The sequence below is a fragment of the Haliotis rubra genome, unplaced genomic scaffold (genome assembly GCF_003918875.1).
Source record: "Haliotis rubra isolate DU_JTF1 unplaced genomic scaffold, ASM391887v1 Scf44, whole genome shotgun sequence".
NCBI classification, from domain to species: domain Eukaryota; kingdom Metazoa; phylum Mollusca; class Gastropoda; order Lepetellida; family Haliotidae; genus Haliotis; species Haliotis rubra.
In genome coordinates this window covers 1295534-1439712 of record NW_025767124.1, presented here as the reverse complement: position 1 = coordinate 1439712, position 144179 = coordinate 1295534, and the positions used below count along the sequence as shown (strand labels likewise).

Here is a 144179-nt window from a genome sequence, read left to right as displayed (position 1 = left end):
TGCACTCGATAACTCTTAGAAGAAATGCGACCTTACGAAAATGGACCTTACGAAACCTTCAAAGATGAATCGTCCACTGTGACAGCGGGAGCTGTATTAATATTCTTTAAAACTATTTGTTTTTGCGCCTCACTGTACACTTATGTGTATGAGCCATAAGCTTTCCTTCAGTCGCAAACTGTCAGTGTGTATTACCAAGACTCTTTACCCTCAGCTTGAGCTCTTTGAGTTCTGGCGAGTGGAGCCTAATGTACCGTTAGCTGTTGCCGCAGAGAAAGCCTGACACTTGATTTGTCTGTACACTACAGTTGATATGTCTCATGAAACACAGGGACACGACATTCATGATGGTAACTGATGAACCGAATATACGAGATGTGGATAATGTAAAGGCAACAGTTGATCGATCACATTCCATAGAGCTTTAAAGTTCCCCAGAAACATCAAAGCAGTGTACATATGTACATACTCCCCTTTTATACATTCCTCCTATACATTCACGTCATAATATTTTCTCTCCCCACGTCCTTCTTCTCCATTGTCTATCCCCTTTTGCGACATTCCTCACCCTCACCCTTCTCTCCATTAGTTGCTTAATTCTCTCTCATACACCCCTCCACCCTACTCTCTGATATATTCCTCCTCCGTCTCTACTTCCTTTCACATACATCCCTCACTAATCTCATTTCTTCGCAATATCTCTCACACACACGCATCCTAGGGGATTCTTCTTAACATACGGTATATAACCTCTTCGTGTTATTGAGTGAGCGCTCAATCAATAACAGAGGGCGTCTCGACAGGATGGCGACAATGGCCCACTGGAATTGGTGCCAGTGATATGTTTTCCTGTATTTTTACCTAACCTTGATCTTCATTCTGAATGTCACCATTACGTGTTGTCCTACAAACCGTGATCTATATATTGTCGTACTCCAGAACCCTTCGACCTTGACAGATGGCTGTTAAACTCATTTAAGCGCCTTATGCAATGCTGAAGTGCGCCACCTCTGGGAAACGCAATGATCACACTCGTGGTTGTTTGAATGTCATTCTAGGAATTGGCTAGAAAATATGAAAACCACAAAATATGGATAACACAATCGGGTTAATGGCATTTAGCATTCGGTGTTGACTTTTAACAAGCTGTCACTAGCTTTTGATCGATCGCAGATCAAAGGCTCTACAACCTGACTGTCAATGGATATCTAATCGAGTAACAGAGTTCGTATACAATCAGCTGTTAAAATCTTCTTTATCCCCGTGTGCTTACTGTATATATGACTTCATTACCCGTGTGCTAACTGTTATTCTGTTGTACGTACTGTACATCGTGGACTTCATTACCCGTGTGCTGTTATTCTGTTGCTGTTGTTGTACGTGTTGTCATTACCCGTGTGCTGAACATCTGACTTCATTACCCGTGTGCTAACTGTTATTCTGTTGTACGTACTGTACATCTGGCTTCATTACCCGTGTGCTAACTGTTATTCTGTTGTACGTACTGTACATCTGACTTCATTACCCGTGTGCTGACTGTTATTCTGTTGTACGTGCTGTACATCTGACTTCATTACCCGTGTGCTAACTGTTATTCTGTTGTTTATGCTGTCCATTCAGGTGTCAGATGTCTACACTAGAGATGCAGATTATGTAAGGCCAAATGTTTTTTCTCATCACTCTTTTAAAAAATAATGCGTAGGTTGTGCGGATTTTATTTTTTGCAAATATCATATCAATGATATGTTTCTTTTCAAGATGATTGCATCTTGGTACAATAAATAACCCTACAAAAAAAACTGTATAAACTTCAACTTTATTTGACATATCCTCGTGACAATGGTGATGATAAATTAATGTGTCGTCATTTGACTTGACTTGTCCAAAAAGGACAAAATAAATTAGGGTCGGGCGGTAACGAGAAACAAGAAATTATTTTTATGGGGCCTAATGTCTACAGAAGTGAAGCATCACTGAGAAGTCAACCGTAGCGATGCAGATTACAGAATGAGTGAGTGAGTGAGTATGTCTTAACGCCGCTTTTAGCAATATTCCAGCAACATCACGGCTGGGGGACACCAGAAATGGGCTTCACACATTGTACCCATGAAGGGAATCGAACCCGGGTCTTCGGCGTGACGAGCGAACGCTTTAACCACTAGGCTACTTCACCGCCCCTTACAGAATGTAGGAGTCAGATGCAGCCGCTGTGTGTACAGTCCTATGAGAACAGTAAACAGTAGAAAGGACAACTGATCTGATTTGCTTGATATGGATTTTTTTATTAGACGTCAGCGTTACATTGACAACATGCGACATGTTTCTCCTCTGGGGAAAATACGTATTAACCATTATTGTCACAACTAGTCTCTCCATACGGAAATATGCCCAAGAGCCTTTGTAATGGTAAACTGACAAAAACACTCTGTGTCAGTGTCAGAAGCTGGTGTAAGCACCACGTTGTACGATGTTGTTAATAACATGCTTACCCATAGATACCAGATGTTAACTTAATTGAGATATTGAGCCAGGGATCAATCAATACAAACGTACAGAGACGTAAAGATGCCCTTGAGGGGCAAGTAACACCCATAACATACGCATCGGTCTATGCATAAACTGGGCTGTCACATATGTCGAGGTTGGGGCAGTATACCTTTTCGCGAACACCCGGTATCATTTGATAGGGATTCATAGACACATGTCAATGATATAGCGGAATTGTACAATCGACACTCTCTCTTAGCAGATGGGTCGCTGGGGTAGCCTAGTGGTTAAAGCGTAAGCTCGTCACGCTGTAGGCCAGAGTTAGCTTCTCTACATGGGTACAATGTGTGAAGCCCATTTCTGGTGTCCCCGATGTGATATTGCTAGAATATTGCTAAAAGCGGCGTGAAATTTCACTCACTCACTCACTCTCTTGGCAGACATTTCTTATGTATGTCGGAAGGGGTTGGTCGCATTTTTTTTTAAAAATAAATATGTATTCTTTGCTAAAAAATCAGTAACGCGTGGATAATGACCAAGATCATCTTTAATTGAGGCTGGGTTCCAATACACAACAGATGTTGTCTACTCACGTCCGTAATACTTCATATGTACATACATTTGCTTGCAATGTCAAGCTCATTTATCAAATTATATGGGTGGCTCAATTCTGCACTGGTAGATACTTGCTTTAAGAAAATACGAGATCTGGGCCTAGATTTTCGAAGCTCTCTTAGCGCTAAGAGAGCTTCGAAAATCTATGCCCTGTGCGCTAAGCTTGAAATTAATGACAATGATGTCTTTTTAAAATTAAGTTTGAAATACTTATTAAGTATACTTTCAAACGTATTCCACCTTACGTACGTAACCTTCAAACGGTAGTTAAAGGTGTATAATCACAATAAACAACTATTTATACACGTTGTTATTGTGAAGCTAATCAGAGTAAAGTTACAATTGTCGTTTCAGTAGTGCTGTTTAATATACTGTACATTCTCGTCTCCTATAACATGGCATAGACGTTGTAAAACGAAAAGTCATATTTCTGTGGTAATCCAATGTGCGATATGTTCTTGAACTCCTTTGACCAATCAAATGACTCCAGATTGTTTGCTGTAGTTGGACCACTTATGATCGAGGCTGAGCTGTTCAAGGCCAGGTCGACATCTGTTACCTAGTTTAAAAAAGAAAATAAGACATGTTTCAGATGCTGCTAACATCCAACCTCTTTTCATTTCTGTTTTACTCGCCCGGAGTATGTCTGCGTGAGTGCGTGCGTGTGTGATGATACGAAACTAGTTGAGGCAATCATCACATATAACATTTCCTTACATTCCTGCACAGTGTGTCTGGAGGGGGTGGGCGCAGGGTGCTGGGGTGATTTTTATGTTAAAGTATTACTATGTTTACTTAAAGTCATCGTTCTTTTTTATTACATGTCACAAGAGGGTGTTCACCGCCAGTCAATATTCCATCGGTCTGTAAATAATCGAGTCAGGACAGGATTTACCAGTGCATGATATTTGGGCAACGCCCCATGTCTTCGAGTAACGATAACAAGCTCGTGGTTTAAGCATTAGCTCATCACGCAGAAGATCCCGGTTCGATTCCCTACATGGGTACAATGTGTGAAGCCCATTTCTGGTGTCCCCCGCCGTGATTTTGCTTGAATAGGCTAAAAGCGGTGTAAACTTAAACTCACACATTTGGGGGAGAAAGTGTAATGACATATGGTGGCACCACCACAGGCCCTCGGGTCTTAGCAAGGATTATATTTTTTTAATGTATTCAAATTTGAGATGACTCCCGACTGGAAATGCTACACAGTACAATACATAATGACATGGCCGGACACTTTGGTGCACCCCACCCGACTGCTTTACCGATCGCTACGCTACCATCGAATGCAATCGTTTAAAACTAAATGTAAAAATAATCATGGATGATTGGCCTATCGAGCACCACTCATGACACCTACCAATTCTTTATTGTTATGTCTGCAAGTCGATTGAAACCCGATTTTTATTTGCGCAGCTATATCGTGTCAAGTTTAGTTACGAGTCAAAATCGTTGCTGCATGATAATGTCCGCCCAGAAGTTACATGTGTTGTAACAAACCTTTTGAGGCAGCAAAACACTGCTATTTTGCCATGACAGAAAATGTACAAGATGGGATGGGCCGAAGCCTACGACAGGACCAAAATTGCATGTAATGCTAGCCGCCCAGTGGATCAGTCTATGGAACCAGTTCCTGTGTCCTGCTTTCACTCATCTTTTTGACCGAATCACTATCATGTGTTTAATAATCACTGACAAACTGATGACACAAGATGTTCGCGAAACGGTGAGCATACCCTTGTCACTGCGCCCGTCCCACGAACATGCTAAGGCAAGGTTTTGAAAAGCACGATATACACGTCAAAATAGAGAACTGATTTATACTGGACATCGTCTGATCACTGGCGCGGTTTGACAGCCATCAACCTCAATACAATCAAACCATTTTAACGCTTTACTGTGGTTTTAAAGTTTGCCACCCTGACCAAACAATACTTTTCAGCAAGAGTCGTATGAGTCTTTGAAGTCTTCCTGGAAAGAGTACGGTTCATTGTACCAAAGGGGAAGCTTTCAGCTGCTGAAATATTGCTTGTCATAAACGGATTGAAGTATTTCCTCAGCGAATATTTTTACTATTCTTAATTTTTATGCATAGATAAAAAAATGAAACAGTGAAGGTCTGGCCCGACTTTCATATATCGAAAGTTCACATTATGGAGCTTGGTTATTTGACCAGTGCTGAGATTGTGTATATGCCTGAAGCTTAAGTTAATTCCCGATTTATATGCACAAGGAAACAGATCAGCAAGGCGGGGACCATTAAATGTGCCCGTGGGGTGTTTACTTTGTGGCTAAATGCCACATCTTCAAATTTCAAATAGATATTCCTTTTGAGTAATTCCACCCTCTCACAATTCATTTCTCATTTGTCACAAACATCCAAACAAATCCACAAGCATGGCCACAGGGTATGGGTTCCACTTGTTTCAAATACTTCCTGTTAATATCAGGAAAGTCCTTGTTGACAGCCAGTCTAAGTGAACTTAGGCTCAGTATTATTCGTTACACTGCTATACTGAGTCTAACAAACCCTAGAAGAAGGTCGGGTCAGCTAACCTTTGGGAACTGACCAATCAGAACACAGCTTACCAAATCGCCAAATTCAACATTCGCACATACCGTTTGAACTTTTACCTCGGAAACTCGAACGATTCCGAATGCTATTTTCCGCACGATCGGTTCCGAGTGTTATACACATGGAGGACGCATTATTCACAACAGCGAGTAAACAGTCATCTTGCGGAAATATAAGCTAATAGTAACCATGTCATCAGAAACCCTTAAGCGTATATACTGCAGGTCAAATATCTGTGTTTTATGCGGATTTTCGTTTGTTGAGCAATCAGTGTCAGCGACCAGGGAAGAGAAAATAAAAAAACCGTTTTGTAAGTCCCGCCTTATAGCAGCTACGGTATTTTGGGGGACAAAGACACACATATGTCCTGCTTCCTCTTTGTGATTATGAGCATCCTATCAATCACAGGGCGGTGGGGTAGCCTAGTGGTTAAAGCGTTGGCTCGTCACACCGAAGACCCGGGTTCGAATCCCCACGTGGGTGCAATGTGTGAAGCCCATTTCTGCTGTCCCCCACCGTGATGTTGCTGGAATATTGCTAAAATCGGCGTAAAACCAAACTCAGTCAGTCAGTCAGTCTACCAATCACAGCATTACACACTGACTTCACCCACTCGGAAAACCATTCAACAGGTTCATCATCTCCTCTTGCCCACTTGTAGCACATACTGCGACAGAATCATAACTGGGTTTTGTTCCAAATTGGTAAAGAGTCACCCAAGATATTTAGCTCCGTATTTCAATGGTGATTGTTGTTATTGTCAACAATAGAAATGTCAGTGATTATAAGACCAACAAGTTGGAAGGCTTGGATTTGGTCTTGGCAGCATCAATCAGTGGAACTGGCACTGTGAACTGTCTTCTCACGTTTCTGCAACACGTTTATATGTTTCTATGTTACCTTAGTGTCAATGCACCCATCTGCCACGGGCCCCGGCGTCACCAGGTCGCCCCGACAACAAACAGCATAGCAAGCATTATCTTCCGAAAAAAGGGTCATTGGCATAATCTGAAACGCAAGGGAAAACTGAGGACAATTGATGTCACTATTTGAAAAGCCGAAACTAAGCTGGTACTGATGTTACAAACTTAGTCTTTGGGCTTGTATTCCACCGGTATTCATTTTCAGAAAATGACACATATATATGTCTTAACCAGCTGGACATCATCTATAGTCTAGACCATATAGAATTGATATGTTACTGTGAGATATAAAGATTGGTGTTCATTTCCAAACAGCTTTATCCCGGTGTTTTGGAAAAAAGCCATTCAGTACAACCTTATAAATTAGCCTGAAGCAAAAATATATTTTAGAAATGAATTCATCAACCTATATTATGTCACTAAGAAATGTATGTTTTTCGCATTTCATAAAAAACATTGTGTGGAATCATACCGAGTCTTCAGTTACCACTTCTCTATCTCGTCTCTCCTCGTCAGTTTATGGAGTCAAGTATGAGAAATATGTCAGAAGATATTATTCCCATTATTTTGCAAGAATTACTGTCTTGTATAGTTTTGCACCTAAATATCCTTGAAAATAATATGAGGAGAAAGTCGAAACTCCATAAATGTGGTCATAAGTTCTGTACCATTTAATCCATGTAGTCATATCCTATTGATTCCAATGCTGGGCTAAACTTATAAACTGAGTAGGACAGAAAATGATAAAAATTGTGACAATCAGAGTATTTACCGTTAGATCTGAGCAGCTGTTGGGCGGTCTCCATGTCATGGATGGTGCTATGGTCTCGACGGAATATTTTCGCCCGAGGGGCCATCTCATACGAGTAATCGGAGCCGTGCACAGATACAAATTCAGGATAGCCACTGATGTTGTAGATGCTCTCGTAAAAGGGGACGTTGTAGGACGCCCAATAGCCTTTGAAAAGTTAATGATACAAATATAGAGTTGGATGAAGTATCGATAATTAGATAAATAAGCCTCCGGAAATACTTCTTTTTAAAGAGCTCAAGGATTAGACATTTCAGGCGTACATATGAGTTTCTCAATGATATATAATAAAATATATAAAAATATAATGACATTCAGGATTAGTTTCACATATGGGTTGAATTACGGCGCCCGTGACTATAGGTACAAAAAGGGCATCCTACCCTGGCACACAGTCACAGTAAGAAAAACAGCAAACGTGTTTATCCACCGGGTAGTCCACCCCGTAGGGTTTTTATTGTTTTATTTTTGTTGTTGTTGTTGTTTTTATTGTTCCCAATACGTTGAATACAAGCATATAGGGGAATATGTGTACAAAACAGCTTGTGGGTATAGTACATTAAATATCAATATCAGTAATATGTTTTGGTTAAATAGCCATTCAGCATTAAATTCTGGGATGGGAGGAAACCATTTGGCTAAAAAGCTTTCATCACTATTATTTCTACTGGAAATGAATTTTTCAGTGGTGAATATGTCTTTCAATATCCTTAAGTAATTATCAACTTTTGGAGTATTTTTTTTCAAAGAGCAAGTGTAAATATACCTTGACGAAATTAATTTGCAACCACAAGATATTAATCATATTTGTAAAAATGCCAGTGTGTTCCGTAAAAGTGAGTGAGTCAGTATAGCAATATTCCAGCAATATCAGGGCAGGAGACACCAGAAATGGGCTTCACACATTTTTACCCATTTGGGGAATCGAACCCGGGTCCTCGGCGGGACGAGCGAACGCTTTAACCACGAAACTACCCCCACCGCCCCTTATGTGTTGTAAAGAAGGTGAATGGACGTTCATACCTTTTCTCAGTATCTGTGTCTGGTCACCTGATACTACGAGCCCGGGAATCTGTTCCACCACCCACAGTAAGTTGTCCTCAAGGTGTTGCTTGGGCTGGTAACGCTTCAAGTCTATTACCATGTACTGGTTCATGTAAGTGCCTACAAACATACGGTTAGAGTGAGTGAGTGAGTTTAGTTTTACGCGCTTTTAGCTTCTGGGACACCAGAAATGGGCTTCACACATTGTACCCATGTGCGGAATCGAACCCGGGTTTTCGGCGTAACAAGCGAACGCTTTAACCACTAGGTTACCCCATTGCCCCTATATAAGCTTAGAAGGTAGCCTACACGTTCTTTGTGGGGTACATTAGCTATTGTGTGTGAGATAACCATACGTTTGTCGCAAACTGTCAGTTCCATATTGGCGTAAGAGCAACAAGTGGAACTCCTTTATTTGCCCATGTTAATCGTTTAATAAACTCTTATGTGTGGCCTTGGTGACTCACTTGGTTTAGATCGGATGTATGTCCTCAAACAAACGTTTACCGGAAACACTGATCTGGATCTCAGGCGAGGTGAGGTGACTTCAAACGTATCGTTCACGATTATTTCACCTTTATAGTTATGCGCATGTGCTAGATCGGACAAATGCCGGTGTTGTAGTGAGAGAAAAGACCCCATTGACAGAGGCCGTAAACGTTTATCCACATCACCACGTGGGTGGGAAAACAAAAGATCATTATCGGACCGAATCTGGGATTCGAACCAACGACCACCGGATCGTGGTACATAAAAATGCTCAACTTGACACTGTGGAGTGGAGTGAGTTTTTACGCCGTTTTTAGCAATATTCCAGCAATATCACGGCGGGGGATACCAGAAATGGGCTTTACACATCGTACCCATGTAGGGAATCGAACCCGGGTCTTCGGCGTGACGAGCGAACACTTTAACCAGTAGGCTACCCCGCCGCCCCATTTGACACTGTGAACTCAAGACAAGAAGGTATATTTTAAGAAAACCGGAAAGGATGAAGGGACAAGGGGAGATAATCGATAAACTTAGAATTACTTGTTTGTTTAGTTTAACGCCGCAATATCCCAGCTACATGGCGGCGGTCAGTAAATCAGTCAAGTCTGGGTCAGACAATCAAGTGATTGACATCAATTGGGATACGATGACATGCATCAGCGACCCTGATGACGACCCGATACCGTTAGACGCCGATTATAATAATACTGCGTTGCAGAAGGCCGGTTCAGAATCGGATCTGCACGGGTTCACTTACATGTAGAAGCATCGCTGGCTCGTATGTTTTCAAACTAAATGGGAATTAAAATGAATACGTTTTTCCCTGTCAGCACACCACGAAAACCATCGTGTCTGGGCCAGACAACCCTGTGATGTGGGTAAAGACCTACGGCGTCGGGGTACGTGTAAAATCAAACAGACCAAACGCTCCTCTTCACAATAACACTTTTGGTTTACTGTGGACCTGTACCCCAGGATCCTCATGAGGTGAGGTGAAATTGGGTTTAACGTCGTGCTTGAGAATAGCTCGCTCATATGACGACGTGCATGCTTGTGTATGTGTATGTGCGGCTGCTTGTACTAGCCCAGACTGAAGCTGGTTTTATAGTGCTAGCTCACTGAGATACCATGCCGCAGTGAAGCATGAATACCCCACTCAGACACATTATACTGACTCCGAGCCGACCAGTCCTTGTTTTACCCATTAATGCCGAGCGCCAGGCAGGGACCAACAAGTACCATATTTTAACGTCTTTTGGTATGACGCGGTCGGGGATCGAACCCGCGACCTTCCGGGATCCCTATGAAATACTCAACATTGTTATGTTACCTGAGTTAAATCTCTTGTACATTTCTGCCCACTCCGGTCCCGATGTTGCCGCCATGTTGGCGACTCGGACTCGCTGCCAGGCAAGAAGGGAATGAGGTTGTATGAGGTTGAACAAAGAAGCGTTGAAGATGTCGTTGGTAGTCTGCAACATCACCAACGATGTGTCGCTCATAACGTAGAAGTCATCAACCGATGCCAATATTCCTGAAACAAATATTTCTGTGAGGATCGCGTACACACTGCATGGCAAACATCAAAATGGACACTACTTGAATTGATGTCAATGAGGATCGGGAGCGGAAAATTGTGTTTCGTTTCTGTTTTATTGTCAACCTGCTGTTCGTTTTCTTTCTTGTATGAAACTACTCCAGAGATATTTGCTAGCTTGTTTGTTGTGTAACGCTGTAGGTTTTACACTATATGGTAACAATCTGTCTCTGTGAACAGATTTTATGAAGATTTGGAATCTTGTGCAGAGGAGCCTACAGGGTCGAACATCAGTTGATAGAGCTAGAACTAATGCATGGATTTGGTAGATTCCATCCTTTTGTTGGTTGTTCGAGGCTTAACGCCGCTCTTAGCAACATTCCAGCTGAAGAACGCCAATCTGTACATAATCAAGTCTGGACCAGACAATCCATTGACTGACAGCATGAACGCCTATTTACGTTACTGGAAAACTAACACAAGAGACAACCAAGTCAAAGAGCCTGACACCCCGATCCCGTTAGTAGCCTCTTACGACAAGCATTGTTTGCTGAAGACTAATTCCAAAAAGGGATCTTCATGGGTCCTCTAAACAATGTAAGGGGTACACCAATCATGATACCTTGAAAACAAATTAGAAATATTACTTTAAAGCAGTAAATTAAGTGAAACCAACGGAATTTAGAAATTAGTCACACAAACTTGTGATTTAATCAGAACGTAAACAAACAAGTACGCGGCATTGATGTACAACGGTCTCTGCTAAAAGCTTACATGACAATAGTAATGGTTGTGTCGCTTTTGTTTTCTATTAAAGTATTACCTTTTAAAGGCACAATGTCACACAACATTTCTCTAATGCATTTCTCTCAATAATACGAACTATCAGCCCTCAGGGAAGCTACCATATAATTTATTCCAAAAACAATTACGTATTCAGATTACAATATTAAATTAAAACGTTAGAATGAATTAATGCAACATTGCATTAAATCGACTCTCGCGCCCTCTACCTGCCGAACATTATTTCAAGCGAACCCCATAGAGTTATGTCCCTTAGAGAGCTCTATACGAATATCCTACGCACAACTTGTGATTGAAACCAGTTCGGCAAACACCGACAACACCGCGTGCGACAGTTTTCGATGTACAGAGCAATCTTTACATTCCATATATGGCAAGTGTTTATGTTTGGAAGCGGTTCGCCTCGAAGTTTCAATTATCGATTTCAGGCAAGGGATAATAAGTATTTTATTGCATCAATAGGAAGCTATAGTGAGGGCATATGCCCCCAATATATAAAATATAGGCCAAAATATTGTCAAAATTGTGTGACATTGTGCCTTTAAGGATCAGCGAAATCATGACACAATTACAGGAAACAATAAACATATGCAAGTACAAAACAATGAAAGCGATCACAAATAAGAATGCAAATTAGTTCTATACTCAGATACAATATGATTGTTTACTCATGCTAAAGAGAAGCATTACGTTAAACCTACATAACACTAATGTGCCTGGAATCATATCTGAATATAGTCACAGTAATAACTGTTGTAGAGTTTTTTATCCAACAATATCGTGTTTGCTGTCGATTAAGTTGATTCATAAACTGCAGAATAAAAGATCGCCCTGTGACGTCATCACGTTGCGGTGCCGACTTCTCGCTGTTTACAAAACGGTTCTGGATGAGGACGTATCCTCATCTGATGATCACAAAAGTGTTGAGTTGGGTATTAGTCTTGACGAACGGCGGTTGGCAGATATCCCCTGCAGCCGTGGTACTGTTGGCGAAGGAATGGTAACAGCAGAAACTGAACAACATTGTCCAGATCTGGACGTGGTTGCAACGGACGATATTCATTCCCAAACCATGGTCCATGGCATTTTTGTTAAACAAATTTGTTAAACAGATAGAGATCTTTGCCTTACTTTCAACAAGCGGTGGAAGAGCCTAGTGGTTAAAGCGTTCAATCGTCACGCCGGGTTCGATTCCCCACATGGGTACAATGTGTGAAGCCCATTTCTGGTGTCCCCCGCCGTGATATTGCTGGAATATTGCTAAAAGCGACGTAAAACCCAACTCACTCACTAACTCACTCACTACTTTCAACAACATAACATTTACACGGCTTTATATGATTCTCTCCGCTTGTGTAGGGTTTCATACGGCGGGATTGGTTCAGACGAAAAGATCACAAGATGAAGCTATCATGGTAACAGCACACCCTTCCAAATGTCATCATTTACATGTTTGTAAGAAAGTTGATATTTTGCAGACCTTATATATTTCGATTTGTTGCGACAACAGACATATATTAACGGTTCACTTAACGTAGCTGGAAATCGGAGTTTTAATGACATTATCATCTTCAGCAGACTTTGACACCTGAAACACTTCTTAGCATTCAGACAAAACCGATCTTTCTAGCATTGAAGTGATGAGTCGTTTTACTTTATGGTCATTTGCAAGTAAACAATGAGTAAGGTGATCCGGAATACGAAAACATAAAGCCTCCGCTCTGTGTTTCTATCATCTGGGGGGACGGTGGGATAGCCTAGTGGTTAAAGCGTTCGCTCGTCACGCTGAAAACCCCGGTACGATTCCCCACATGGGTACTATGTGTGAAGCGCATTTCTGGTGTCCCCGCCCTGATATTTCTGGAATATTGCTACAAGCGGCGTACAAATATACTCACTCACTCACTGTCGTCTTCGGTGGGTGAGCGAGTTTAATTTTACGCAACTTTTAGCAATATTCCAGCAATATCACAACGGGGGACACTAGAAATAGGCTTCACACATTGTACCCATGTAGGGAATCGAATGGCGTGACGAGCGCATGCTTTAACCACTAGGCTACCCCACCGAAACTTCGGAGGAAATGAGGGCTAGGGACAATGGATGATAGATATTAACCCACGAACAAGTTGTGGTACAAAAAATGTTTGTGGTATATAAATCTTAAGCCTAGACATCAATGGTGTAGCCATATCTAGGTGGTGCATGGACCGTTTGCAATAGAAACCCTTTGTCAACAGTGTGACACACGCTCAACGAGGGTCCATGACAGCCAGCTTTTTCGATAGTGAGTGCGTTTATTTTTTCGCCGCTTTTAGCAATATTCCAGCAATATCACAGCGGGGCACACCAGAAATGGGCTTCACACATTGTACCCATGTGGGGAATCGATTCAGGGTTTTCGGCGTGACGAGCGAACGCTTTAACCACTAGGCTACCCACCGCAAATTTTTCGATGGTCACCGGAGGCAATTAAACAGGGTTCTCTTGTAACCTGCTATCTTAGCATGAAATGTAGTCATTTATTTGTTGTTTGTGTCGCGGTCAGCAATATTCCACTTATTTGTGGTCTTTAAGTAATCGAGTCCAGATCACACAATCTAGTGATTGACATCATAAGCATCGACTTAGGCGATAGGAATTATATTACATGCATCTACCAAGTCAATGGGTCCGTCCGCCGATTCCAATATTCTCCTCTTACGACCAGCTTTGTGTTCCTGAAGGCCAGGTGTAATCCAGATCTTCATAAACTCTTGTAAAATCATAAAGTTTTAAACATGTCAAATAGAACCTATACCTTCATGTACGGAGACCAAAGAAAAACAGTGAGATGAACACTTCAGCCAGCGGCAGTCGTATATTTCAAAGTTCACCCATCACCCTTGAATATACCTGTGAGGTCTTTTTGCGGTGAACTCGCTGTTCTTACTGCCGGGGCACACCGGTAATAGGCTTCACACAGTATACCAGTCTGGGGAATGGAACCACTAGGCTATCCCATCGCGCCTTTAGGGACCGTTCATAATTTATGGTTAGGTGGGGTGATAATGATTTCAAGGGGGGGTCACCCATATTTGGGAGGAGGGGCTGTCGTTGATTTTGTACATGACATGCAGGGGGATCACTTACTTTCTACCTTTTTTTTTTTTTTTTGGTGGGGGGCATTCACATTGTACACACTTCTCCATAAAATCAACATCATTCTTCACCCCCACCCCTCGCCCTAAATTATGAACGGTCCCTTAGCATGGAAAGGGGATAATTTGAATTATATGCCACGCCTAATTCGGTTGCCTTGGAACAATAGATATACGCTACGACTAGTTCAGCTACTACAGCGCAGCGCGGCCGTGTTGACGATGCACTATAAGGGAAGGTGCTGCCAGAGGCTCGAGTCAGCATTCCCAGTAAGCAGGGGCCACTAACCTGGATAACTTGAGAAGGACATCGTTTTGACCTTGGTGGTTTCGTCCTGCAGTTTGAAGGTCCAGTACTTGTATATCCTCAGCATGGTCTGGTACAGGAACCAGGTGGAGTGGCCCATAAATATGTTATCGAAGTTGTCAGTTACCTGAGGGAGAAACTATAGTTATTAAAAAGTTGCAGTGTGCTTTGGTATAGGAAAAGATGGGCAGTGTGTTGGCCTGGAGGTGTATCCGTCAATATCCGGGCTAGAATTGGTCTTCAGAAAGCTATGCTTGCCGTGAGACAACTAACGGGATCAGGTGGTCAGGCTCGCTGACTTGGTTGACACATCTCAACGTATCCCAAATGCGTAGATCGATGCTGATGCTGTTGATCACTGGATTGTCTGGTCCAGTCTTGATTATTTACAGACCGCCGCCATATAGCTAGAATATTGCGGCGTTAAACAACAACCAACCCAAAGTATGGTGGATAACGTGTTTGCCCGTTGCACCGAAGGGTTCCATTCCCCTGTGACCCGTGAAGATCCGGGGTAGAATAGGTCTTCAGCAATCCATGTGCTTGCCATAAAAGGCGACTATGCTTCAGTAACTCATGCTTGTCGTAAGAGGCGACTAACGGGATCGGGTGGTCAGTTTCGCTGACTTGGTTGACACATGTCATCGGTTCCCAATTGCGCAGATCGATGCTCATGCTGTTGAACACTGGATTGTCTGGTCCAGACTCGATTATTTACAGACCGCCGCCATATAGCTGGGATATTGCTAAGTGCGGCGTAAAACTAAACTCACTCACTCACTCATATCCCCGGTGCTCCTTGGACTGTTGCACTCACGGACTTACCCACTCACACCTTCAGTTTCACTCTCTTTGTCGGATCTTTGTCGAGCAACAGCACGAAATCAGGCATGTCGACATCAGATCATGCGAGCATCAGACCAATGCCAGCCTCTGGCTGATTCTGCAATAACCTTGTCCCAACCTCTACAAATACTTGCATGACTTCCGACAGATGATACGGAATGTTGCGAACTAGGCACAAATCAATGTAGGACACCACGGTTAAGGCATCGCTGCTACTGTTGGTCGTCCTCTGTCTTCATAGCTTCAGTAAAAGCCCCCACTCAATGAGTTACGTACGACATCGGTTTTAACAGTATTTTAGTGACATGTAAATCACGGGCACTTATCTCCAAGTTGGAGAAAATCCCAAAGCCATGCAGTTTCTAGACGTTAGAACATTTGTGAAATCCCAAATCGATAAATATCGGTTTCTTGCCCTCCTAAGGGACGCAACTCCGCAGAGCGAAGGCAGCACAATTTATGAGGGTGGACGGGTTCACAACTGAATGAGCTAAGGTCTACTTCATAGCAGTGCGTGTAAAATTCAAAGGCAGTTTAAAATCGATAGTTTGAACTTTGCAATCGGTGTCACAGGATGTGTCTGTAGTACGCCGCACTATTTCAGAAGCTGGTAGCACCTCTTTTCAGGAGGGGCGGTGGGGTAGCCTAATGGTTAAAGCGTCCGCTCGACATGCTGAAGACCCGGGTTCGATTCCCCACATGGGTGCAATGTGTGAAGGCCATTTCTGGTCCCCCGTGATATTGCTGGAATATTGCTAAAAGCGGCGTAAAACCATACTTACTCACTCACTCACTGTTTTCAGGAGACTAACAGGATTGGGTGGTCAGGATCGGTCACACATGTCATGGTATCCCAAATGCGTAGATCGATGCTCATGGTGTTGATCACTAGATTGTCTGGTCCAGATTCGATTATTTACAGACCGCCTCCATATAGCTGGAATATTGCTGAGTGCGGCGTAAAACTAAACTCAGTCACTCACTCGTATCCCAATTGGTTAGATCGATCCTCAAGCTGTTGATCATTGGATTGTCTGGTCCAGACTCGATTAATTACACACCGCTGTCCTCTAGGTGGAATATTGCTGAGTGCAGCGTTAAACAACAAACAAACACGTGTTCTGAACCGGAATTATCACGAGTGGACAATGTTACATTCAGAATCCAGCGGACTTGTTTTTGGTAGTGGAAGGGATGTAACTCTTGTAATGTATGACATCAACTGACGATTTTATCAAGTAGCTCATCAAACAATAATAAAGTTTTCACGATAAATACTTGTAAAATTTAGTGTAGAGTTCGACAGCGTTCGAGGTGTGTCAGTAAAAGTTTCCGAAACCAAGCACACTTTAGTCCTACATAAGGTGTTATTTCGTGGAAAGGAATAAAGTCTAACGTGCGTCTGTATAAGGACATTCCATCATTTTTCTGACACAACTGAATCCCGAAGGTAGCTATGACGTGATATAACCACCCTGTCATAGCGCGACCGCGCGAGCTGACTTCAAGGGAGAGTGAGTAACTTTAGTTTTACAAATATCCCAGTGATATCACAAAGTGGACACCAGAAATGGGCTTCACACATGGTACCCACATTGGGAATCGAGCCCGGGGTGTTCGGCGTGACGGGCGAATGCTGTAACCAATAGGCTACCCCACCGCTACCTTCAAAGGAAAGAGGGTGAAGCTTTAGAAGGATGTCTTGCACTATAACCTGACTTAAATAAGTAGCTATTTTAAGAATATTCCTTCAAGACACCATAATGTCAAGATATCTTAATCATTGGGAAGATATGCAGAAATACAATTAATGCATGTCAGTAACAAGGATTTTTTTAATGAAGTAAAAAATATCTCAAGACCCTTGTCCTTTAGAAAATACATAATCCGGAGAACGGAACCTTCAGGGAGATCTTAATTCGTTAAGGATATGTTAAGTCCCATAATGTGACCTTTGTTTCATGGAATTTGGAACGAAAAGAATCTTCTACGTTGTAGACATGTTTCTTCATTTGGGAAATTCTAAATTCTGAGAGATAAAAATGACTAGAAAGCAGATATTCTGGAAACATGTAAAACAACGCTGTGCTTCAAATGCACTTGTTTCATTTACATTTAAAATCATTTTACATTTTTGTACTAGAACAGAATATTTCATTCTGTTACTTTGATGGAGCAAACACATTTGGAAAAATGACAGTGTGGGTTTTTTCAGGTTAAAGCATCATTTATATCCATATTCTAAATAACTTACAATTGTGCAAATGTGTTACCAAATATGGTCACCAAATATGAATGCATGATGGGATTAAAAGAAACTCCTGCTTTTAACTGACTTTAAACGTACCAAAATGTCAAGCCAATTCACAGTCACACATTACTAACTTGGTGAAATTGACGATGTTATACATGATAATCACTGTGAATTCATAATGTGCCTTTTCCATGTAAAAGGGCACATGCTCAAAGCGCTAACGACCGCCTCCGTGGTGTAATGGTTAGAGTGTCCGCCCGGAGAGCGGAAGGTCGCGGGTTCGATCCCCGACCGCGTCATAGCAAAAGACGTTAAAATATGGTACTTGTTGGTCCCTGCCTGGTGCTCGGCATTAATGGGTACAACAAGGACTGGTCGGCTCGGAGTCAGTATAATGTGTCTGAGTGGGGTATTCATGCTTCACTGCCGCATGGCATCTCAGTGGGCTAGCACTATAAAACCAGCTTCAGTCTGGGCTAGTACAAGCAGCCGCACATACACATACACACGTATGCACGTCTTCATATGAGCGAAATATTCTCAAGCACGACGTTAAACCCAATTTCACCTCACCTCACCTCAAAGCGCTAACACACAAACTGATTATTATTAGCCCGGATAACCAAAGCTGACTGTTAGGCGCTAGAGGGTTATAGTCACATGACTTTATCTTACCGGGTACCCATTTTCTGCTGGGTGAACAGAGGCAAGTTTGAACAAACGGCTAAGGTGAGACCTCATGTATCACATGGGCTTCGGTGTGAGGCAGGACTGTCCTAGAAACTCACAGGAGTCAAGCTGCCAAACACGGTCACCCATCCAAGTACAATCCGCGCCCACCGTTGCTTAACTTAAACTGATTTGTTACCCGAGCTCTACGCACAGGACAATACACCACCACATTCAGATAAGCTTGAATATATCTGAGGCCCAAAGTGCGATGGAACAATTTTTGACTAAAGTTTATGTATTAAAACATGTTGATCAATAGCTTGTCGGGTGTCTTATCACATCATTTTTCCAAGACGTGATGGAAATACCAGAGGCTGAACTTTACTGAAGGTTTATGTCCAGCCATTAAAATATATTATTTCAAAGCTTCATAAAGGCCAGTTTCATGTCGAATTTTTGCTGATTAACTTCCAGCTGCGTTGGTCTGGTACGAGATGTACGTAATGCAGTCAATTTATGCAGGAGGTTCAATCTTCGCTTCTGTGTGTGTGTGCGTACGTACGTACGTACGTGCGTGCGTGCGTGCGTGCGTGTGTATAACGATGTAGAGCAAACAATGTATGCGATCTACAGCAAGTTGGGAATTTCTTAAGATTAAACAAAAGAGCCTTTGCTTCAACTTAAACCTACCAAAATTAAGTTTTAGGTCCTCAAGCAAACACAGTACATATTTGGTTTAGTGACAAAACGTTCCTCGATCGTATTGATTGAGATGGAGAATATCGCATTTTCTATTTTATTTTTATTTTCTTTTTCTCTTTTTTTCTTAACATCAAAATAAGTTCAATGTTTGGCGATAATGTTTACCACTAACCTTCACCACTGCCGAACAACGACTCCCAATTAGGAGGAAGCGGTCCACCTCTGCTTTCGTCATGGTTCTCCAGTCAGGGCGCTGTGAGGAGTTGCTTGCACTCATAATGTCGGAGAGATCACCTGAGGCGCTGAGGGCTTGGAAGGTAAAGAAATCCAGCTTCTGAAATAGATATAGGACAGATTCGTGCAACAGACTGAACATTAGTGTTGAGTTTACAATCGATTATAGTACATCTGCATTTGTCGTGTGGTAGCTTAGCCTTGTCGTCACGCCGAAGGCAAAGGTTCGATTCCAAACCATATTCCGTGTGTGGTTGGTTGGTTGGTTTGTTGTTTAACGCCGCACTCAGCAATATTCCAACTATATGGCAGTGGTCTGTAAATAATCGAGTCTGGACCAGACAATCCACCGATCAACAACATGTGTCAATCAAGTCAGCGAGCCTGACCACCCGATCCCATTAGTCGCCTCTTCGACAAGCATGGGTTACTGAAGATCAATTCAAACCCGGATCTTATTCCGTTTGTGATATTGCTTGGATTATCCTAAAAGTGGCATAAAACCACACAAACTCATTACATTCGTTTCGATGAGCATTAATCGGCTGAAGTAGTTTCGTTTGTGTAGTACAAACTTAATCATGAAGTATATTAATATGTGTTCCTTCTTGTTAAGGTGTACATTATTTGAGATGACAGTATATTCCTAATGAACACATGAACACATCTAAAATGTAATGCCCAATATAATGGATTAACAAAGATTTCCCATGGACAGACATTAAATAATCAATTTGTTCTTCTCATTTCTGAATCTAACTGGTGGAATTTCGAAAAATCATGTATATATTTGGGCTTGGGAAAGGTTTAGATGGTTTTAACCAAAAACAGAGGTTAGGTGAGGTGAGGTGAAATTGGGTTTAACGTCGTGCTTGAGAATATTTCGCTCATATGACGACGTGCATGCGTGTGTATGTGTATGTGCGGCTGCTTGTACTAGCCCAGACTGAAGCTGGTTTTATAGTGCTAGCCCACTGAGATACCATGCCGCAATGAAGCATGAATACCCCACTCAGACACATTATACTGACTCCGAGCCGACCAGTCCTTGATGTACCCATTAATGCCGAGCACCAGGCAGGGACCAACAAGTACCATATTTTAACGTCTTTTGGTATGACGTGGCCGGGGATCGAACCCGCGACCTTCCGCTCTCCGGGCGGATGCTCTAACCACTACACCACGGAGGCGGTCAGCAAAAACAGAGAAGACCAAGGTGAGTGGGGGACTTTCGTTTCATGTCTGTTTAAAGGGCTGTACATGTTTAACGCCTTTGTCAAACACACGAGCTTGGTGCTAACAAACATTGAAACATAATCAAGATGATCTAGGATTTGAACCCAAGGTCATAGGTTTCTGGGATACCCATTGGAGACAACTCCGCACAACTTGTTGCAGCGCCTTAGATGTCGGGTCACCCCTGCCGCTGCAGACCTTAAATTATAAATACTTCTCACCTCTTCAGTCGTGGACCAGTCGTTGTAGCCAGTGTATAAGCCATCCAGCTGTGCAGTCACGTGACCAACATGTCGCCAAAACGGGTCCGTGGACGAGAATTGTAATATCATGTCACGTGTCCACCTGTCCTGTTCGTGTAAAAACTTTCGTGCAAACGCAACCACGGCTTGCGGCCGCGAAAGGAAGAACGGGTTTTTCACATTTTGGTAGTGCTGGTATATCCTCCTGAAATGGAACATGCTAAACGAATAGGCGTTGGAATGGTTAGAGGCCGACTATTTCATACTTATAGTATTCAGTATGGAATACACTCAATTACTTTATGTATAATGCCATTTTATTACCTACGCGGGCGAACATATCGAGGTTCATACTTTTCGTACGATGCCCTAGGGCAAAATATCACTTTGTCATGGTGACGTGACGTCATGAACAATGCTATTACGTCACGTTTCTTCTGTGACGTTGCGTTCTACATGCCAGCTTATGCTTGAAAGTAGATTTGGGTTTATTTTCCTCAATTTGACGACTTATATTTGTTCCCATATCATACGACACTCGTGCCTAAACATTGGTGTATCCCTTGCTCTCACTTGGGAAAAAACAACATTGGCACTCGTGTCGTATACATAGTATGACATGGGCACTCATATAATATCCTCTATATAATACCCTGTACACCCAGCACAACAATGTATTGTTAAATGTGTATATTTTATCACGAATATATTTTTATCAGTATTGTCAGTAACAAATGTGTTTTATCAAACAAGAGAGAATACTTGTTTATGCTGATTTTCCAGCTGTTGCAAACAAATTCAGTCTAATACCTGACCTTAATGTATTGGTAAGAGCGTAATAACGAGGATGTAAATACCTACTGATGCTTATAACAGCTATAACGGTATAGACAACAACAATGAAATCGATTGCAGCCACATTGGCCATTGTTAGTTTATCTCTAACACAACATATGGTAACACAGTAAAACAAATGTAATAACTGCACAAAGTCAGACTTCAATACCTAGAGTGTACTGAGGTGTCAACTGTTATCGTGAGTGAGTGAGTAAGTCTGGTTTTACGCCGCTTCTAACAATATTCCAGAAATATTACGGCGGGGAATACCAGAAATGGGCTTCACACATTGTATCCTAGTCTGTCTCACAGTCCCTGAACCACATTAATTTCCCTACTGCCAAGCCCTCTCTGCGCTGCTAAAGCCCTAAATAAAGCAAGTCTAGATTTCCTCAGGTTCTGAATCTCTGGTCTCCCTAGGGCTCCTTTTCAATATAAATGGGCTTGTTTGTTACTAACAAAATTATATATATTCAGAGACTAAGCCTTAGTATAATTGTATCCATGTGGGGAATCTAACCCGGGTCTTCAGCGTGACGAGCGGGCGTTTAAACCATTAGGCTACCCTACCGCCCCTCAACCGTTACCGACTATGAAGCCATGACAACGTTATCTCAACGACTTCATGACAACGTTATCACGACGACTCCATGGCAACGTTATCACGACGACTCAATGACAACGCTATCACGACGACTCCATGACAACGCTATCACGACGACTCCATGACAACGTCATCACGACGACTCCATGACAACGTTATCACGACGACTCCATGACAACGCTATCACGACGAATCCATGACAACGTTATCACGACGACTCCATCAACGTTATCACGACGACTCCATGACAACGTTATCACGACGACTCCATGACAACGTTATCACGACGACTCCATGACAACGCTACCACGGACGACTCCATGACAACGTTATCACGATGACTCCACGTCGTTGTTGAAACGTTGTTCCAGTATTACACGATATAATATACTTGGTACACTGGGATTACCAACACTGAAAACCCCTTGATACTACAAGTTTAAAATACAGACATTTAGTTCTTTACCAACTCAAATGTGTCAAAGTATCAGAAGTTTCGTCCTAGACATAAATCAAAGAAGGGTTTACCGTGATGTTAAAACTCCTTCCAGGTACCCTGCAGCAAACATGACGTCAGCATCGCTTGCCTGGCGACCGTAACCTGCCCGGATGTCCAGCTGCGCCCACCCTTTTTCTTCCAGGGTATCATTAAACACGCCATAAGCCGTGGCTCCCTGTTTATAGGAGAGACTGGGTGTAAAGGCGCAGTCACGGTGTTTACAGTAAACACTGCCTGACAGTACATCCCCACCTGAAATAACACAATCAGTTATAGACATAAGTTGACAAACATCCCGATTAGGCCACAAAAACTTATGTGCTGTTTGGGCCTTTTCGTTTTTCAAGGGGCGGTGGGATAGCGTAGTGGTTAAAGCGTTCGTTCGTCACGCTGAAGACCCGGGTTCGATTCCCCACATGGGTACAATATGTGAAGCCCGTTTCTGGTGTCCGCCTTGATATAGCTGGAATGTTGCTTAAAGCGGCGTAAAACTAAACTCACTCACTCACTCACTCGTTTTTCAAAGTGAGTGAGAATGGTTTTATGCCGCTTTAACAATATTCCAGCAATATCACGGCCGGGGACACCAGATACATTGTACCCGTGTGGGGCGCTAGCACGCACGCACTCGCACGCACGCACGCACGCACGCACGCACGCACGCACGCGCGCACACACACACACACATGCATACATATATACATACATACATACATTTACACACATACACCTTAGTACAATGAGATTTGCTTTGACGAATTGGGATACTTCCTTTCTTGTACACTCTGAAGTTTTAATTATGGATGCTGTCCCGTCAGGTTTCCAGTATAACGGTTTCACAGCAAACTGGGGTTAAAATGCATGTAATACGATAGACAGGTTGGGGCAACCATCCCATATAGTTCGCCTCCTTAAGTTTCTGCACAGATGTGTTTATGGTTGTGGTAACAAATTCCAATTATAACAGATCGATGTGGGAGGAAAGCCCATGTGATGCAGGTCCTATATCCATCATACACAAGGCGATGGGGTAGCCTGATGGTTAAAGCGCCCGGTCGTCACGCTGAAGACCCGGGTTCGATTCCTCATATGTCTTGAAAGCGACCACAAAGCCCAATTTGCTTCACAGAAACCCAGGGTGCGGTGGGTAGCCTATTGGATAAAGCTTCGATCGTCATGCTGAAGACACGGGTTCAATTCCCCACATGAGTACAATGTGTGAAGCCCATTAATTCTGGAGTCCCCCGAAGTGATATTGCTGGAATATTGCTAAAAACGGCGTAATACTCACTCACTCACTCACCGCCTCCGTGGTGTAGTGGTTAGAGCGTCCGCCCGGAGAGCGGAAGGTCGCGGGTTCGACCCCCGACCGCGTCGTACCAAAAGACGTTTAAATATGGTACTTGTTGGTCCCTGCCTGGCGCTCGGCATCAATGGGTACAACAAGTACTGGTCGGATCGGAGTCAGTATAATGTGTCTGAGTGGGGTATTCATGCTTCACTTCGGCATGGTATCTCAGTGGGCTAGCACTATAAAACCAGCTTAAGTCTGGGCTAGTACAAGCAGCCGCACATACACATACACACGCGTGCACGTCGTCATGTGAGCGAAATATTCTCAAGTACGACGTTAAACCCAATTTCACCTCACCTCACCTCACCTCACCTCACCTCACCTCACCTCACTCACTCACTCACATCCGACGACCACGGGTCTGTGCCTCTGGTGTGGAAACAGAACGGTGGAACATAGGCGAACTGAGATTCCTACCCACCATCGCTATTGTTTGGGTTAGCCAAGGGACGCAACTCTGCACAGCGACCACTTCGACGACTGTACACCCGGCCGTGACGCCCGTAGCAAGGCGGAACCCACACTGTGGTGCATTGCAGGACTTCAGCTGAGAACGAACAATGGGCTACTCCAAATAAACTATACGATATAAGATAACTTACCATGTACAAACGACAGGGCAATGCAGGCAAACAGGTATACGAACATCATCAGTTGTTGATATACAGTGGTGTTACACGCAGGTAAACATGTCTTCCTAAACGCTATTGACGGACTGTCACACACACCCGGAGGTAAGTCCACTGAGACGGATGTAAACCGACCGCGTGACGTGTGTCACGTGACACGTGTGACAGATGCACAGATACGCGGAAGTATATAACCGTTATTTGCCGGTCACAACAACTTGTTTCTACAGCAAACGTGTCACGTGACACTTTCAACAGCTGGTTGTTCAATGCCTGAATGTTAAATAAACTGGTTGTTGCTCTTTGTAGTTATATAGAGAATCTCACCCAAGTGTCTACTGATATCAATTATATCATCACGAGTTGATAAAGTTACAAATATTAGAGGCTTGCCGAGGATATTTTTACCTTTTTCAACGAGTGTTTGCCTTGTGCATTGTGATTTTACATCACTGTTTTGACGCTCTACGCGTTGGTTTGAAATTACTTGTCGTTTTACATGTATGAACTGGAATAATGTCTCCTTTGTCAAACAATGGGTGAGGTGAGGTGAGGTGAAATTGGGTTTAACGTCGTGCTTGAGAATATTTCGCTCATATGACGACGTGCATGTGTATGTGCGGCTGCTTGTACTAGCCCAGACTAAAGCTGGTTTTATAGTGCTAGCCCACTGAGATACCATGCCGCAGTGAAGCATGAATACCCCACTCAGACACATTATTTGGACTCCGAGCCGACCAGTCCTTGTTGTACCCATTAATGGCGAGCGCCAGGCAGGGACCAACAAGTACCATATTTAAACGTCTTTTGGTATGACGCAGTCGGGGATCGAACCCGCGACATTCCGCTCTCCGGGCGGACGCTCTAACCACTACACCACGGAGGCGCTCTCAAACTGGAGTTGTGTTAGCAATACATATGCATGTTGTGTTTTGCCTTCTCTGGATAGCCAGTTTATATCTTTATATATTTTATTTCGGATATCCCAGACTCAGTGTTCGAAATAGCCCGTGGCTAGTAAAAATCCAGTCGGGCCAGTAAATCTCCACAGTCACTGGCCCGACTGGCTAGTGAATTTTCATAGGGTCATTTTGTAAATACAAGTATATCACTCTCTCCGACTTGTTAAGTTATAATACACTTTTAAATCATGCAAGATTGTGGCCTGATAAAAAATGTTCATCATATTAGCAGCTTAATGATGAAACCCCGTGTTTACATTCAAATTTCGGACCAGTGAATAATTTGTGGGCTAGTAACTTTCAGGCATAGCTTGCCCGTCTGGCTAGCACTATTTCGCACACTGAGGCTAGACTATCACGGGTTAAACCAGATTGTCTCTGGTAGTTACCAGAACTTCGGTACTTAGACTCAGGTCACTTACATTTTGATAATAGAACGCACTTAGCAATTGTCAAGACAGCAGAAACAGCCAGTGATTGCGTATTATGGAAGATTTTACGTTCCCTTCACTACACGACATGCATGTACCAAGTCAACGAGCCTGACCATCCGATCCCGTTAGTCCTCTCTCATGGGTCACTGAAGACCAACTCTGGCCCGGATCTTCATGGGTCAGAGTAACAAGGAAAAGGGAAGGGCTAGCTGTTAACCACTTGAAAATATCTGATAGAATTCATATCAGTATTTCCAAAGTGTTAAGTCATTAAATATTCCAGTTGGCCAACATAGCCCTTGTCCAAAGCCAACCAGGTCTCTGGTTTCGTGAATGTGATTTCCGTCATATATTAGTATCCATGGTGACGGTGTGAAGTGTCAGATATTTATTGTTCATACACCGATGTGGAGTAACATCGCTGGGATGATGGGCGGGTTTCTATGAGTTAGTTAGTTAGTTAGTTAGTTAGTTAGTTAGTTAGTTAATTAGTTAGTTAGTTAGTTAGTTAGTTAGTTAGTTAGTTAGTTAGTTAGTTAGTTAGTTAGTAAGTTAGTTAGTTTTAGCAATATTCTAGCATATATCTGGACACCAGCATATTCCAGGACACCAGAAATGGGCTTTACACATTGAACACATATGGGGAATCGAACCCGTCAAGCCTGTTTTGATAGTGTCAGCTCACTGTGAAATCCTGCTACAGTTTCACATGGATACTCCACTCCGACACATTATTCTGATTATCAGTCGAAAAGTGCAGTTTTCCCCTGAGTGCCAAGCACCTGGGGCGTCGGAAACGAGTTCCACCTCTTAAGGTACCGTATTTCGGTTTTCTAATAAGCACCGGGCCTCTAAAAAGCACCGGGGGTAAAGCAGCGGTTTAAGAAATAAGCGCCAGGTCTCTAATAAGCGCCGGGTACGCTTTTTTAAAAATGTATTCTCCTTTGAAATGTTTGAAATTCCTTTTTGTTATTGTTTATAATACCACATTCAGGGAAGCTGTGCATGCAGCTGAAAAGTTATTGCTGTTTCTTTGATTATAGTGTAGTTTTCAAATAGAACTTTGAAAACTTTAAAAAGAACTTTCAGAAAGTGTTTCATCATGTTTTCACTAGTAAAGTATGATGGGTAATACTTGTTAGTGTGCATCACGTAAAGGTCACAGCGACGGGGAGTTGTAAACAAGCGTCAAAGTTTAATTGTTCAAGAAACCAGAAGTAGATAGGATTTGTCTTTTGATTGAGTAAACCTTAACAATTATATTCAGGAAAATCATGCATTGACACACTTGTTTACAGCTCTCCTTCACTAACTTTGACGTAACGCCCAGTAACTATTAATTACATCCAGTAAGCGCAATAAAAAGCGCCGGTTTTACAATAAGCGCCGGGCCTCTAATAAGCGCCGGGCCTGGAAGTAGGTTGAAAAGATATAGAGGATATTATATGATTCCCCATGTCATACCATGTTTACGACACGAGTGCCCAAATGTTGGTATTTCCCGAGCGAGAGCGAGGGATATACCAATATTTAGGCACGAGTGTCGTAAACATAGTATGATATGGAAACGAATATAACATTCTGTTTATTACCGAAGTCGTTAAATTGAGGAAAATAACATAAACTGGCTACCAGCCGTCGCCGCATGTAGAACGCAACGTCATAGAAGAAACGTGACGTCATAGAATTGTTCATGACGTCACGTCGCCATGACAAAGTGATATTTTGCCCTAGGGTATCGTGCGAAAAATATGAACCCTTATATTTTCGCCCTCGTAGGTAATAAAAGCGCTTATTAGAGGAAATTGGTAATTGGTATGAGATCAGGAGTTGAACCACCACTCTTCCGCTCTCCGAGCCGACGCACTATCCAATATGGCCACGGATTCAGTGGACTGGTGTGAAAATATTCAGATACAACAGGAAGATGGGTGTGGCTTCAGTAAACTGAACTGCTACTTAATGCATTTCGGCCCGCCAACCCAGCTAGGCAAAACTGTGAGGGATATGTGGTCAGCCATTTCGCTCGCCATTTGTACATCAGAGGATGAGTTAGTCAATGTGTTATACGCTGCTTCTTCAAACTGCGTCATAACTACACCATTATGACGTCATCACTACGCCATTATTACGTAATCACTGTCATTACTACTCCATTGTTAAGTCATCACCACACAATTATTACATCATCACTACTCAATTATTAAGTCATCACTACTCTATTATTGCGTCATCTGTCAACTCTCAATTATTAAGTCATCACTACTCTATTATTGCGTCATCATAACTCCATTAATAAGTCATCACCGCTCAAATATTACGTCATCACTGTCATCACTACTCAATCATTAAGTCATCACTACTCAGTCATTAAGTCATCACTACTTCATTATTAAGTCATCACTACTCCATTATTTAGTCATCACTATTCCATTATTAAGTCGTCACTACTCCATTATTAAGTCGTCACTACTCCATTATTAAGTCGTCACTACTCCATTTTCGAAGACACAATCATGTCACCTTTCCTGATATTGTTCGAAATGTCCGTACATTTGAAATGTGGGATTTGTTTCAATTCACTTCATTTGATTTAATTCTTGCTTTCTGTTAAGTCACGTGCCATTGCATTCATTTCCCAGTGAATGTTAAAAAACACCAAGCCGCGCCCACCAAGGCGGACTACTTTCGCCATTCCGGAATGCCAGGAAGCGTAATTACAATCAAGACAAATTCTTTCCTTTACCATAATGAACACGACCTATTGTGCAAATTCAGCACCATCCCAACTACCCACAAGCTGAGAAGGAAGGAAACGACATTCGTACAGGGTCCGCCGGCCAGTTGGCCTGTTGGGTTTTTTGTGGGTTTTATTCACTCGCACGAGTTTCACAAAGTATTTGTCTTCAGATTTCATTTCTAACTCCCTTTTTACAAAACTTTTCTATGCATATTGTAACGGTAAGTGGTCATGTTATGTACAATAACAGCCTTCGTGCTGATGTATTTATTCCGGTCAGTTAGTCTGACTGTTCATTTCACCTTTTGCACTGATTGCCAGGTCCTTAGTCTGTCTCAGTCCCTGAACCACGCTATGTTCATCTCCACCCTACCTTTTCTGCAATGCAAAATATCTAAATGAAGCAAGTCTAGAATTTCTCTGGTTCTGACTCTCAGTTGCTTGGCTCCATACAGTTTACACATCGATATTTCGGTTTTTACCTCAACCATCAAATCATTTCTTAGAGAACGTTCAGCGTCCTGATGATCATTTTAAAAAATCAAATTCTTTGTCTCCTCATGGGCACATTTTTGTACGTTTTGCAACAATTCTGAAAAATAGTATCTAACAAAAATAGATAAGATGATTTTTCTTTCCAATAAACACAGACACAATCTATATACCTTGCAGTCCGCACTGGGATTGAAAACATGTTTGATGCTGATAATCCAACACTCTTACACATCTCAAGACAGTTCCTTGTCGATAACAATACTTTTTTCCAAAATAAATTCAATAATTTTAAGACACTTCTTCGTACATGAAAAGCAGTAATTGTTTTACACACATTCATCACCATGAGAGAGCTGATAAGCACAACCACAGACATCTAACATGTTGACACATGTCATCGGTTCCCAATTGCGTAGATTGATGCTCATGCTGTTGATCACTGGATTGTCTTGTCCAGACTCGATTACTTACAGACCGCCGCCATATAGCTGGAATATTGCTGAGTGTGGCGTAAAACTGAACGAACTCACCCACTCTCTATCCTCTAAAAATGAACATATTTTACAGAAGAAAAACGATCTCAGATACAATTTTTAAAATATAATAAAAAGGAGCAAAGAGACCTTCAGTTTTACGAAACTACAGTAATTTAGACTTGCCACATATATACTTGCATGTGGTTTCTTAAATAGGTTTGGTTTAGGGTCTGTATGACAGTCAAACAGTTCTACTACAGATTGTTGCAGCAGCGCCACGCTTCATACCCAGAGAACCAGCTTGGGCCATAGGATCATTGAACGAACAGACCGGTTATGGCAGGCTGAGCAAGTATTATCCTCAACTTAAACCAACTCATTGTCATAGGGGTCGGTGGGGTAGCCTAGTGGTTAAAGCGTTGGCTCGTCACGCCGAAGACCCGGGTTCGATTCCCCACATGGGCACAATGTGTGAAGCCCATTTCTGGTGTCCCCCGCCGTGATATTGCTGGAATATTGCTAAAAGCGGCGTAAACCTAAACTCAGTCAGTCAGTCAGTCATTGTCATAGAAGCACCAGGACTATATTGAAGGGGAACGGCGGATTTGTCCTAACATTTGTCGTGGAAGTAATTTGTCCAGGTTTTTAGAAAGAACCTCCTTGTTTACAAGATTATAACATCGGTTATTTATGTTATTCTTTCAACAGATGGCAGCAGAAATACACAACAGACACTCGTTTTTGTCATGTAGTATTTTAAGCGTGAAGATCCGGGTAAGAACTGGTCTTCAGCAACCCATGCTTGTCGTACGATTCGATTAACTGGTTGTCACAAGTGATCATATCCAATTGCGTAGATGCTCATGATCACTGGATTGTCTGGTCCAGATTCAAGAATCGTTGAGTGTGACGTTAAACAACAAATAAGCACACATCTATATATTATCATGTATTATAGTCAAAGAAGTGTTGCGAGTCACAAACAAAACGCCAGAAAAAAATATGATTCAGGGTTCGAGTGCAAGATTGGTTGAAAACATGTCATCGTATCCCAAATGCCTAGATCGATGTTCATGATGTTCATCACTGGATCGTCTTGCCCAGACGCGATTACATATAGACCGCCACCACATAGCTGGAATATTGCTGAGCGAGGCGTTAAACAACAAACCAAACAAACATTGACTGCAAGACCCTCGCTGATTATGAGTGCTGGTGTTCATGATGTTGATCGGGTGGTGGGGTAGCCTAGTGGTTAAAGCGTTCGCTCATCACGCCAAAGACCGGGGTTCCATTCCCCACATGGTACAATGTTTGAAGCCCATTTCCGGTGTCCCTCGTTGTGATATTGCTGGAATATTGCTAAAAGCGGCGTAGAACCAGCCAGGTTCCCTGGGTCTGTTGCGCCTGCGCTAACGCTCCGACAGTCGGGGCGTTAGCGCAGGCGCAACAGACCCAGGGAACCAGGCTGGCGTAGAACTAAACTCACTCAGTATTGAGGCATCTGTGTCGCACCCGTTTTTGCTTCCTTTGACATCTGTTGGTGCTGGTGCAGTGCCTGTCAGTAGAAAGGGAAATGTTACTATTCTATTACAGTAACAGAACTCCAACATCAGAGAATGTCAATGCAAATACGAAATCAACTAAGTCAGAGAAAGGTACAGAGGTAATCTGTTTCAAGCCATTATCATTGTATCGATGGGTTGAATAAGACTCTGAGGATATACTACATTAGGAGTTAGCGTGCATATTGGTTTTAGCATGTGGATGGTCCATGGTGTAATCAGTGCACATTGCTCATCAGCAAATTCAGAAAAGAAAACGACTACTTGTGAGAATTCTCAAGTGAATAGCACGTGTCTGTTTGTTAGAACTACTCGCTTAATGCGTTCGATAGAAACCTTCAGAAAAACGACAACGGACATTGTTTTGCCGGAGCCTTCTTGGTTTCAAAGGAAAAGAAAATGTATTGATTAGAACCCTTCTTCTCTCTAGAGAACACAAAGTTTCCTTTACTGTTATGCACAGAACAGTTTTCTAGATTAGCCCAATAAAAATATTCTGTGTCAATACTTCACCTTGACAAAAGAATTGTGAGTGAGTTTGTCAGCTTGATATGCGGGTAAGCCCGAGGTGAAGCCGGCCTTAGAAGCTTACCACTTTGTAAAAACCCACAACATGGACAATCCAGTGATCAACAGCATGAACACCAACACTCATAATCAGAGAGGGTCGTTCATTCGATGTTTGTTCGATTTGTTGTTTAACACCGCACTCAGCAATTCACGAGTCTATACCAGACAATCCAGTGACCAACAGCATGAACACCAACACTCATAATCAGAGAGGGTCGTTCATTCGATGTTTGTTCGATTTGTTGTTTAACACCGCACTCAGCAATTCACGAGTCTATACCAGACAATCCAGTGACCAACAGCATGAACACCAACACTCATAATCAGAGAGGGTCGTTCATTCGATGTTTGTTCGATTTGTTGTTTAACACCGCACTCAGCAATTCACGAGTCTATACCAGACAATCCAGTGACCAACAGCATGAACACCAACAGTCATAATCAGAGAGGGTCGTTCATTCGATGTTTGTTCGATTTGTTGTTTAACACCGCACTCAGCGCACTCAGCAATTCACGAGTCTATACCAGACAATTCAGTGACCAACAGCATGAACACCAACACTCATAATCAGAGAGGGTCGTTCATTCGATGTTTGTTCGATTTGTTGTTTAACACCGCACTCAGCAATTCACGAGTCTATACCAGACAATCCAGTGACCAACAGCATGAACACCAACACTCATAATCAGAGAGGGTCGTTCATTCGATGTTTGTTCGGTTTGTTGTTTAATACCGCACTCAGCAATTCACGAGTCTATACCAGACAATCCAGTGACCAACAGCATGAACACCAACACTCATAATCAGAGAGGGTCGTTCATTCGATGTTCGTTCGGTTTGTTGTTTAACACCACACTCAGCAATTCTCGAGTACATCAAAGTATCAGCTTATTGTTGTTGGCTCACTTGGTGGTGTTAAGGTTTACCGCTTTCTTCATAATCGAGGCGAATCTCGGATCAAGTTCAATTAAGTCGTACAGAGCGTTGCTTATATTACTACCGTAATGACGCCCATCGGTGCTAAGTGAGCTATGGACATGACGTTTACTCCAGTAAACTTCTTGAGGTGAGGTGAGGTGAAATTGGGTTTAACGTCGTGCTTGAGAATATTCCGCTCATATGACGACGTGCATGCGCGTGTATGTGTATGTGCGGCTGCTTGTACTAGCCCAGACTGAAGCTGGTTTTATAGTGCTAGCTTACTGAGATACCATACCAGTGAAGCATGAATACCCCACTCAGACACATTATACTGACTCCGAGCCGACCAGTCCTTGTTGTACCCATTAATGAGCCAGGCAGGGACCAACATGTACCATATTTTAACGTCTTTTGGTATGACGCGGTCGGGGATCGAACCCGCGACCCTCCGATCTCCGGGCGGACGCTCTAACCACTTCACCACAGAGGCGGTCGGTAAACCTTCTTTGTGTTGGTAATGTCGAGTATTCGTGGTATGTACAATTTAGTTATATCCAGGTTTAGTTTGATATATGTTGTTTGTTTTGTTTGTGTCTTCTCAAGACATTGTTCAGATGTTGTGGACTATAGACATACCACCTTCTCTATGATAGCTGAATGATATGAATGTCATTTTGTCAGCTGTTTCCTTATAGTCAACACCAATGTCGTCAATTGAAAATTGAAAATTCATATCTATCACGCCTTGTGTTTGTATATGGATTTACCACCTATTATACTCATATTAACCTATTTCTCTTCAAAAGTTTAGACTCACTTAAAACACTCTCTATATGTTATGTATATATATATGGTTACATCGAAGATTGATTTCTCCACTAACTTGGGGGAACCAACTGCAAACTTTATGCAGATGAATTGCATGCATCAAATTGCTGAAAAGCATGTGTAAATATCGTGCATGTGAACAGCTGTGTTGGGGTGTAACGTTTTGTTAAGAATTCGCCAATTTTCACTGATTTTTATCATTTATTGAACTCATGACAAAAATCTTTTCAACGTTATGAATTTGTTTTACAATCCATCAGTTCATGTGTAAACAGTACCTTTAAATTGTATGGAATATTTTGAAAAATTTAGTTTAGAACATTTGCCTGAAGTAAGTGGCTATATTTACACTAGTGAGTCTAAACTTTTGATGAGAAGTATACTATACTTATCCGAATATACTAACGACTATTTCCAGATTACCATACAATACTATACCGCCGTTATACGAATGTACCAACTACTTTCAGAGGATAATATCCACAATAGCTCAAGCTGCGAGTATACTAAATACCGAATGTACTAAATATATGAAAAACGATAAAAGCCAATACACATCAAACAAGAAATCTCAGCTCCTGTATCTCGCGAACCTTTGTTGATGAAGCGCTGTTGATCAAACAGTGATGAAAAACACAGTTATCCTTATACACTAACCAAGTGTATAGTAGATCATACGGTTCCGTTATTGTACAATTTGCATGTGTTCATAAATCAAATCAATATCAAATAGTGATGGCACTAGGCGATCGCGAAAGGTTTCCGTCACAGCACGTAATGTTAATTGAATGAAGAGCACAACAGATAACCTGTTGACTTAACGCCAGGAAAGCGTTGTCTGTGTGTATGCGTGCGTGCGTGCGCGTGCGTGCGTGCGTGCGTGTGAGAGAGTGCGTGTGCGTGATAATAGGGGGACTAATAATTTGTCCAGACAATCCAGTGATCAACAGCATGAGCATCGATCTACCCAATTGTGATACGATGTCATGTGTCAACCAAGTCAACCAGCCTGACCACCCGATCCCGTTAGTCGCCACTCACGACAAGCATGGGTTGCTGAAGACCAGTTCTAACCGTGATCTTCACGGGTTTAATCACTAAGATGTACAGGAAGGATGGCAATATGGTGATATTACTTTTTGTTTTGGGTTTGTTGTGTAACTCCGCAGTCAGCAATTGACCAGACAATCCAGTGATCAACAGCATGAGCACCGATCTACCCATGTATCAATCAAGTCAGCGAGCCAGGCCATACGATCCCGTTAGTCGCCTCTTAGCATGGGTTGCTGAAGACCAGTTCTAACCCGGATCTTCACGGGTATAATAACTGAGGGCGGCATGCAACCATTCTCATTTTCTCACTCAAACATGACTTATAACCCGGCGGGGATTCCGGATTACCTTTTCTTACTGTGAGACGTGGTTCATCATGCAGAATGTAGTTCACTGTTTTTTCTGTATGCCCCGACTACGTTGGGCGTTGTTCGTAATATCAGCCTCTCGTTTGTCTGTGGGTATTTGGACGTAGCGGGCAGTGGCGTTAAACGAGTGAGTATGATTTTTACGCCGCTTTAAGCACTATTCCGGCAACATCACGGCGGTGGACACCAGAAATGGGCTTCACACATTGTACCCATGTGGTGAATCGATGTATGTACTATTTAGTTATATAAGGTTTCGTTTTGTTTCTTATCAAGCTAGACTCTGTTCAGGTGTAGTGAACTATAGCCATGTCACCTTCACGTGACGAGCGAACATTTTAACCACTAGCCTACCCCATCGCCCCGTGTTAAACGAGTGAGTGAGTGAGTTAGTTTTACGCTGCACTCAGCAATATTCCAGCTATATGGCAGCGGTCTGTAAATAATCGAGTCCAGACCAGACAATCCAGTGATCAACTGCATGAACATCAATCTGCGCAATTGGGATACGATGACATGTGTCAACCAAGTCAGCGAGCCTGACCACCCGATCCCGTTAGTCGCCTCTTACGACAAGCATACAAAACCCGAGACTAACCGTTAAATGACATTCCTACATGACTGTTTCTGTGTTATAACAGGAACAAGTACATGGTGCCTTACTCATCAATACTCAAGGTATATGACGTCACTCCAGTTAATCCAATGATTGATTTCATGAACAGCAACATCTACTCAGATGCATCAACCAAGACAGCAAACCTAACCATAATTGTATCATTGTTTAGTTAAATCCTTTGTGCTAGTTGGATAACCTCTTGGGTTTTTTACATCTCTAAAGCCCTTTTGTCCGAGACCGCCTCCGTGGTGTAGTGGTAAGAGCGTCCGCCCGGAGAACGGAAGGTCGCGGGTTCGATCCCAGACCGCGTCATACCAAAAGACGTTAAAATATGGTACTTGTTGGTCCCTGCCTGGCGCTCGGCATTAATGGGTACAACAAGGACTGGTCGGCTCGGAGTCAGTATAATGTGTCTGAGTGGGGTATTCATGCTTCACTGCGGCATGGTATCTCAGTGGGCTAGCACTATAAAACCAGCTTAAGTCTGGGCTAGTACAAGCAGCCGCACATACACATACACGCGCATGCACGTCGTCATATGAGCGAAATATTCTCAAGTACGACGTTAAACCCAATTCCACCTCACCTCACCTTTTGTCCGACCCTGAATTGCTATTTAAATATGAATCACATAATCCGTACTGTACTGTCCACGTGCAAATATAGATGCATCGAGACACTTCAAAGCTTCACCTAAAAATGAATTATTAAACGTTAGATCCTTAAATCTAACAGCTGCTGATTTTTTTCTGGGTATGTGTGAATATGTGCGAAGCAGGAATCACCGCCTGTACATGTCAAAGACAACAAGCAGAGCGCCCTATGGGAACTGTGGCTGTCGTCTGAGGGATATAGTTACAACGTTGACAGAGTCTTCTATCATCTGTGAGCCTGGCATATGGACGTCTTGTTAGCGTGTGCAGTGTTGTCTCAAGTTGCACACCGCTGGGCTGAGGTTTAGAACAGACTATTAAAACATGAGTTTCATCCATAAAAATATCAGTTAACCTAAAAACATTGTTCTGAACTTGTAACATTAGTTTTAGTAGTAGTAGTAGTAGTAGTAGTAGTAGTGTAGCAAAAGAAGAAGAGGTAGTATCCGCATAAGTAGTAGTAGTAGTAGTAGTAGTAGTAGTAGTAGTAGTAGTAGTAGTAGTAGTAGAGGAAGTGAGTGCACGAGTTGGATTTAACGCTGATTTAACCAGTATTCCATGTGGATATGGGTGTGTCTGCTTAATGGTAGAGGGAAGCCCAAAGTGATGCAAGTCTTATACGTTTTGGTGAAACCGGCGAACACTGGTACGGTCTGACAAACAGAGATTCCACCTTGATGTCTCAGGTATCTGGCGAGCTCAAGGGGCGCCTAAGTATTTGGCCAACCGTGCCCTTAATAGTAGTAGGAGGAGGAGTTGTACTAGTAGTAGGAGGAGGGGAAAGTAGTAGAATGTGCTGTTGTTGTTGTTGTTGTTGTTGTTGTTGTTGTTGTTGTTGTTGTTGTTGTTGTTGTTGTTGTTACTTTGGTTTGCATAGAGCGCAGATCACAAATCAGTTAAAGTTTAGCAAAGTTGGTCATGGAGAGTCCTTGGATGGGTGACCGTGTTTAGCAGCTTGACTCCTAGTTTCTAGGACTTCTGCCCTGCCCCACAACGAAGCACCTATGTCTTCTCACCTTATGCAAAGTTATGCAAGTTTGTTCAAAATTGCCTCTTTCCACCCAGCAGAAAATGGGTGGCATAAGATATGACTATTAACCTTCTAGCGCCTCACAGGCAGCTTGGGTTATCCGGGGTAATAATATCCATCGTGTTGTATGCGCTTAGAGCATGTCCCTGCAGCGTGGAGTTCAGCGCTATATAAGTGGCCGTATTAAGAAGGGTAATTGTGATAACAGTAGGGTTGGTAATTGTGATCAACGAAAGCCTGGATTGTTAGTCGCCTCTTACGACAACATAGTCGCCTTTTGTGGCAACAGTAGGGTTGGTACCAGCACCATAGAGTGTGAATGAGTTAATGTTGTATTCCAACAATATCGAAACGGGTTGCACCAAGAATGGATTTCAAACACGACAACCATGTTGGAAACGAAGGGGTAGTGGAAATACACATTATTATCACGCATGCACTGACAAACACTCACTCACTCACACACACACACACACACTCACTCACTCACACTCACTTCACAGCAGCACTAATTGCTCTTCCACTGAAATAGATCAGAAGACGAAAGATGTGTAGGCTAGAGCAGTGCTTTTCATTTACGTCTTCAATACAACGCAAATAGACATTGCAGGAACACGTTCTTAGACTCTCATCCTTGTTTTCCAGCATATTTTCATCTGCGTATTATATCCAAGTACCTTCACAAAGGTCGGTTACATGATCCCTCGCGTCCATTTTTAGGTAGCCACGCGCTTTATGTCACAACTTCGTGAAAGAGCGAGACCTCTGCTCCTCCACGTGTCGATAATACGGACACTCCCTAAGTTTATGTCGAAAACAACACTCATTCCGACGTCACTATTCCGATGTAAACACATCAGTGTAGGCATTGATAATCTAAGCGCACAAACATCAAGCCGAAAGAAACGCCTTAGGTGCAGCATAACAATATGGTGTGGGTCAGACATCGAATGGGCTCGACGACGGCAATCGATATGATTGAACAAACAAGCAGCCTAAATGTCACGTAGAATGAAGTGCGTTTGAAATGTGATATGTAGGAAGGTTTCTGTGTTCAATAGGAAACTAAGTCACGATAAACAACAAACGTTATTTATTTGTTATTTGTTCGTTCGTCCGTCCGTCCGTCCATCTGATTCAGTGAAAGGTACACTTAGCTTCCACGACAGTTGACATAAAGTTTAGTCCAATACCCGCTTTATTTTCTCAAACAGAACTGATAACAAAGTGTAAACGAAAATCTTTCTCTCCATAGTTCTTTCTAAGATTCGTTCTACATAGATTTTACATTACATGGGGTAAAATTTTGTAATTTTGAAGTGTCAAATTTGGAAATGGTATCCATGTGTCTATGTTGAAATGTTTTGAAATGTTTTGAAATATTTTGAAATGTTTTCAAAGTTGAAATGTTTTGAAATGTTTTCAAAGTTGAAATGTTTTGGAATGTTTTGAAATGTTTTGAGCCTTGTTACTTTGATCAAGCAACTTGTAAACAAATGTCGCCTGACGCTATTTGAACATTATAGAAAGAGCATGACTGATTCTACCTCAGTAATTGTGGAATGTGGACACCCGACGCTGAATTTGCCTTAATGTTGCTGGAAGATCTTACCCGGATGCGTAAAGTAACAGAAATGATATCCATGTCGAATATTAACATTTCCCGCATGGTTGTCTCAGTAAACGTATTATGAGCTCGACGAATATTCTGAGTGAGTGAGTGAGTAAGTTTAGTTTTACGCCACACTCAGCAATATTCCATCTATATGGCGGCGGTCTAGACCAGACAATCCAGTGATCAACAGCATGAGCATCGATTGGGAACCGATGATATGTGTTAATCAAGTCAGCGAGCCTGACCACCCGATCCCGTTAGTCGCCTCTTACGACAAGCATGGGTTACTGAAGATCAATATTCTAGCCCGGATCTTCACGGGTGGAATATTCTGAAACATATGAAGATAGAAATGACGATTTATCGTATCATCACTGTGTTTACCGTCAAATGTCACACAGATAAATGAATCCATTGTTTCCTCAAGCTTGTCGTTTTGGGACAGTGGTAAGCAAAGTTGAAAAGCAAATGTTTTGATATTATTTAACTTTTTTCTTCTGATTAGATTATGCAAATCCACATGCTTTGAATTGCAGCTTCCCCAGGTACATTCTGTGAAGGTAAAGGATGTCCTTCGTGGAATGCATTAAGGATTAACTAATTTTTGAGACAGGGACTTGTGGCACGGTACATTCGGATTTCATGAAACTTTTAATCCAGAACAGAAGAGACTTGACAGAAGTTTGGCTGATTCCTTCCTGTTTGTTTATTATTTGTTGAACGCATCACTCAACAATATTCCAGCTATATGACGGCGGTCTGTTAGTAATCGTGTATGGACCAGACAATTCAGTGACTGACATCATGAGCATCGATCTAGGTAACTGGGAACAACCAAGTCAGAACCTGACCACCCAATCCCGTTAGTCATCTCTTACGACATGCATGGGTTATTGAAGACAGATTCTAACCCGATATTCAGGGGTACCTTCCTTAGTGAACACATTTGCCTTTTTTGTGGCAAAAGGTTGTTCCTTTTACAGAGATAAAACTGTGTTAGACACCGACAGAAATGGGCTCTGTCTGCAGAAAACATCACATAACCCACTCCACTCTCACCCATGTATAACTCTTTCAATAGGACACCCATCATTACCACTGCATGTGTATATATGCGAACATAGATTGTATGTTCTTCAGTATGTCGCAATGTGCAGGAAAGGTCATAGACGTGACAATGTTGGATATATGAGATAACTATAATTATGCATGACCTCTTGTATGGATGGTTTCGTTTGTTGTTGAAGGTCGTGCACAGCAACATTCCAGATGTATGGTGGAGGTCTTTAATGATTGAGTCTGGACCAGACAATCCAGTGATCAACTGCATGAGCGTCGATCTACTTAATTGGGAAACGATAAACCAAGTCAGCAAGCCTGACCACCCGATCCCGTCAGTCGCCTCTTACGACAAGCATGGGTTACTGAAGATCAATTCTTACAGTCAAGAGACAGGAATGTGGAGATGTTCTGTTGTCCAATATCAGACAAGCATGGGTTGTTGAAGACCTATTCTAACCCGGATCTTCACAGGTCGCTGGAGTCGCTGGGGTCGCTGGGGTAGCCTGGTGGTGAAAGCGTTCACTCGTCACGCCGATGACCCGGGTTCGATTCCCCACATGGGTACATTGTGCGATGTCCCCCGCCGTGATGTTGCTGGAATATTCCTAAAAGCGGCGTAAAACATACTCACTCACTGTTTGTGTGTGTTCTGTACTGGTGTGGGAATTATGGTGATCGTAATGTAAAACATACGACGCTTTGGTTGCGAATGATCTAAGGGTATTTATTAATACGGAACTAAAATCATATAAAGTGGATATTCCACGATGTAGTCTACTGAGCCAATATCGAATGTAAATTAAGATAAGTGGTTTAGAAACTAAAAGTGTTGTGGAAAAATACATATACTCATATACCCGATACCAAAACACTTATCTGCCTTTTATTGCATACACACTTACATACCCGTGCACGAACATACACACACGCACTCACACACCTACAGACACACACACACATATATATATATATATATACACACGCACACTTACATATATATATATATATATATATATACACACACACACGCACACGCAAGCACACTGACATACAATCATACACACACATACATGCATACATACATACATGGGCGCACGCATGCAAGCACACACACACACACGCACGCACGCACACACATACATACCAGTCTACCTTTCCACCTGTTCACACCCTATCGTTACACATTACACGAGCCACGTAAGAAGGAATTGCAGGCCATCGTTATATAGGGTATCCACGCCGCGCCTTCCTCATGTCTTCAAGTTTCTTTAATCCAGGTCTCGTTACGCCCGGAGCCTGCACGGAGCTTCCTAAAGAGCAAGGGTGAGCGATGGCATAATACCATTGCCTCAGTCATTATGTGTCGAGGACGTTGCAAGCTGTTTACCGACAACGTTGGAACAGATCTGTGTAGTTACCGACTAACTTCAATAGTAATGAGAACAATATAAAGATTCCAGGTTAAACGGCTCCCATGATCTAGGCTAATCAATCACACAAGTCTCATAGCCTCACTGGCCATCCAGCGGCAGACAGCACGCAGACATGGCGACGCAATCGATCTGCTTCGTCTTAAGGCTTTTTTAAGTCTGCACATATCGCTGCCACAGCAGCTTGTTGTCGGCCGGTTTATTGATCGGCATTGGCGGGCCTCAGAACATTGCCCTTTCGGGTTCATTTAGTGCAAGTCGTCACTGCAGCAGAATGTTTATCGATTAGTTCCTGGAATGAGGTCACACATATACCTGACCCAGTAATGTCATAGCAAGGATCTGAGTTGGCGTATTTGGACGTCCATCTTTGTGGAAAAACATACTGAATCTTGGTGTCATCATTTCGATAGATGGAACGGTCTTCTGACATGTTCATCGGTACATTATAATAGCAATGAAATGATTGAAATTTATTTGTAGGAAATATTTCAATGACTCGGCGACCCCTTTTGATGTCGTCTGCTTTCGTTTACTTGTACGACACTGCTAGAACATCCATACATATTGAGAGCCGTGTGAATAAAAGCAACAAAACACTTTCCATATTAATAAGAAATCTGTCACAGGTAGTAGATTTATGATTCCCACTATACCATGATCGTGTATAGTCGTGATACATGGTGTCCGTGGAAAGGTAAGCGGATCCTGCTCCTATTCGTTACAAACAAAGCAAACACTTGCAAAGGAAGGTCAACCTTTCGCCTTTCAAACACGAACTATATGGTACAAGTCAAAACAGGGACTTGCATCGGACATGTTTGTCACCGATGCCTCAAATTTGGAAATGTCCTCCACATGTCTACAATAGAATATTTTGAAAGTTTTACTGAGGCGCTGAATATCGTAACGTTCATCAAACAGCTTCTGAGCAAAACGCGCATGAAGCTTCTTGACATCTCGGAAAAAATGTAAATCACCGGCCTGAGCTGAAGGAATATTCCTCGACATGAAGGGTCAGTTTTTGGAGAAATGTTGACCTTAACCCTCTTGTCATACACTCATGTGGAGAGTATTTCCTTACTCATAGATGCATACATCTAAATTTGAAACTAATATGGCGTTGTCATGTCTTATTCGGGTTACCCGTAAAGATCCGGGTTAGAATTGATCTTCAGTAACCCATGCTTAGAGGCGACTAACGGGATCAGGTGGTCAGGCTCGCTGACTTGGTGGACACATGCCATCGTATCCCAGTTGCATAGATCGATGCTCATGCTGTTGATCGCTGGATTGTTTGTTCCAGACTCGATTACTTACACACCGCCGCCAGATAGGTGGAATATTGCTGATTGCAGCATTAAACAAACAAACAAATGCCTCCTGACTGTGGAGAAGCCACTTTCAGCCTTAGGTGACCTTTAAAACGGACCTGTACCTATACAGACGTATATGCCCCCGTCAGCTTTTTCTGTATATATAGGTAAGTAGGCTTCAATACCAAGAAATCGCGGTGACCTGAACATGAAAGATGGTTAAGATGTCACGTGGGGTTTGAAGTCAACAATCACCGATAAGGTGTTATAGGTCTAAAATGGGTCACGGGTTATAAAGAGTCTAAGGCTCTTTGCAGCGCTGTTTCGATTAGTTGTACCAGGATCCTCGGTAAGGTCATCATGTCCGTCTGGCTCGGCGTGGCTCCGTCTGGCTCCGTTTGGCTCACCTGCGATATCGGTTTTCAAGCAGCAGCTGTGACAGCACACCGCAACTTACATCCAAATAGTGCAATGGCTGTGAGTGGGTGAGTTTAGTTTAACGCTGCACTCGGCAATATTCCAGCTATATGGCGGTGGTCTGTAAATAATCGAGTCTGGACCAGACAATCCAGTGATCAACAGCATGAGCATCGATCTGCGCAATTGGGAACCGATGACTTGTGTCAACCAAGTCAGCGAGTCTGACCATCCGATCCCGTTAGTCGCCTCTTACGACAAGCATAGTCGCCTTTTGTGGCAAGCATGGGTTGCTTAAGACCTGTTCTACCCCGGATCTTCACGGGTCAATGACTGTGAGGAATCGATTACGAGATCATAACATCCTGCCACGAAGTTGCCACGTGATTGTCCAGAAAACATCCAAGGTTCGGGTTAAAGGGACAGGGGGTTTAGTGATGGCCGTCAGTGTGTTTATCGACGTTCGACGGCACGCTAACCGTGTTGTTCCACGTTCTGCATCCTGTGGCGGGACATTAGCACCACTGCCCATCACAAGACCCTTTAGTGGTCATCGATCGTAGTTTGGCAGATGTACAGAACAGTGACAAAGTTATCCATCCTCAGGTCTGAACAAGGTACACTATCACTCACTCACTTCATTGGAAAACAGAACATCTCCACAGTCCTGTCTCCTGACTGTACCCGGTTAGAATTGGTCTTCACCAACCCATGTAGGAATGTCATTTAACGGTTAGTCTCGGGTTTTGTATGCTTGTCGTAAGATGCGACTAACGGGATCGGGTGGTCAGGCTAGCTGACTTGGTTGACACATGTCATCGTATCCCAATTGCGTAGGTCGATGCTCATGCTGTCAGTCACTTGATTGTCTCGTCCAGACTCGATTACTTACACACCGCCGTCATTTAGCTGGAATATTGTTGAGTTTGGCGTTAAGCAACAAACAAACAAATGCCTCCTACCAGACAAGAAGCCATTTTCAGCCTGAGGTGACGTTTAAAACGGACCTGTACCTGTACAGATGAGACACATTCTTGTTCCATGGACATCAAAGGTCCTGTCGCAAAATCGTTCTTTTTTAGCCTTTATATACTATTTTCCAGGATAGTCTGTGATGCAAATTAACTCTCCCCTTCCCCTAGAATATATCAGTCTATCAGTTAATGACTACTCAAACCAAACAGACACGTGTCTGAGGTTCACAAACTGTATTAATTACAACGTCTAGGCTAAAATTGGTTATAGAATCCAGAGCGTTAAGCATAGTAACTTTTTAAGCTTCGCTTCGAATTTATTACATCGGTGCATTGATGATAACGATTATATATAGGAATAGAACGTACGTGTACCAACGTGTAAGTAGGGTCACGGATTGGGTGGATTTCAAGATTGCGTGCAGTTTCGTAATAGGATCATGCTTCACCAAGCCAACAAATTCCTTTATATCCGATAAATTGCGTTGTATGTTGGACAATATCGCCTGAGATACGCAATGAACGAAATCACTCGAAGAACGTGTCAGTGCGTACTAAAGAATCTCCCGGTTGTCAAGACTGCGTGTTCATAATCTGAAATTAAGTTGCGTGAGTAAGTGAGTAAGTGAGTTTGGTTTAACGTCGCTTTTAGCATTATTCCAGCAATATCACGGCGGGTGGACACCAGAAATTGGCTTCACACATTGTGCCCCAAGTCAAAACATTGATTACACAACAGTCTCGTTTCCTGTTGACTGGGTCCCGTCCTATTGCGCAACTTAGTACAATAACCAGTCCAGAATTTTGAGCCCAATTCAGTTAACTGGATACATAACTATTAATCAGTATTATTTGATACATCTTAGCACTTGTATATTGCAACACTACGCTCCTTCTAATCCTTGCAAACACGTCGTGCAGCGTGCTCTGTCGTACAGCGAGCTCTGACAAACGAAAACCATGAAATCGTGCAAATCTCAAAACGAGGCTCTCCCGCTTGAATAGTTTGGCGGTCTGATACGGACTTGATATTATATCAATCACATTGTGCGTTACAGAACTACGCTGAATAAGCACATACAAACACATAACAGGTGTAACCTGTGTGCCAGATGCATTGAGAATCATTTTACGACCTCATCAAACAGGGGCAGTCTGTGACGTCTTAGTTAAGGTCATGCTGCCCACACCTTGCAATAAAATATAGAAATACGATGTTATTAAAGTTTTAAATAAAAATTCATTTGTAAATACCATTTTCTTATGAAACAAGAATTCATTGTAACCATAGTTGTTTGTGATGTCTATTTTCAATTTCATACGAGAAAATTCGGATTGGCTGAAAAGTAGATCATTGTCTGAATAGGTAAATGAGACTCATGTTTCGGTTTGTGTGGGGAATGGAACCCGGGTCTTCGGCGTGACGAGCGAATGCTTTAACCACTAGGCTACCCCTTTAAAAAGTTGTGTGATGATAACGGTTCACGAGTAGTTCATTTGCGATTGCGCCGAAATTCGCTGTCCAGAGTTGCTGTCCTTTGTCGTGCCAGTATTACGTGGTCGAGGATTGGAATCCCCGTTCGTTATAAAACACGTGTCACGACCGTGTCCGTGCAGCTGGGTTTCACCACAGTGATATACGAGCAAGATCGGCATTAGTTTGGGTTTTACTCCCACATTACGTTCACACGCCGTGATATAACACTGCTCAAAGTGGTGTTTAACTCATGCACGCATGTATGGCGTTTTTTCCTGCAATTTTAACAGACTATTTCATAGATCTTTAGGCTCTTAATTTGGCAATACAAATACAGAAACCAGCCATTCGGGCAAAAACGAATGTTACTTACAGTAATGACGCAAATTGCACTTTTCAAGAAATACCCATTTTCATTTTTGCAACCAACTTCATCTTTGAGAATGGCTCATGTGGTTAAAATCAGGGTGAAGGTCGTCAGTCAGGTGATTGAGGGCAGCTATATATTTAGAAACGGAAGTAAGTTTTTGGTAATATTGACAAAAGAAGGATTTGAGAACAGAAATGTATACAAATATTAACATGTTAACTGTATACATCAATCATTTTTGTGGAAGCGCAGTCAGTTGTTTTTCGTCGAGTGCATATCCCCCCTTGAGCCTCCCTTTTAAGTGAGTGAGTATGTTTTTACGCCGCTTTTAGCACTATTCCAACAATATCTCGACGGGTGACACCATAAATGGGTTTCATACATTGTACTCATGTGGGGTGTTTGGGGTGATGAGAGAGCGCTTTAACCACTAGACTAGACGGGGTCCAAGATCGTCGTCACTCGAGCGAAGGTCCGTTACATCCGGATGATTTCGTCGGTTGGTTGGTTTGTAGGTTAACGCCGAACGCCAATATTCCAGATATACGGAGTCGGTCTGTAAATAATTGAGTCAGCAGCATGATCATCGATCAACGCAATTGGCATACGATGACATGTGTCAACCAAGTCATCGAGTCTGCCCACCCGATCCCGTTAGTCGCCTCTTACGTCAAGCATTGGTTACTGAAGACCAATTCTAACCCGGATCTTCACGGGGTACGACAAGCAAGGGTTAGTGAAGACCAATTCTAACCCGGATCTTCACGGGTAACATTTGGTTGACACATCTGCGTGTCCGACAGCGACGAGGAAGGAAGACAGCTGCAACCATTCAAGGTCGACTTCATCTAGTGTCAACCGACACACCTCCTCATCAACTAAGAGGGGAAGGAATCAGATGTCGTCGACCAAACGTCCGGTCCCTGGTGACACAACATCACAGCTGATAACGGGTCAAAAAACACCTGAGCTGGCGACGCGAACAGTGGCAACATTGACTTCTCAGACAAAACAGGCTCAACCTTTCTCACGCCTTTGGCCGCATGAGAGTGTGGAGACGCGGCAATAAGCGATACACTAACTGCTGTTTTACAGGTCGATCGGAGTGAAGGAACAAGAAGCATGGTGTGAGGCAGCTCCAGTTACCATCAATGGACCACAGGTGTATCGCCATGGACCACTCCACACGTGTACCATCAAATGGACCACCCCACATATGTACCGTTAGTGTGTGAATACTGCCGTGTACAGATCTATCTCTTCAGGTCTTTCAGAAGGGCTCGTCCCCATACAACACTGGTCCTGATGGACCTCCTCTCTGTGAATAGCATTCCTCTGAGGTCTCTGTCGCCTCGCATCGGACGAGGCGTGTCTGGAACGAGAATGGGAGACGTCTTCTTCCTGCAAGATAGCCACTTCGGGAACAAGAAGCCTGTTTAGTGCGTGAATGGAACGAAATTCCTCAAGCATCCTTCCAAAGAGGTGTCGTCTCGGCCTGTACTGCAACTAACAGAGACAACACACGCTAATAATGGACACGACTGACACTTAGCATCTTTCTGTTTAGGGGCATGCTGTTTTCGGGGGAATTTTAAATAAACACGAATTTATGGTCCTTACGTAATCCACATTTTCTGTACAACTTGCATTTCGTGTGCGGTTCAGCATATCTAGCTGTGTGAGTATTTGGCCAATACCTCTTTGAATATGTGGACGCGTTTTCTGTTCGTTTTAGCAATGAACAGACGCTGTAAACACTGCTAGAGATAGCCGAATGGCAAATTCACACCTTAAAAGAAATAGAACACATACAGCTATCCTCGCTAATTACTGTGTGGTCCTGTGCATGGAGCTCTGGTCACAAATCAGTTGAAGTTAGCAACGTTGGGTGCGGAGTGTCATTGGATGGGTGACCCTGTTTGGCCGCTTGACTCCTAAGAGTTTCTAGGACTTCAGTCCTGCCCCACAACGAAGCACATGTGATACACGTGATCTCGCCTTAGGCAAGCGAGTTTGTTTAAAATTGCCTCTGTCCACCAAGCAGAAAATGGGTACCCGTGGGGATAAGTCATGTGACTGTAACCTTGTAGCACCTAACAGGCAGCTTGGGTTATCCGGGGTAATAATGTGAGCATACACAAGTGTGTGGAAACAGGCACTTTATAAATGGCCATTTATATTTTTCATATTAATTAATAATCGCAGTATTTCGATATTGTTTCATAATCAAAGGAAACATGCCTAGAGCTCCCCCTTGTGTTGTGCCTCATTTGCATATGTCAGGTGAGCTGTTCTCATGGACAGCTGATCGTTACCGGACCATTAAACATTTGTTTTTCCTTGTAATAAATTTCATTAGCGAAGGTAACAGTTTAACACTGATTCTGATTGTCGTTTGTTTGCCACAATTATAGTTTTACAAGTACAACCTATCCCATTTTAAATTGTTTTGTTCGTTGCTTAACATTGTACTTATCCAATATTGCAATATCCCAGCTATCTGATGGCGGTCTGTAAATCATCGAGTCTGGGCCAGACAATCCACCGGTAGACATCATAAGGCTCGATCTAAGTCGTCGCAGTTTGATGTACAGAGTTGCGTCCCTTGGACATGCCAGAAACCTATGATCGTACGATTATGTCTCTAGATATGGCAGCACATTACCCGGGCTCGTCGGTTTCACTAAAGTGTTTAACGTCGAAGACCTGCATCACTTCTTTCTTTCCTTTCAACATCAGCTGAAACGCCGTGATAAATCTTTAAAACATTGTTAAAAACGGTTTCAACCAAACTCACTTACTAATAAGACTTCGCCGAAGCCCATGTGTGTGAATCGCAGTCGCCCTGATAGTGGTTTTAGGTGGGCATCGGTTTCACCAAACCTGTTTCACTTCAGGCTTTTCACCAACATTAAGCTAAAACTGAAATACTGTTCGAAGGGACTTTGAACCCAATTGTATACAGACTCACTTCGTAGCATCAGAACTTACTTCAATTCTATATCTTCCTATATCTTCCTAAGACCAAGGACCTCATGAAAGCAACTGAAAAAGAGAAATCAAGAAATATTTGATAGAACGTTTTAAATTGAGAAGCGACCGACGTCACAGCGGTAAAAGACTGTATAATCGACTATCAACACATAACATTCAGCATAAGAACCGTTAGAAAATGACATGAGCGTTAGAATCGATAAACGTCATGTTTGATAATCACTGGGTTTTCTGCAGTCAATCCGCCAGATGATGAGGTCAATTCTAATGTTGACGTCTTTCAGTCTATATGGTCAATGAATAATCAACAGATGGATATACGCCGAGATACGGACCTCAATATCCGCTATATTCAATAAAAAGATTTCTCCATTCCACTTGAAACGAAAGCCAGGATAGAAATACATTTGTGAACAGAACTACAGAGTGAAATGAGGATCTGATTCTCGCTGGTCGCGATGAGCTTCCTATCGTGACGTAAACAAACTGTACTCTCATGTGATGCTGCGGATTGCAGGTTTAACTTTCAATTCGTATTGACCTTAAATAGATATCTGACGTTAAGTCAACGTGATAATGATTAAAATATCTCAGAAATGTCTTTCGACCTTTTCGCGTCTTTTAGACCTGTTAAGGTACCTGTTCTGTTGTATTTTATGTGTTTTGTCACGTTTAGATCTAAGTACACATGAAACAATAATAATGTATTCAATTATTAAAGTTGATTGAATAAAATAAGTATTGACACGAAACGACCGAGTTCAACTTTGACCGAGTCTTGTTCTACGATCGATAAGTCTTTGGACACTTAGCTCTCATTTGCTGCTTACTTCTGTTTTGTTAATTCCAAGTGAATACCTCTCTTAAATATGTCCGTGACGTTATACGACCCACGAGCTATCCAAGGTACAATGTATTTTTGTTTGTTTGTTTGTTTAACGCCGCACTCAACAATACTCCAGCTATATATCGGCCGTCTGTAAATAATCCAGTCTGGACCAAACAATCCAGTGATCAACAGCATGAACATCAGTCTACACAATTGGGATACGATAACATTTGTCAACCAAGTCAGCGATCCAGACCACCTGATCCCGTTAGTCGCCTCTCACAACAAGCATGAGTTGCTGAAGACCAGTTCTAACCCGGATCTTACAATGCATGTACTTGAGTAGACCTGACTGTCAATATAGTTCCAGTCAAAGAGCGCTTACATGAAATATGGTGTGAGACTCTTGCTAACAGACATATTTCCCATTAGTAGCGAAAATGGAAACCCTTCATGTGAAGTCAACGCGAAGAGCAGACGGTTTATGCACCATTCAGCTCTACTTGTGTCAAAAAGATCGATGGGTAGTGATGTATGTCTGTCGCTAAGGCCGGTGTTATATTGCGTTCATCTGCACTACATGTAAAGTACACGCCCAAGAGAGGTTACCAAGGTATCCCCGTAAATTCTGGAAACATTATGAAACATCAATAATAAAACCTTTTTGGATTACCTGTTTGGCTGATTTGAAATATGTCCTGTTTGGTAAACTTTCCGAAAGAATTATTGCAGTGGATGGCTCCAAATTTGGTGCATCAGTGACAGAAATTATGTGAAATTCCTTATCATGACTTGTGAGTGAGTTAAGTTTGACGCCGCTTTTAGCAATATTCCAGCAATATCACGGCAGTCTGCACCAGAAATGGGCTTCACACATTGTACCCTTGTTGGGAATCGAACCCGGGTCTACGCCGTGACGAGCGAACGCTTTAACCACTAGGCATCCATCGCCCCTATGACGTGCCAAATGTTCCCGTGTTTCTCTTGATCCACTGTCTTGTGAATGGTTGACTCGCTGTTTAAAATGGATGTGTGTGTGTTTGTTTGTTGTGTTGCTTAACGTCGCTCCCCGCAATATTCCAGCTATATGACGGCGGTCTGTAAATAATCGAATCTGGATCAAGCAATCCAGTGATCAACATCATAAGCATCGATGTACGCAATTGGGATACGATGACATGGTGTCAACCAACCAAGTCAGCGAGACTGACCAACCGATCCCGTCAGTTGCCTTACGTTATATTATGACGAGGTTGTATATAACAAAGAGACGCAGGTGACCGGTGGTCGGAACCGCAACGGGGGCATCGGTGACCCAGTCGACTAAGATGCAGCAATTTGATGTACAGAGTTACGTCCCTTTGACATGTCAGAAACCTATGATCGTGGGTTCGAAACCTGGTTCGTCGCGATTATGTCTCTAGATTTGTCAGCACAATACCCAGGCTCGTCGGTTTCACTAAAGTGGTTAACGTCGAAGACCTGCATCACTTCTTTCTTCCCTTTCAACATCAGCTGAAACGCCGTGATAAATCTTTAAAACATGCCTAAAAGCGATTTTAACCAAACTCACTCACTCACTCATACTAAAGCGCCGAAGCCCATGTGTGTGAATCGCAGTCGCCCTGATTGTGGTTTTAGGTGCGCATGAGCCTCAGGTTTTCTTCCAACATTATGCTAAAACTGAAATACTGTTCGAAGCGACGTTAAACCCACCCGTATATAATTATAAGACTCACTTCGTAGCATCACAACGTTCTTCATTTCCATATATTCCCGAGACCAGTAGCCTCATGAAAACAACCGAAAAAGAGAAATCAAGAAATATTTGATAGAACGTTTTAAATTGAGAAGCGACCGACGTCACAGCGGTAAAAGACTGTATAATCGACTTTCAACACATTACATTCAGCATAAGAACTGTTAGAAAATAACATGAGCGTTAGAATCGATAAACGTCATGTTTGATAATCACTGGGTTTTCTGCAGTCAATCCGCCAGATGATGAGGTCAATTCTAATGTTGACGTCTTTCAGTCTATATGGTCAATGAATAATCAACAGATGGATATACGCCGAGATACGGACCTCAATATCCGCTATATTCAATAAAAAGATTTCTCCATTCCAGTTGAAACGAAAGCCAGGATAGAAATACATTTGTGAACAGAACTACAGGGTGAAATGAGGATCTGATTCTCGCTGGTCGCGATGAGCTTCCTATCGTGACGTAAACAAACTGTACTCTCATGTGAGGCTGCGGATTGCAGGTTTAACTTTCAATTCGTATTGACCTTAAACAGATATCTGACATTAAGTCAACGTGAAATGATTAAAATATCTCAGAAATGTCATTCGACCTTTCGCGTCTTTTTAGACCTGTTAAGGTACCTGTTCTGCTGTATTTTATGTGTTTTGACACGTTTAAATCTAAGTACACATGAAACAATAATAATGTATTTAATTATAAAGTAAATTGAATAAATTAATCATTGACCCGAAACGACCGAGTTCAATTTTGACCGATTCTTGTTCTACGAACGATAAGTCTTTGGACACTTAGCTGTCATTTGCTGCTTAGTTTTGTTTTGTTAATTCCAAGGGAATACCTCTCTTAAAAATGTCCGTCACGTAATACGAACTACGAGCTATCCAAGGTACAATGTATTTTTGTTTGTTTGTTTGTTTAACGCCGCACTCAACAATACTCCAGCTATATGGCGACCGTCTGTAAATAATCGAGTCTGGACCAAACAATCCAGTGATCAACAGCATGAGCTGGTTTGGTAGACTGTCAGTTTTACCTGAAGTCATGGCGATGCATACTATAGAAATGATCCCGATCTACACAATTGGGATAGGATAACGTGTCTACCACGTCAGCGATCCAGACCATCTGATCCCGTTAGTCGCCTCTTACAACAAGCATGGGTTGCTGAAGACCAGTTCTAACCCGGATCTTACAATGCATGTACTTGAGTAGACCTGACTGTCAATATAGTTCCAGTCAAAGAGCGCTTACATGAAATATGGATGGTTCCAAATTTGGTGCATCAGTGACAGAAATTATGTCCAATTCCTTATCATGACTTGTGAGTGAGTTAAGTTTCACGCCGCTTTTAGCAATATTCCAGCAATATCACGGCAGTGGACACCAGAAATGGGCTTCACACATTGTACCCTTGTTGGGAATCGAACCCGGGTCTACGCCGTGACGAGCGAACGCTTTAACCACTAGGCATCCATCGCCCCTATGACGTGCCAAATGTTCCCGTGTTTCTCTTGATCCACTGTCTTGTGAATGGTTGACTCGCTGTTAAAATGGATGTGTGTGTGTTTGTTTGTTGTGTTGCTTAACGTCGCTCCCCGCAATATTCCAGCTATATGACGACGGTCTGTAAATTATCGAATCTGGATCAAGAAATCCAGTGATCAACATCATAAGCATCGATGTACGCAATTGGGATACGATGACATGTGTCAACCAACCAAGTCAGCGAGACTGACCAACCGATCCCGTCAGTTGCCTTACGGTATATTATGACGAGGTTGTATATAACAAAGAGACGCAGGTGACCGGTGGTCTGAACCGCAATGGGGGCATCGGTGACCCAGTCGACTAAGTGGCAGCAATTTGATGTACAGAGTTGCGTCCCTTGGACATGCCAGAAACCTAGGATCGTGGGTTCGAAACCTGGTTCGTCGCGATTTTGTCTCTAGATTTGTCAGCACAATACCCGGGCTCGTCGGTTTCACTAAAGAGGTTAACGTCGAAGACCTGCATCACTTCTTTCTTCCCTTTCAACATCAGCTGAAACGCCGTGATAAATCTTTAAAACATGCCTAAAAGCGATTTTAACCAAACTCACTCACTCACTCATACTACGGCGCCGAAGCCCATGTGTGTGAATCGCAGTCGCCCTGATTGTGGTTTTAGGTGCGCATGAGCCTCAGGTTTTCTTCCAACATTATGCTAAAACTGAAATACTGTTCGAAGCGACGTTAAACCCACCCGTATATAATTATAAGACTCACTTCGTAGCATCAGAACGTACTTCATTTCCATATATTCCCAAGACCAGTAACCTCATGAAAACAACCGAAAAAGAGAAATCAAGAAATATTTGAAAGAACGTTTTAAATTGAGAAGCGACCGACGTCACAGCGGTAAAAGACTGTATAATCGACTTTCAACACATAACATTCAGCATAAGAACCGTTAGAAAATGACATGAGCGTTAGAATCGATAAACGTCATGTTTGATAATCACTGGGTTTTCTGCAGTCAATCCGCCAGATGATGAGGTCAATTCTAATGTTGACGTCTTTCAGTCTATATGGTCAATGAATAATCAACAGATGGATATACGCCGAGATACGGACCTCAATATCCGCTATATTCAATAAAAAGATTTCTCCATTCCAGTTGAAACGAAAGCCAGGATAGAAATACATTTCTAAACTACCGAGTGATATGAGGATCTGATTCTCGCTGGTCGCGATGAGCTTCCTATCGTGACGTAAACAAACTGTACTCTCATGTGAGGCTGCGGATTGCAGGTTTAACTTTCAATTCGTATTGACCTAAAACAGATATCTGACGTTGAATCAACATGAAAATGATTAAAATATCTCAGAAATGTCATTCGACCTTTCGCGCCTTTTAGACCTGTTAAGGTACCTGTTCTGCTGTATTTTATGTGTTTTGTCACTTTAAGATCTAAGTACACATGAAACAATAATAAAGTATTTAATTATAAAGTGAATTGAATAAATTAATCATTGACCCGAAACGACCGAGTTCAATTTTTAGCGATTCTTGTTCTGTGATCGATAGGTTTATGGACACTTAGCTCTCGTTTGCTGATAGCTTTTGTTTTTGTTAAATCCAAGTGAATACGTCTCTCATTAAAAGGGGCTGTGGGGTAGCCTAGAGGTTAAAGCGTTCGCTCGTCACGACGAAAACCCGGGTTCGATTCCCAACATGGGTACAATGAGTGAAGCCCATTTCTGGTGTCCCCCGCCGTGATATTGCTGGAATATTGCTAAAAGCGGCGTAAAAACATACTCACTCCCTCACTCACTCTCTTAAATATGTCCGTGACGTTATACGACCCATGAGCTATCCAAGGTACAATGTTTTGTTTGTTTGTTGTGTTTTTTTAACGCCGCACTCTTCAGTACTCCAGCTATATATCGGCCGTCTGTAAATAATCGAGTCTGGAAGAGTCAATCCAGTGTTCAACAGTATGAGCATCGATCTACACAATTGGGACAGGCTAACGTTTCTACCACGTCAGCAATCCAGACCACCTGATCCCATTAGTCGCATCTTACAACAAGCATGGGTTGCTGAAGACCAGTTCTAACCCGGATCTTACAATGCATGTACTTGAGTAGACCTGACTGTCAATATAGTTCCAGTCAAAGAGCGCTTACATGAAATATGGTGTGAGACTTCTGCTAACAGACATATTTCCCATTAGTAGCGAAAGTGGAAACCCTTCATGTGAAGCCAACGCGAAGAGCAGAGTGTATATGCACCATTCAGCTCTACTTGTGTCAAAAAGATCGATGGGTAGTGATATATGTCTGTCCCTAAGGCCGGTGTTATATTGCGTTCATCTGCACTACACGTAATGTTCACGGGCAAGAGAGGTTTCCAAAGTATCCCCGTAAATTCTGGAAACATTATGAAACATCAATAATAAAACCTTTTTGGATTACCTGTTTGGTTTATTTGAAATATGTCCTGTTTGGTAAACTTTCCGAAAGAATTCTTGCAGTGGATGGTTCCAAATTTGGTGCATCAGTGACAGAAATTATGTGAAATTCCTTATCATGACTTGTGAGTGAGTTAAGTTTGACGCCGCTTTTAGCAATATTCCAGCAATATCACGGTAGTGAACACCAGAAATGGGCTTCACGCATTGTACCCATGTGGGGAATCGAACCCAGGTCTTCGGCCTGATGAGCGAACGCTTTAACCACTAGGCTACCCATCGCCCCTATGACTTGTGACAAATGTCCCCGTGTTTCTGTCGATGTATTTTCTTGTGAATGGTTGACTCGCTGTTTAAAATGGATGTGTGTTTGATTGTTTGCTGAGTTGTTTGATGCCGCTCTCAGCAATATTCCAGCTATATGGGGGCGGTGGGGTAGCCTAGTGGTTAAAGCGTTCGCTCGTCACACCGAAGACCCGGGTTCGATTCCCCACATGGGTACAATGTGTGAAGCCCATTTATGGTGTCCCCCGCCGTGATATTGCTGGAATATTGCTAAAACCATACTCACTCACTCACTCCAGCTTTATGACGGAGGTCTGTAAATAATCGAGCCTGGGCCAGACAATCCAGTGATGAACATTATGAACATCGATGTACGCACTTGGGATACGATGGCATGTGTCAACCAAGCATGGGTTACTGAGGATCAATTTAACTTGTGTTTGTAATGGATGTCGTAAGGGGCAGAAAACGCACACCATTTCGTGAACTCCGGGTATCGGTAAGACTTCAGACTGTATCCCCTCTAACGATGAGGAAAAAATTCTTTGAGTGTCATTTTTATAAGTTGGATATGTTCAGATACAATTAAAGAAACATGTTAAAACTCATCTTTATCAGATGAGGAATATAAATATTCAGGTGATATGATTTGACTAGAATGAAATTTAATGGGGATACGGGCGGAAGTCTCTCCAAGGTATCTTCACGATTCATAGAAACATGCTCATGATATAGTGGAATCGTTCAATCGTCTCTGCCCTGGGCAGAAGATTCTTACGAATATGGAAAAGGGTTCGATGCTTATATTTACATAAAAAAGCAAATATTATTCAGTCCACCATTTGATGTAGGCGCTGATTTTGTTTTGTGTGTTGTGACAACTCAACACGAATAGTGTGAGATAAAACCGTATTTTGCCGATTGTCAATATCACCCTCTGGATTCATGCTTTCTCCTTAAAGCAACAGCTCAAACACACTTTAACAAATATAATAAATGTATTTCGCACTCATTTTTTTCACGGAGTAACTACTCTAAAACTGGAATGATTGGAAAAGTATTTCCACCAACGTGAATACGATTCAGATGTCAGACTCGGATAACATTATGGCAATTAGGAGATAAACATCATGTGTTGGCCAATTTCCGGGTGTTATTGAGTATTTGAAGCACGGGAATTCATTTGGAACCGACGGCGTCAGCCGGAGGTTTCAAATGAAATATTTCCGTGCTTCAAATACTCAATAACACCCGGAAATTGGCCAACACATGTTATTTATTGACATTGTAAAAACAAAAGTAAACCAAAAGGTCCACACACGTTTTTGTGTCTGCACTCATTGACATCGAGTACGGGTACAGCAGTGAAATGTCATCAGCCGGCCGTTTCGGAGATCTCCCATGGTACCATCTGGAACTGCTCATTTGTGACGTCATTCCGACTTTACATCACAATTTTGCATACGTATGGTATGGTAGACCAGTTTCTCTGTTTTCTGCGAGGCCGCTGAAAATTATTTACCAAATTTAACTGTGCACTTTGCGTTTTCCTAATGTCACTGTACAGTCAATACACTAAGTGTTAGTGAGTGAGTTGGGTTTATCGTGCATTATTCCAGTGATATCACGGAGTATCGGCTCGTAAGAGGCGACTGCCGGGAATAACTGGTCTTCAGTAATCCATGCTTGTTGTAAGAGGCGACTAACGGGATCGGGTGGTCAGTCTCGCTGACTTGGTTGACACATGTCATCGGTTCCCAATTGCGTAGATCGATGCTCATGACGCTAGTCAATGGATTGTCTGGCCCATATACATGTAGTGGATTATTGCTGGGTGTTGAGTTAAACAACATTGAAACAAACAAAACTGATACTGGAGGAAATCTCGAGGTGATGCCGGTCTTAGACATTTACTTTACAACCTAGGGAAAAAAACAGAGGATGGAATCGGTGCTGCCAATAAGAATAAGGTCCATGTAAATGTAACAACAAATATGCATATATTATCATGTAATATACTTTCCGAGAAACATGTAATAATATGAAACATTATTTCCATTCAACTGGTATGGCATCTGTCACGCAGAGGTACAAACGAATGAGGAATATTGGATTTCCTCCTGCAGGAAGTCAGAGCAAGAAATAGATGCTTCTTCCGTACAATGGTGACATGCTTATCCAACTTAATCACTGAGAATCATGGACAGTATCGTGTTTCGTCTGTTTCAGACATGTGTACTAAAGCCGGCCGCGTCAGTGCGGATCTGCCAACAGCTGCAGTATGGTTCTCATGTTGGTTGATGGAGTTTCCATTCATTAGGAGTTTGTAAGGAACAGTTCGAGACGAAGTTTTAGAGTTGGCCATTTAGAGTGTTGATGTGGTGTATGTGTGTGTGCATTTCCACACAAATGTGTTTATTGTTGACGAACTCGTGCTCTTGCCATCTCCACTGATGGCAAGTACCTACGTTATAACGGAAGAAATATAAAAGCCTTGGCATAACCACTGTTCTAAACTGACTTATATCAGCATTCAGCAATATGGCGATTTTCCTGATACAGACACCTCTTGTAAGGATGTGATTGTGAAGTTCGAAAAGCTTATCTTCCGTGAAAGGTAACCAGTATATTTCATGAAAATGACGATGCTATTGATGCTGCTGGTGATGGTGATGAGGCTGCTGATGATGATAACGACGACAACGACGGCGGTGTGGTGATGATGGTGATCGTGATGATGATGATGATGATGATGATGATGATGATGATGATGATGATGATGATGATGATGATGATGATGATATCCCGAATATTGCAGGGAACACTCAGCTTTTCGCGAAGAATTCGTATGACCACTATCATATTATTTTATATGGCGTGACGTTTCTCTATGGCCTTGAGGAAGTCCACCCATCCCGCAACGTGTGAGCCAGATTTGACGTCGACGCACAATCTTCCAATCCCGCCTGTTTGGGAAAGGCCAGGAATCATAGCTACTCCTGCATTCTGGTGGTGTTAAGCTGCTGAAGGTGGGCAAGGTTGGAACGAGACAAACATTGGACCAGCATGAGGCGCACCAGTTGCACCAGAGCTATCCAGTGACTCGTAGACAATAAACAGTGATGTCCTGGAAGTTATAAAGATCCCGGGCCACATAATTACAGACCCATCCCTTTAAAACTATGAGGCTGCCTTACCTTGATGTTGATAACCGTGAAGATTCGGGTTAGAATTGGTCTTCAGCAGCTCATGTTGGTTGTAAGAGGTGACTAACGGGATCAGGTGGTCAGGCTCGCTGACTTGGTTGACACATGTCAGCGTATCCCATTTGCGTTGATCGATGCTCATGATGTTGATCACTGGATTGTGTGGTCCAGACTCGATTATTTACAGGCTATAGTTGAATATTGCTGGGTGCGGCGTTAAACAACAAAGAAACAAGCAAAACTGATATGAGAGGAAATCTCGAGGTAATGCCGGTCATAGAGGTTTAATGTTGCGGTCTTAGAGGATGGAACGGTGCTGCGAATATAGCTGGAATAAACAGACGGGATGGAATCTGGAATATTGCTGGGACGGCCGATATATAGGCCGCCATATAGCTGGAATATTGCTGGGCCTACGGCCATATAGCAGCCTAGCATGGGAGGCCGCCATATAGCTGGAATATTGCTTTTGTGCGGCATTAAACAACAAACAAACAAAAATTGACGTTGAGTATGTACCCAAAAAAAAAAATCTCTGTCTCTTCGAGTTCCAACGCTCTAAACCCCATTGACGCCTGGCAACCCCCTGACACGGTTTACTCCCAAAAGTTAGACATCCCAAAAGTCAGACATCCCAAAAGTCAGACAAATCAATCAGGCGTGACTGTGATTACAACCTAGTCTTACCCGCTCATATAATGAACCTGCTCCATACACTAACGGTTTTCACTTTTGTACAGAAATACTTTGATCAGAATACTAATGTTGACTGGCTTACTCAATCACTGGGTCCTCCAAATGTTCAATTTTGTAATAACAAGATTATAGATTTTGCATGCTTGTTTTTACAATGTTTACTTTGATCAAAACATTATTATAGATTTTGCATGCTCGTTTTTACGATGTTCACTTTGATCAAAACAAGATTATAGAATTTGCATGCTATCTACACAAAATCAACCTTCATCCAAACGGCAAATGTATCACTTGCCACATTCCTGAAACAATAGCCAACACTATCTTTAACTGCTCAAAATATAATAAACAAAGAACCCCATTTACCAGTGCTTTAAAACAGTACCTCAATAATGCTAACTCTTCTGATTTCAACATTCTAACAAACCCCAAATTAATTAAAGCAATCACTAAATATCTTATTCATACAAAATTATATCAAACAATCTAGAAACAAAAACAATAGTACAATAATTCCACTTTTTACCATTTTAAAAATTGTTATAAATATGTTCTTTTAACTTTAACTCATTTTTTTACCTTTTATTATGTTCATCATTATTCACTTAATAATTATGTTTTTAAACATAGGTTGGTTGTTGAGCAACATATTAACAAAAATACAATCAAATTGTTTTGTTTCATGTCAAATAAAGTCATTGTCATTATCCATAATCTCTCCTCTTTGTGTTTGGATTAGTGTGTTTGGAGTAGTCCATTAATTAACGAAGGTAACAGTGTAGTGAACCTCAGTGCAACCAACCATAACCTTTGTTGTTTTAACGCATCTAACTTTTGGGACATCTAACTTTTGGGAGGTCACCCCTGACACATCTGTGTATATCCCGCAATCCAGCGGCCTAGATGCTTATCTGAAAGACACATCATTTTGACAAGGGTTTTAACACGTGTGCGCGTACGTCATAGACAACAACCTGCCCTGGTCAGCCGGGAGAAACATATAAACCAAAATGTTTCTTAAGGGAAAACCCCACTAGACAGATAACTGCTGAACAAATAGGAAGATTTAAGTTTTAAACAGCGCTGAACATACGCTACCAAACGGTACCACTCGATATTTACATTTAGATATGGTCAATGCTAGAGGAAGCTAAATGACCATTAATGCATGGGAAATATCTGAAAGTACTAGATAATCCAGCTAAAGCATGAAAACCAAAGTTTCTAAACCATTTTCAAAATATACGTGAGATAACAACATAATACGTATATATACTCCCCAAAAAGAAACGCATCATGAAAATAGCAATTTCATGTAGCAATGAATTAAAACGTGATTCATTTTACAAAAGATTTTGCTCTGTTTATGAGTCCTATGGTGTTTATGTTTTGAAACATCACAACAAAACGCACCATCCGTAAAATACCCGTATTTAACAGCATGATTTTCAATTTCGGCGTGTAGTGTCACAGAATACACAATTCACATGCAATGCACGTGAAAGTTGGGGATCAGATAGTCTCAGTGATGGGTATAAAAGGTTGATCGCTATCTGTCGATTATTCACTGTATTTGGAATATTGTTGACGAACGCAAAATGCCACGTCTAAGTGAAGCCAACCGTCATATCGCCATTAGTTTGTTTGAAGCTGGCCAGTCTCAACGTGCAGTTGCCCGACGCATGAATGTTCACCAAAGCACCATTTCACGGCTCTGGGAGAGATATCACCGGCAAAATGCGGTAGCAGATGCCCCTCGTAGTGGGCGACCTCGAGCGACCACTCCGGCGCAGGATCGCTACATCCGGGTACATCACCTGCGTCATCGAACAGCTACGGCGACCATTACCGCTCGACAAATACCCGGATTGAGGAGGCTTTCTGCACAGACCGTCAGGTACAGGTTGAGAGAGGCTGGTTTACGTGCCAGAAGCCCTTATTTTGGTCCTGTGCTTCGACAACAACATCGTCGACATCGAGTTCAATGGTGCACCAACGTTCAGGCCTGGAACCTACCGAATTGGCGTAGAGTCTGGTTCAGTGATGAATCACGATTTCTATTGGAACGACGCGATGGAAGAATGCGGGTGTACAGACGTCGACGTGAACGTTTCGCCGACGCTTGCGTTCCCCAGGTGGACAGATTCGGCCGGGGCAGTGTTATGATGTGGGGACGGATCACCTGCCGTAGGAGAAGTGATTTGGTTATGATCCAGGGCAACCTGCCAGCTCAACGGTACTGTGACGAAATCCTACGCCCACACCTCCTTCCAATCAATGATCGCCAGAGGGAGTTGTTTCAACAGGACAATGCCAGGCCCAACACAGCACGTCACACTAAAGACTTCCTCCAGAACCACAACATCAATGTGCGCCCCTGGCCCTCAAGATCACCGGACTTAAACCCGATCGAACATCTGTGGGATGCCCTGGACAGACGGGTGCGACGCCGTAACCCTCAGCCCCAGACACTTCAGCAACTCGCACAGGCACTACAGGCAGACCGGGTTGCGATTTGGCAACACGAGATTCTGAGACTTATTCGTTCGATGCCGAGGCGATGCCGTGCAGTTCTGGATGCCCACGGTGGTCACACGAGGTATTGACTTCAGCGCCACCACACGTCTCCATGTGACACTCAAACTGACTTTCCTCGAGTTGGTGCCAAAGACGGATAAGTCTGCATTCCCAGTGTGCAATTTCGCTATATTTCATTGACTCATAAAGCCTACAAGATGTTTCAAAATAAACGTAAAAATACAGTTGAAATTCCTATATGCGTTTCTTTTTGGGGAGAGTATATTATATACCAATGCATACATGATACCGTATGCTTTTCTCCCAATCGGACACTATAGAGGTGACACAGACAGCTCTTCACGGCGAAATACAGCCGGTTTGCTCACGGGCCAACACACGTTTTAACAAGGATACAATGACGCGATGAGTACAATACGTACAATGAGTACAATAGGGGAACCCATTTCTGGTATTTCCGCCGTGATCGTGGTAACAACGGCGTTAAACCCAACTTGCTCATTTCCCCCGCCGTGAAATCGCTGAAATATTGCTAAAGGCGGCGTAAAGCTTCACTCACTCACTCACTCACTCACTCACAGAGATGTCGCCATTGCTACACAATGTAGGCATATGATTCTCCGATTGATGATGTCGCTGAAACCACACGAGGTTGTCAAGGCTACATCATGTCAGAATGATAACACTCGTGCCCACGTATTGGATAGCGATCTGATTAGTATTCAAAACAAATATGTATTCAGAATTGATCCACTACGTCTTTTGGGGGCATTTTCATACACAACTGCCTTCCCATAAACATGTCTAAAGATCTATAAAATGTGCATTTAAAAGGTTTTCAAAACAAGGATGGTAATTGGATGACTAAAGTTCCTGATTCTTCAAGGATATGTTCATGTTTAGGTCTCTTTCGTACACTTAATTACGACCTTACGCACAACCTCGAACATGGCATGACGCACATGGCTGTCTGGCTGACGTCTAGTTGATTCTTGTTTAATCTCTGATTAGTTGTTGTGCATGTATTACTATTTGTGATGATACACTTTGACCATGGATATCTGTTTGCACTGAATTTACAGACAACGTAGACGCTGACATGACGTACATGGTTATCTGACTGACGTCATAGTCTTTATTACCCACGTGGTCAACGTATGGGTAGTTGCATACTAATCTCGTGCGTCACACGAGTGTCGTATCGCGTTGACCTGTGTCGTAACGACTTGACCTGAGATTCTAACGATTTGATTGGATAACCTATGACCTCTCAATTAGGTCACATTCTGACGTAACTATTTTTCCATTCATAATAAACACGTGAATTCTTTCATTGTACAACTTAAATGCATTGTGGGAATGTAAACATTGCGAACGTTGCCGTGTCGCTGTTTAATTGTGAGTCGAACTGAGACATTATATCCGTCGAAAAACATATACGCAATGTTTCCACCAGTGATGTTAGCCGAATGAAGCAACTACAAACCAAGAAACGGGGTGCTACGGAGTAGTTTACTGAAGGAGGCTGTACGAGGCGATGACAACTGACATGCATCGTGACGTCGGTTACCAAGGCAGTCACGTCATTACAGTGTGACGTCATGCAAATATTGTACTACAGTACAAAACTCTTCCACAACCTCTTATGAAACCGGTTTCGGTTTGAAACCTTAAAAATAACAGAAATACGCTATTTTGTCAATTTAACGCATGTAAGACGTGGGTAATAAATAAAATACCACACTCGGTCTCATTACATACGAATTATACGAAACTCGTGACCTTCCTATGTTATCTGACCTCGCTTTCGTATAATTCGTATGTAATGAGGCCTCGTGTAGTATTCTCTATTTGTACCTGGCACTTTTGATGTTGGTTCCTGTTGAACTGTTGTTTGCTTATTGCTTTTGATTAGTACATGTATTATTAAGTGTGATACTGCACATTTTCCAGCGAACAAATAAATTTGTTACACTGCAATACGAGGGACTATCAAAAAGTTGTGAGCCTAAAATACTTTTGATATGTGCATGATAAAAAAACTGTATGATAGTCCCATGGGACTCAGTACTTGTACTGCTGTCAATTGCTCTTCAATGTGCTTCGCCGGGTGGGCCACTAGTACCAAAAACTTTATGACTGCTCTGAACTCGAATCCATTTCTACCGTTTCAGTAGGGGTTCATGTGATTAGTTGTCACTTAAAAGGAAACTAGTGACATGTGCATGTCAATATTACGTTTATGTGAATGATACAGTACAACCAGAAATTATTGGGAATTTAAAGATTGTTATTTTTTTATTTTTTTCACCCATTACTCACGTATTAAATGTGAATATTAGCAGAACATAACTCCAGATTCAAAGACAGGTGAACAGTTAGTATTTTGTCAAGTCACCTTGGGCAGCAATGCAGGCTTCAATGCGGCGGGGCATACTACTGATCAAAGAAGTTAAAAAGTCGTGGTCCATGCTGTCCCAATATCGGACCACCTCTTCTTTCATTTCAGCAATATTTGTCAGATTTTTCTTATTGACACTTTCCTTCATATGTCCCAAACATTTTCTATTGGATTTAGGTCAGGGCTATAACTTGGCTAATCTAATAATGTCATATTTTTGGTCGGAAACCAGACCTGTGAATGCTTTGAACGATGTTTTGGGTCGTTGTCCTGCTGGAAAATCCCAAAAGTCCATAAAACACGTGAGCAGATGGAAGTAAATGTCCCTCGAGAATATCTGTGTACAGCTTACCAGCTTCATATTTCCTTCAAAGAGAAACAAAGAAGGCGTTGCTGTTCCCTAACACAGATATGCTACCCTACACGTTAAATTTCGGACTACTTTGGGCGCTGATACAAAGGTGTTTCAGTTTGTTTGGTCGAGAATTTCAGTGTATTAGGAAACAGCCACACAGAACTTTCATCTGAGAAAATTACATTGTCCCAGTTAACATTTCTATGCTGTAAGCACCAGTTCAACCTTCGCTCCTTTTGTTCAGGTTTCATGATCGGTGATGGAATTCCTCGACTTTTCTGCCAACCCATTGCATGCAGCTCACTTCTAATTGTCTCCTTACAGACAGCCACAGTTCCTCTATCAATCATATCCAGCCTTAAGTTTTCTAAACTCCTTCGTTTGTTTTTAGAAACAAGAATACGAAGCCGCCTCCTGTCACCGACAGTCAATTTTCTGGGCCTACCTGCGCCTCCCTGGTGCTCAGTGCCATATCCATTTGCAATATTTTTCAAAACACGATAAACAGTGGACAAAGGGATGCCTGTTCTACTTGAAATCACTTTAGCTGATCTGATGTATTTGTTATAATACTCTAAAATCAACTTCCTCTTCTCTAAATCATCCATACTGGGGATCACTGAAAATGTCGTCTGCTAGCAAGTAAACAAAGGGGGATAACTCTTCACAAACTAATGAAAAAGGATTAACGGAGTTGTCTCCCTTGAATGAAACCAAGCACTTGATAGCTGGTCAAGGTTGTTTATACTAGAAATCCAATTAAACATATTCCTAAAATTCTCAATAATTTCTGGTCATACTATATAAACCATTCTTCATTATCATACAGTTATTTATCATGCACACATCATAAGTATGAAACCATTTGAAAGTCCCTCGTACATTAACGAAAGATTTATTATTGATTATTTCCTCTGGAGCTTGTTGCAGTATGTTTTACCACGGTTTAGCACTTTGGACAGTGTGCGTGTGTTCACGGTTCTATGGCTTGAAGAGTATCAGTGTCTGTGAGTATCAGTGTATCAGTCTGTGGTCTGTAGGCTTTGAAGAGTATCAGTGTCTGTGGTCTCTTGGCTTTGAAAATTATCTATGTCGGTGGTCTGTAGGCTTTTAAGAGTATCTGTTTCTGTGGTCTGTAGGGCTTTGAAAGGTTTCTACGTCTGTGGTCGGTAACCTTGAAGAGTATCTGTGTCTGTGGTCTGGTCTGTAGTCTTTGAAGAGTATCTGTGTCTGTGGTCTGTAGGCTTTGAAGAGTATCTGTGTCTGTGGTCTGTGATCTGTAGGCTGTGAAAAGTATCTGTGTCTGTGGTCTGTAGGCTTTGAAGAGTATCTGTGTCTGTGGTCTGTAGACTTTGAATAGTATCTATCTTTGTGGTCTGTAGGCTTTGAAGAGTATCCGTGTCTGTGGTCTGTAGGCTTTGAAAAGTACCTATCTTTGTTGTCTGTAGGCTTTGAAGAGTATCTGTGTCTGTGGTCTGTAGAGTCTGAATAGTACCTGTGGTCTGTAGGCTTTGAAGAGTATCTGTGTCTGTGATCTGTAGGCTTTGAAGAGTATATGTGTCTGTGGTCTGTACGCTTTGTTAAGTATCTATGTCTGTAGACTTTGAAGAGTATCTGTGTCTGTGGTCTGTGATCTGTAGGCTGTGAAAAGTATTTGTGTCTGTGGTTTGTAGGCTTTGAAAGGTATCTCTGTCTGTGGTCTGTAAGCCTTGAATGGTGTCTGTGCCTGTGGTCTGTAGGCTTTGAAAAGTATCTGTGTCTGTGGTCTGCAGGCTGTGAAAAGTATCTGTGTCTGTGGTTTGTAGGCTTTGAAGAGTATCTGTGTCTGTGGTTTGTAGGCTTTGAAGAGTATCTGTGTCTGTGGTCTGTAGGATTTCAAAAGTATATATCTTTGTGGTCTGTAGGCTTTGAAGAGTATCCGTGTCTGTGGTCTGTAGGCTTTGAAAAGTACCTATCTTTGTTGTCTGTAGGCTTTGAAGAGTATCTGTGTCTGTGGTTTGTAGGCTTTGAAAGTATCTGTCTTTGTTGTCTGTAGGCTGTGAAAAGTATCTGTGTCTATGGTCTGTAGGCTTTTGAAAGAGTATCTGTGTCTGTGATCTGTAGGCTTTGAATGGTGTCTGTGTCTGTGGCCTGTAGGCTTTGAAAAGTATCTGTGTTTGTGGTCTGTAGACTGTGAATAGCATCTATCTTTGTGGTCTGTAGGCTTTGAAGAGTATCCGTGTCTGTGGTCTGTAGGCTTTGAAAAGTACCTATCTTTGTTGTCTGTAGGCTTTGAAGAGTATCTGTGTCTTTGATCTGTAGGCTTTGAAGAGTGTCTGTGTCTGTAGTCTGTACTGCTTTGAGAAGTATCTATGTCTGTAGACTTTGAAGAGTATCTGTGTCTGTGGTCTGTGGTCTGTAGGCTGTCAAAAAGTATCTGTGTCTGTGGTTTTGTAGGCTGTGAAAAGTATCTGTGTCTGTGGTTTGTAGGCTGAAGAAAGGTATCTGTGTCTGTGGTCTGTAAGCCTTGAATGGTGTCTGTGTCTGTGGTCTGTAGGTTGTGAAAAGTATCTGTGTCTGTGGTCTGCAGGCTGTGAAAAGTAGGCTTTATCTGTGTCTGTGGTTTGTAGGCTGTAGAAATGTATCTGTGTCTGTGGTTTGTAGGCTTTGAAAAGTATCTGTGTCTGTGGTCTGTAGACTGTGAATAGCATCTATCTTTGTGGTCTGTAGGCTTTGGAAGTATCCGTGTCTGTGGTCTGTAGGCTTTGAAAAGTACCTATCTTTGGTGTCTGTAGGCTTTTTGAAGAGTATCTGTGTCTGTGGTTTGTAGGCTTTGAAAAGTATCTATCTTTGTTGTTTGTAGGCTGTGAAAAGTATCTGTGTCTATGGTTTGTAGGCTTTGAAAAGTATCTGTGTCTGTGATCTGTAGGCCTTGAATGGTGTCTGTGTCTGTGGCCTGTAGGCTTTAAAAAAGTATCTGTGTTTGTGGTCTGTAGACTGTGAATAGCATCTATCTTTGTGGTCTGTAGGCTTTGAAGAGTATCCGTGTCTGTGGTCTGTAGGCTTTGAAAAGTACCTGTGGTCTGTAGGCTTTGAAGAGTATCTGTGTCTGTGATCTGTAGGCTTTGAAGAGTATATGTGTCTGTGGTCTGTACGCTTTGTTAAGTATCTATGTCTGTAGACTTTGAAGAGTATCTGTGTCTGTGGTCTGTGATCTGTAGGCTGTGAAAAGTATTTGTGTCTGTGGTTTGTAGGCTTTGAAGAGTATCTGTGTCTATGGTCTGTAGACTTTAAAAATATATGGTCTTTGCCTGTAGGTATCTTGGTCAGTGAGCGAGTTTTCCTGCAATATCACGGCGGGAAACTCCAGAAATGGGCTTTACACATTGTACCCATGTGGGGAATCGAACCCGGACGAGCGAACGTTTTAACCACTAGACTACTCCACATCCTCCATTGTCAATGAAGATCGACCGATAGTTACTGTCTGTTACACCAACGAGAGATATTGAAGATCTTTGAATGAGTGAGTGAAAAGGGGTAACAATTGGATGACAAAAATAATGTTAGCGGAAAGATAGGTCAAGAGATAATTACACGTTGTGAAAACATAACGGCGCCTATGCTTAGAGTTTATGCCTCATGAGCGAGAATCGTGAGTTTGAACGAGGAAGTAAGGGAAACAGGATGCTACAGACGGCTGCTAATATCCAGCTTGACACAGAACACAGACTGTATGTAATTAATAACATAATTATTGATAAAGTAGAGTAAGGTTGTCATGTTCTTATTGGCATCGACGGTAAATTTGGTGTACAGTCTGAAAGGTCGTTTTTGTATTTCAACATTTTCTCACGAAAGATTGGATGAGTGAGTATGGTCTTCTATCGCTTTTCGCATATGCAACTATATCACGGAGGGGGACAACAGAGGGTTCATACATTGTACCCATGTGGGGACTCGAACCCGGGTCTTCAGCGTGACGAGCGGACGCTTTAACCACTAGGCTACCCACCGCCCCTCTGACGGAAGAAAACGATCTGGTGTCATTGATTTAACTCCTTGCTGGCATTATGAAGATCGATAATGAAAACAAATGCCGGAGAAGATCGATGATGAATTCGATAATGAATATCAATGGTCGATGATGAAGATTGAGGAGGATGAAGATTGACGATCAGTTCACAAACATGTTCTGCTAACTGAACAGTGTTGGTCTGGCGGTCAGTAAAGACAGGGTTGTGTTGTAATGAGGATAGGATGTGTAGTTCTGGCTATCGAGCCTCGTTATTAGAACAGCTGGTAGTTTTCGGTCCTCGTCAGCCGGGATTTCAAAGTGAGTGAATGTGATTTTACGCCGCTTTTAGCAATATTCCAACAATATCACGGCGGTGACAAAGGAAATGAACATCATACACTGCACCCACGTAGGAATTGAACCAGGGTTTTAGGCGTGACGAGCGGACGCTTTAACCACTAGTGAGTTTAGTTTAACGCCGCTTTTAGCAATATTCCAGCAATATCACGGCGAGAGACACCAAAAATGGGCTTCATACAATACCTATATGGGGAATTGAACCCGTGTCTTCGGCGTAACGAGAAAACACTTTAACCACTAGTGAGGGAGTTTAATTTTACACCGCTTTTAGTCATAATCCAGCAATTTCAAGGCGGGGGTCACCGGAAATGCTTCCCACATTGTACCCATGTGGGGACTCGAACCCGGGTCTTCGGCGTGACGAGCTAACGCTTTAACCACTGGGCTACCCCACCGCCTCCCGGGAGGTCAAAGACATAGATAGTCCAATTAATTATTTTATCTTCGTCAGATTCGTCTAAAATCGCAGTGTTCAATGACACATCACTTTAAATAGCCTGTAAATGCTTCGGCGCACAGGAAAGGTCATTCGTCTGATGACGTCAAGTGGAATGAGCCGCCATTCGTCTATGAGGGCGTGGTTATGTTCCTTTCGGTTGGATGGAGGATGTAGTCTAGAGCATATATGTACATCAATACTTATGTAAATTAAGGTATTATAAGTTTTGGATTCCAGGTACACTTTTCTAGGGTGAGCATAAACTGGACAAAAGTGGTACTAATGCGAAATCTCTGTGAGTGGGTGAGTAGGTTTTACGCCGCTTTTAGCAATATTCCAGCAACATCACGGCGGGAGGACACCAGAAATGGGCTTCACATATTGTACACATGTGGAGAATCGAACCCGGGTCTTCGGCGTGACGAGCGGACGCTTTAACCATTAGGCTACCCCACCGCACCGAGCACGCAAGAAATATGGTATTACTTTTCAATGTAATCAGAGTTAAATACTCTACACTTTCTAAATTCCCGTTTATTGAACTGGTGCCCACCTTCAAATACAAATTTGTGACAGCTCATCCGGAATCGTCAAAGCGCTGTATACGCAGATCTTCAAATAGAATGTTATTAAGCAGATTACGAAAAACGTGGCCCTCATAAGATCGCCCTGTCTTTCCTTGTATGGCTCAGGGGCGGTGGGGTAGCCTAGTGGTTAAAGCGTTGGCTCGTTACGCCGAAGACCCGGGTTCGAATCCCCACATGGGTACAATGTGTGAAGCCCATTTCTGGAGTCCCCCACCGTGATGTTGCTGGGATATTGCTAAAAGCGGCGTAAAACCAATATGGATACACCTGTTATTATCTATAAACACCACAAAGATTGTGTTATTTGTCATTATCTTACAATTTAACCTGTTCACAAAGTAATATGTTTTATTTGATTGGGTGGGTTTTGTTTTTTCTGTTATGATGGATTTTTGGGGGGATTTTTTATTTTATTTTATTTTTTTTGGGGGTTGCTTTGTTTGTTGGGAAGTGTTGGTTCTTTGTTTGTTGGTTTGTTTTGGTTTGTTTGTTTTTTTTGGGGGTGTTGTTGTTTTGTTTTTGGGTATGTTTTGGTTGTTGTTGTTTTAAATGGTGTTTTATTTGTTTTTGTTTAGTTTTTTGTGTGTGTTTTGGGGGTGTGGGTGGGCGGGGGTGTGTGTGTTTTGTTGTTGATTTTGGGGTGGGGTGGGGTGTTTAACGCCGCACACTGCAATATTCCAGTTATATGGCGGCGATCACACAATCCAGTGATCTATAGCATGGACAAACATAGGCTGCCGAAGACCAATTCGTGCCTGCATCTTCACGGGTCGGTTTTACCATCGAGTTCCATTTCAAAGAACGATCAAGGTAACTCATGATCGCTGATGATATCAAATAAGCTAATGTGGCCGCGGTCACCTTCATATTGCAAATAATATACAGCTGCAAAGAGCAACGATCATTCTATGGTTTATCACCCGATGATGATATTATTAACATGCAGATTATGAACAACCATCTGTTGATTCTCAGGTTGTCACGCAAAGATTTTGAGGGTATTTTTCAGCATCATTTATTAGCAATAAAATTCCACGTTTTCCATTCCCTATGCAGTATCACATGGATGGACATACCGGGGTGTTGGGGTTAAAAATGATAGGACATAATTAATAATACAGTTGTCATAATTGTTAAAGACGATGCACATAAAGATTTTACTTTCTCACTTACATTTATTCCGGTATATTTCAGTATTTTGTAAAGCATCAAAATTACAATCACTTCCAGTGACTTTGCAGCTACGCTAAGATTAGCCAGGAAAAGTATTGTAACTGAATTAAATCTTCAGTGTGATCGTCGAACACGACTCACCATCACACGTTCCATCATGTGACGGGGCGGTGGGGTAGTCTAGTGGTTAAAGCGTTGGCTCGTCACGACAAAGACCCGGGTTCGAATCCCCACATGGGCACAATGTGTGAAGCCCATTTCTGGTGTCCCCCGCCGTGATGTTGCTGGAATATTGCTAAAAGCGGCGTAAAACCAAACTCAGTCAGTCAGTCCATCATGTGATTCTCCAATATTTACGTGACGTCTCTCCGGAGATGCTGAAACTCGTTGGTAGAGTACTAGGAATGCCTTCATCTACGAAGAAGATACTTTCTCATCTCCATATATGATATTACAGTCGTACGTGTCCTTACTTATTGCCTTGTGAACTTGCGGTCATTGTTGGTAATAGTTCAAATAACTATATATCTGATTTATTTAACTGTTTGACAGGTTGTGCAATTTTCTGTGACCTTTCCCAACTAACTGAAATCATTTCAAATTGTCAAGCTATCTGTGTTATAACATAAAATCTGAAATAGATGCATTTAAAGAATCTTGTACACATTCAATGAAAAGTTATTTTATCAAATGTTCAGATAGAACGTCAAAAACATATATCACGTCTGATGGTTATTATAAAGTCGAAGTTTACGTAAAATGTAAAACCTGGAATGTAGTCGATTACTCGAGAAAGTATGGTTATAATATAAGTCGGTCATTCGATAGCAGATATGCCTTCTCCAAAGTATACAATGGTATCATATACGAAATGTAAATATCATCTCCTAAATCCTAATTAAACCATTCTCTACGATGTAAGTACCATAATACATAGATGATAACTGCTTAGAGTGAGGCACTTGTACGCTTCCATAGTTTCACAGACGTTAGCCCTGATCAAATTTTCAAGAGTCTTATGAAATCTCACTGATGCACTTTGTGGCTCGGGATGATAGCCACTTGATTTGGCCTGTCTAACTCTCAATTCATCCCTGACGTACTAAAACACCACTGACATGAAATCAGACTACTCAGGGGCGGATACAGCTTTTTGAGAAAGGGGGGTGCACACTATTGAGAAAAGGAGGGGTGCACACTGCGGTTTCACCGGAGTTTCAATGGTCATTTAACAAACTTTCAGCACAAAGGGGTGGGGGTGGTGGTGCACCCCTGCACCCACCCCACACACCCACCTCTGGATCCGCCTATGCTACTACTTTGCGTAAGCCAACCATGTTGAAAAACATTCTGTGAATCCGTCTGAAGCGTATACTGTATACACATTTGTCAATAACTGCCCTATTACCGGGCTTTGTTTGTTTGTTGTTTAACACCACACTAAGCTATATGGCTGCGGTCTGTAAATAATCTGGACTACACAATCCAGTGATTAACGACATGAGCATTGATCTACGCAATTGGGATACAATGATATGTGTCAACTAAGTCAGCGAGTCTGTCCACCCGGTCCTTGTAGTCGCCTCTTACGACAAGCATGGATTACTGAAGACTAATTTTAACCTGGATCCTCGTGGTTCTCTTTTTAAGGGAAAGGTTCACAGTAGGGGTGACTATTGAGGGGGGAAGCAACTATTGCGATAGTGATAATCTATTGAAACATACTATTGCGATAGCGATAGTCTATTGAGACCAACTATTGCAATACTATTGCAATACATGTAGGTTTTTTTCCTTGAATTGTCTCATTTGAAATCATTTCCCAAATGAATGCATGGTTTATATATGAAATAAAAACAGGTTGAAGCAGTTTCAGTCTCTTTTGATAATTGACAAGAAACTTGAAACCCAGATCAAATAACATTTAAAACATAAATCCACTTTCAAAATGTCGTGTTTGCCACCATTCTAATTTGTTCAAATTTATTTATAATGATTGAATATATGCCGTAAATGCATAGTTTTTTGTCAACTTATTATGATATTATGTTCTTCATATAAAAGTTATTAGGAAGTAATATTTCTGATAAATGTTTCATTAGAAAACTCATAACTATGTATATACTTATATATGAAGAACATAATATCAAAGTTGACAAAACTATGCATTTAAGGCCTATATTTATTCATTTTAAATAAATTGGGGCATTTTGACTACCCCACTGGGGCAATTTGACCAAATTTGCTGGGTCATTTTGTAGCGGGGACAATTCGACTGGCAACCGGACTTGATTAAAATTTATGTTAAAAATACCACTGACAGTAAGTTGTTACAGGGAATGATGGAGTATACATCGATTGTTTGTCGTTTCTACCATCGATTATTATACTGTGAAGCATTTCGAGTCGGGGGTCATCTCAAATGTTTATAATGTATTATACTGTGAAGCATTTCGAGTCGGGGGTCATCTCTAAATTTATATCTTTTTCTTAAAATCTTTAATCCTCGCAAAGACACGAGGGCCTGTGGCTGTATGTGCTCTGGCTGGAGGACACTTCAAATGGAGACGTAGCCTACAAATGGACAGGGGGATTTTCTGGTTAAATGTTCCTGCCATTTGACACGTATGGCAAGCAGTGCAACACTGTGAAACAGCCTGACACAAACTCGCATGACGACATTAGCTTAGATCTTATAGCAGCTTTTGGTAACACCTAGATTAAGATATAGTCTCTGAAATGAACACGTTTTACAGAAAAAATGTTCATACATTAATCATAAAATAATGAAAAGGATCCCAGAGACTTTCTTCATTTTCAGAAATCAAGTTTCAAATGTAAACTTGCCATATATTCTAGACTTGCATGGGATTTTATGGATATATTTGTTTCAGGGTCTGCACGACAGAGTCGGTAACACCCAAAAGGCTTGACACGTGAATATCTGAGACAAAATCATCACCTATTGGCGCAATCTGATGAAAACTCTTCAACTCACCTTTTGCAGAAATTTCTGGATGGCAAAACAAAGAGATATTCTTGACATCAGTCTTGACTGAAAATTAACAAAATAGAGCTGCAAACCAGTACTTCTATACCAATACCCAATAGTAGAACAGCTTGAGTTGGCTGAAAATGGCAGAACACTGTACTCTCTTACAGTAAAGACTGAAGTCTCCCCTGTGTCCCTCCGAACCGTCAAGGCTCTCTGAAACAGAATAACAAGGGGCGGAGGGGAAGCTTAGTGGTTAAAGCGTTTGCTCGTCACACCGAAGACCCGCGTTCGATTCCCCACCTGGGTACAGTGTGTGAAGCCCATTTTCTGGTGTCCCCCGCCGTGATATTGCTGGAATATTGCTAAAAGCGACGTATAATTAAACTCAATCACTCGGACTCAAACAACGGACTTTGAAAGCTAAATATAACTAACCTCAGTGTTAATGACATCTTGGCATTGATTGTACAACACAATGAATTCAAATGACCTGGCTGGTAAGAATATCTACATCTACCAACCGACACGCCTGTTTCGATCCAACTTACGTATCTGATTTCCAATGGAATGTTCTAATCTACCTGCTAGGATCTGATCTTATCCTTGTAAGTAAACAAGTACTGATCTGCCAAAGTTTAAGCCTGGTGTAACCGATCTAACTTATGTTCATCCAAATTAGCCTTATTCTTGGTATGCACACACTGCTTGTGCTTCACAGAAACAGCTGCCTCAACTAATCACACTCTTCACCAACATCCTTCCGCAAACACCACCCAAACAAAGTCCCTATGTCTCCAGCAGATTCCATATGTAAGTATCATCACAACTTTCCTCTCACTGCGTATATATTTAACCTCTGCGACAGACTCAGAAGCCATCAAAATGGTCTCTATAAGTTCAGCATAGTTTGAACAAGTAGCCGTAATACACTGCCTGACTGCCCTCCAAGTCATTTTGCATTATCAAAACGCAGTGTTATTATTCAAATTTCTTACACCCTTCTGAAGCGTAAATTATGCCAACTTACTTTTCTGAACAATCAGACATTTTATTGACTCAAATAAATGTATCTGACTTAAACCCCATGCCACAGTAGTATTTTTTCACAAAAAAAATGTGTAAAGAAGCGAGGGTAGAATGAATTTAGCACTAAAAACGTTTTGTACACAATCTTCAGCATTCAATCTGGTGCCACTATCATTCATCAAAAAATAAACCGGAACTTACAATATTAGGTACTAAATATGCCCGTGAATCATATGTCTTACAACTGAAGTTCCGCGTCCCAAGACCGCCTCCGTGGTGTAGTGGTTAGATCGTCCGCCCGGAGAGCGTTAGGTCGCGGGTTCGATCCCCGACCGCGTCATACCAAAAGACGTTAAAATATGGTACTTGTTGGTCCCTGGCTGGCGCTCGGCATTAATGGGTACAACAAGGACTGGTCGGCTCGGAGTCAGTATAATGTGTCTGAGTGGGTATTCATGCTTCACTGCGGCATGGTATCTCAGTGGGCTAGCACTATAAAACCAGCCTAAGTTTGGGCTTGTACAAGCAGCCACACATACACATACACACGCATGCACGTCGTCATATGAGCGAAATATTCTCAAGCACGACGTAAAACTCACTTTCACCTCATCTCCACGTCCCAAGGTATGCACGTGCATGTGCATAGACAGAGTGAGTGAGGGAGTGTGGTTTTATGCCGCTTTTAGCGATATATATACATCATACAAGGTATATCAGGGGGAACACCAGAAATGGGCTTTACAAATTGTACCTATATGGGGGAAACGAACGCGTGTCGTCTGCGTGACGAGCGAACGCTTAGACCACTAGGCTACCTCACCACCCCGGCTCAAACAGATGAAACATGAGAGTTTATTCTTCTCTGTCATTGTGTAAAGTGAACTATTGATATTTTGAGTGTATTGCTGACCTACCACTAATGAGTGAGGGAGTGAGTTGGGTTTTACGCCGGTTTTTGCAATATTCCAGCAACATCACGGCGGATAACACCATTGTACCCATGTGGGGAATCGAACCGGGACTTCTGCATGACGAGCGAAAGCTTTAACCACTAGGCTACCCCACCGCCCCTTGACGTACCACGAACCAGTACGGTGCACCGACAGTTTAATATTATTCGTTACACCCGCCGTTGTACGTTGTTACTTTGTCATTCCTGTCTGATAAATATTCAGCTCTTTTTTCATTCTCATTCAAATCAGATCAGCTATATGTATGTGCATATACACACATCTGTTCAGGATAAAAATGGGAAACAATTATTCGTTCTACGGGGAAATGTGAAAATTTGACCTGATGCTTTACGTAAAAACAAACACTGTCTAACAAATTCTCCACTAAGAGCATTCGAACTATACAAACCGCCCACCCCACCCCACCCCCACCCCCGATTAACAAATCCTGACACTTCTATGGGAGACAACTTTGCAAAGTGAAGTGCAACACCGTTGTCAATCCGATGCGATCCATCTTTTGTAACGGCGAAATGCGTGCATCGTGTACTAAGAGAACTATAACAAAACTGCGGCTGTCGTAATTATACAAGTGTGTTGCATTGAGAAGCCTTGGAAAAAAAGATCAGAATAAGACTATTTACGTCAACAGTGTGATGTTAAATGTCAGCATGGACATGTCTAACGATCATATTGCGACTGACATCGATAACGTAATTGTAGCCCCAGGATGGTAGTCAGTGTTTACCTGCCATTAGCGATGTCGTCATATCAAAAACGATTCAGTCAAGACGCATTGTAGATAATGGCAGCATTACATAAACGTCGTGTAATTGCGGAGAAACTGCTGGAAAGAACTCGTGCTGTTATGTTGGTCGGCTGGGGTTCTTTGTGAGTGAGTGAGTATGGGTTTACGCTGCTTTTAGCAATATTTCAGCAATATCTCGGCAATATCACACCCGCTTCACACATTGTACCCATGTGGGGAATCCATTCAGTCGCGTTATGGCTATGAAACCTGTTTTTATGGGGACCTGTACTAATCTTGAATCGATATGTAACTTCCTGATGAAACGAGGAACATCGTGGTAGCCTAATGGTTAAAGTGTTCGCTCGTAAGACCCAGGTTCGATTCCCCACATGGGTAAAATGCGTAAAGCGGTGTCCTCCCAGTTGTGAGACACATTAATCAATGGTTCAGTGCACACAGGTGGTGCTTCCCCATCCCTACGATGAAAGTGGGAACAGCCCTGTTGCTGAAGAGTACCCGCAGGAGGCACGGTTCATTAATGAGTTAATTACCACAGAAGACATTGTTCGTTGAAGAGCATTTATTGTTTTCAATAGATACTGAAATACTGAAAAAGATTATCCTGAACTGGTGATATATTCTACTTGTTGAAGGCCTGCCATAATGGTGATCGGAAAGAGCAGTCAAAGGTTAATAAATACATTTGGATTAATTATAGTTACAACAGTTATTGCTAGATTTTTCAAACACGTAAATCTGAGTAGGTAAATTAATTTCTCTTTCAAATGATCACGAAGTTACCTACACAAACTAGAATGATAGTATGATAACAATTGATAACAATCCACGTCATCTTTCACCTGCCAACTATCACTTCTGTAGCTTGAGACTCACGTTTATATTGCTCACGTCACATGCTCACGACAAAACTGATAAAACTCACGCTAAACTGGGTTCATCATTTGGTCACTTAAAGTCACAGACCCGTGAAGATCTGGGCTAGAACTGGTCTACAGCAACCCATGCATGTCGTAAAAGGATTAGGTGGTCAGGCTCGCTGACTTTGTTCACACATATCACTGTATCCCAATTGTGTAGATCGATGCTCATGCTGTTGATCACTGGATTGTCTGGTTCAGATTCGATGGTATGCAGGTCACCTTTACAAAACTGTAATTCTGATGGAGGAGGCGTTAAATAACAAACAAACACAAACCTGCACCTGAAACTAGAATCATGTTTGTATAGCAGTGGTTGATAGTTTGAGCAAGGACCCACGTCATCACCCGCGACTACTGCCACAATACACACCATGCGATCATCATGTCTGTTAGCTCTGAAGACAAGTAGGAAACGGTATTGGGAACCAATTGGGAGCCTGTTTCACAAAGCAAACGAAGCGCTACTTTACGGTGATCGTAACTCCCATATACCTTAGCACAGGCTTACGACAGTGGTAGCTGTACGATCGCTCTGTGAAACGGGGCTCAGGGCCCTTATTCTCGAAACGTTCGTGGCCATAAGAGTTCGTAACTTTGATCGAAGCCAATGTGTTAAGAATGGGCTTAAGAAGTTCGTAAGGCTACGAACGTTTCCACAGAGCTTTCGAGAATAGCTAGCCAGGTATCCACAGAGCTCTCATTGAAGGATGCAATACTAAGGATGCGTTTGATGTTTCACGTCGCACTCAGCAATACTCACTTCCGGACCAGATAATCCAGTGATTGATATTATGAGCAATGGACACGTTCTCGGGGCATGATGACACACCATCGAGAAAGTCACCGAGCATGACCAGGCGCTCCATAAGTGAATAAGCTTTTCCGCCGCTTTTAGCAATATTCCAGCAATATCACGACTGGGACACCAGAAATGGGCTTCACACATTGTACCCATGTTGGGAATTGAACCAGGGTCATCAGCGTGACGAGCGGACGCTTTAACCACTAGGCTACTCCACCGCCCCTTAGTCACCTCTGACCTGCATTGGCTGCTTGGGGCCAATTCTAACCCGGAATCCCCTGTGATACGAAAGTACAATAAATGAAATTAGGAATATTAAAACGAATCATAACGTGTGTCATAAATATATTTATATTGACTATACCACGTAAGATGCTCATTTAGAAATTAAAAGTCGATAATAATCCAATATTAAACTGTGTATGGCGATCGGTTAATAATTCTGCATTAGGTCGATTGTTTTGTACATAAGTTAATTTTAACATGGAAATGTGATTGAGAGATATCACCCGCATATTTCGACATCTTTTACGATTAATATCCTGTATCCACTTGCAAAATCTATTTCCGTTCTCCATTTGCTTGTAAACAACTTCATTGACAATCCCTCTACGCCTCGTCTGTTTTCTTTTTCATCACTGACCGTATTTACTTTCTTTTAGCCTATAGATATAAATCAAATATTTTAATGACATCTTCTTTAATAATAGGTTTCTTTCATCCATTCACTTTGAGTATGTATGAGCAAATATCTATTTTTGTCTTTATCAATCGCTATATTTTCAAATGTTATTCGGATGACTGTGACCAGTACGCGCAATCATCCGTGCAGTCGTAAGTATTGTTAGACAGAAAAGCTATTATAAAATATTCATAGACATAAATAATTTGAACAAAAAATGTTGAGCACTATCTCATCCCACTTCGACGTGAGCATAATACTATCTACAGGTTCTAATCAATACCGGTGTGTGCCACACTGCGACAGGTGCGTGTTGCTGTCGCGCGCCGACTGTTTTATGGATTAGTATCGCCTTGTGTACCTCTGGTTTAAAGAGTTACCCAGCCTGCCTCGCTCCAATGTGCTTTGTGTACGGTGGTTCCCGCGGAATTGGAGTCGGCTGGAAGGTCGGCATTTTGGGGAGAGATGCGGCCAAAGAAACGGGAGAGGGAGAAGAAGGCACCGCAGGAACCCATATACGAAACACCTCAAGCAGACCACGAGCTCTTTCTTCAGGCATTTGAAAGTAAGTACAAGCACATGGCCGAAGCGCGAGCCCCACGTCGGGTCGATTCAAACAACCCAACATAAGCCCAGCATAGCAGAGTGAGTGTTGTAAACTTCCCCCGACATTGCGTAGCGACAATCATTGATCGAATTCCGAACGATTATTTTGGATGATTGTATCCAATAAAGAGGTCAGACCACTGATAGTTACAGCGATTCAATCCTAAAACTCGTCTAAGAGGAAAATTTCTTTCCTTTCAGAACCAACACAGATATATCGTTTCCTTCGGACGCGAAATGTCGTACTGGTGAGTAAACAGACCCGCATATTTTCACCCCTTCCGCTTTGGAGTATGAGACACAACACAGGTACGCTCGAATTAACCAGTGCAATTAAAACTTGATCAGTATGTGCCGGGTGCAATTAACTTTATCGATTAGCACTCGTGATCAGACACGCCCAGCAAACCCGTCTTACGTGATAATTTGTTGAAGACAAATCATAGGCCTCCCTTGTTTTTGATAAGTAAGCGATACAGTTCGGCCTAATATTTGCCGACAGGTGGTGTAAATGTGATCAGATGTGTTAGCCTAACATACAACCGATTCACTGATACTCACTTTGCAATGTAACCGAAAACGAGGCAGTGATAGTGTAAATTGATAGCCAGACTGTTATTTAAAAACATTGAAAGTGTTGCTGATTTGGCACTCAACATACCACAGTGGGAAATGACACATTGTTGCTGGAATAATGTTATAGAGAGTCCTCATGTCATTTTAGAAACAAAAACGCAATTGAGAGAGTTATACTACTGTTATCTTTTAGTCTACAAGATCATTGATAACAAAATACAGCGTTAATAAGAAAAAATACTTTCTTAGCCATGTGTGTAGAATATCAACATTGGTTTCCTTTGATTGAAACATGTCATAATGAAAATAGTATATGTAGTTAGTCCATTTCATGTTTTAGGCACTAGATAAGGGCTCTTAAGAAGATTGATAGTTGGAAATATCGTCAATGGGAAGACTAAGAAATTATCAATCTGAAAATTGTGTCCTCAACAATATCGTACATACTGGTATACGTGTACATTTGTGATGGAATAGAGTGTTAATTTATACAGACAATAGACAAAGCCATGTTTCTATATAGGGGATGCTTCTAAATTATATTCAAACTGCTGTTTTTTCAAAATCCATGCATAAATATGTCACCACTTACCAGTGCTGTGAAATGTGATCATTTCTTTCAGACTTTTTGTAATTTTTGCTCAAAGTTATTCCTCTGGTATTTATCACTAATTGATTGATACTTAGTTAACGATTATTGATACCTATTATCTGTATTGATAGCCAGCCCTAGTAAGATCTGAAATAAAATTTGAGTCGGATATGATCCATTGAAAATACAAATTCTTGCATCATGTGAACCCAGATATTTGTATTCTGCATGCTAGGAAGCATGAAAGTATCCTCTTTATGAATAAGATATCTGTATGATAAAAACAAATAATATTTGCAAAAGGTTAATGATATCTCATTGCTATCTGCAAGACAAGTAGGGCAATATGTATTTCTGACCTTTTCCATAAAGACATTTAAGATGGCAGTATACATTGGTATATGCATGGCAGTGATTTGAATTTACCTACGATCAACACGAGGAATATCTTTTTATGTTAAACTCTGGGGTTGTACAATGTATGTGTTTGTTGGAATTTCAACTTAAGACTAAATACAGCATGTCAGTGAAAAAAGAACTGACAGGTTATTATTACCATTGATTACGATTAAGTTGTCAGAACTTGAGAATTCAATTACGATTCACCTGAAAGCATTCTGTTAGGAAACTATTGGCCGTGAACAATATTACTTTAAAGGTAATGACTGACTATAATTGTTAGGGTTTTTGCTTTGGAATAACATGGAATATACATCGAAACACTATATACATGTATGTAAATGTTAGATGTCTGACTGCAAAAACCTGTTTTGAAATACAAAGTTACTGCTTGATTTGAATTTTGCATAAAGCATGAACATCAAATAATCCTTATGACATAATATCAAATGTTAAAGATTTATATTAGCACTTGATTCAAATGCCACAAGAGTATCATTTGATGTCAACAAAATAACTATATTGACTACTTGTACAGTGTTCACGAATGGTGTTTCAAAGTCACAGGACATAGGGCCCTGTAAGTTTCAGATGTCTGTCTGACCCATTGAAAATGCACAGGACCCATGGAATAAAATTAAAACCACATTTCAGATTTAATATTTCTTATAATTGACATTGAAATTATTAACAAACATAAGATTTGTAAACAGCAAACAAGTGTCACATGTCACATATAACAACTTCAGTCAAAGTCATTGTGAAATATACAGTCAGACACTGGGGCCGGCGGGTTGTAGACTTCTGTCTGACCGTTGGCGAATCTGCCGGATTTGTCAGAGGGTCAGACGCTATTCGTGAACACTGCTTGTAAATCTTTATTTAATTATAAAGTTACAGCCAAGGACATGAAATTCACAATATCATTTGGGTTGGTGGGGTAGCCTAGTGGTTAAAGCAATAGCTCGTCACGCCGAAGACCCGGGTTCGATTCCCCACATGGGTACAATGTGTGAAGCCCATTTCTGGTGTTCCCCGCCGTGATATTGCTGTAATATCACTAAAAGCAGCATAAAACGCAACCCACAATATCATTCAGTCCAATAATCATGATAATGCAACACAAACCTCAACCGATTCTGTTGCCAGTCAGTGAGGAAATACCAGTCTTGTAGCATGTATAGCATAACATTTCCTTGGTTATTAGAAACTTATACATATATGAAAATACCTGGATTTGGTAATCAAGTGCCACAAGACACTTACATTTGTTTTTTTTTTTAATTAATTTTTAAAAAATAAGATTTTGCAGGAGTAGTCACCAAGGTTCGGAAGTAACATAATTCAATGCAAGTCAAGTTTATTTCTACAGTGGAGAGGTCTTAGGCCCATGTCACTGTTACATACATGAAAAACATTAACATTCCATACAATGAGGATATTTTGTCTGACAAACATTGCATTGTACACATAAATAGCAAAGTTGATCAGAATAGTTTCATTATTTGTGGACATCAATATTGCAAATTTGTGATATGAAGGATGGGCAAAGTATTTTTCAGGTATAAATTTGGTTCTAATTTCTTCATAGGCACTACATATACAAATAAAATTATATTCATCCTCAATATGAGGCTTTTAACAAACCAAACACGTTCTGTGTGGTCTATCCTGCTTAATATATCGGCCCGTTTCTATTGCTAACTTGTGGGAACCACACCTTAAGCGAGCAAGAGCATTTCAAAATTTTGACAGTGTTAAAGTGAATGTACATTTCACGACCAAATGACGTTTTAAACGAAGAATATATTGGGATGTTTTTGAACCCTTGCATAAAGCATAATGCCACTCTTGTTCATAAGAAACCATAATATGATTAACAAATTCAGAGAGGAATCGGTATATATATCACTGACCTGTTGTAGTTCCCAGATGTATCAAAAACCATTTTGATATAGAAGATGTCGTGGTCTGGATGCTCAATTTACTTTAACATCATATTATATCACTTTTTTTACATATCTATCATCAGGTATCTGAATTAGCCTACACCAATATTTCACAACTCTTTTACAGCAAAATAGATACAAACTAGGGTATCTACCAAGTTCACCACTTACAGTGTGGTTGGGTGTACAACATTTTACATGTAGGAAACATTTGCATGTAGAGAGATGAACCTTTTCAATCTCACTATGAGGATAGGACAGTCGCCACATCTCTGACCCAAATAAAAATATTGGGGTAATTTGAGTGTCAAAAATTCAATTATATCAAGTAAACTTCAGGAAGAGCTAGTGACATGCTCTGAACAGGCATTTTTTGCTGATAAGAAAGTATTTTATTTTAGCAGATTATTTTTACAGCCTACTAAAGGTAAATATTGATTTCTGTTGATTGATAGAAACCAGTCATCTTTATTAAGATATTTGATTTTTAACATAATTATGCCAGACCCAATCTTCAGAAACTGAGTTGGGGACTGAAAACACATGTGGGTAGAGCAAACAAGATGCAACAGTTATTTACACAATGGTGATTGGTTAAAGCAAAAAACACAAGGGCACTGATGATATGTCTGGTGATAATCAGAGTTTAATATCTTTAGAGGGCACCATAGAGAACTAGTGTGTTTTTCCAAATTGGTAAATGTTAGAGTCCTGTATCACTTCAGGTTTTCATACAAAATTTAGCTGACATATGGCAAACCACATATATAAATACCAAGATGTACCTTGAAAATAAGACCTAAATCAGAGCTCAATTTGAGAATTCCTTAATAATCTATATTATAGAAAGCCAGTGTGGGGATTCCAGGTTTGAATTGGAGGTGTGTAGGTGTATCGGGTTGTCAGATTTGTTGATGGCGTGTATCAGACTTGATGGATTGATGCTCATAAATATAAGCTGTATTTTTGTTTATCCAGGCTTGATTAAAACTGTTAAAATCCTCTAAGTTGCAGAGCTCCAGATAAGATTTAGCTAATGTGGGTACTGTACCCACTGTATTTTTTTTGAGTGGGTATTATGAATGTTTAGTGGGTATTTCATTTTCCGTTACCCACTGCTTTCAAATATGTGCGTATTTCAGTCATTTTACACACCTAAGTATTGTGTCATTGAGTAAGTTTACTAAGCAGGTATGTTCTGCCTTATGTCATACCTAATCAAAACCAACTTAAATATAAGGGAAATGATTTCATAAAAAATCAGTCATCCTATACTGACAGTACAACACTTGTCCTATACTCACAGTACAACTTGATAGCAATCGATGTCTTTTTCATTACGCAAGCGATTTTTATAAGTATATTCCGTACACATTTGCTTTAAACTCTTTGCGTATCTAACAGTTTAAATGCGTAATTGGTACGCAACAATTATTTTCCAATGCGTCATTGGAAATTTTCAGTACGTATTGTACCCGGATACGCAGCTTATCAGGACCTCTGCAGTTGGTTGCATATAGAAGTGGCAGGATATGCAGTTTGGGGGAGAATTACACAAACATTTCCTACTTCGTGAATACACTTGTAGTTGTATGAATTCATCCCTAGTTGTTTTCAATGAGGTGAGGTGAAATTGGGTTATACGTCGTGCTTGAGAATATTTCGCTCATAAGGCGACGTGCATGAATGTGTATGTGCGGCTACTTGTACTAGCCCAGACTTAAGTTGGTTTTCTAGTGCTAGCCCACTGAGATACCATGCCGCAGTGAAGCTTGAATACCCCACTCAGACACATTATACTGACTCCGAGCCGACCAGTCGTTGTTGTACCCACTAATGCCGAGCGCCGGGCAGGGACCAACAAGTACCATATTTTAACGTCTTTTAGTATGACTGTTTTCGATGAATAATACAAGATAATTTCAAAGCTAAAACATTTGTCCCTCTCTCACTTGTACTAAGTAATAAAACCTTAATACACCAGACTCAGCAACCATCTGTTAAAGTTATAAACTGAAAGTGTGTTTGCGGTTCAGGTCGCTAAATTTGTTTTTAAAGGGAGGGAATGTATATTGTTTTGGTTGTAAGCGATTATTACTGATGTTCAAAAGGTCTGAGTTTCTTTGTAAATGAAAGTTGTGATATTAAATTATTATGTGTGTGTACAGGTGTATTGAACAGGGATGGTGTGAATGATGACGAGAAAGATTTCATAACAGAACAAGCCAATGTAAAGGAAATTTCTTTAAACTGACTGAAAAAACCAAAATGAAATTTGTACACATGATTGAGATCCGAAGTCTAGACCTATCAGATCCAAAGTGTGGATTGTTAATGTGTCTGGCATTGTGTTAAAATGTAATTTCATTAGGGAAACATTTAAACATTCTTGGAAAGTAGGAAGCAATGTACAAGTTATGAATAAATCTCAGGGCGCAGTATATCCGGAATTAATGTAAAAAATGTTGTCAAAAGAGATGGATTTCTCCAAAGTTTTCACAACAGACTGCTCTGTAGATTTATTAGGAGAAACTTTTTTAAAGTTTACTGTTTGCACTCAGCCGGAATGTCGTTTATTTTGGAACTTACATTTTCAATAACTCTGGTTATACAGTGTTCACACAATATTGCAGAGGAAGGAACAAACTGCTGTAGGTTTAGAAACAGGGAAGAGAGGTAGAAAACATTACGTATTCTATCCCTCAGTATGCACTGAGAAATTCATTGCACCTAGTTCTTTAAAAAAAAGTATTAAGTTCCTGTATATTGATGAAAATATTAAAGCAATCAGATCATTTCGCTATACATTTTCGTACTTTACAGGACCCTCATGTATCCTCTAAAATTGAATTTAGTTGCCCGTTCAGGGGTGGAAATAACCCATTGCCCGACGTCCCAGTCCAGTGTTCTTTTCTGTCGGGCAAGCAAATCTGTATATCACGCTGTACCAGTTGACTTTTCAATGTTAATTATGTTGTTTGTTTAAAAAATCAACAAGAAAATCGGCCGGTATAGTGGAAAAATTATCAGGGCAAGTGATTTCACATGTGCCACTGTACCGGAGTACACTAGCAATTTTAAAGTTATTTCCACCCCTGGCCGTTGGACTTTTACTTAGGTCGAGGTTAAATGATAAGAAAACAGATTTGAAGCATTTTGTCAAATGGCTGCACTTACAAAAAAATTAATGAAACAAGAAATTAAATTTGTTCTTTGTGATTTCTATGTTGTTCATGAAATTTAAGGAAAATCACATAACCGACAGTATAAAAAATTGCAGGATAAGTACTAAGTAATACTACTAATATCCACAATTTGGGATGGAGAAAATATTTTTAACCCTGTGACCTTCAAGTTCATGTAGCAGGAATATTGCTGAGCATGGCGTTTAACAATGAATAAATCAAGAAAACCCACTGAATAACTGACTGTTTGACTGTGACATTGATAAAACAAATTGGCTTTGTGGAAAGTATTCAACATACTTTCAGGGCTTCTGAACAGTGTATTTTCAAAGACAAGTATTTCTAACTCTATTTGGTTATGATATGCAGAGCTCCAGATAAGATTTAGCTCATGTGGGTACTGTACCCACTGTATTTTTTTATGAGTGGGCATTATAAATGTTGAGTTGGTATTTCATTTTCCGCTACCCAATGCTTTCAAATATGTGGATATTTCAGTGATTTTACTCACCTAGGTATGTGTCATTGAGTAAGTTTACTAAGCAGGTATGTACTGCCTTATGTCATACCTGAGCAAAACCAACTTAAATATAATGGAAATGGTTTCATAAAACCTCACTCATCCTGTACTGACAGTATAACAATTGTCCTATACTAACAGTACACCTTGATAGCAATCGATGTCTTTTTCATTACGCAAGTGATTTTTATAAATATATTCCGTATACATATGTTTTAAACTTTTTGCATATCTAACATTTTAAATGCGTAATTTGTATGCAACAATTATTTTTCAATGCGTAACTGAAATTTTTCTATGCATATTTTACCCCAATACACAGCTTATCTGGGCCTCTGATATGTACAATGGTCATTAAAAACTGATATTGTGACTGTTTCCTGCCAAATCACAGGTCCCAAATTGCACATTCTGACCGTTGTGGATCTACAATCAGCCTATTAGCATTCTATATTTTTAATTGAGCGCCAAGATCAAACAATACTAGAAAATATGCAGACACTACATTAAATGACTCTGGATATTAGCCCAAAGGATTTCAGTTCTTGATATTTATTAATTTATTGATTATTATTAATACTTACATTCGGAATAAAAATATGTAAGATATGCATGATGAGGGATTCTTGCATTTAAAAATTCTTGTGTGACCAATCCTGTTTTGTAACAGTGTTCTTTTGGCTTGGGAGTTATATTCTTTATTTAGATGTACAATGCTCATTGGAAGAAACTTTCAAAGGTTGCATATGACAAGTGGTTTCATACTGTTTTTAGTTCTACCGAAGCTGACCGATTTTTTCCTAGAATCAACCCTAATACTTATATTTATGTTTTTATCAAACACATGGCAGACCTGTAATTGTTGAAATATTATATCTGCTTCAGTTTCATTTATTCAACCCACTGAGTTAGTATCCTAGGGCGGTGGGGTAGCCTAGTGGTTAAAGCGTTCGCTCATCACCGTGATCACAGCGAAGACCCGGGTTCGATTCCCCACATGGGTACAATGTGTGAAGCCCATTTCTGGTGTTTTCTTTCTTCTCTCTCCCCTTCCCCATGATATTGCTGGAATATTGCTAAAAGAGGCGTAAAAAGTAACTCACTCACTCACTAGTCTTGGTCCTCAGCAATATCAACCAGATAAAATAAAATGGATCCCAATTGAATTAGGATCATCATACCAGGTCATGTGTGATTGTATGGTGATGAATTGGTGTTCATTACATCAATCACTGGATTACCCAGTCCAGATTGATTATTTAGCCATTATTTAGCCGTCACCTCAAGGAACACTATACACGATACACATCACAATTAATGTGTTTTGTGTGAATTGCCCTGGCTTTCATGGCAAGAGGTGAATTGCTATCATCCCGCTCGTGTTTACACTGTAGTGATGGTCAATTTAGCTTGGTCTTATAGCAAGCAGATATTGAACTCTAGATCATGACGGGCAGGAATGTTAAACTGGCTCAAGTAATTATCAAGCTGGGTTATTGCAATTTACTAAAGTCATCCTCAGCTGTATTACAAATAATAATTTAACTGAATGTCTACAGCGTGTATTATATCGTATTTGTTCTGGTGCAGTTTTACTATGCTGCAGTGAATCTTGACATATAATGTACAACCAATTTGCCTTTAATCAATGCCAAACAATTTATTTGTGGGATTTTTTGTATTTATTTATTTTTTGTAAAAGAGATTGCGAGAGACTCTGAAAATGGGAATATTAAATTCTAACAAAGGTGTGTACCTGTACACAAGTGGCTGTTATCTATAAGTGCTTTCAACATGGCAGCTAAGGAAAGATAACTCTAATTTAAACTAAATTGAGGACAATTAGGAATATTTGAATTCAGAACTGGAAAGGAAATAGCATTGATTTGCTTGGTCGAAATTACTTGTATAACAATGAGAAACTTTTGCTTTCTGTTTTTAGGCCTCATGGTAGTTTTTAAATTGGAGATGAGTGGTGGTTCAAATACCTTATGAGCAAACACATTGAGCAAACCTCAAAGACATTAGGACCTTCTTAATTTTCAATAAACAGCTTAAGTGTCAAATGTTTTGTAACTCATCCCATTTTTAATCAACAGAACACATTTCTTTGTAAAGTATATTTTGACAAGAAGCTAAGCTGTGGTTATTTTATCAAGGACAACATGAGCTATGATACGCAATTGGAGATGAATCATATATCTGAAACAGAAGAATCAAATCTTGATGGCATCCATTAAATAAATTCAGGTAAATATTTCAAGCTTGTAGTGAAACGTCAACATTTCAACAACATAGCACTGGGGTAGGCTAGTGATTAAGGCATTTGCTTGTGATACCTTTTGCTTTTGATAAATATAATCAAATTCAAGTAAAACACCCCTTTCTAAGAAATTCATGAACAGTCGATTCTATTTATTGAGTAGTCATGAAGGAATACAGTTCAATATGCCGAATACGCAAATGAATTGTAACAGCTCTAGAACCTAATTCATTCACAGCCCTGACATTGGGACTCCAACTTGTCTAACTGTGTCTTTTAACCCAGTGTGTGTAATAACTCACGTATCGCTCTTATGAGACAATCAATAGTATTTATAACAACTGTCTAGCAGCAAATATCACAAGCCTGTAATGACTGACACAAGAAACTATGCACATACAAGTGGCAATTTTAATAAATAGAATCAATATAGTCTCCAGATGATTTTGTCAATTTTGTTTGAAATATATTTTTAGGCAGTCATGGTTAATGAGCACTAGAGTTTGTGTAATGACCACGGCATAATAAGTAGACAGGTAATTTGAATACTGCCTTTAAGGCAGATGAATGACTGATAAAATATACCATGTCACTCACTAGTGGTGGTCCGATTAATTGAAATAATCGAGATTGGTCGCTGTGACTAAACGACCAAGCAATCGATCATGTTTTCTCATAATTGAATACAAACAATTCTGGAACACTTGTTGCATTAACAATGTCTTTCACACGGTTGGTTTTGTCTGTTACATTTCATGAGCACTACAAGCTCGTCCAAGTCATGATTGAATTTATCTTAACGACCCCCAAGAAATTTATGTTCCTAACATACTAGTCATCCTTTAAAGATGAGCAATTTGCCAAAAAAACCAAAGAACTACATGTTTTTTCTTTGTTTTTGTGCAAACAAACATAACCAGGAAAATCTGATAAATGATGCTAACCAATTATTTTCGATGATTGATCGGTTGTAATGAACCAATCATCAATTATGAGATTTTAACCAATTCCCAACACTATCACTCACAAAACCATGTGCCTATGCTTGTTGTTAGGCTAACCTGTAGTCCTATATGACAGTGTGGATCTTTACTGACAATATCAATGTTATTGCACCAACTGCAACCCTACATGCTAAACAACACACTGGCACCAGTTCAGTGAAGAATCACAAAAACCCTAACTCATATTCATTATACATGTCATGTATGGAAGTATATGTTTGTGCAAGTTCCACTGAAGCAGAGAAAGATGATTATACAATTAACAATGAGACATACATTTGATCTGTTTTCTCATCACAGATTTTGCAATTTCAAAAGTTTTCAAGGGTTAGTCGGGGCTCCCCGGATACACAGCTTATCTGGGCCTCTGAACCAGTTTATTCAGATTTTGATCATTTCCTGGTTGGCCATGAATAGCAGAATCTGTCAAGTGCCCACCGTCTTGTATCTTCCCTTTCAAGATCCCATCTTTGCAGTATGAAATTGAGGAACAGAAGATTCAGTTTTGTGATTCGCCTGCAAAAAGGGAGAGAATATAAATTAATGAAACTTAAGTGGTGTATCAGGTTACAAGTTATATCACATCCATATTATCGGATACATTTCCTGTCGCAGCCTCTAGCAGCCTCCCATATTGTTACACCTCTACTATTTCGTATTCTGGAAGTATAGATATTTGGGGTTCTTTGTGTAAACATTAGACAGTTGGCACCGAGACTGGAAATATGTCAGCACCTACACCTTGCTGTCCTGGATTTTACTGAAGTAAATCAACCGTTTACAGTGTAAGCTGAGATCATACTGAAACAGAAATGTCAGTCTCGTCAACATTGCTCTAACTTACAGCCTGTAATTTTGGTTAGTTTTAATGTATCAAACAGCCTCACCTTTTTACATTCCCAGCGACATTTGCATCCATTCTCTATTTGTTTGCATGTGTGATACTATTACGCTAAGTGAAACAAGCGGCAAAACTACTTCCCTTTAAAGTTCGACTCTCCCAGTTGTCTCGCCTCCATGTGTTTGCAAGTCAGTACAGACCATTGCTTAAAGACTGATATTTGGCCTGAAGTTTGAGGTACTATAAGTTAAAACTCCAGTTTGAATTTAAAATTTCCAAGTTCATCAGAATTATTTTCAACAAAACCATGATTTTTATCTGTAGGTGCTTATCAAAGGGCATGTAGTTTGTGATCCTATATATATTCGCACATTATATATGAACCCAGTATGTATCAAATTGCTTTCCCCATGCATCGAATGAAAGGTCCAGACATCATCATGCATGTCTAAGTATCATTACATTATGCATTAGTTATGATGTGAAGACAATTTCTTTTCTCGATTAAATTACCAGATTAGTACAATTGGCAAATAAAAACATATATAACAGAGAGAAACTGTCTGAACTGGCAACTGTCGAAAAGTAAATGAAAATTGTTCCTATGTAAAAATTTAATTTAAAATGAAATGTCTGTCAACATATGTACAATTAAAACAAGTTCTATTACTTGAAGCTTCTAGACACCAGAGGTACAGATAAGCTGTGTATCTGCGTAAATTACGCAAATATTTATGTGAAAACTCAATTCGTATTAAGTTTGTTGGATACAGGTACGCTTGATTTTTTGTAAATACTCAATACATTTGATCTTGCAAGCGTACACACACAAGTGTCAAATCTTAGCTTGTGTACCGGTGGATAGATAAAGTAACAAAGGTATACTGGGAGGCTCTATTTCAGCACATGAATTTGGCAACTTGCAGTCTTTCTTATCGTTTCTCATAATACAGATAAAATATAGGTACCAGGTACGTAAACGAACATTTAAACTTTATCATATTTTTACAATTTATGGAAAATGGCAAAATACCCAAATTAGTTTAAGTGAGGTGGGTACAATTTATTTGGTAACTCAGAGGAAAATTAGGATACCCAATTAGGATGAACACAAGCGAGTACACATTTCTGTCGTTTTGGCACTTCAGCAATTCTGTTTTACACACTATAAATTGTTAAACACCAACAAAGAATTCCAGCCCATCGGACCTTATTTAGAGATTCCTGTCATCAGAACCACAAAATATTTTTGGGCAGCAGTATGAAGAAAATAGCATGGTCCCTACTCCTGTATAATCAGTGTTACAGGTAAACACCTGTGTTGAAATATATTAGTTTCTTTGCCAATACACAGCCTTAACTTATTCACAGCAATTGTTCTTGCAATAGGTAAAACTGCTTGAAAGATGAGACAGGCTTACTTATTCATGTGGCATCCTTCAGATACTTTCTCTGTCTTTACCCATGAAGCTCCGGGTTAGAATATTGATCTTCAGTAACCCACGCTTTCGTAAGAGGCGACTAACGGGACCGGGTGGTCATGCTCGCTGACTTGGTTGACACATGTCATCGGGTCCCAATTGCGCAGATCGATGCTCATGCTGTTGATCACTGGATTGTCTGGTCCAGACTCGATTATTTACAGACCACTGCCATATAGCTGGAATATTGCTGAGTGCAGCGTAAAACTAAACTCACTCACTGTTTTGCCCAGAATGGATTCATACACAGATGCCAACCATTCAGTGTTGAGTGCCAAGTTACTCTATCACACTTATCCTTCACCAAATTAGGAATTTTTTTTATATTGGTTTTCGTTCATTCAAAAGATATAACGGATAGCAAATTGTTCATGCTCTGGTGACACTGAGAATTCTACAACGTGACTATGCAGCCCACAACAGGCATGGGGTGGTCAGGCTTGCTGACTGGGTTGACACATCATTGTATCCCAATTTCATAGATTGATGTTCATGCTGTTGATCACTGGATTGTCTGGTCCAGACTCGATTATTTACAGACTACTGCCATAAAGGTGGAATATTGCTGAGTGCGGTTAAAACTAAACTCACCCACTTTCTCTGTCTTTGAAATTATTGAGGGGGTAGGCCCAAACCAAGTTAAAGAACAGCTGATTGTTTCAGTATCCTACAGTTACCTTGCCATGTGCTTTATGTCCTCGATCGGCCTCCTGAGTACCTAAGTTACAGATTGATCTTTCATGAGATGTCGGTAAAAAGAAACAATCAGGTGTCCTTGAACTTTTATGAATACTATAGGAACATTACTTGAAACTCAAAACTTTGCTAATAATTAAAGGAGCAAATTGTATTGTGTAATCTACATCAGGAATATACTTCTTCCCTTTTCCTAGTGTTATTAATGACTACAATAGCGGGAATATATGATTGGAGCACTTATGTGGTGGAATATGGTACTACAGCGGTAAATATCTAGTGGAATCTTTGTTAATGAAGCTAAAATGGGATGATTTTTGTTAGTTTCCACTTTCAAAACAAGATGGCCGCCATGCCTGACCTCCCTACTACCTGGACCTGTTGTAGTGGCATTATTTAATTATAGGTGTAGCTGCAGTGCTCAAAATTGGCATGGAAATCAGGGGATCATTTATGTTAACCCTAATATTGTTCCAACATTTGAGGGTCTCTAGATTAAATATGCAGAAGCAATGTTCAAGGAACTCAGATCGGCTCTAGTTGAAAACAATTCATCGGTCAGATATTGAGGGTTGGGTCACCAACAAAGTCAAATACGATACCACAGTACCACTGCATATGCCACTTTATGAGTGATTCCTGATTTCTGATGTCACCCATTGTGATATTGCTGAAATATTGCTCAAAATGGAGTCAAACTCCTACACTTCCTCCCTGAAAAAGGATAAGATTGTATCATGATTAGCGATGGTGCACATATTGGGTTCAATATGGTACCACCCCTGCTACCTTATAAGGATAATGCTATTTTTGAGGGCATTATCATTTGCAGAAGCCCGAGGTCTTCCATTAACTGCCCGACAAAGGAGGGCAGTTGAAAAAGACAGAGGGCTTCTGCAAACGATAATGCCCCCCAAAATAGCATTAGGCCAAAAAAAATAAATGTTGTGGTTCCGATTTCCTACATTTCCGAACTAGGGTAGGTAGGTAGGTTTTTGGGGGGTTTTTTGCAAAATATTTTTACATTACTCATGTGTCAGAAAATAAATTTAATTTATTATGTAGTGAGTAAAATTATTAGGCTCGGCGGGAATATTTAGGGTCGGTCGGGAAATCGGAACCACAAGCTTTTTTTTTTAGGCCTTACTGTTATTATTGCTAAAATACATGGAATTTGTGTTGAAAAGAAAAAGGAAGCAATGAAGGAATTTGACTGTAAGTTTACTCAAAACCCACTTCTGACGGGGTTGACTGCCGGAATGCAGTTACGTCATCGAACAATTCAAGTGATGTCACAACAGAAAGTGACTATTTCAACCTTGGCCTTTGACAAGACCACAGTCTGCAACATGTCAAACTATGTCAGTGTTCGGGTTTGATCAAACAACAACGTTAATAGTGCAATTGTTAAGGTTAGCACCAGCAAGAAAGCCAATATTACCGCTATTTAAAGCGGGAATTCGGGTTGCTTTGACTTGTTTGACCCAGAATATCTGCCAGTCCAAAGCCAATGTCGAATGAACCGCAAGCCCACGCACCCACTATGACGTCACTTGATAACAGAACTGATAGTGGCCCGTCGTTAAGGTTGAGCGGTCCAATATCATTTGCAGCGGACCGCAAATTTCTGATAATGGGAGGGCCGTTTCATGATAATTCCATGTATGTAGCTATAATTGCTTGTAACACTGCAACCCTCCAAGGACTTGTGAACTGTGATGATCTGGGTTGGAATTGGTCTTCAGCAACCCATTCTTGTCATAAGAGGTGACTAACGGAATCGGGTGGTCAGTCTCGTTGACTTGTTTGACATGTCATCATATCCCAAGTGCGTAGATCGATGCTCATGCTGTTGATCACTGGTCCAGACTCGAATATTTACAACCCGCAGCCATATAGCTAGAATATTGCTGTGTTCGGCTTATACAACAAACCAACCAATACTTGTCCATCAGTGATGCAGCATCTGATTCAGACCCACCTGTCTCCTGGTTCACGTTATTGATAAGCCGATAGTTTGATCATTGGAAGTCGCTTATGAATGCAGAACATCAGTACATAACACCAACCTGGAAACTACATTTACATCAGTGTTGTACAAGCCTTGCACTTGTTTCACAACACAAGGCTGGAGGCTGTTCAGGAAACCCAACTGAGCGTAGCATTATGTGACATACAGTGAACCAAGCCCAGTGATCTAGAAACTGTAGCAGACATTTCGGTCATTGGGTTTTTAAAAATAGGGGACTTTCATAAAAAAAAGGGGGACACAAAACCAGAGCATATTTTTACGGAATCCTTCTTTTTTGACAATGTCTTAGAGAATGATGAAGAACAGACATAGACTTTAAATAAAAAGCATGGTTTTCAACACTGACATGTTGCATGCTTCATCAGCTGGAAGTAATAACTTAGACTCTTGTCTTTGAGGGGTAGTATCACGGAAACACTGTTACACTGAAAACTATGAGCTAACAATGTATATTATATTTATTTGGGACACATAGGCCCACGGGAGTGAAATTCACTGCACATATTTGATTACTGTGTGAGAATGCTGCAAGAGTGCACTCTTGATCTATTAACTGCAAACCCTAGGGACTAACAGATATGCTGTCTTCTAAATTAAGCTAGACTGTTTCTTAAACTTGGTTACAGGTGTTATCTTGAAAAAAATGTTTAAAGATTAATAACAGTGTTTATATTCCAGCATCCAAGTCTCACAGCTTTAAAAAATCTCCATTAGAAAAATCAGCTGGGTTTTTTTTAGACTTAACTTAATATGCTTGGATAAAAACAAACTGTCATATTGATTGTCGCTATCAGTAAATAAATTATACACCACGCAATAAACATCTTTACTCATCTTTTATTGTAAATTTGTGTCAGCTATCCATAAACTCTGCTGTGAATAAGAGACAAAAGGTCCGCAGGTACATCCTGCTCATTATAACTCTGTCGTGTATCACTCTTGTGAGTTCGTGCACTTGGCACAGCAAATTAACAGACAGGTACTAGAAGTTACCTGAAAAAAAAGAAGTTTTTAAAAGAACTATTTTTAAAAGTTCTCATTGATGTAAAAATGCCCAATGTTATTGAAAACATATATTAAATTTGCAACAGTGTGAGAAAGTACCTGTAGCCATTGCAGTGTTAGACAAGTGGCAATAAATAATGATATTTCTACACATTGAATTTTAAGATACAGAGGAGTCATGGTTCATTCAATATTGTTTGCCATTGGTCGTAGTGTTGTGAGGGAAGCAGCTAACACAGGAATGTGGGTTCAAATCCTGGGTGTGAATCCACCCAACAAAAGTAATAGAATCTGTACCTGACTGAGAAAGTATTCCCAAATATAACATATGTTACAGTTTACATGAAGAGCCTGAAACTTGAGTAAAGAGAGTGGGTGAGTTTAGTTTTACGCCGCACTCAGTAATATTCCAGCAATATGACGGCGGTCTGTAAATAATAGAGTCTGGACCAGACAATCCAGTGATCAACAGCATGAGCATTGATGTGCACAATTGGGAACCGATGACATGTGTCAACCAAGTCAGCGAGCCTGACCACCCAATCCCGTTAGTCGCCTCTTATGACAAGCATGGATTACTGAAGATCAGTATTCTAACCTGGATCTTCATGTGTAAAGAGAAGAAGAAAGATGCTTTCATGCATACACTACTTGTTGATAGCTTAGCTGCAAAATTGTAGTGACATTGTATACTTTATTGGAAGTTTTACATTACAGGTTTAGACCAGGACTCCAAATGTAATAAGTCACCAGCCATTAAGGTGATTGAACGTGTAATATAAAATTAAAAGGCTATTGTTTATTAGATTATTTACCTTGATGTTATTATTGCATCCTACACCTTGACTCAAATATTGTCATTTAATTTCATTAAAACTGAAACAAAGTGATAGTCTCGTTTCTTGAAATGATGAAATCATTTACAACAAAGATGGATATTTTGGAAGAAAGAATTGTATATTGTGTAATGCAATATTTCATACAATACATTTCAGTCTATTTGGAATCAAACTACAGTCGAACCCTGTTCATCCTGAAATTTTGGTAACTCGGAAATAGTGCGGATAGCGATGCATCCGTAACTGGATCAAACAAGCAAAACGTACTAACGATGCATATTGACGAGACGTTATATATAGTACAATTACAATGTAGTTAATCCTAATCCTAATTAGCATGTGTTTTCATTACTGATGAGATCTTCTCACACCTGCCAAATCCTAATTAACAATTCAAGTGGCACACGTCCATAGTGTTTTGATGGGTAATTAATCAATTCACATCAAACGCCTGCTGAGAGAGATTAACAATGGCGATAACATACACATGCATATGCACATGCGTACAGAGCTTTCCATCCGGATAACAGGATCATTTTTCAATGGAAATCTATGGGAATGGTTTGAAAATTCTCAGACCGGGTCCGGAAGCGCGGGGTCCGGCTAAGAGAGTACAATGACTGAAGGTAAGTTTCGTTTCACCTAAAAATCGTCCGGTGGCAGAGTTTCCGGATATACAGGGTCCGAGTAAACGGGTCCGACCGTACATACAGTCAAGTGGAAACAGAAAAGTTTGTATTGTTTCAGATAGTGGCCAGGAATGGAAATCAAAAGGTTTTGTTGTATATTTTATTAGAAAATGCTACTTGCCAGTTCAGATGCTGAGCTATTCATATGGTTCGCTGCTCACCAGACAAAATATATACTCCCCACGAAAAGTTTAGACTCACTAGTGTAAATGTAGCCACTTGCTTAAGTCAACTCTTCTAAACTAGATTTTGCAAATATTTCCATACTGTTTAAAGGTACTGTTTACACATGAACTGATGTAAAACAAATTCGTAACGTTGGAAAGGTTATTGTCATGGGTTAAAAAAAATGATGAAACTGAGTGAAAATTGGCAAATTTTTGACAAAGTTTTACACCTCAACACAGCTGTTCACATGCATGATATTCGCACATGCGTTTTAACAATTTAATGTATGATCCTCTTGCAATTCATCTGCATAAAGTTTGCAGTTGGTTCCCCAAGTTAGTGGAGAAATTCATCTTCGATGTAACCACACATATATGCATAACATATAGAGAGTGCTTCAAGTGAGTCTAAACTTTTGATGGGTGGTATATTTCAAAACATGTTAAAATTTGGATAAGATGAAAATGAGTCAGTTATTATGATAAGATGAACAAATGGTGCATGTGTTTGGATGTGCCTCTAGCGTATGTACCAGAAATGAATGGCGTAGGTCAGCTTACTAATGTCCTGTGAATATTACTCTGTTAGGTGACAGGAAATTAATGCTGATGGCGTCTTCCAAGACATGTAAAAGCAGGTTATAAAGAATATTCACAGCCAAAGGGCTGAGTCAGTAGGTGTGATACTGAATGTGTGAAATGTAGGAATTAACAGGGATTATATTGTCATCACAGACATGTATTTGCTGTTTGAGTTCAGAATGCGTTAGTTTTCATTGAGGATTTCTGGGAAGAATAAAAATCTGTTCCCAGAAATTTGTGCCTGTTGTTAGGAGCTTTCTTGCTGAATTGATCTGTGAATTGGTCTTCAGGCTGCTTGTGATTAGGGACGGCCATGCATGTCATCGTATCCCAATTGTGGATGTCGGTGCTCATAATGTCAATCACTGGATTGTCTGGTCCAGACTCAGTTATTTACAGACTGGCATCACAGAGCTGGAATAATGCTGAGTGTGGCATTAAACCACAAACAAACTTTCTCCATGTTACTCAAGGATCAGAGACCGCCTCTGTGGTGTAGTGGTTAGAGTGTCCGCCTGGAGAGCGGAAGGTCGCGGGTTCGACTCTCGACCGTGTCATGCCAAAAGACGTTAAAATATGGTACTTGTTGGTCTCTGTCTGGCGCTCGGCATTAATGGGTACAGCAAGGACTGGTCGGCTCGGAGTCAGTATAATGTGTCTGAGTGGGGTATTCATGCTTCACTGCGGCATGGTTTCTCAGTGGGCTAGCACTATAAAACTAGCTTTAGTCTGGGCTTGTACAAGCAGCCGCACATACACATACACACGCATGCACGTCGTCATATGAGCGAAATGTTCTCAGGTACGACGTTAAACCCAATTTCACCTCACCTCACCTCACCTCAAGGATCAGATGGTCAGACTCCGTGACCTGGTTGATATAGCATGTCATTGTACACAGGTCAGATGGATTGTTGATCATATCAGTTTCTGATCTGTTTTGCCCATACCCGTGAAGGTCTGGGTTAGAATATTGATCTTCAGTAACTCATGCTTGTCGTACGAGGCGACAAACGGGATCGGGTGGTTAGGCTCGCTGACTTGGTTGACACATGTCGTCGGTTTCCAATTGCACAGATCGATGCTCATGCTGTTGAGGACTGGATTGTCTGGTCCAGACTTCATTATTTACAGACCACTGCCATATAGCTGGAATATTGCTGAGTGCAGCGTAAAACTAAACTCACTCACTCACTGTTTTGCCCAGCATAGATTCATACACAGATGCCAACCATTCAGTGTTGAGTGCCAAGTTACCTCTACCACACTTATCCTTCGCCAAATTAGGATTTTTGGGGGGAGTTTTTTTATATTGGTTTTCGTTCATTCATAAGATATAACGGGTAGCAAATTGTTCATGCTCTGGTGACACTGAGACTTCTACAACGTGACTATGCAGCCCAACAACAGGCATATGTTCAGTTGACAGAGTTAAGATATCTTTTATTTAGTGGTATGAGGTCTCGGGTCATGTTTCATACACTCAAGTCATTTTATCCACTGGTCGATTTTTGCGTAAGTAGACATAAAATAAAATGTACTCCGATAATATTTTGGAAAATGAAAAACCATATCTTTCTGAAAATGGGTCATTTGATGAAGTTTATAGGGTTTAAACATATTTTACACTTATGTGATGAAAATTGAAAATGTCAAAGAAAAAACATTATTCTTCTTTTACCTATAATTACACATCCGTTTTCCCTCTGACTACTCCAAATCTTCAGTTGACTTTTGCAACACTGTTAGTTAATATCCAGCCACCATTATATGGCTGGAATATTGCTGAATGTGGGATTTGTTTTCTACATGCAAGTTGTTCCAGTTCATGGAAAGAACTGGCATTGAAAGATTCATTGCATGATGTTATCAGCAAGGTTATGAAGTCAGATTAACCTGCAGGAGTTCCTTTGTTTGACAGAAAGAGGGTGTTATTGTGTGTTAAATGAATCATGTAATGTGTACTACCCTACCTTTCTGTGGAAGCATTCCGAAGCATGATAAATTGTGTACTGTTGGTTGGTTGGTACAAGTATGATTCTTGCACAGAATCTACAGGTCATGAATTTGCTATGTCATAATGATTATCAACCTTTGAGATCATCATACAAGTTTTAGATTTTTTCAGGAAACTGCTAAACATAATGCATCTTCCAAAGAGTTGTTGTCCACAAGGAAAATCACTACCAATCAGAACTTAGTTCTGTACTAATTGTGGGGCGGTGGGGCAGCCTAGTGGTTAATTCACTCGCTCGACACACTTATGACCTGGGTTCGATTTAGCTACATGGGCTCAATGTGTGAAGCCCATTTCTGGTATCCCCCCTCCTTGATATTGCTGGACTATCACAAGTATATCCAAGGTTTCTTTTTAATTCAAGGAACACATTTCTGGTAAATATTCAATATTGACATTAGCTTTATTTTCGCTTTACTTCCAAGGTCCTGCTACTGTAGAGAGAGCCTAGATCTGATAAGCCTGTTAAGAGCAGTTCCTTGGTAGTAGAATACATCTCGTCCCTCACTTGTCTGTGTATATAATATATATATAATATAATAGTCCACTTGTTTAGCACATTTTCCACACATTAGTATGCTCAAATCGCTGGAAGATCATAGAAAGACAAAGTTCTTAGTTTGGAGGATAGGCGAGATGAAACAGATGAGTCTTTAGTGTGGTCTTGAAAGATGAAAAAGCATGTCATGTTTTCCGTTCTTTTGGGCAGTTTGTTCCACTCAGTGGTCGCAGCATATAAGAATGATTTCTCACCAAAACATGTCATCTTGACAGAGGAGACAGTCGATAATTGACTGTCTTAAGATCTGAGTGTCCTTGTCTGAATGTATCGCTTTACGAGTTCACACAGGTATTCTGCAGCTGAGTAGTGCTGGTTCTCCCATGGCGCTGACTGCCGCACCTTGGGTGCTAATTACCTTAGTTTCCCACATGGCCCTAACAGACTTATCATTTCACCTGGGAGCTAAATTATGTCAGCTTGGTAAGCATGAGAAGTAGCTGGATTTTGCCTGAAACACTGCTATGTAACCTGAAGCTGTTATTAATATTAGGTGTGACTATTGAGAAGGACAGAACTAATGTGATAGTGATAGTCTGTTGCAACATACTATTGCGACCAATTATTGCAATTCTATTGCAGTAGTGTTTTTCTCTGTGAAATGTGTCATTTGAAGTCATTTCTCAAATGAATGTATAGTTTATATGAAAATAAAAACAAGTTGAAGTAGTGTCAGTCTCTTTTGATAACTGGCAAGAAACTTGAAACCCGGATCAGGGAAACAGTCATGTTTGTTTAAGAGGTAACAAGGGCGGATAACTCTAAATCAGAGTGAATGAATCTGGTACTTCCTGTATTTTGCTCTGCATATTTATCAGTGGGAGTCAATTACTAAACAATTGATAGTCGCACATACTATCAATGCATCAATAGTTTTTCATTTCTACCATCGATTAATTGCTGTTGGAGAATTGCAATCCATCGATAGTTCAGTGCATTGTTACAGCCCTAAATAATATTTAGACATTATTGTTGCAGTTTCTTATCTGAGACACAGTTTAGCTACCGAAAGCACTGATATTGTACCTTACGCACAGATGACCTGTCTGAATCACAGTTCAGATACTTGAGGCACAGTTTAGTTATTTAAAGCACAGGTATTGTGCCTTAAGCACAGGTGACCTTCCTGAATCTCAGGTCAGATGCGTGAGGAAAAGTTCAGCTACCTCTAGCTCTGTTGTTCATAGGGGCGGTGGGGTAGCCTAATGGTTAAAGCGTTGGCTCGTCACGCCGAAGACCTGGGTTCGAATCCCCACATGGGCACAATGTGTGAAGCCCATTTCTGGTGTCCCCCGCCGTGATGTTGCTGGAATATTGCTAAAAGCGACATAAAACCAAACTCAGTCAGTCTGTTGTCCATAACCAACTGTTTTGCTTGAAGTGTAGTTTAGGATCATGTTAAAGATGAATTTCATTCCCTTTTGTTATCTTCATTATAAGATAAGTAGAGAACTGTTTATACCGCCATATTCTGTGATACTGTTGTATGTTTTCCTCTCCTCCCCTCTCTCTCTTTCTCTGTCCATTCTCTGACAGGTCTTTACTCTTCAGAATGTCTTTCTCTCTCTCTCTCTCTCTCTCTCTCTCTCTCTCTCTCTCTCTCTCTCTCTCAGTGGGCTAGCACTAAGTCTGGGCTAGTACAAGCAGCCACACATACACACGCATGCACATCGTTAAACCCAATATCGTCATATGGAATTTGAAATTTGTTCTAAGATAAGTAGAGAACTGTTTATACACGTTAAACCCAATATCCTCACCTGTTAAAGATGAATTTCATTCCCTTTTGTTATCTTCATTATAAGATAAGTAGAGAACTGTTTATACCGCCATATTCTGTGATACTGTTGTATGTTTACTGTCCGTTGTTGACAGGTTTTACTCTTCAGAATGTTTTCCTCCCCCCTCTCTCTCTCTCTCTCTCTCTCTCTCTCTCTCTCTCTCTCTCTCTCTCTCTCTCTCTCTCTCTCTCTCTCTCTCTCTCTCTCTCTCTCTCTCTCTCTCTCTCTCTCTCTCTCTCTCTCTCTCTCTCTCTCTCAGTGGGCTAGCACTAAGTCTGGGCTAGTACAAGCAGCCACACATACACACGCATGCACATCGTCATATGAGCGAATTTTTTTCTCAAGCACGACGTTAAACCCAATATCACCTCACCTCTCCCTCTCTATATATAACATGATACGGTGAGGCCACATCGGTATCCTGGTAATGTCCATGCACCAGTGATGCAAGTATCAGGTCTGTATTTACACATTAGGTGAAAGTGCTGTGAGCATTAAGATTGTATGATGGCAGTATATCTCAGTGCCTTGTGTATTAATACTTTATTGGTGTCACTGTCAGTGCTGTTCATATTAAAGCTATGTTAAGTTTTACATAAAGCAAGGGTAGAGACAATGCAATATGATCTAGTACTACCATGTCATTAGTTCATATTTTCTCCCTTTTAGTGGGTGAAACTTGGCCTTGAAATATTTGTTCAAATTTCAGACAGCAAAAGATGACATATTAACATATTGTAAGGACACTGTAGATTCTTGTATTCATAGACCCGTGAAGATCCGGGTTAGATTGATCTTCAGTATCCCATGCTTATCGTAAAAGGCGACTAACGGGTCAGGCTTGCCGACTTCGTTGACACATCATCGTATCCCAGTTGCGTAAATTGATGTTCATGCTGTTGATCACTGGATTGTCTGGTCCAGACTCGATTATTTACAGACCGCCGCCATATAGCTAGAATATTGCTGAGTGCGGTGTAAAACTAAACTCACCCACTTGTATTCATAACCAACCAATAAACACGATAGAATCTGCATAAACTAGTTCTTGAACAATTTCTGTCATTATTCATGTTTTGCATCTTCTTACTTGTAATGTAATGAATGGTGTTGCAATACAGGAGTTGTAGAACGATGTGTTATATGGTAAGCCTTGTCTCTCTATGAAATACTGCATCGTCATATCATTACACCACTAATTTGTTTAAATTTTTGTATTTCCGTCTTTTGAAGTTACATTTTTCCATCCACTCTCTAAACATTCATAAGTTAAGTGTGCATTACACCACTAATGTTATCACAGACAACTATTTCATGAAAATGCATGATCAATTGAAACTGCAACTGCTATTGCAAGCTATCAGACAATTTATGCTAGTTTTGAAAAACAACATACCGTCATCCTAGATACGAAATGATATTCTGATATGTTTTGAATGTTTGCTGTGACACTTTCCCTCTGTTATTTATATTAATAACAGTGTATGAAATAAGGCCCGTCCGACCGCCTGAGACGGTCTAGATTTCTGACGGACGGTCTAAATTTACAGCTAGCCAGCCCGATGGTCAGGTAATTTTTTTTAGATGTTCCATACATCTGAGTAAATTCACCATATTTGGTCTGGTTAAATCCAATTTGGGCTGGTAACATTTTGAAGTTACCGGCCCTGATGTCTGCCTGGACTTTTGGCTTATTTCATGCACTGTTAATAACAATAAAATTGTTATGTTATTCATAACTTGTTATTCAGGTTATGTTCAAGAACAAGCTATTTGGACATGCTCTCATAGCAATGCTGCAATATAATATGTACATATAAAATATATGATGTTCCCTCAAGCAAATTGAGCGTTTCCTACTTTGAGTGCAGTGTTCACACATATGAAACAAATTGCTAGATTGAAAATCCGTCGATGTATGGATTTTACATTGTGAAGCTATCAATTGGCTTCTAAGAATTCTCCTCAAAGACTAAGTATTTGTTGTGCTGGGGTAATTCGCCAAGACTACACTGTAATCATACACTGCGTCACAATGCCATGTCTATCCAGACATTAGAACAAACGATGTCTTGTGACAGGGGCAAACAACTTGTGACAGTAATGTGCAGCACTTTGTGTCGAATATGATAGATCTACACATTATTGGTGTAGTTTTAAAACATAGATTTTTAACTAATCCCGCACAACTTACATCCGATGTAGTGCAGGATGAGTATACAAATATACAAAATATTTAGATTTTACTAAATGTTTAACTAATCCTGCACTACTTATATTCGAAGTAGAATAGGATGAGTATACAAATATACAAAATATTTAGATTTTACTAAATGTTTAACTAATCCTGCACTACTTCGGATATACAAAGCCAGAATAAGTATACAGATATAACAAATATTTAGATTTTACTAAATGTTTAACTAATCCTGCACTTCTTTAGATGTTAGTAGGATAAATATACAGATATAACAAATATTTAGATTTTACTAAATGTTTAACTAATCCTGCACTATTTCGGATGTAAGAAGCCAGGATAAGTATACAGATATAACAAATATTTAGATTTTACTAAATTTTAGCTAATCCTGCACTTCTTTAGATGTAAGTAGTGCAGGATAAATATACAGATATAACAAATATTTAGATTTTACTAAATGTTTAACTAATCCTGCACTATTTCGGATGTAAGAAGCCAGGATAAGTATACAGATATAACAAATATTTAGATTTTACTAAATTTTAGCTAATCCTGCACTACTTCAGATGTAAGTGGTGCAGGATAAGTGTACAGATATAACAAATATTTAGATTTTACTAAAGTTTTAACAAAATGAACAATGTATTGTAATGGTGTGTTACTGATTTTAGGTTAAAATGATCAAAGCACAAGAAAACACACACACTCAGAGAGAGAGAGGGAGGGAGGGAGGGATAGACTGACAGTATGTTTATCTGTCAATCCTGATTACAGATTACTCATCCCTGTACAGTGCACACACCATAACAAATTCTTTTCCCACAAGCCTGGCATCTTGCAGCTGAAGTCAACACAGAAGGAAACCTATATTTGTTTGAATTAAGTACTGCAGCACACAGTCCCCTCTGTCTATAATAGTGGGGTTAAAGTACATGTATCAGAATGCACCGGCATTGATTTCCAATCCTAGCTCGTGACTTGAACATGTGAGATAAATTGCTGGATTGACGATACGTCAATTTATGGATTTCAGATTATGAAGCTGTCACTTGCCGTGCATCTTTTCCGTAAATTTTTATTGTTGGATGAATCTAAGCAATGGTACCATGTTGTACCTACATAATTTATAAAATTTGTGGTGTCAAAATTCCATCTGAAATTTTATGTCAACCTAGATTTAACAAGTCTTTTGTAAGTGTTCATGGAGAGTCAAGTGACCTGACTTAGAATTAGCTGTTCCTCTTCTGCACTTACAAGTATTTCTATGATTTTCACAATATCCTTTCTCAGTGCTTTTGTGCCATATTATCTATAGCATTTATTGAAATTAATGGGAACAAAGTGCCACCTGAAAATCTGATCTGATACATAGAACTGGATATGCTGTCTGGATAGTAGTACAGGGTTGAAAATAGGACTGCATGGTACTACCGGTATATCGCAATACGCCTTTCAAACGATACGTATTGCAATGTTTTTTTCTCCGAACCAGTATTTTGGATAATAATGTATGAAGTTTTGTGATTATCTCTATGGTTTAAGTTAAAATCCATACAGGCTTTCATTCACACTGAAGTTTACAATTGTAAATAATTTGACAAAACAGCATACTTTACATAGTTAATTTTCTAAAAAAAGAAACAACAATCCCTCAAAATGAAATCTAAATTTGATGTTTCTGTTATCTAATCGCTATTTATTCTTAGGGCTTTATGTAGAAAATAGGCTCTGCATGTCTCTGTGTCACTGTCAAACACTGAAATACCCAGTATATCACAATACGTATCGGAATACAGCTACCAGAATTGCAATATATTGCAAATACTAGGGAACCCTAGTCTCAAATTCATCTATTTTCACTAGTCCTCAGAAAGTGATGTAAAAGTTGAGTCCACAATTAACTTTCACTATTCCTCCCTGCATTTACTTGTCTTAATCGAGCAAGTTTTGAAAGTTTAGTGCGAAAATCACTCTGGTCCTGTGGTCCCTGGCCAGTACAAATTCATCAGGATGATAAGTTTGCAGTGGTCCTGGTGGCCAGTGAATTTTGTATTGATAGTTTAGTAAATCTGAGAATGATTTTTGGACCAGTGAAGTACAGACAGGACCACTAATTATTGTCCACTTACTGGTCCTGTGGTCTAGTGGGAAGTTTTGAAAGGTTTCTTGCCCTGTGTCGGTAAACCATTAATCCTATGCCATATATGAAAACACTACTACTTATCATTTATTTTGGTAATGTTTGATTTGGTTTCAATATCCTGGTATAAATGAAAACTTTTTCACATATATGTAGTTTGGTTACAAAAATATATATCTTGTATTCTATTTTCTAGCTTGATATCTTATTTCGTTCAGTGTTATAATTATATATATCTTCATTAATTTCAATGAGCCCCATGTTGTCAGGAAAGATTTGTTGATAATGAAGCAGACCGTTCTATGGCACTCACAAACACACCTGTCAGGTATTAAAATTCAAATGATTTTCTGTTGTAGCCAATATTCCTGCATCGGTCCCTCTGGTACATGAAGCAACGCCGATCTGTGAACAATGCCAACAGGTAGGTTGAAAAAAACATTGTGTACAGTGTTGGTGTTGGGGGACTAACTGAAGTCCCAGCAGAACATCATGATGTCATAACTATAGCTTTAACAGATACACAAGTGGTTCAAGCATTTGTTTGTCAAGGCGAAGACCCAGGATCGATGTGCCGTTTGAAGAAACGTGTGAAGAAAATTTACGGTGTCCTCTGCTGTCATATGGCAGGAATATTGCTAAAAACAGCATTAAAACATACTCTAAATCAATCAATCACAGAATAATAACTAGGTATGAAATCGTCTTATTTCTTTGCCTTGATAATTGTACCTCATTGTTGACGATATCAATCACGGGTTTGTTAAGCCCATACTCGACTATTCACCAGCCTTTCAAACAGTAGAATATATTGCAGCTTTAAACAGCAAACAATCAATTAACAAACATACAAATATCTTCTTTTAATCAAAAAATGTCTCATTCTTTTTACCAGAAAACTCAGCCTAGGTAATTGACCTTAGACACATTCTATTGATTATCACATTTTTATTTTTAGAATTGAATCTATATCTCATAAGAGTCTATTTTATTAACATTTAAGAGACCTCATCGTTTTGCTATAAACATTGAATACCGCAGGAAAATAAAAAAGGTTTGTCACCTGAAATAGTAGGACTGCACCCTATTACCTGTGTACCAGAATACAGCAATATGCATTTCAAATAATACATATTGGAATATATTTTATGGGAACTGGTACATTGGGTAAAAGAATGTATGGATTTTTGTAATTATTAAGGCTGTAACGATTCACTCGCATATTCGGTGAATCGAACCGTAGCCCTTCATGAATTCAATTCGTTATTTGTGATCACCAGAACCGAATTTTAAAGAATATTACGATTTTTTTAAGGAAGCATGTTTTACTTGAACCCTTGTGTACTTTTGGAAAGTGAGATATGCAAGGATTGAATATGTACTAGCCTTGCAGTAGCGCAAGTCATGTTAGTTTGCCAAGGCCGCACATGGTACTGTCGACTATAACTATTACATACCAAATTTGAGTGTCATGAGATCACTGGTTATTGCTGTGACAAATCAAAAATGTCAAAATGGGCGTTCCATATTCTACATCAATCACTTAACTACAATACAGTATTCGTGAATAATTATTCGTATTCGTTACCCAACATTCATGATACGTATCATATTCTCCACATAGTGTATTCGTTGCAGCCCTAGTAATTATCTCTTTGGTTAGAAGTAAGATCTACACAGACAGACTGTCACTCGCAACTGATGTTTTCTTTCCTTACTCACAAAGTTGCATACTTTACATACTTGTATTGTATGATAAAGAAAACAGATTCCTTAACCATCCTTATGTTGCTGTTATCAGAACAATGATATATATATTTAGGGCCTTAATGTGTAGAAAATAGGATCTTCAAGGAGAAACATATCACATACCCTTGCTCAGAGTTAAAGGTGAATCACTTACGACGTATATGCAGGGGTTTACATAGCTCTTCAAAACTGAGTGTACTGGGGCATATGTTTTTGTGAGTCCATTTCCAAAATTGGGGGTCCATCAATTTGCATTAAATAGATGATAATGAATGCTTCCCATTTGATAATGATTATGTTAAGATATGTGTTACTTTCAATGTCATTAGAATAATGATTGTAAATAGTATGTTTATATTTTAATATGGGATATCATTACAAACTCAGAAAGTTCTTTCCCAGAAAAAATTATATTGAGTCCACAAGGACGCCCAGGATTTTAGTTTGGGGGAACTTCACCAAATTTCTGCGTCCAATGCGCAGGAATTTTCATCCCTAAAACCTGATATGGTGTTCAGAATTGAGCATGAAAGTCATGGGGTCATATCCTTAATTTGAGATTTGAGGGCTTTTTGAGATTCTTCTACAGCAAACTATGTTTGTAACAAACATGCTCATACCAATAGAGATATTTTGGTCCATGCTTCTTCCTGAATATTTTAGTCAAAATGCATATAAACAACTGTAGTCTGTTTGCAGTGAAAATGTACGAAGAATTTCACTTTTAACACACAAAAAAGTAAATCGTTTAAAATCGCTATTATTTGTTTGTATTACAAGGGGATTTACACATTAAATGAAACATCGAGAAAAAGCAGGGTTGGTCTAAGTTAACGCTCATCATGTACTGCACAGGCATTTGTTTCACTGTTCAAACTACTGGGCTTACGCCCTTGTAATACAAACCAATAATAGCGATTCGAAACTATGATCGTTTGTTGAACAACTTTTATCCTATGTTGAAAAAAATTCTGAGATTTACATGTTCATTTGGCAAGGTAAATTATGACATTTCGCAATCTTAATTTCACTTTATTTGATTTACGTTTTTGCTTAAAGGGAAATTCGTCGGAACGTTTTCACTGCAAACGGACTATACAGATTTTAAAAATTTAAATTAGTAGTTCCTTTGAGTCTGTTATAATCCCAGTTTACTGAACCACTGCATCAAACCTCTAGTACACCAGATTTCAAGCACTGTATTCATACTTGCAAGTGGAGCCACATGCCCTCATGTTTGGAGCATGTGGATGATACCCAAGACTTTTAAAAGCCCCATAACTGGATGATAACACCATTTGATTTTACATTTAGGCCTTTTTCCCATGATGCTAGTAAAACTTTAGATGGACAAATATTTTCTCTGAAAATGTAGTTACTAGACACTGTTTTGGCTGGCTGAGAATGGAATCATGTCATTTCCATGACTTTATCAAAATGTGAGAGGACATATCTCTATATCAGTACCAAATTTGAAAAGAAAATTTGGTTAACAGTCCATATGTTTCCTAGAAAATTAACGATTTCAAATCCTTTTTTTACCCTGCACTGAAGTGAGCTGTGGACTGAATGTGTACTCCAGTAGCATGGCTCTTCATTTAACAGTTTAGTTTTAACATAACCTTGGAAACTGAATTTTCATCTTGTTTGAGAAAGTCTTGACACAATGATCACATGAGTAAATAAAAAGTAGGCTCATTCAGAAAGTCATCCAGTCCTTGGCTCGTACTCTTCACTTAGTGTGTCCTTCAGGTGACAATTTATTGTCTATATGTCGACATTATTCCATCCAGTTGAGGGGAAAGCAGCTGTTTTTTCTTGACAGATGTTCTTTTAATAAATGTTTACCTCCAAGATAAACCATGGCAGAAACAGTTCCTTTGAGGAATGCCAAGTGTGAGAGCTGTGAGGAACATGAAGAAATCATCCAAAGAAAATTATCACTAAAGTCTTTGAATGGCATTTAGTCTCTGAATTATCAAAGGTACATGAGGGAATTGCCTTTTAATATTCTAGGCATGCTTGGGATTTTTGCTGGTGACGGATATGTTTTCGGCCTTCTGCTCCCTAACAGGCAATTTGTTAATGTTAAAGGGAAGCCCAATGGTTTGCTTTCTTTTGTCAGAACAAATTTTGTCAGACATTCAAAATTGGATTCAGTGAAGGAAAATTGAAAATATATGTGAATTCCCTTCTAAATACAGAGATGCCAACATCTTTGTAGCCGCTACGAATTTTAGCCCAAACTACGCCAATACGATTGCACTAGAAATTCGTATATATAGACAAAACGTATATTTTCGTCGATTAAATACATTTTCGCCAAAAAAGAGACCAGAAGAAATGTTATGCTGATAATTTGGAAATCTGCTGTTGGATGTGTGGGAAATTAAAGCTTCACTCTTGATTAGTGTCATATCTTTCTCAGAATCCATCATGATTTTAAATATTTAGTTGACTACTAATTTTATGGTCAAACTAATAAATTTGATCCTCGAAACTAGCATTTGCAACACTTTGGGGTTGGCATCTCTGTAAATAATCCCCTCTGTTCTCCGCATGGACTCTAACTGCCAGGCTTTTGGGGTAGTGGGTCAAGTGTTCATTTGTCACACCAAAGACGAATGTTTTATTCCACATATGTGTACAATGGTGAAGTCATGATATTGTTGAAATAGGGAGTCATAAAACCAAATTCACACACAAACTCCCTAGCTATTAGACACCCTGCAAGTATCATGACAAACCTGTTCACTGGCGTTACTTCCGTTACTTCGGGAATTTTGTTGCCGATTTGGAAGGGGTGAGTGAATGAATGAAGCACCCAGGTATATGCCGACTTTCTCATGGTTGAGTATAAAGAATCTGGAGAAAGAAAACAAGTGGTTGACCACTTCACCAACAACCAGGGTCCCGATCCACAGTGCAATCGTAACATTAAGACCAGCCGTAACGTTATAGGTTATCGCAAGCTTACAAATGTCATAGCGCGCTACCTCGTCACAAATAGTAGACAGGTTATATAACAAGCATCTTTAGGGAGGCCTACTGTCCTGAAGTCCCTCTATTGAAAGCTAAAGTAACTTTGTGTTCCACCGTACTGACTGTCGGACACTGACTGCTATCGTGATGCCAGTTTGTCATGCTGATGTTACGGGGCGGTGGGTAGCCTAGTGGTTAAAGCGTTGGCTCGTCACGCCGAAGACCCGGGTTCGAATCCCCACATGGGTACAATGTGTGAAGCCCATTTATGGTGTCCCCCACCGTGATGTTGCTGGAATATTGCTAAAAGCGGCGTAAAACTATACTCAGTCAGTCAGTCAGTCATGCTGATGTTACGGAACAAAGCACCAAGAAGTTGGACTATCACAGTGTGTATATGCTATAGCTAAAAAATGGAATGCAAATAGTGTCAACATGAGATCAACGGTAAATAACTGGCATAATCACACGTCACATCAACAGTATTTGGTTGTTTCACATCAACAACGTCACTGCTCTCAATGACTATCAACAATAAAACGAATGTACACATCACATCAACAATAAAACGAATGTACACATCACATCAACAATAAAACGAATTCACACAGCACATCAACAATAAAACGAATGTACACATCACATCAACAATAAAACGAATTCACACAGCACATCAACAATAAAACGAATTCACACAGCACATCAACAATAAAACGAATTTACACATCACATCAGCAATAAAACGAATTCACACAGCACATCAACAATAAAACGAATTCACACATCACATCAACAATAAAACGAATTCACACAGCACATCAACAATAAAACGAATTCACACAGCACATCAACAATAAAACGAATGTACACATCACATCAACAATAAAACGAATGTACACATCACATCAACAATAAAACGAATTCACACAGCACATCAACAATAAAACGAATTCACACATCACATCAACAATAAAACGAATGTACACATCACATCAACAATAAAACGAATTCACACATCACATCAGCAATAAAACGAATTCACAGCACATCAACAATAAAACGAATTCACACAGCACATCAACAATAAAACGAATGTACACATCACATCAACAATAAAACGAATGTACACATCACATCAACAATAAAACGAATTTACACAGCACATCAACAGTGGGATGTTGTTTGTAGTCACGTTAATAATACCAGGTCAACACATCTCATCCGGGATACAGTTTTACGTATCAAGTTGGTACAATGGATAGAGCGTCTGGCCAGAGAGTAAGGTCGGTGGTTGATCCCCAAGCCATGTCCTACAAACGACGTTATTAATGCTTGTTACCGAATTATGATCTCAAGGCAAGGACTAGCCTGCTCCTCTCTTCACAGATGAAACGACCCTGCACACGGCGTTCAGACCCAGTTCACTCCACTTCACTGGGTTCAACCTGCACTCCGAAGACCCGGGTTCGATTCCCCACATGGGCACAATGTGTTAATCCCATTTCTGGTGTCCCCCGCCGTGATATTGCTGGGATATTGCTAAAAGCGACGTAAAACTAAACTCAGTCAGTCAGTCAACCTGCACTCAGAAATACGAGAATTGTATGATTAATTTATACAGCTTGGGAATCAACTGAAAGGAGATTTATTTTATTTTTTGTCAGGTTATATCTATAATTAATATGGGAAGTACATTTGAACTCGAGACTGAAATATGCTTTAAAATAACGTTTTTGATAACAGGTTTGACAGATCTGATAAGAAGAAAATTGACAACACACTTAATAAAGAAAGGTCATTAATGGAGCTGCGAATTGTTTGTGTCTTCACCGGTTGTTGTTTCTGATCGTTATTTGTGCCAAACATGTTTGCCTGTGTATTGTAAGAAAACTTCGTAAAGGCAATCCCGCCAGGGTTGGCACCATTAACAGGAACGTACTTGTTCGTGTGATAAGTTGCAATCAGCGATGCAAGTCGAGCTGAGACAATCAGAGTCTAAGAATACTCTATCCGTTCTAAAAGTATTAGGGGCGGTGGGGTAGCCTAGTGGTTAAAGCGTTGGCTCGTCACGCCGAAGACCCGGGTTCGAATCCCCACATGGGTACAATGTGTGAAGCCCATTTCTGGTGTCCCCCGCCGTGATGTTGCCGGAATATTGCTAAAAGCGGCGTAAAACCAAACTCATTCAGTCAGTCTAAAAGTATTAAGTTGTAGGCAAATCGGTTGTATACTGTAGATAAAATAGCTTTATCCACTTAAGGGTTTTTAATGATAATAAAGTCACGTATGTAAATTCAAATCATTTAAAAATGTATTGGCGTTGGTATTCGAGCTTACTACCTTCCGGCATCAAATCTCAAGGTCGTTCAACATTATTTGATCCTGGCTATTCATTTTGTTAAAAGCCTTGTTCTATTGCAGTGCGTGTTGTCATATAGTCTGGAAAATGTACACAAGTCTGCGCAATGGCTTTGGCTTCACGAATGTCTTTGTTTGCAAACCCAGAATATTTGCGACAGGTTAGTTCCAGCGATAAATTGACGTGTTGATGGAAAATGTATCTTTCATGCCCGAGACAATGCAGTCTCCAGCAACAAGGCGTTGAAATGACGTCAGGCTGTCCAAATTGTTGGAGTGGTTACAAAGGTTTACTAAGTAGCGCCGGTGACGTTAAAAGATGACATTTTTATAACAGCTCGAAGAACGGTCGAACTATTTTGGAAATTTTCAATTTGCCTTGAGCGAAGTGATGCTTGCAACGCGATCAAGACATTGCTGTATTGGCGATCCGGGACTGATTATAGGATCATGATTACTTGGACAATAGAGGTCTGTTCGACTTATGTTGTAGATCTTTGATACGATTAGGCATAATAGGAACCAGGAGACGCGATCCTCTGTTAATCTGCCTATATTTCAGCATGATTTAGGGGGGGAAGTCTTGCACCATGGTAATAACGAGACTGTCGACACGGTAGAAAGTGTCAGCCATGACCATTTATAATTTAATCTTTTCTCAAAGTGAAGACATTTCGCAGCGAACTTTTCATGAACCCCATGTCGATATAAAAAGTATCCAGTCACGTGAGATGTCTGAATTCAAGCATCCTACGATTGATGTCTGTAACAGTTTTAGATTGAGGTGAATGCCCTATAGAAATGGTCCAGTTTTGCCGCCACACTGCCCTCAAATGCACCATTTTTGATCGGATGTCGTGTCATTTTATCAGATGATTATATGATGTGATAGACTGTGATAGTAACAGGTTCGCATTTAATGGTCGTAGAGTCTTGTGTGGTCCATCCATCTGAATATGGAGGTACGTAACTCTGAATATTCTGACCTTGACTGCATCATGTTCTCCCAGTTTGGCTAAGGAATCGCTGAGTGTAGTTCAGGACGATTCGGGGCGGTGGGGTAGCCTAGTGGTTAAAGCGTTCGCTCGTCACGCCGAAGACCCGGGTTCGATTCCCCACATGGGTACAATGTGTGAAGCCCATTTCTGGTGTCCCTCGCCGTGATGTTGCTGGAATATTGCTAAAAAGCGGCGTAAAACCAAACTCACTCACACTCACTCAGGACGATTCCTTACTTGTACGCACGATGCCCAAACTCAAGTGGTTTCTCTCACTATTGCACGCGTCATCAGTGATTTTATTACACTCTACATAGTTTCCCAGCAACTATAAATATTAATGTAGCATAGATATTAATGTACATTGAAACTAGTTGATTGCCTCATCTTTTTGTATACATCCATATAAGGACAAACTTGTACATTATTTAGTTTTACCTGGACAAGAAACGGTTCAATGTGTGCAGGTCAAGTTGGATCGAGTTGCGGCTTATGTTGAAATGTGGTTATGCCGTGTCGTTATGACATAAATGAGATAAGTAAAACCATCCTCCATCCAAAAAACCTGTCTAGTCCCAGTCGAGAATGTTTTGTTCAGAACGGCAAATGACGGAGATATTTCTTTTGTTTTTATTCATTCCTGCAGCGAAATATGGAAAAGGTCTGCGATATGAAACCGACTGATAATGGGTTATGGATGCTAATGCATCGTATTAGGCTGCACAAGAGCAAGATAGGAGGTCTTTAAGAAATCTGAAGTGACGATACAGCACAAGCGGGCTGCTCCTGCTTGATCAATAAATCTCTTAGCATTGTAACAATTGTGCTCCTATATGCTGTATCTTGTAATTGAATGGACATTCGTGAAACATGTTAGTCATCTTTGTACTGTGTTTATTTGATGCTCATTGTCTTGATGCCACATTTAAAGAATATTGGTTCTTTTTAGGACAACAAATCAAATGATCTCAATCACAATCACCATTACGTTGCATGAACACCGAGAGCGTGAAATGTTTGATATTGGCCTTGAATTCGAGTAAACCACCGTTTGTTCCAGATCCCTAGCATACTTTGGTTATCTATATGCAACGTTAAGAAAAAGTTGGCGACGGGCTTGAGACTGAACCTGTTATCAATCTGTTTTTTAATTCACCAAAACGGGAGTCGCTGATATGATGCTATTACCTCAGAAGACGAGAGCCAGCATGGGAATTAGAATTTTCCGATTGTCTCCTTAAGCCGACTTGTTAACGACGTTACTTTGATGTTTTAACAATCCTTGTGCAGACAGTATCGTGTTGGACGCATTTCTGACTTCATGAGAAGCATGTCAACCACGACAGACTCTCGTGAGAAGTACAACCCATATAGAAGCCATCTTTGTCAATACCTCAAAATAACGTGTCTATTCCAACACTGCACAAAATGTCAGGGGTGACACCATGCAGAAAAGGAGAAAAATTGTCGGCTCTCTTAATGAACTCCATAGTCATCAATGTGGCACCTTTTCGTGTTTGAAATTCAGTCACATGTTCAGGTGGGAGAAGTTGTGACCTTAATAGGCTTAGATGCGGAGAATGCGTGATTGCAAAGGTAATATATGTTTGATATTGAGATCTTAAATGCATTTTTGAAACCGTGTCAACGCAGACGAGAATAGCAAGTGGATGGCGGTGTTCTTTAGTGAAACCTTTCAGCTATATTCTGGCGGCGTTCTAGAAACTGAATGGACAGGGCTCTTGGAGTATCGTCTATACCAATTCCCATACTTCAGCATAACACTTACGACAGTCGTGAGCTCGAAACAGTTTTGCGATGGCTTATTGCTGCAGACGAACCCGATATGTGAAGCAATTCATTTAGCTGCTATATACTGTGACGAACAACTTTACTGTCTAACCAGTTTTAGGGCCGGCGGGGTAGCCTAATAGTTCTGGCGTTCGCTCGTCTCACCGAGGACCCGGGTGCTCTTCTCCACATGGGTACAATGTGTGAAGCCCATTTCTGGTGTTCCCCCGCCATGATATTGCTGGAATATTTTTATAAACGGAAAATTGTTTACTACTCACTGACCAGTTTTAAAGTCGACCATCATGGGGAACTCACTGACTGACCAATAGCACCATTTAAGCTGAGTCCGATTATAATGTACTTCTGACATTCTGAAAATGGGGACCCCGTGGCTAATGCATCGCCATGAGTACCGAGTCCATATAAGGATATAACCATTGAAGCTGACCTGGCACCTGTTCAGTCCTGAAAATTATATTACCTCATACTCAAAAGTCCGTTATCGCATGCTTTAAGTTCGCGGGGAAACCCGTGAAGATGGGTAGAATAGGTCTTCCAACCCATTCTTGTCATAAAAGGCAGAGTATGCTTGTCGTAAAAGGCCATATAAGGATCGGGTAACAGGCTCGCTGAGGGTCTAACACGTCACCGGTTCCCAATTGCGCAGATCGATGCTCATGCTGTTGATCACTGGATTACAGACTCGATTATTTACAGACCGCCGCCATATATCTGGAATATTGCTGAGTGCGGCGTAAAACTAAACTCCCTCACTCATTCGAGGGAAATCTCAAGTAAACTCTTACAATGTGCACGTATCACTTTTAAAAGCAGAAATAGAATGCAACCTTCAAACTTTCGGTAGGTAATTATCAGATAGAAGAAAAAATGTTCTTAGAGGAAGATAACAAGATGCTCATCTTGTATATACGTCGATACATTGCTTCACAGATGGGTAGATATAAACGAGATGTCTGAAGGAACGTACGGCTTGTTTTCATTTAATCCGTCCCATATAACGTAACATGCGTGACTCGATGTATTGTCAGGGTTTGTTTATCTCTCTATAGATTTGCCAACGTAAGGCGATGCGAGTGAACATGACTCGTTCCAGACTATAGATGTCTTCATTTGAATAGATCTTGTAGGTTTAGTTTAGGGGGTGCTTATTTACTTGGCTATTTATGCATGTATGAATTTGGTTTTAACGTATTGCTAAATGTATTTTACGTTCATGACAGTGAAGCCAGGAATCTGCTATTAAAACAAAATCTTGGTGACCAGGGAATATTAGTGTTCATATAGTTTGATTGGTTTCATGATAGGTTTACTCTCGTTTTAGGAGTTTATGTACTATTTCTATTCGAGTTATGACCTTATATATCAAGTGTATATCTGAAAAGATCGTAGCGCCAATGTCATAGAGATCGTATGTTGGATCTTGACCCATATTTTATCGAAACGGGCTATCCCCATTCCTACCGATCTCCCACGTGGATTGTCTAACGCCGCACTCGGCAATATTCCTGCTATATGGCGGCGGCCTGTAAATAATCGAGTCTGGACCAGACAATCCAGTGATCAACAGCATGAGCATCGATCTATGCAAATGGTATACGATGACGTGTAGACCAAATCAGCGAGTCTGACCACCCGATCCCGTTAGTCGCCTCTTACGACAAGCGGGCTGTAATGTAGCCCAGTGGTTAAAGCGTTCGTTCGTCACGCCAACGGCCCGGGTTCGATTCCCCACATGGGTACAATCTGTGAAGCCCATTTCGTGATATTGCTGGAATATTGCTAAAAGCGATGTAAAACTAAACTCACACACTCATTCACTCTTACGAAAAGCATGGGTTGGTGAAGACAATTCTAACCCGAAAAGTACATTTTGCGTGTAATTCTCTATGGGTAATGTTCAGTTCAGTAAATATCTCATGTAGTGGGGCCCGTGAAAGGGCTGGGATTTTTATCTGATACCACACACACCCAAAAATAAACTGAGCTATGAAATCCTCAATCATTCAGTATACTATGTCTTCATTAAATTGTGAGAAATACCTCGGACGTTATTGTGTGTGGCCAAATGGATATAGTTTTTGCTCGTCACACCGTAGACCGACTTTGATTCCCAGAATGTCATGGGTGCAGTGTATTAATCCCGTTTCAAAGGTAATCACCGACATAGAAATGGAATGGTTTTTGGCATTTATTTGCTTTTTACTTCATTAAAATATGTAGTTTTAACAAATATTAAAATAACTGTTTCTCCCAACTAGGCCTTTTAATTTGGTCCTCTAATCATCATTCAAAATACCATTTTTACAGGTAAAATAACAAAACAAAGTAACATTATCAACAAAAGCTTAAAACATGTTATAACTTTGTTCACCATCAACAATGGGTGGTAACGAGAACCTGCAGCACTGTTTAAACGGGAAGATGCATGTGCACGTGCGTTGCCATAGCGATTGTGCAAATGGCAATCAAAGCTTTGAATGAACTCGTAAAAATCGTAAACTTTCAACAGGAGTACAGACATGAAAAAAAATGTACTGAGAAAATCGCTAAATCAATCATTTAGTATATCAATTGAGATAAAAGAAATAAAGGATGAATGGCATCTGACGTTTTTCATATAATATATTATGTACGCGGACCTATGGAGAGTACATCTCATTTGCATACTATAGCTTGCATCAGAAAGATACATTTTTACTTTAAAAAATTCAAGGGGTGAAAATGACACGATTTGCTCTCCTGTAAACTCATATATTTCGGATGATTTTACAAAAAGTGTTAAAAACAAACGTTGGGAAAAAACGATAGTCATAGAATATTTAACAATCACATTTTAGTTGTGTTCAAAAACTACGAAAACACCAAAACCCATTTTATTTCTATTTCCGTGAGTACTTTAGTGTCCACCAAAATGATATAGCTGGAATACTGCACGGTCGCAATACTGTTGAAGGCAGCGTGTAATCCCACTCCCCTGATGGGTTTTGTTTTAACCAATAGTTATCCCCAAAATATTTTTGGTTTCAATGACAACCACTTGAGATATCTCCATGAAACTGCCAGTTGTGACTCTGTAAAGAACAATAATGTGTGTGACTAATGGTCAAAACAACCCTGACAGTCGGCAACTATTTCAGAGGTTGTTTATTTATTTACATTCAATCAGTCATCAGGTACAATGAAAGCGTCGCTGGTCCACATAACACGCAGGCCTTTTTGCGTCTCTTGCCTACAGCCATATTCAGCCCAGTGGACATGTGTCAATATTGGATTTTTTCTGCAAACTGTCACCGACCTTGAAATCCTCGCGCTTAGAGTCGTAGCACTGTTCTCGGATAATGCTCGTCTTTGACATAGTCCTGTCAGCTCAGCGAAGAAGGGTTATATATGCGGACTGCTTAATGGTGCTCCGCAATTAGAACTGTCGTGATCTTAATTAAGATCAAAATCCTTATACTTCGCGTTTCTATCAGCACATTGAACATAAGCATTACGCTATCGAAGAAGCTTTATTTATAACCATCGGGCAGAAGTACATCATTCTCATTGGTTTGTAATATAATCACATATCTGAATACGTACACTATGTTTAGCAGGGCGTAAACGAATCGTTATTAGTTGACACCTTATGTGTAAGTCTATTGGGGTACTGTTATGTGTCCACAATCTAGTGTGTTTTTGATTAAGTAAGCAATGTCACATACGATCCTGTTTAAAATGTCTAAGGTTTTTAAACAAATTTAAAATAATCTGTTTTGTATAATACATTGTGGTAAACGCTGGGAATCGGACTTTCTTGCAACCTGATGGATGCCGTTTCCACTTTAACCATATCGCCACTGTGTAGTTTTTGAGTATGCAGACGTTTTTGGTTTAGATGCATGAAATATCTTTATCGGGTAGTATTGCCTTTCGGCGCCATGTTTGGGGAGGGCTCGTCGTTTTGGAATTCATGACTAATACAGCATGCATTCATGCCGTCCACAATGTTAACATTGGATTGGAAATATATTGTAATAAATTGATAAATAATATAGCTGGATGCAGTTACCTTGTCGGCAATGCAAGGTCGAAAGATAAGTACAACTGCCAGCATAAACGATCTGCGCATGCAATGGTCCCTCTTACGTGGTGCTAAAAATAGAAAACGCATGGCCACTAGCTGCGCTAAAACTATTTACTTCCGCATTTCTGTTATTGTATGTTGCATGCGAATATTTTCCTTTCAGAGTCTAGTAATGATCAAGGAATTGAATGAAATAACAAAAGGTAATCGGACGTAAACAAATTTATTTTCTTCTTTACAGGGAAAGCTTTTAAGATAGACTCATTATTGTCACAAGTTGAAGCTAAGCGACGGAGGGAGGCACAAATAACAAAGTAAGTTAAGTTTTGATTGAGAGGAAGGATGGTCTGTTTGATTAATGTTTTGGATAATGTGATAAAACCAATGACTGTAAAACAAATAACCCAAACAATACCTCGTAACGGAGGTATCAGTGAATGAGCTGCGCTGTGAAGGATTACTTGTAGCAATTAATTTACCCCAATGTCATAATAATTGTACATGTTCTTCAATTGGAGGAGGGTAGTGTGAGTTCAGTATTTGAGCTCAATAAAACATTTTAGCAGATTGCAATTGGTATAAAATAATTTCATGCAATTTATGACATCACCATTATTGTAATGCACAATTTTATGAAATTACACATGAAATACTCTTTTGGAATAATCAATTCATGTATTTTATTACATCACTATTTTGTCATCCACAATTTTGTGATTTTACAAAAAGTGTTAAAAACAAAAGTTGGGAAAAAACGATACTGTAGTCATAGAATATTTAACAATCACATTTTAGTTGTGTTCAAAAACTACGAAAACACCAAAACCCATTTTATTTCTATTTCCGTGAGTACTTTAGTGTCCACCAAAATGATATAGCTGGAATACTGCACGGTCGCAATACTGTTGAAGGCAGCGTGTAATCCCACTCCCCTGATGGGTTTTGTTTTAACCAATAGTTATCCCCAAAGTATTTTTGGTTTCAATGACAACCACTTGAGATATCTCCATGAAACTGCCAGTTGTGACTCTGTAAAGAACAATAATGTGTGTGACTAATGGTCAAAACAACCCTGACAGTCGGCAACTATTTCAGAGGTTGTTTATTTATTTACATTCAATCAGTCATCAGGTACAATGAAAGCGTCGCTGGTCCACATAACACGCAGGCCTTTTTGCGTCTCTTGCCTACAGCCATATTCAGCCCAGTGGACATGTGTCAATATTGGATTTTTTCTGCAAACTGTCACCGACCTTGAAATCCTCGCGCTTAGAGTCGTAGCACTGTTCTCGGATAATGCTCGTCTTTGACATAGTCCTGTCAGCTCAGCGAAGAAGGGTTATATATGCGGACTGCTTAATGATGCTCCGCAATTAGAACTGTCGTGATCTTAATTAAGATCAAAATCCTTATTCTTCGCATTTCTATCAGCACATTGAACATAAGCATTACGCTATCGAAGAAGCTTTATTTATAACCATCGGGCAGAAGTACATAATTCTCATTGGTTTGTAATATAATCACATATCTGAATACGTACACTATGTTTAGCGGGGCGTAGACGAATCGTTATTAGTTGACACACTATGTGTAAGTATATTGGGGTACTGTTATATGTCCACAATCTAGTGAGTTTTTGATTAAGTAAGCAATGTCACATACGATCCTGTTTAAAATGTCTAGGGTTTTTAAAACAAATTTAATATAATCTGCTTTGTATAATACATTGTGGTAAACGCTGGGAATCGGACTTTCTTGCAATCTGATGGATGCCGTTTCCACTTTAACCATATCGCCACTGTAGTTTTTGAGTATGCAGACGTTTTTGGTTTAGATGCATGAACTATCTTTATCGGGTAGTATTGCCTTTCGGCGCCATGTTTGGGGAGGGCTCGTCGTTTTGGAATTCTTGAGTCATACAGCATGCCTTCATGCCGTCCACAAGTTGACATTGGATTGGAAATATATTGTAATAAATTGATAAATAATATAGCTGGATGCAGTTACCTTGTCGGCAATGCAAGTTCGAAAGATAGTACAACTGCCAGCATAAACGATCTGCGCATGCAATGGTCCCTCTTACGTGGTGCTAAAAATAGAAAACGCATGGCCACTTGCTACGCTAAGACTATTTACTTCCGCATTTCTGTTATTGTATGTTGCATGCGAATATTTTCCTTTCAGAGTCTAGTAATGATCAAGGTATTGAATGAAATAACAAAGGTTTATTCAAAGTTAATCGGACGTAAACAAATTTATTTTCTTCTTTACAGGAAAGCTTTTAAGATAGACTCATTATTGTCCCAAGTTGAAGCTAAGCGACGGAGAGAGGCACAAATAACAAAGTAAGTTAAGTTTTGATTGAGAGGGAAGGATGGTCTGTTTGATTAATGTTTTGGATAATGTGATAAAACCAATGACTGTAAAACAAATAACCCAAACAATACCTCGTAACTGAGGTATCAGTGACTGAGCTGCGCTGTGAAGGATTACTTGTAGCAATTAATTTACCCCAATGTCATAATAATTGTACATGTTCTTCAATTGGCGGAGGGTAGTGTGAGTTCAGTATTTGAGCTCAATAAAACATTTAAGCAGATTGCAATTGGTATGAAAATAATTTCATGCATTTTATGACATCACCATTATTGTAATGCACAATTTTATGAAATTACACATGAAATACTCTTTTGGAATAATCAATTCATGTATTTTATTACGTCACTATTTTGTCATCCACAATTTTGTGAATTTACACATGAAATACTCATTTGGAATTATCAAATGTATTTTGTTAAACTTTCAGCTACAAGTCAGAGTTTATGAATTTAACCTTTAAAGGATTTGCAGACCCTGGGAGTAAGTTCAATTTCATATTCCTTTCCTTTATGATTTAGACTGGGCACTAGTTACAAATGCTAACACATATCTATTTATGGTGAATCAGCACATTCCTTATCCCTACAACATTGTCTTCTTTTTCTGGTCATTTAGTTGTTGTATACATCATCTGTATGCCAACAGTAGTTTGATATTTGTTCCAGTTCCAAGTGACAATGACACTGCTGATGTTGAAATACTATTGCTGAAAATCTGTCACAAGAAGAGGAAGGTTCGTCAACCACATTGTGTTTTTGTTGCATGTTTGTTAATTTGTTGGTAAACAAATTATAGATATGAACAGTTTTATTATTATTATTAAGTCACTATAAAGATTTTTGCAGTGATTTTTTTCAGGCATGAGGATTGATTTGGAATAACAGAATTTACTGGCAGTTATACTGATACTTCTTACTCCAAATCCGCCTAATAGGTGGAATGTTGCTGAGTGTGGTGTAAAACTAAACTTACTCACTCTTACTCCAAATAGACCTACAGCCTGAAGTTGTTTTGCTTATAAATGAAAGTTTTTCTGGGGGGAAAGGTATTCAAATTCAAACTTTTATCAATAAAATTTCCTTGTCACTAAGACTGACAAAACATTGTAGCGTGTACTAAAGCAGTCAAGCATTGCCCATGTGTTACTTAACATCAAGTCAATGTTGTATCTTGAATAATAAGAAAATATTAATCTATAACCAGCTTTATGTTAAAAAGATCATACCATTGAAAATTGAATTAAAAACTTTCATTTTATATCAGTTTAAAGGAAATAAGGGTTTGCTTCTCCCTTTATATTGTAGGATGTATCGTCTCCCGTAATGCAAACTGTCCTGGGAAAGGTCAAGGTCAGCCTCAACCCCGATGTTGACATCTCTCCTGCCAACACACTGACAATAGGTCATGACAATTTTCATCACAATAATGGTCATGCCGTCCGCTCCTATGTCCTGGTCATCAAAGTAGTCTGCCCGGTCCGCCGCCATCTCCCCAATGGTGTCTGTAACGGAGATTTGTATGATTCAGGTAAGCTTTGTACATATAACAGGTAGTCGAATGTTACATGGACGACCCTGGAGGGCATTCAGGGAAAGAAAAGTTTCTTGGTGTTCATGTGAAGAGATTTATCTCTCACTCTCACTCTCTCCGCCCTGATAACACAAGTTGATCAGTAAAGAGAAATATGACCTAACACTTATTACTTCAGTTTTGCATTCAATGCAGTGTAACATATCTTTAATCTTATGAAATCGCAAATATATGAATACCATATTTTTCCATGTTTGTCTGCAAGGATACCTGGTTTGGAATTCTAGCTAAATCACAGGATCAGGTTGTGACTGTGTAAATCACAGGATCGGGTTGTTGAGTGTACCCTGACAGTTATGATCCTGCTCATGCTGTCCACCACTGGTTTTCCCCGACTCAGGTCTGGTAGCTCATTGGTAATAGGCTGCAGCTAGGCCGTGTAATTTGATCTAGTCTTACAGCCCAAACTATGCATGTTGGTATAAATTGTCTGCCAGACTAGATTGATACTATTGGTCAGGTTTAAAGAACTTGTAGGACTCATGGTTTGTTACAGAGTGATGTAGAGCGTGTAACATTACGGAAAAATACACCATGTTCTAATGAAACATATTGATATGACTGTGTACAAGTGTAGTTTTGTAATTTACCAAATATTAAGAAGTTTATTGTCATTGCTTTCAATAAAATCCAGAAGGTGATGAATCATCACCCTAATTGGCAGTCCTTATTGCCATGGTTACTAAATGTTTCCCTTGAGTTCAGAAAACAAGAAAGAGAACCAAATTTTTAAAAGGTGGACAAATGTTTGCAATTAGTGATTATGTAATTGATGACAAGCTCTTTCTTTGTAGATGAACCACCTCATAAACGTAGGAAAAATGGCAAAACATTCTCCCATGATGAAGATTCCCTCCATTATGGGGCCGAACTAGTCATATATGATAAGCACAGGCGCTGCTTGCTCACTGATGGAGACTACGAGGTGGCCCTACAGGATCTGGGCTCCCAACCTCTTCCTAAAGGACAGGCAGCATGGGAGACAGTCATGGATGGGAAGGTAAAACTGCCAGCCCTTGTTATCCAGGGTATTATCTATAAATCAAATCAACACTTCTCTAAGAGAGATTAGAATTGCTATACATCTTAAATAACCATTTGTCTGCCCCCTGCTAAGTATAGTGTATGCATTTTAGATTATGTATTATAAACCAAAGAAGAACGATGCACTTCTGTCCGACTATCATCTCCTTTGATGTGACCGCGTCCGTAGTGTAATGTAATGGTTAGAGCATCCACCCGAAGAGCAGATGGTCGCAGGTTCGATCCCTGACCGTGTAATACCAAAAGACGTTAAAATATGGTACTTCTTGGTCCCTGCCTGGCGCTTGGCATTAATGGGTACAAGGACTGGTCAGCTCGGAGTCAGTATAAGTGTCGGAGTGGGTTATGTATTCAGCGGCGTCCGTCTGTCCGTCCGTACGTCCCGATTCTTGTTAACGAGATATCTCATGAACTGTTGTACCCAATGTCTTCAAATTTGGTGACAGCCTACATTGGGGGATTATCCAGACACCAGTTTATTTGGGTGACCTTAACCGTATCTTCAAGGTCACCACAACACTTTGACCACTTTTCAAATTTATGTAAACCGCGATATCTCATAAAACATTGCATCCAATGTCTTCAATTATGTCGACAGGCTACATTGGGTGATTATGCAGACACCAGTGATTTCAGGCATCTTGTATGTGAGCAAAAAATAAAAAGTAGTAAATATGTTATGAATATTCCATTCTTTAGTGGCGGGGGACATTGCCATATTAGTGGCAAACACTTGTTCATGCTTCACTGCGGCATGGTATCTCAGTGGGCTAGCACTATAAAACCAGCTTCAGTCTGGGCTAGTACAAGCAGATACACATACACACGCATGCACGTCGTCATATGAGCGAAATATTCTCAAGCACAACGTTAAACCCAATTTCACCTCACCTCATGCGCGACGTAAACCCATTTCACCTCACCTCATGTAAGCCACCAATATTGTTTCTTAGTATCATATTTTTATTTTTATGATAAATTTGAAGGAAAGTCTAACCCAAACTCACTCACTCACTAACTCACTCACTCATCCATAATTTGGAGCACAGTTGGCTCTATGGTGTTCCAGTTTGCTTTACAGAGTTAGTCCCATAAACTTGCCCCGATTCAATGGTCATAGGGTTTAAACTCAGATTTGGTCTGATTATATTTTAGGTTTGTTGGCTTCATACCTCTCCTCTGTAATAGAGTAAGTAGGTCATGGCACTTCACGAGACCTTTGGTTGTTTAGTGCTTCCAGTGACAAACAATGTTTCATACCATTTTGAATGATCTCATGGTTGTCAGTTGACAGTAAGGAACCGATAATCCTTCCAGGAATAACAAATTTCCGATCTAACCATCCACAAATTAACCAACTGCTATGACTGTCAACAGTTGCAACAGCCAAGCATGGTTGTACACTTTTCCGGTCTATTCGGCGGTTGCACAATTTGGAACCAGAACGGGTTCTTGAATATACGCTTGTCACCAGAAATCTGGTACCGGAAGTAAGCTGGGCCCAGTCTTGCATATCGCAAGCTGGTGCACGCAAAGGGAGCCGGGAACCAGCTTAGTACTGGAAGTAGCGCATCGCGAGACTTACAGGCCCCACTTCCAAAGGGTTGTGAACATCTAAGGCCTGCCTTACTTTTAACTTTCTTGAAATACCGTTCAAAGTCTCGTAATCCAAGACCGCCTCCGTGGTATAGTGGTTAGAGTGTTCGCCCAGAGAGCGGAAGGTCGCGGGTTCGATCCCCGACCGCGTCATACCAAAAGACGTTAAAATATGGTATTTGTTGGTCCCTGCCTGGCGCTTGGCATTAATGGGTAAAACAAGGACTGGTCGGCTCGGAGTCAGTATAATGTGTCTGAGTGGGGTATTCATGCTTCACTGCGGCATGGCATCTCAGTGGGCTAGCACTATAAAACCAGCTTCAGTATGGGCTAGTACAAGCAGCTGCACACACACACACACACACACACACACACATGCACATTGTCATATGAGCGAAATATTCTCAAGCACAATGTTAAACCCAATTTCACCTCACCTCACCTCTTAATCCAAACCCACTCGTGTTGTTGTAACAATCCTGTTCTGATGTTGATATTTCCATGCACAGGCTGTGGGACCATTTGAGGTTTTTAACAAATGTCCAACACTAAAGTTCAGCCTACGCTGGACGGAGACTGCTCAGGGTGCTGGGGACCATGCAAGTGTGAAGGCAGCTCAGGAAGAGTTCATCAACAACAACCAGCTCGCTAACCATATCCTGGATAACGATAACTCAGGTAGGCAGCCATAACTCACGTGATGCATAGATCATTGTTTGACCGGCATTGTACAAGTTGGTGAGTCCAGTGTTCACGAATGGTGTTTCAAAGTAACAGGACATTTGTCCCGCAAGTTTCAGATGTCTGTCTGACCCATTGAAAATTCACAGGACCCATAGAATGAAATTAAACACACATTTCAGATTGAACATTTCTTATAATTGGCATTGAAATCAAATTGTTAACAAACATAAGATTTATAAACAGCAAACAAGTGTCACATGTCACATATAACAACATCAGCCTACCGGATTTGTCAGAGGGTCAGATGCTATTCGTGAACACTGGAGTAAAAAATGTAGCATACAACTTTATGGATGCAATAAACAAGAAGTTGTCGTCTATAAACTTGTATGCTTCATTTTTAACCATTGATCAGGTTGGCGAGCATGACTTGGCTGGGCAGCCATTAATCTTGTCAAGCATGACATGGCTCTTAGAGTATCCATAGCTCAGATAGCCAACTGTAACTGGTGGGCACCCCACTCACTCATGTCCCAAGAGACCCCTTGTAGTGCAAGAGCGGACTTGTTATCAGATAGGGTGACAACAAGGTGTGACTGGCTGATAGTGTGTGCGTCACAGTGGAGGATCGTTTGTTTTGTTAGCCATTAGTTCATCAGATCCTGACATGATCATATTGGCGGGACAACTTGACATTGAATGACAACTTCCAATTGTCAACTGTCCCTTTCTGTTTAGATAGTCCAGCAACAACAGCCATCTTTTGAAGTACATTCAAACATGCTGTTTCCAAGATTTCAAAGTGCTTCATACAACCCTTGACCAATGTTACACCATTCAGGACATCAGCAAAGCTTTCAAACCATTTTATGGTAGATGTGGAGAACATTCCAAAATTGATGCATCAGTGACAAAATGATGTTCCTGTGGGGGCGGTGGGGTAGCCTTGTGGTTAAAGCATTCACTCATCATGCCGAAGACCCAGGTTTGATTCCCCACATGGGTACAATGTGTGAAGCCCATTTCTGGTGTCCCCCACCATGATATTGCTGTAATATTGCTAAAAGCGATGTAAACCTAAATTCAGTCAGTCAGTATGTTCCTCTGTTTTTTCAGGTGATTAATTGACTTGACTTTGCATGTGGTTGTCATGTGCTCACCTGTTTGCAAACACCTGATATCACTTCTTGATGGTGGTTTATGAACAACTACATATGAGATAGTCAAAATCAACTCTGAATTTGGAGATATTTCTAATGAAAATGGTAAGGGTTTTGTCCCACTTGTTTAGATATATAAGATAATATCGTCCTTGCCAGAACTGGCAACAAGTTTTAGCCCCATGTGGATAGCCTGTTAAGAGAGGTGCCCAGCAGCCGGGGCTATTCATAAGAGAGTACCATATGGATGGAGTGGTCTAGTTCGGTGACATAGATTGTGGCATATCATTGCACTCGCACATTGTGAACAATACCAATCACTAGATTGTCTGGTCCAGATTCGTGTTTACAAACCGTCATATTGCTGAAATATTGCTGAATTTGACAAACACACAATAGCAAACTTAAACTCCATGGATGATGTTTCCAAACAAGTGCATATGTTGTGAAAATTTAGGAGCTTGAAATTGGATTACCTGACGTTTTTTTTATGGCTTCAGGCTTAAATCTCCGTCACTGGACTGGACAAAGGTGAAAACCTCCCAGCACAATGCTTAAACAATGTTTGCTACATCCATGTACGTCTGCTGTTCAGGGAAACACAAGGACACTCCAGTCCACCGGTTGAAAGATTCCAATCAAACAACCCCCCGGAAGCGAAGTCGTATATTTTACCAGTTTCTGTACAATAACAACACAAGGCAGCAGACGGAGGCGAGGGAAGACCTCCGATGTCCATGGTGCTCAATAAACTGCATGCAACTCTACAGTCTCCTCAAACACCTCCGCCTTGACCACGCCCGCTTCGACTTCCTTTATGTGGTGAGTCATGTTGTGTTGCCATGGATATATCTTCCCAACAAACAACCATGCTTTTTCAATGAAAGCATGATTAGTTTAATCATTTTTCTAAATTCAGAAACAGTAAATGTGAAACTAATCATGAAGGTCACGTCATCTTCATTGGTCCTGTTGCTGGAGACATACCTCAAAAGCATCCAACACTGGTTGTAACTGATAAATATGGAAAGTTATTCATTCCAATCTGGAAATAATCACTGAAGATTTGCAGCCAAATATATCAGCCAGGTGTTGTTCATGTTAGAAGAAATAAGTTCCAAAATATCATGTACTTTGTACTGTTGTGATTATGAAAGAGAAATACGATTTCAAATGTAACACATTTTATATACCATTAAAAAAAGTAGGGGATATTCCATTTTGCGAGCATACCACTAACGTATGCCAATGCATATGAGAAAAGTAATATAGATCCATACAGATGAAACATTTCAAAAGGAATGGAATAAATTGTCACATTTTCCCTTAATTTCTCTTCATCATCTGTTTCCTCCTTGGCTTCATCATTTGCATTTTATCCGTCTTGTAAATCCAATATCCCCTACTTTTTTTATGGTATGTTTGGGATTACACTTTCTCAGTAAAGTCCAGATTCTCGTACTTTTATTGGGTTTAGTCCTATCCTGGCATTGTGTATTCAAAGATTTCAAATGCCTTGGATAAGACTGAGGACAGCCTGCATGGAAACAGTGAATTTAAAAAAATATATTTTTGACTATGGTCTTTTTCAGCCTCATTCCAAAGATGCCAGAATTGATGTGTCAATAAATGAACGTTACGATGGATCGTATGTGGGCAACCCGCAAGATCTTCATTCCCACATTGGGTATGCATTCAGCCGCAATGGCCCAGTCAGAAGAACGCCAGTCACCCATGTGATCGTGTACAGGTGAGGGCAGTCAAAGGGTTCAACCTCAAAGTCAATCTGCTTAAGATCAAATCCCTTTCTCTGATACATGGCCCTTCTGCAGAACAATCTGACAAATCATTCATATTTTGGTGCCAAGTGAACGTTGACCTCACAATCCATATTTAGATTTGATGGATTATTCAGGTAACGTGTCAGATTTGTGCAACAAGCCTGCTTTGTTTCGATTCAGGGACTTTTGTTTCAACAAAAGAAACACCGAAATAAATATTATCCATGATGTCTTTATCCCTTTGGATTTACTTGCCATTGTTCTCTGAAACGGCAGGGTGTGGAAAAATTTACAACAAAATGATACAGATTCCATTGTTCTTCATTCAGAACCAATAATCTTATTTATGATAGATAAATCAGATTGCTGGTCTTAATGGTTCACATACTCGACCAACAATTTAGAAGCTTCATGGAGGGTTTGCCTGACGTTCATGAAAAGAAGTTTATTTGGTATTAAAACAGCTTATTTTGATGAGATTGTCCCTGAAGTGATCAAGATGGGGTAATCAAGACATTGTAGAAAGCACTTCATGGTTGAAAGTCAGTGAGCCCTCAGGCTCCAAGTCAGAATTGTGGGGCAGATGGTTAGTTGTGTCTTGAGAGTAGCAAGGAAATTGTAAATCTTGAAACCACTCATCGTGATATATGATTATTTGAAACAAAACTGGACAACAGCGAACAACTGGAATTTAACAGCCAGGCTCTGATTACCAAGTCAGAAGTCAAGGGCATTATTGTCCTCCATATCTCACACTTACCAAGAGCAAGGGGAAGTAGTTTTCAATGTTTAATCCAGGTAACTGTGGTGGTGTGTGGTTCTGTCCGTAGAGCTCAGGTCACGAATCGGTTTAAGTTAAGCAACTTCGAGCTCGGACAGTCCTAGGATGGGTGACTGTGTTTGGCAGCTTGACTCCTGCGAGTTTCTAGGACTTCAGTCCTGCCCCACAAAGAAGCACACCTGACACATGTGGTCTCACCTTAGGCAAAAGAGTTTGTTCAAAATTGCTCCTGTTCACCCAGCAGAAAATGGGTACCCGGTGGGATAAAATCATGTGATTATAACCTTCTAGGGCCATACAGGCAGCTTGGGTTATCCGTGGTAATAATAATCTGATTACAGCGTCCAGTGAGCAGCTAGTCAGATGGGTACTAGGCGCTATATAAATGAATTATTATTATTATCTGTGTCATTGTATCCAGTTTGTTTATGCTTTACTCAATTAAATAGCCTGGGGGCTGCTTTGTTGAGCTACATATTTGCATTCATATGATGTGGCTGGAATTCTGGCAACAACAAAATATAAAATTTAAGTATCTGTCACCTTATATTTTAGGTATTTCCTGGAGAGCTGAAATGCTCTTACGTTACACCAGATGATAATTTGTGAAAGTGATATTCTCTTAATAAGCATTTCATGTATTTGGTCCTGTGTTTTCATATGATAAGCATATTGAATAATTTCTCCGGGGATGGTGGGATAGCCTGGTGGTTAAAGCCGAGGTTCGATTCCCCACATAGATACAATGTGTGAAGCCATGTCTGGTGTCCCCCACCATGAAATTGCTGGAATATTGCTAAAAGCAGCATAAAACCATACTCACTCACTCTATTACTGGAGTAATTTTACCCCGTTTGATTGATCTTTTCAACAGTTCTTTATTTGAGTGACCGATCAGAGGCCAGTGCAAGGTCAGCTAAGTATGACAGTGATACTATACAATTGATGAACATTACACTTGTGTTGATGTGTTGTGTTTAGACCCAAGAGCCCAGAGGCATCACTCACAGAGTTCATGGAACCAGAGAATGACATTCAGATCAACCGCCAGTTTGTTCAGGGACATAATAGGTGAGGATAGACATTTACTTACTGATGGTTAGTTTGACCCTGATGATGATCCAGCTTATCCCAGTTGCATTGATCATTACTCATGGTGTTGATCACTGGAGAGTCTGGCCCAAACTCAGTGATATACTGTAATACAGACCACTGTCATTTATCATCCAAAACGGTGTTCCACAGGAGATATCGCTTGTGTGAGATCAAACGATATCTCCTAGGAGATATCGTTTTGACAGTAGATTTTGTACAATGCTCTGACAATGCTATGACGTCATGCACTTGATAACGTCACAATGCTATGACATTGCTGCACTGCAAGTCTAATGGCAGTACCGTGTTCAGAGATGTACATTTTTCATTGAAAATTAATGAAGAGTGATTTTGGATGATAAATAGAATCTCACCCTCACTTGGGTGAGATTCTCTGTATAGCTGGAATATTGCTGAGTGGTGGAATACATATTGCAGATATATTGTGATGTGGAAGCATATATTGCGATATGTATTGCAATATATTGCAAGGATTATTTTTTTGACAAAAACTGCTTATAATGTAGTTAATGCTTGATTATAAAGCAAAAACACAACAAAATCACTATGATTGATTAACCTTTTATAAAAACTTTTAATCATGACAAAATAAAAATAAGTAACATTTGGCACTAATGAAACAGGGAAAAGAACAATTTAAAAAACGGAAATATCCGAAGATTTCCGAGTGTTACGAAGTTTTCCGAATGCATGTCAAAATACCGGTTTTCGATCAGCGTATCGCAATACGTATCATTTTCATGTCTGAACCGGTAAATACCAGTAAACTGGTTGTATTGCGCAGCCCTAGTATTCACCCTTCGTATTGTACTCTGATATGCAAGAAAATGGGTTTCACACCATATTTGTAAGCTTGGAAGGTAATGCTGAAAGTGGTAAAAGAATGTCAGTTTTAAGATTGAGACTGCACATTAACACAGTCAGAGGCTTCTTACAACTTACAAAATGTTACTTTAAAATGATTCCGCTAGGTCTGATGCAGTATGACTTTGATCTGTTGGCTGTGTGGTGAGTGCAGTAGGGTTTTTTGATGGGCAAGGAGAGATTTTATGTGTGTTTCAACTTGGTCCTGTTTTTTCCGTTCCAGACTGTATTATCACCTGGTTACTTGTGCACCAATCCGACCTCAGGAGATTGACTTCGACAACGAAGCAGAAAATGACCCTCTCTGGCTGAGACAGAAGACAATAAACGTATGTTGCATTTTCCGCCTACACAGATCTTTTAATCATATACATAGAGTTGGAGTCACTCATGGCAGAGTTGTCACAGGTGCCAAAGTTCAACTTTCTTTGGGGCCCGTGAGTCCTCTTATTTTAACCTGAAGTAACGGACACAGTTTGAAGTACATTTAGCTAAATGTAGCTTAAAGAAGAGTGTGGTCTTAACAGCTGCTACGTGTAATGTGACTTACAGTTTGAGACTCATTCTTTCCCTTAGATTTTTACTTATGTCCTACTGTTGATAGTGTTATGTTGCAGATGATCACACTGTTGTGTTATGTTGCAGATGATCACACTGTTGTGTTATGTTCCAGATGATCACACTGTTGTGTTATGCTGCAGATGATCACACTGTTGTGTTATGCTGCAGATGATCACACTGTTGTGTTATGTTGCAGATGATCACACTGTTGTGGTATGTTGCAGATGATCACACTGTTGTGTTATGCTGCAGATGATCACACTGTTGTGTTATGTTGCAGATGATCACACTGTTGTGTTATGCTGCAGATGATCACACTGCAGATGATCACACTGTTGTGTTATGCTGCAGATGATCACACTGTTGTGTTATGTTCCAGATGATCACACTGTTGTGTTATGTTCCAGATGATCACACTGTTGTGTTATGTTCCAGATGATCACATTGTTGTGTTATGTTGCAGATGATCACACTGTTGTGTTATGTTCCAGATGATCACACTGTTGTGTTATGTTCCAGATGATCACACTGTTGTGTTATGTTCCAGATGATCACACTGTTGTGTTATGTTCCAGATGATCGATGAGTTCACAGATGTCAATGAGGGGGAGAAGGAGCTGATGAAGCTGTGGAACCTCCACATCATCAAACATGAGTATGCTGCTTCACACACACATCCCAGTACTTCCTTTCCCCTTTCTTGCTGATGTCCCCTGTCCTGACATCGCTGAAATGTTTAAAAAGGCTCTCTTGCTCACTCTTCTTTCCTTGGATCTGTGGGAACACCAGTTGCCCATTTTATTGGAGACAACTGTATGGTGGGACATTGACCACCGTGTCATGATGCCATGACAACATGACCTGTTTCTCATGCACTCATTCACATCGGTTTGTCTGGCCCAAATTGGATTATTTCCTTTAAAACAATATGCTCAATCTGACAGGCACGGCTAATTTATCTATCTCGTGCTATATTGTACCCTTCCGAAAAATTGCATTTCTAGAAATCCCAGTACATGCACATTTTGTTTATATTTCCAGTTAGTTTTTTAAAAATAGAACAAACAGTATGTTTACTGTGTCTATCTCACATGACTCTAGGAAAGATTTGCTGCAATACTCAAAATCGACGAGATCCATTATATTATGCAGTTACTTTCTTTTGTGTGCACACATCTTGACAGAGCATCTTGAGTTGTGGTTATGGGAGGAGCTTCTTATGCCGTTCGATATTTGTTTAATGAAATTGTGTTCCATGTCGATACCCAAAACTGCATGATTTTGAGTTATGTATCAATACCAAAGAAAAATTCTGGTTGGGTTTTTTTTTTCAGTCTCAGAAAAATTCTTTTTGTTCCTATCATGCAGTTGCTGATATTTTGCTACCAAAAGGAGGCCTAAGCCACCGAGCTCAAAGTAATTGTTTTAAGGAAACATCTTTCCTATGCAAAAACCTGAAGTGTTTGTTTGTTCCCAGGTACATCGCAGACTGCCAGCTCGGCCCAGCATGCAAAACATTCATTGAGGAGAATGGGAAGACTGTTATAGAGAAGAATCTGTGTAGAAACTTCATGCTGCACATGGTCAACTTGTTTGACTTCAGCCTCATCAAGCCGGACCTCGTCCATAACATCATGGGCCAACTAGAGATCATGAAACAGAAGATCAAGGTGGAAAGTACTTCTTGAGGAGAGTCCCATGTGATTAGTGTTTGATTATTACTGTTGGACCAGGGGGTCAAGCTGAACAGGGTGGAGCGTCACAGAAAGGACAAAATGTGCTCCTGATGAAAATCTAGGATGTGACCTTGAGTTTGAAATGAAGAAATCCCAGTGAATGCGTAAAGATTGCAAGTGTGCACGGCCATCATGCATATGAATTTTTGGAATACCTTTTTGTATGGTTTATATGCAGAAGAAACAACATGGAGGGATATTGCAGGATGGTTTTCGAATTGCTAATAGGATTCGAAGCAGGAGACGTCAGTTGGACAAATGGGAGAGTGCTGCTAGCACAGGTGTACATATTGTTTAAAGCATTGCATCTTTCAAGATGTGGTGCTGAAGGTTAGATGGATTTAAGGCTGTCTGGACCCTGAATTGTCCATTTGCATGAAATGATAGGAGCAGTACCACTATTACAAATAAATGCGATGTTCAGATTATCATGATCATCATGATCGTAATCATTTAATTGTCACGAGTGGACTGAGTCACAATATTTTTGCACTCTCAGACAAATAACCATTATAATAACCACATCCCCAGATAGCATTCAGACGGTGGCCCAACGTTGGCAATGGTTTTGCCAACGTTGGGCCAACGTCCGAATGCTATCTGGGTCATTCTATCAAAGGATTATTAAATATTTTTTTCATTTACATCTTGTACATAGAACATGGAATTTGCACATAGTGAGGTACGTTTTTTAAGCTAAAGGTTTGTGAAGTTAATCTCTTGGATTCAGAATTGGATCATTTTTCCTTGAGAAGAAACAAATCTCCTGGTTGTCCAAAGTGCACATATGTCTAGGTTTTGTGAAACTATATCAATGGCAGACTTGCTGAATAAAACACATGAACAGTTGCATGTTCTGGAATTATAAGATAAACAGCATTGTGACAGGTGTGAAAATGCTATTTCATTGTACAATTGATTTGAAAAGTTTGAGGTTTTAGAAATTTATTTTTTTTGTGGTCATTTTTGTTGTTGGTTCACTGATACCCAACATGAAAAAACAGCAAATTGAAAAATATTAAGATTATTTTTCTGATATATTTCAATTATTCGTAAAAAAAAAATACAAAAAAAATAGGTCTCAAATTAGTTTGCAAAGAGGCTCCTTTGCGAAATTGGAAATAGATAGCAAACTCCAATTTGGAACAACTCGAACTGCAGTTTGAACCAATTTGGAACAACTCGCCCTTGAAAGGTATTTAGAAGTTGGAAGAATAAGAAGACATAACAACTTTTATGAATTAGGACTTCTTTATGTTCTATATATGATGTATGCTGCTTCACCTGATGAAGCAGTGAGGATTAGCTCTGAAACATCTTGTAAAGAATAAAAATAATTTTTCATGTATTCCAATTTCAAACGGTGATCTCATCTCAAATTTAGGGACTGTGATAGTGGTTTTGCTTCTATTATTTATTACAAATGTTTCAATGTGCAAGAATGTTTGTTTTTTTAATCAAATGTTACTTGGTCAACAATGCATTGATGATTTATGTGGGACTGATCAGCTTTACCTGCGCACTGTTCAGTTATCAGTGGTATATTGTAGAACACCAGATCAGAAACTGACTGTTAAAATTCTTCATCCAGTTCAATCTGGGAAGACATTTAGTAAATATATCTGGTTGAAGTGGATGAATTTGCCCGATCTCGTGACTACAGTAAGACTGCCATCTTTCTGTCAGAGTAATGTATGGACAGAGGTGCAGCTTCACATTTTTCTGAAGTAGGATAGACGACTGGTTAAAGCATGGCTTTCCTCACCAAAGACCAGGGTTTGATTCCCATATGGGTACAGTGTATGGAGTCCGTTCTTGGGTTCCCTGTAGGAATATTATTTAAGTGTCCCGACTCAATATAACCCCATACTCGAGCCCTAGAACACTGGTGTATGTGGTCATCGAGACGATGAATGAGAACAGGTATAACCTTGACATGTGGATTTTGTTTAAAGGAAAACAGATAATTTTGACTCGCGGATGTTAGCTGGGTGCTTGAGTGAGCTATGAGCTGTAGGTAAATTACATATTCACTCCTTGTATAATGTTGCTAGTTTTCTATTCTGGGGGATTTAGAAAGAAAATGTGGCTGCATTTGTATATTAAATTTGCTGAGGACTTCAACCATCGAAGCATGTCCCAGTACCTGTTTATATAGAGAGAACTAACTTGAAGTCAGTAGCCCAAAATAGATTGTGGAGATCAGTGATGAAAGAACATACATAGCATTGTCTGTAATTCTACTTGTTCAAGCTAGCCAGATGGTCTGATGTATATTCAACTAGCCCATCCTGGAAGATGCTAGCCAACATTTGTAATCTCATTCTAGGGTAGATATTAAATCTTATAGTCACAAAAGTAGCTCTTGCTTTCAGGCAACAGAGTCACATGTATGCTGATTCAAAATTATCACGGTCATATTGTCAGTGTTGCAGTGAATATTCTTTTCTGAAATTCTGTTGGGCAGGTTGATATGAATTTCACCTGTCTCGTCAGATATGTTCCCAATAGCAGGCAGGAAGCTATGGGACCGTTCATAATTTATAGCTGGGGGTGGTGGTGATGATTTTTATGGAGAAGCATGTACAATGTGAATTTCACCCCACCTCCAGCCCCACCCCACCCCACCCAAATATTTGTACAAAATAAGTGACCCCCTTGCATGTCATGTACAAAATCAATGGGGAACACACACACACACACACACACACACACACACACACACACCTCCCCATAATTTCTAAGCATAATTTTAAACATAATTTTATGTACAAAATTGCTGAAACACACACACCCAGTACGTGTGTACAAAATTGCTGACCCTCCCTAGCTCCCCAGAACAAAATGGGTGACACACACACACACACACACCACCACCACCACCACCACCCCACCCCACCCCACAACTTAAAATCATCATCACCCCCTCTCGCCATAAATTATGAACGGTGTTAGGCATTGGCTCAAGGTCGTACATGTATTAGCATTGTGAAGCAATAGGACTTATAAGCATGAAGTGTTTGTCTCAAACTTCTAGGTTATGTTCAGCTGTAATGCTGTGTTTAAGGGTTAGTTCAAATCTTCTAACAGATATGGAGGATGAACGGATAGCTAGTGTTGTCACTATTTGGGCTGTAGACTTTACAAGTTCATTTCTATCTGTGTCATACAGCATTCATGCTTGTGCAGCTGCTCCTTACCCTGTCACCCAAACTGGCAGCTGAGTCACCATCAACCTTGTCACAATACTGCCTGGAATTTGCAGTTGCCTAACTGTGAGATATTGCCTAACTGTAGACAGGGTTTAAACAAGGAACAGGTATACTTTAATAGGCACCCTCGTTCGAATGTGCAGAGTGTTTAATAAATCATATTCAGCTAATAAATCATATTCAGCCAATAACTGACTACTCTGAACGAAAGAGTTTCATTGAGGCTCAATTACTAGGTTAGTTACAAAATTTCCTGACATGTTCGAGGCTAACAAGCTTGGGGAAGAAACTCTACCTACTGTTCGGCTTAAGCATCTCAGTGACTGGCACAGATGCTCTGAATCCATCCATGATGGTTTCTAAATTAGTTTGAATTTGAGTTCAGTCAACTTGAACTGATGCAGGTCCAAGAAGTAAAGTAGAGCAATTCACAATGTTCAGAATGACAGGAAGGGACGGTTTGAAATATTGTCGCCAATATTTGGTGTAGTTTGACAGTCTGTTTACGGTCTGAAATTACTGATATGATATCAGTCTGTTTTCAACATGAGAAACAGAGTCCTCCATCTCTTCAGTTTCAGCTCATCTTGACCTGAAGGGATGTTACTTGGTTCCGTGTTTCCAAACAACAGGTCATTTGTTTGAGCAGGGTGAAAGGGTTAATAAGCGGACATGCTCAGGGAGGTACCTACCCTTAATATGCAATTGGATGGAGTGTCCATAGACATTGAATTAAACATTCAGATATATTTCTGCTCAAAGTAAATGTATGAAAACATGTTCTCTTTTTATTTAGTTTAGATTAGACATGAAGAAAGCATACTTCAGAAAATGTTTTCATTTGGGGATACTCTTGTATGTAAAAGATTTTTACTTTCCTGCACAAGCCCAAATCATCCTTACCCTCATGCTAAATGACCTGTTTAACATCAAGAGCCACACCATACAAGTCATCTGTGTTATTTTCAGATAAAAATGCTCCTTTGGACAGGTATTTATTTATTTAACTTCACAACTGATACCTTCACACAGGAAGTCATTCATTTGTATCATACCCATAGAAGTGCCATATTTTATAGAAGTGTCGTTGTAAGAGTGATGGTTACCATGGTATCATTGTGATTATGTCTTGTGTGAAAATGTTCTTACCCACTGCCACAGTGATGATAAATTCCTCATCCGTTTGAGCGTGTTCCTCATGTTCATGCGAGAAAATCCTGATGCACAACAGCTGCTGAACAACATGACAACCGACTTGAAAGCTTATACTAGTATTATGCTTCCCTGGTTACCGAATTTTAAAGGCCTGTGAAAATTTAGTTTCCTGAAAATCCTGAGTTATGGGTGATTTGATAATATCATTTGACATTTGTTTTTCGTATATTAACTGTCTCACCATTTTCGTTTCAAGCCTTTGATAATTACCACCTTAAAACTTTAAGGGCATTATGTGTTTTAGTTAGTAGCTATTTTAATACTGAGATAGGCATTTTCACACATGCTTTACCAATGTGTTGACTGAAAATAGATGCCGCATAGTTGAAGTTAGCTTCCTTTCCAGGTTAGAAGTGGATGAGGGGCGGTTGGGAAGCCTAGTGGTTAAAGCGTTGACTCGTCACGCCGAAGACCCGAGTTTGAATCCCCACATGGGTACAATGTGTGAAGCCCATTTCTGGTGTCCCCCTGCCGTGATGTTGCTGGAATATTGCTAAAAGCGGCGTAAAACCAAACGCAGTCAGTAGAAGTGGATGAACAGCCATGCAGAGCAGTCTGTTGCCTTTGTATCCACTGCTAGTTTAGTTCAAGTATGCTTTAGTTTAATTCCTGTTTCTCACTAAAGATCTTTCAGTCCATTTTTATAATAAACAGGGGGAAGTGGTTGTCATGTTTTTCAGTACAGATTGATCTAGTTATTATCCATCCAACATTGATGTTTTTATATGAAGCATACATCACTTCGTACCAGTTTCCAGGCAATACTGCTATTTGTATAACCCTGCCATGTCATTCAATGATAACACATTTATACCCAGGATTCCATTCCACAAAGTGATGTTAGCGCTAAGACTTCTCTCATACTCTAACATTGAATTACAACAGTCAGCGTTAATGTTACTTTGTTGAATGGTCCCAGGTGCAAGCACAAGACAACAGCCATAATTTTGAGATTTTTCTGTCATGATATTAAGCATGTGTCACAGATACATTTAAGGTTAAACATCCATATTATTCAATGTTCATGTTATTGGTTTTGAAGACCAGTGAATGACAGTTTGAAAAGTTTAGTCAAGTGATGTGTTAATGTTGTGTATCCCAAGACAAATGATATGACAAGGAATGGAAGCATTTCATGCTTGTTTAGTCAAAGATATTCAGATGCATACTTCTGAAGGTCACCAGCAAGGTCAGCTTGGTCCAGTGTACCTAGTCTGGCTGTTCTACATCCAGAAAACAACATATTCCTTCAAGAAGGAGGATGGCAGAGTCGTCCTAAACTATCCTCATCACCATGGATACCATGCAAAGCCTGTCCTTACTTCATCACCATGCCAAGCAGATTCAGACCTTCTGTCACACTGGACACCAAACTGTGATGATCCTCCTCCTACCTTGATACAATCTCGAGCTGGTCCTTCCTTATCACCATGGATACCATGCAAAGCCAGTCCTTCCGTCATCTTCATGGACATCAGGCAGATTCAGACCTTCCTCGGTCACTTTGGATACCAAGTCATACTGGTCCTTCATCACCATGGACACCGAGTTGTGCTGGTCCTTCCTTCATCAACATGGACATAAGGCAGATTCAGACCTTCCTCGGTCACTTTGGATACCAAGTCATACTGGTCCTTCATCACCATGGACACCACGTCGTGCTGGTCCTTCCTTTATCACCATGGATACCATGCATTCATGTTGTGACAGGCATGTACACCCAATACCTCAATACTATCAATGTGCCACAGATGAGAACCATTCCACACATTCAGGGCAGAAATGGGATTATTTTATTGAGATTGTCTATTTTAGACATCCATTGCTACTACCATGTGCCACCTATACTGTGACGCAAGCAGCAGGGATTCATCGTATCATCCTCCTCCTCCGTGATTGTAACCCTCGTCTTGTCATACTCCATCCTGTTGTGAAGGTGAGCTGGAAACAAGGTAGTCGGGGTAGGACACAGGTTGTCAAAACATCGCTGATGTAATACAATTATTACTCATTCTGCTTTGTGTCCATTGTTGTAATTGTATACACTTACCACAACTGATTTGATTACATTATTTGGTCCTGGTCCCGATTTCTCAAAACAAACTTAAGTTTTTACTCAAATTTCAAACTGAGTTTGACTATTTGAAACAGCTGAATTTTAACTCGGCTGCATTTTTAAAATGCAAAAAGCCCAAACAACTTCAGTATTCTTTTCACCAAACTTAAATTATCTACTATGTTTGAATTAAATATCGATTTCAGCTCATTCTGGGAAATGCATTTTCTCAAATTTGAGTAAAAACTCTAACTTAAGTAAAAACTCAGACTTAAGTTTGTTTCGAGAAATCGGGGCCTGGTTAAGAAATGTTGACATGACCAGCATAAAAGTTTATAAACATCAAAAGCTCAAA

General features: G+C 40.4%; 2 protein-coding genes across 3 annotated transcripts; one reads left to right on the top strand and one right to left on the bottom strand.

The window, feature by feature from the left end:
- Positions 1-3294: 3294 nt before the first annotated feature.
- Positions 3295-24982, bottom strand: LOC124289318 (phospholipase B-like 1). The gene is made up of 10 exons (XM_046725927.1): positions 24821-24982; positions 22894-23116; positions 20904-21129; positions 19385-19546; positions 14721-14865; positions 10281-10484; positions 8438-8578; positions 7376-7561; positions 6581-6688; positions 3295-3661 (listed from the first exon to the last, which is right to left on the bottom strand). Exons 1-9 carry the CDS (start codon positions 24867-24869, stop codon positions 6657-6659), a joined length of 1368 nt encoding a protein of 455 aa, XP_046581883.1. The 5' UTR covers positions 24870-24982; the 3' UTR covers positions 3295-3661; positions 6581-6656.
- A 55340-nt stretch (positions 24983-80322) lies between these two features.
- LOC124289353 (polycomb protein SUZ12-like) lies at positions 80323-137778 on the top strand. Of its 2 annotated transcripts, none has more exons than XM_046725965.1 (15): positions 80323-80523; positions 80766-80812; positions 108441-108505; positions 124323-124394; positions 124856-124908; positions 125094-125161; positions 125733-125955; positions 126813-127018; positions 129168-129336; positions 131098-131324; positions 132095-132252; positions 134046-134135; positions 135268-135373; positions 136181-136260; positions 137083-137778. In XM_046725965.1, the coding sequence occupies exons 1-15, from the start codon at positions 80424-80426 to the stop codon at positions 137291-137293; spliced, it is 1875 nt and encodes a 624-aa protein (XP_046581921.1). In that variant the 5' UTR covers positions 80323-80423; the 3' UTR covers positions 137294-137778. The 2 variants fall into 2 exon arrangements, with proteins under 2 accessions (XP_046581921.1, XP_046581922.1); XM_046725966.1 differs by lacking the exon at positions 124323-124394 and adding an exon at positions 122292-122363.
- Positions 137779-144179: the final 6401 nt, after the last annotated feature.

Bases quoted from the DNA above. Each gene is read 5' to 3' on its own strand.
- LOC124289353 (XM_046725965.1), top strand. From the start codon at position 80,424: ATGCGGCCAAAGAAACGGGAGAGGGAGAAGAAGGCACCGCAGGAACCC. The intron at 124,909-125,093 runs GTAAGTTCAATT...TATTTGTTCCAG, and splicing joins AGGATTTGCAGACCCTGGGA to TTCCAAGTGACAATGACACT. The intron at 134,136-135,267 runs GTGAGGATAGAC...TTTCCGTTCCAG, and splicing joins TTTGTTCAGGGACATAATAG to ACTGTATTATCACCTGGTTA.
- LOC124289318 (XM_046725927.1), bottom strand. From the start codon at position 24,869: ATGATGTTCGTATACCTGTTTGCCTGCATTGCCCTGTCGTTTGTACAT. The intron at 21,130-22,893 runs GTAAACCCTTCT...GTTCCATTTCAG, and splicing joins GAAGGAGTTTTAACATCACG to GAGGATATACCAGCACTACC. The intron at 7,562-8,437 runs GTATGAACGTCC...AACTTTTCAAAG, and splicing joins GACACAGATACTGAGAAAAG to GCTATTGGGCGTCCTACAAC.